Source organism: Xenopus laevis, chromosome 7S (assembly GCF_017654675.1).
Source record: "Xenopus laevis strain J_2021 chromosome 7S, Xenopus_laevis_v10.1, whole genome shotgun sequence".
In the NCBI taxonomy this organism is placed as follows: domain Eukaryota; kingdom Metazoa; phylum Chordata; class Amphibia; order Anura; family Pipidae; genus Xenopus; species Xenopus laevis.
The window spans coordinates 10,778,290-10,922,468 of NC_054384.1; the positions used below are offsets into that span (position 1 = coordinate 10,778,290).

At 40.4% G+C, this 144,179-nt stretch overlaps 1 protein-coding gene across 1 annotated transcript; it reads right to left on the minus strand.

The window, feature by feature from the left end:
* Positions 1-21,156: 21,156 nt before the first annotated feature.
* Positions 21,157-92,198, minus strand: LOC108697179 (phospholipid phosphatase 4). The gene is made up of 7 exons (XM_041570881.1): positions 91,933-92,198; positions 51,136-51,244; positions 45,861-45,951; positions 42,825-42,888; positions 40,418-40,542; positions 23,661-23,831; positions 21,157-21,879 (listed from the first exon to the last, which is right to left on the minus strand). The coding sequence occupies exons 1-7, from the start codon at positions 91,989-91,991 to the stop codon at positions 21,680-21,682; spliced, it is 819 nt and encodes a 272-aa protein (XP_041426815.1). The 5' UTR covers positions 91,992-92,198; the 3' UTR covers positions 21,157-21,679.
* Positions 92,199-144,179: the final 51,981 nt, after the last annotated feature.

Sequence of the window (144,179 nt, forward strand, 5' to 3'; positions counted from 1 at the left end):
ACGGCTGAACAGGGAAGGCAAGGCCTTTATCAAGTATGTTCAGTCTGTACTGGTGCAATTGGGAATGATGGAGCTGAAGACAAAAATTAAGTGACTACTTGTATTTGGCAGCAAGTAGCACCATTGTGTACAATGAGAACATTTCAAAACATTTATCTCTCTTCTCCATTAATTATTTTCACATTCAGTTTTTTCAGGGATGAGATTTCATAATTTCCCAAAAGAACACTAAAGCTTTAAACTCATAATAAAAGCTCTGCTTTATATTATCCACGAGGCTGCATTTCAGCCTGAGAAAGCCCATATATCATTCATGTGATTGGGGCCAAAACTGCGTCAAGAAGTGATTTTCTTGATCTTTTGTCAGGGAGTATAATGGCGCCGAAGGTGAGAAAGGAGGAAGATATATTCATTGTGATGCTTAGGATGCATTACAAATAGTTTTTAAGCGGACAGCTCATTTATTGTCTGTAGCCAGAGATAATTAAAAGAGGATTGTTTCTGTGCACTAGGTTCAGAGGTTGAATGTACACAGATCTTTGATTTAAAATAGGCCCTGGCATTTCAAGTACACAGAAGCCCAAACAGTTCCCCACAGGCCCAATAAATAGTGATCGAGCTACAGATTTCAAGTCCGAGCCTCGATGCAGTTGCAGGAGGGCCCAGACGGTGCAGGGGCCCCGTGACGCCATACTTAAAGGGGTACTGTCATGGGGAAAAAATTTTTCTCAAAATGAATCAGTTAATAGTGCTGCTCCAGCAGAATTCTGCACTGAAATCCATTTCTCAAAAGAGCAAACAGATTTTTTTATATTCAATTTTGAAATCTGACATGGGGCTAGACATATTGTCAATTTCCCAGCTGCCCCTGGTCATGTGACTTGTGCCTGCACTTTAGGAGAGAAATGCTTTCTGGCAGGCTGCTGTTTTTCCTTCTCAATGTAACTGAATGTGTCTCAGTGAGACATGGGTTTTTACTATTGAATGTTGTTCTTAGATCTACCAGGCAGCTGTTATCTTGTGTTAGGGAGCTGTTATCTGGTTACCTTCCCATTGTTCTTTTGTTTGGCTGCTGGAGGGGAAAAGGGAGGGGGGTGATATCACTCCAACTTGCAGTACAGCAGTAAAGAGTGATTGAAGTTTATCAGGGCATAAGTCACATGACTTGGGGCAGCTGGTAAATTGACAATATGTCTATCCCCATGTCAGATTTCAAAATTGAATATAAAAAAATCTGTTTGCTCTTTTGAGAAATGGATTTCAGTGCAGAATTCTGCTGGAGCAGCACTATTAACTGATTCATTTTGAAAAAATTTTTCCCCCCATGACAGTATCCCTTTAATGAGCAATTTCAATATATGTTGATAAAACAGGACAACCTCTTGATATTTTGGGGACCTTAACATTGATTTGCTGTAGTAAGATCTAGTTACGCCACTGAACACCAATTAAAAAAGTCTACATATTATTCAGATGTTCCTTCAGGGCCAGAACTAGGGGCTAGGGCGCAGATATAAGGGCGCTGGGCAAGTACAGGGAGGAACCTTGTGGCTGGCCTTGTGTTCCTTGCACACTATATTTTCATGACAGTCACGGGAACAGTGACAAAGACTATTGGATGCCAACGGCTGGAGGAACCCTGCAGAAGTTTTTCTCAACCAACAGCAATGGTGACTGCTGAAGAGTCCTTGGAGTGAAAAGCCCCAACAGTGATACCAGCAGAAGGTCTGACCCCCAACACCAATTTTTCTACAACAGGACCAGCCTTAGGTATCTAGTGGTCTTATTTCCAACCCCTAGATTATCCTACACCTGTCCAGAGACGATTGTAACCAGCCTATAAGCCTGTGAAGTACGATTCTAGACCAAATAGCATCACTACACTTTATGCAGGGGATGCCCATTCCATATTTCTATAGGCAGATGGTTAGGATCACAGAAACACATATTGTTCATAGTTTGCAGGTCTAGTCTTGGACTTAAAGGCCACAACCTTCTTATTTACCTCTCATAGCCATTCTATTGTGCTAGTTCCTTGGCAAGAGATAAAGGGGATTGGGTTTAATGACGCAGGGGTTTAAATCAGTATATTTGGCTGTAAAGGGAATTTCAAGTGGAACTTAATAGTTCCATAAGTGGGAGTTTCAAGAGTAGGCCTAAGTTAATATATCACTACAATGGATGACAACCCTGTGGCTACAACTCTGAATGCAGAGACAGCGTGTTAATTGTCACTACATGTGATGCCAATAGAAGAACATCTACTCACCCCAGACTGCTTCACATGCATTTAATTGCTGAGTAGCTTCTTGCAAGCAGCACTTAGAACATGGATGTACAAGAAGTCAAACCCATGTCCTCTATTTCCCCTTTAACATAGTTGACCAGTTTGAATATATTGCAATATATGGACAAACAAACCCTGTTTTTAATAGCTTAATGCACTAACAGGGGAATGTAATAAAAGTCGCAAAGAGCAAAACAATTTGCACCAATAAGATTAAAAATCCACATCTCGCAATGTAATATTGTTCCTGAAACTGTTATTGTATTGCGAATTTTAATTGCGCATTTTAATTGCGCACTCATAAGAAGTGCTTGAAGGTGTCGTAATCTTTTGGAGCAAACATAACGACTTTTTCAGTAAGAAGTTTTATTACATTGACTGCGCATTGGCGCAAACTATAAAATTTGTTCGCGCAAAGGCATAACTTTTCGTATTGCTAATAGTTTTTCCGTTAGCGATTTTTATTACATTCCCCTGAAAATGTCTTATTATCCTTAGCATTTTGATAGTGGGCTGAGTGCAGAGGAGTAGCTGTAATGATGTAATTAAAAATATATATTTTCAAACTATAAAAGACGCCTTTTACCAGATATCTGTAACTGCAAGTTATAGTGCGGTATTTATGTGGATTGCTGAAATGAATTAGTTGCCATTGCAACCACAACAGCGTAAGTTGATGCCTACATTTAATCACTCGATCAGATTCTGTGCACGGGGGTCTCCATCTCTCCAGCCCGAAACTCTAAGTTTGTAAGACAAGCCTTTGAATTTGCCTTTTTTTTTTAAGTACAGAACAATCACTGCAAATGACTGAAGGGTTTGTGTCCAACTGGGTATATTCAAATGATATCGTGACGTATATATGAAATAATTATGATTTTGGCACTTCTGGTGGGTGTGAACAACTGTACAGTCATATGCAGAGTCTCGTTACTTAACTGTTTGGTATATAAGTAAAAATAGACCTGTCCTTGTTCCTTGCATAACTGTGTTCAGTAGAGGGGAATATCTATGCTGGAATTGCATATTGGTTTGCCTGTAGATGCTAAATCATTAACAGTTATCAATGCTCTTTTACAGCTCAGATCTATTGACTTAAAGAGAACTAAACCCTAAAAATGAATATGGCTACAAATGCCTTATATTATAAACTGAACTTATTGAACCAGCCTAAGGGGCACTAACGTTCGGAAATTCGCCAGCATGGCTTCGCTCACATCGCCACATTTCACCAGGTGAAAATTCGGCAGGACAATGCTAATTCACTAAAATGCAAAGTTGTGTCCAGGGCGCCAAACGAATTTTCGCTAGCATTAATTTGGCAAGCAAAGCAAAGTTGCGCTAGCATTGGCTAATTTGCATACGGCGGGAAGTTAAAGTGGAATGGACATATATGGACGTATATGTTGCAGCAAATACATTATTTTACACAAGCCCTGGCAACCATAATAAAATAAAATAAAATTTATTATATTGCCCTACACATGAGCCCAGTGTATAGTTTATGTGCCATATGTTAGGAAATGTAGGGGGGAAGCCGTGTAACCTAAAAAAAAATTACGATCTTTTGCAGCCTATCACCCTGAAAAACTGAAAAGTCGCCAACGTTTTTTGGGAGTTTTTTTGAGGAACTCCTATCTACTCTATTGCACTTCGCCTGGTCTGAGGTGGCGAAGGCAAGTCTGGCGCAAGAGGTAACATTCAGTAAAATCCGCATCTTAATGAATTTGCGGAGTTACGTCCATTCGGCAGATCAAAAATTCGCCTGCCGTTAGAGTGCGAAGTAGTGCTAGAGTCTATCTCCTTCGCTAGCGAAGTCAAGCCAGCGCCGTTAGTAAATCGGCGAAGTCCCAAAATGACATTTCATCAGCGTTAGTCACTTCGCACTTTAGGTTCAGCTGATCCAGCTGTTGTTCCAGGAGTTTCCCATATTAGTGTCTGTGACACTCACATGCTCAGTGGGCTCTGATTGGCTGTTGAGAAGCTAAGCTTAGGGCTCGTCACTAATTATCCAGCAGAAAATGAGCTTCCCTGGCTGTAATATAAGCTGATGCTACAGGTTTGCTGATTATTAAATTCTGATGCTAATTGCACTGGTTTCTGTGCTGCCATGTAGTAATTATCTGTATTAATTACTAATCAGCCTTATATTGTGACATTTCTATTCTATGTGTTCTGTATATTGTGAGTGGGTCCCTAAGCTCAGTAAGTGACAGCAGCACAGAGCATGTGCAGTGAATCAGCAGAAAAGAAGATGGGGAGCTACTGGGGCATCTTTGGAGACACAGATCTTTACTGCTAAAGGGCTGTGGTTGCCTTGGGCTGGTATATATGTCCAAAATATAATGTACAACATTAATGCCCTGCTTCTTTAGTTAAGCTTAAATTTCCTTGGAGACACAGCATCAGAAAAATGACAATTCCTATCCACAGCAGTAAATGAAGGGAGAATTTCAGGTGATTCCTGGCACCTGTCCCATCATGCCTCTGTAACATTCTGTTGTATGTTATTTATATCCTGTGCAAATAAAACAGGCAGCTCTTGTGGCCCCTGTGTCTTTGTTTCTGTGTTTCGTGTGTCCCCCCTCTGCCAGCGCAGAGCAGTTTAGCCCACATCTTGCAGTCTACAAAGTCATTTCAATGATACACATACAGTAACGAGCAGCCTGCGGCTTCCTCATTACCAGCTCTGAGCAGATGTTAATGCAAGCAATATGGCAGGTTACAACTCCATTCTAATAGTAACACTCAAACAAATGTATGGTAATTATGGTCCTGTCTTAGGTTTTCGGCAAGATTGGTTAACCGCTGCCTGTATTAAAATGTTACCCTTTTAAAGCCAGAGCAGATTGTAGAATGGGGTGTTTAACCTGATTCACCCCCATGTGATGTTATTATCATATAATACACAAAAGCCAAGAATATCTTCTAAATGATATCCTTATAAACGGTGAGTTCTGATGTCATCAGTTATAAACGGTGAGTTCTGATGTCATTTCTGTCACATGACTCACTGAAACTTGTGTATTATAATAAATAAAGTACTCCCTGTTGCAAAATATGAGGATGTTAGAAGTAACCTCGGAGTTCTATGACCTGAGGCCTTCGGTCTCGTGCTTTTATATGGTCATGAAACTCCTCGGTAACTTATAATACCCTTATAATTTACAAGAGGGGGTACTTTATTCACTATATAATTTAACAGATTATAATACCTGGAGATGGTTGTAAGTGTTGATCAGGGAACACTACACTTGGTTGATCTTTGACTGGTTACTATTTAATCACACACAAAGTTTTGTGCAGTGGGGAAAGTGTCCCTTCTTTTTATTTGTTCAAACCACCAATATCAACGTTTCGGGGGGTACAACCTCCCTTCATCAGGATATAAGTACAAATGTGACCAAACACCTTTATAGACCTAACCCAACCTCTTCCCTCTTACTCACATGATCACATGTAGTATATGTGTAAATTGACAACCTCTTAATGTGAAAACATTTTTTGATTATAAAAATCCATTCTCAAAAGTCCAAGTCCCACATAAATAGTGAATAAATAGTGAATAAAATGTGTATAAAAGTCCAATTTTCTCCAAAAGCCCAATCCCCAACAAGTGTTAAACATAATTCAAAATACTTTCCAACAACCTTAATCAAAGGGGTAACAAGATACTTTAGCATAATTAATAGTATAATTAATAGCATACGTCATTTGAAACATTGTTCTATAATACCTCTGATGTTGTTAGTATTAATTCTCATCCCCTGATGAAACTTGTCTGCAGGGAAGGGAAACAAAAAGGAAACAAAACAGAGGGGAAGGGGCCGGGGTCAGAATCAATTTAAAAATTGCGAAACTTCTGCGAAAATTCACCAGCGTCAAAAAACGATATTCGGACGCCCATTGACTTTAACGCTGAACCCGCAATTGATGCAAGCGATTTTTCGGATGCCCGTATAAAATAGACGCAGGCGGCAATTTTCGAGTATCATGATTTTTCACCATTTTGCGAATTTTGCTGGAAACTGATAAATTCACCCATCACTACAGATCATCATTTTAAAGGAGAACTAAAGCTTAACTAAAGAAGTAGCTAGAAATGCTTTACATTATGTTTTGGACTTCTGTACCAGCCCAGGGCAACCACAGCCCTTTAGCAGTAAAGATCTGTGTCTCCAAAGATGCCCCAGTAGCTCCCCATCTTCTTTTCTGCTGATTCACTGCACATGCTCTGTGCTGCTGTCACTTACTGAGCTTAGGGACCCACTCACAATATACAGTACACATAGAATAGAAATGTCACAATATAAGGCTGATTAGTAATTAATACACATAATTACTACATGGCAGCACAGAAACCAGTGCAATTAGCATCAGAATTTAATAATCAGCAAACCTGTAGCATCAGCTTATATTACAGCCAGGGAAGCTCATTTTCTGCTGGATAATTAGTGACGAGCCCTAAGCTTAGCTTCTCAACAGCCAATCAGAGCCCACTGAGCATGTGAGTGTCACAGACACTTTCCAAGATGGTGACCCCCTGTGACAAGTTTGAAGTCCTGGATCATTGCTGCTATTGACAAGCTGAAACTTTAGGCTGGTGCAATAAGGATAGTATGTAAAATAGGGCATTTTTAGCCATATTCATTTTTAGGATTTAGTTCTCCTTTAATGCACTCCCCTTTCATTCGCACACAGTGCCCCCTACGCCTATAGTAATGAACTAAAACCATGAATTGAATGAGGGGTTTTGGGTTGGATCACTGGGATCTTTTAAATGTTATAAAAATCCTACATTCGTCAGGAAAAGGCCTTGAACACATCTAGAGGTTTGGTGTTATGATTTCAGTAAATGAAAGCAGGACGAAACCAACCTCGATCATAAATTTTATGTCCCTTTAAGTGCAGGACTTTATTCTGGTGGGTACGTCGAGCTCATAGTGAGCACACAGGATACAATTATCTGCAGTCCGTACAAGATAATAACTGCTCGTAGGGTTATTTATCTGCAGCTGTTGGGTAACAATGCGCTGATTGTTGTTTTTTAATCTGCTGGATAACATGTGTTAAGCTGTTTTGTTAAATGCATGAAATTAGTTTAATGGGCAATTTATGTATGTTTTAAAAAAACAGGGGAAGGACGAGTGCCGAGCTCAAGTGGTACATTTCTCCATCTATAATTTCTTTTTATTGCATGGGAAAACGACTCCATGAAGGAACCAGCCATCTATGATGGGTAATAGTCTGTAGAAAGGGACTAATAATATAATATAAAATTAATTACCAACATCCAGGACCTAATGGCTTCACGTATTTACTTCCAAACCCACAATTCAGTTTCTATTACAGGTATGGGACCTGTTATCTAGAATGCTCGGGACCTAGGGTTTTCCGGATAGGTGTCTTTCCATAATTTGGATCACCATGCCTAAAGTCTGCTATGATTTAAAGTTAAATAAACCCAGCAGAATTGTTTTGCCCATTCATTTTATCATTAGAAAGTCCTTATTTTTAGTTTTCTATTATTATTTATTATTAGAAAGAAAAAAAGGTTTGAATTATTTGATATGGACTGTCAATATCGCAGTTATCGTTACTCCGTAAATTCACTACAGTGCAAATTTTACAAAATTTTACCGTTTTCTCCAGAATTTCCTTCGCCAGCTTAGACCTGGCGAACTGATAAGATGAAGCTACATCCTCCTCAATCTTATGTCTGTGACATCATCTCCTGTATGCCGAAAAGTCATATAAGTTGTATAAAATGCTGGCGTTTTTTAATTTTTTAAAGCTAAAAAACTATTAAGAATTTATGTGTTAATATTTCTTTCCCAACCAGTTGAGGGTCATGCCACATTTGTTTTAGGGTGGGCTCATGTCTAGGGCATTAGAGGATCTCTTTTGTCTTTATTTTGCTTCTTTAGACATTTGTAATAATAAGTGGCCACTTAAAGCATTTGCACCAACATCTCTAATAAAGACGTATATGACCTATATGTACCCGCCCTATTCAAATTGATCTAAGCACAAGAGTACCAATGAAATTTCACTAGGCAAAAAATTAACACTAGAGAAAGTATATTATGAAACGGCCGTGCTGACGAATAAACGCTAGCGAAACTTCACCAGCGTTCGGCTGCCCAGATACAACTTCACATTTTAGTAAATTAGCGTAGCGGTAGCAAATCTTCATCTGGCGAAGTGTGGTGGATCGTTCGCTTCCAAAAATTCTCCTTTAGCAAATTTTCCCCTATGAGAGATGACCTTCTCTTAATTTGGAGCTTTCTGGATAACAGGTTTCCGAATAACAGATCTTATACCTGTATACGGACTTATAGGTATTTGAAGTCCAGATTTTAAAGGAACACTTACATCAAAATAAAACATTTCTATGCATTACATGTTGTCTTCAGCTGTCGGAGAACCACCTAAATACTGTTAATAGTTTAAAACAGACGACAAGCTCCTTTGTCAGCTTTGGGTGTTTCTCAGCTGGTTGAAAAGTGCGGCCAGAGAATATACCCCATTATCAGACAATTTGACCCTGACAATGACAATAATGGCCACTTTTTTACAATTGATTCCTCCCTGAATCATCACAGCCATTGTAGGAGGGGGAAAAGTTATTTGTATGTTTCACTTGTACTCAGGGGCACTTAGGGTAAGGCCACACTGGGCGTTTTGGGGAGATTTGGTCGCCTGGCGACTAATTGCCTCGTTTTTGCGGCGACCAATCTCTCCAAACGACTTCCCTGACTCTGCGCTGGCTAAAATGAAAAAGAAAAACGCCAGCACTAATCTCACACAGCGATTCGTTTTCCGAAGCCGCCCAAAGTTTCCTCGTGAGGCAACTTCGGAAAATGAATCGCCGCATGTGATTAGAGCCAGCTTGTACTTGTTTTGGTGGGATAGTCCCATATAGTACAGAAAGGAGAAATAAAAGTATAATCACAGGTGGGGGGGGGAGCAGTAGTGAAGATGAGCAGTGAATGACCAGGGTAACAGATAAATTACTAGAATTATTGGCAGGAGGTGGGAGTAATAGTGACTTTACCATTCCCTCTTTTTTAAATGACAACGTCACCATGCAGAATCCTTCCACTGACAGTCTGAGTTGTAGCTCAACAACAGATGGAGGGGCTGCAGGATAGACATCTGTAATCTTTGTAATGCAGACCCCTGTAGGTTAAGACCCCTGTAGCTTTCCTGCTTTGAGCTCCTCTTGTCCATCTTTCATACCTTCACTTATCAAGAGAAGAACAGACAGTACAAAGAGCAGGCTCTTATAAAAGATAAAAATAAAATGGTAGCAATAATAATAATAACAATAATAATAATAAAAGGGCCATTGTCCATTGAAGCCTTAGGGCTATTCCACACGGGGAGATAGCGACGCGTTTGCGGTCGCGGCGACAAAGCGCCGCGACAGTCGCCGCGACCGGCGCAGGCGACAGTTTTGTATGGGCGCCTATGTAAAAACGCCTGTGCTAACCACACGAGGCGATGCGCTTTTCAACAGTCGCCTGAAAATGCCTCGCCAGGCTTTTTCAGGCGACTGTTGAAAAGCGCATCGCCTCGTGTGGTTAGCACAGGCGTTTTTACATAGGCGCCCATACAAAACTGTCGCCTGCGCCGGTCGCGGCGACTGTCGTGGCGCTTTGTCGCCGCGACCGCAAACACGTCGCTATCTCCCCGTGTGGACTAGCCCTTAGGGCAGAGATAAAGCGTCTGATTCTGGTAGTCACCCGGCGAATAATCTCCCCGAATCTGACCGTGTGTCTCTGCCCTTAGTCTGCCTTTAGCATAAGCAGCCATACTAATGTAGGCAGGACACACCAAGCAGTTTTGCCTGTGGTGCACATTTAGGGGCCGATTCATCAATAGTCGAATATCGAGGGTTAATTAACCCTCGATATTCGACTGGGAACTAAAATCGTTCGACTTCGAATATCGAAGTCGAACAATTTTGCGCAAATCCTGCGATCGATCGATCGAATGATTTTTCGTTCGATCGAACGATTAAATCCTTCGAATCGAACGATTCGAAGGATTTTAATCCAACGATCGAAGGAAAATCCTTCGATCAAAAAATCACAGGCAAGCCTATGGGGACCTTCCCCATAGGCTAACATTGACTTCGGTAGGTTTTATCTACCGAAGTAGGTGGTCGAAGTATTTTTTAAAGAGACAGTACTTCGATCATCGAATGGTCGAATAGTCGAACGATTTTTACTTCGAATCGTTCGAATCGTTCGAATTCGATTGAATTCGATCGAATTTAACCAATTCGATGGTCGAAGTACCCAAAAAATACTTCGAAATTCGAATTTTTTAACATTCGAATTCTTCACTCGAATTTTGTAAATCTGCCCCTTACTGTAAATTATTAAAGAGTATACAAACAAAGCTAAAATGCTGAGAGTCTCTCAGCATTTTAGCTTTGTTTGTATACTATTTATACTCTTTATACAAACTTAGTGAGAGATAATATACAGAGAGCAGAAGGGAATACACCTGAGATATATATATATATCAGGAGAGATCTGCATTGTGTGCTGTCCATTCTGTGTATGTGCAAGAATCTCTCTCTTGCTGCCAGAAACCTTTCCCAGGGAGACGGCCGTTTGAGCTGCCAAACAAGATGTTCAATAATTAAACAAAAGCACAGTGTGATTGGTTTCCTTGCAGAATATTACCAGGGGATGAGGGGAGCTGAATTCAGGAATGGATGAAGTGTTACAAAATACATCAGCCTTTCTCTGCGCTACTGCCAGGTTTCCCCTTCAAACTTTCTTTTTTCCTGAGCAGGATTGGCTTAAAGAAATGGATATCAATAGATATCAAGCCTGTCATTTTGGATACTGAATCTTCCAGGATCGGTTTGGCCAAGTACTGGACTAAATTCAAAAACATTATTTGCGTGCTTCAATTAGAGAGAAAAAAATTGTCCACGTTCAGTTCTCCAGAGTGGGAAAATGATATGACTTGCAGGGCTCAAAAAGTGTTGCGAATACCACTCAAATACCAAATTCTGTTCTTTCTATAACTGTAGCTGTATGTACATCATTAATATAAGGGATGGTACTTATGTACAGAACATAGAAGGGCTCATTTACCGCCACAAGTGCAGCATTATTGGTGCAACTGTGTCCAATATGTTCCAAAATAGACGCAATTGTGCTCAAATTGTCGGAGTGGGGATTGCATCATGTTATTACATTACCTGTAGATGCAAGTCTTCTGAAGCAGGCTGTCATACGAACCCTGGTATTAATTCCACCTTTAGGGTTCTCTGAGTTCCCATGGATTCTGGTGTGTGTGATACAAGTCTCCCAGCGAACCCTTCTGGGAAAATGGTTGTGCCCCCCCCTTCCTTGGTTTTTAAACAGCTCAGAACCATATGCAGTTACCCTTATAGTCGAAGAATAGTTGGCAAGCACCCCTGGAACCACTCGTCTAGTAAAAGACAGCTTTATTTCAGTTTGTTAAAAGCATAAGATCCTGACGCGTTTCGTATCCAACGATACGTAGTCATGAGTAACACAGAAACCCAACGGCTATTTAAATTGCCAATCCGGAAATTACATTTTTAATCAACACTCTCCATTTCAATACATGGGTTTTAACCCTTTAGTGAAAACAGCCTTAAAAACAATAAATTCAATTAACAATTCAATTTATTACTCAAAACGAACTGAAATATTTCCTATTATAACAACCTTGTTGTACCTATCTCTACATGAAACTATCAATTGTAATTATTGGTCTAAAAAATTTCATCTTAATTAGCTACTTCTTATCTTTTAAAGTCCTTGAAATAAAATTACCATTTTTTCATATCTTTAAAGAGTAACATGCTCCGCTTGCTTAAATTTTATAGGAAAACGTACTTTTTTACATTAATTTATTTTACCATTTTTAATTTATAAAACATCTCTAAAAGCAAACAATTAATAATATCCAGATATGATGTAACCAAACATGGTATTGCTTGCAGTTAGCCTTATAGCCATGTCTCTAAACTGGTACCATCAGAACCCTGATAGTCCAGTTAGTTCCTTAAAGGGCATGTAAAGGCAAAAAAATAAAATCGCATTTTTACTTTCTTTAATGAAAAAGAAACCTATCTCCAATATTCTTTAATTAAAAAATGTGCATTGTTTTTATAAGAAACCTGACTGTATGCAGTGAAATTCTCCCTTCATTTACTGCTGTGGATAGGAATTGTCAGACGGTCCCTAACTGCTCTGCAGGGAAACAATCATACTTATGAACAGCAGGGGGAGCCCCCGCCTTACTTCCCAGCCATGCAGAACTCAAGCAGCTTTGTTTATGACGATCCCTAAGCAGCCCAGACCACACTGAGCATGTGCACAGTCTTAGTCTTGCAAAGATGTTTAACAAAGTTACAAGATGGTGACCCCCTGTAGCCAACTTTGAAAGCATAAATCATTTGTTTGATTAGGCTTGTGGTGCAGTAAGTTCATGTTTATATTTAGTATACAAAATACAGCATTTCTGGCCTTATTCTATTTTAGACTTTACATGCCCTTTAAATGCAATTATATTGTTTAGCTTACTATCCTTTAATTCTGTCATTCGTTATGTTCTTCAGCGTAAGGGGTGGTGCTTACGCTTGTGCAGCACCCATGGCTAGGTCTCATTAATTACAAATGCATTCTGCAAAGCTCAGAAACCTTACCTTTCTGACACTGGTGCTCCTTTAGGGCTCTTACAGACGGCCGTTCCGACCTGCGCTCCCCTGCGTTCCGTTTTTTGGCGTTCAGCCGCAGGGGAGCGCAGGAATAGACGCAAGTCATTATTTGAAATGGGGCTGTACTCACTCAGGCGCCTGTAGGCGCCGAACGCAGGTTCAGACGCAACATGCTGCATTTTTCCTGCGTTCGGCGCCTACACGCTCCTGAGTGAGTACAGCCCCATTTCAAATAATGACTTGCGTCTATTCCTGCGCTCCCCTGCGGCTGAACGCCAAAAAACGTAACGCAGGGGAGCGCAGGTCGGAACGGCCGTGTGTAAGAGCCCTTATAAACTCTGGGCAAATTTGCACATGCGCAATAACCTATGGCAACTAATCCGATATATGCTTTCATTATTCAACCTGCAGCTGGCTGACAAAAAGTTACTACTTGGTTGCTATGGGTTAATGCCCAGGTGCAGACTTGCCCAGTGTTTATAAATAAGCCCCAGTGGACAAATATGTGGATTGCAGATGGACACAGAACTGCAGTTTTGTAGGGACTTTTATGTTAATAATTAATGCCTGCCTGTAATTTGGAGGTGCCTGTATTATGACCACCCTCCCTAGAGGTAATTCTGCCAGCTGGGTGTACAGTAATTAATAATTCAGAATTTTAATATGGGGATATTTTTTGTTTTTATTGATCCATTTTCCAGTTCAGAGGGATGTTCTCCATTCTGCAATCATATCTTTTGAAAATGAGTGAATTGTTAACCAGTAGCAATAAACGAACCATTGCCTAATGCTAAGGGTAAGTGCACATGCTAAGAATCGCCTCTTCTTCGGGCGACTAATCTCCCCGAAAAGCCTTCCTGCTGGCTAGAATCTAGGCTAGGATCGCTTCGTTTTCTGAAGTCGCCCAAAGTTTCCTCGTGAGGCAACTTCAGGCTTATTGTAATTTGCCAACCTTTCTGCACCATGCCAAACATCAAGGAGTCCTGGTAGATTAAATAAAGTTGTTTGGCAATCATAGAGCTGAGCTTTTTAGTAATTTAGGGTAAATAATATTATGTCCTGGAACTTTTACATGTTCTAGTCTCATTTCTGACTCTATCCATCAGTTGTTAGTCATGAAAGGGATATTGTCTTGAGAAAACATGTTTTTTCCAAAACATATCAGTTAATAGTGCTACTCCAGCAGAATTCTGCACTGAAATCCATTTCTCAAAAGAGCAAACAGATTTTTTTATATTCAATTTTGAAATCTTACATGGGGCGAGACATATTGTCAATTTCCCAGCTGCCCCAGTCATGTGGTTTTCCCATGACAGTATCCCTTTAAGATTATCCATGAGCAATGGCCCAAGTTCCTTTCAGTTTCAGATTGTTTTACTGATTTTAGATCTTAATTAATGTAGAAGAACTTAAATCTGTAATGCACAAACAGACTCTAATAGGCAGGCATTGGATTGATATCAAGTAGCCACAAACACAATGACTGTTTTATTGTTGCATTTTTATTTGTGCACTGCAACATTATTATTCACATTAAAAAACAGCATAAAAATACAGAAAACACAGACAAGACTTCAGATCATATTAATATAAAAAGTTTCAAGGTGTTGGAGCATCTGAAGGCTTTTTTGAGTGCTTGGTCACACTTGCACAATCTCTATTCTTATCTTTGCATGTGCTGAGGGTTTCAAGCTGGTGCAACCTGAAAGGTAATTGGGGGTTAGGGACACACCTTTGGTGAGGTTGTCAAACCAGTAAATCTTTGTCCAAGTTGGCCACAAAGGCAGTATCGGACTGGGACACCAGGGGCCCACCCAAAAACCTTAGACCAGGGGCCCACCCAAAAACCTTAGACCAGGGGCCCACTCTCAGTACTATTCTTCTTCTCCTCACTCAACCTCTATTCTTATAGTCTCTTTTCTTTACATACTATAATCTATTATTCCATCTATTTAGCCTCTTTGTTCTCATAGAAATAGGGAATGGCCATGAAATAGGGCAAATGTTTAGCAGCACAAAGGCCCACAGACACCTGGGCCCATCGGGAGTTTTTCTGGTTTCCCGGTGGGCCAGTCCGACACTGCACAAAGTTGTTGGGCTATATAAAACTGATATTGGCTTTCAAGCCAATGATTGGATCATAACTGCCCATTGTGGTCTATGGTATGTTTAAAGCAGTCTGATAGATAGATATCTACCAAATTCCTGGCCAAGTATTAGTCAAAGGGGTAATTATTCTGGTCCCATACAGCAGCCATTATGTTATGTTTTGAGTGGCCAAGGTGGCCACTAATGTCAGCTTGTATATAGCCAGTTTGATGTTTCCTTTCGGGCCAATGACCCAGGGCAAAAGGCCTTCTCAAGCCTACCTTAAAACTATCCAGGTGTTCTTTGATAGGACCAGACAGGTGATTTTGTTGGACAAACAACTTGGGATTTCTTGCAACTCCAACTCACTTACACACACACAGGGGTTGTCCAACTTTAAATCAACTTTTAGTTTGATGTAGAGAGGGATATTCTGAGACAATTTGCAATTGGGTTTTATGTTTTATTATTTGTGGTTTTTGAGTTATTTAGATTTTTATTCAGCAGCTCTACAGTTTGCAATTTCAGCCATCCAAATGGATCCAAATGACCTTATTCATTTTCCGTAGTTGCCCGAAGTTTCCTTGTGAGGCGACTTCGGAACACGAACTGCCGTGTGTGATTAGCACCAGAGTTTTTTCATTTTAGCTGGCGCAGAGTGAGTGAAGGTGTTTGGGGAGATTGGTTGCTGCAAAGACGATGCCATTAGTCGCCAGGCGACCAAATCTCCCCAAAACGCCCAGTGTGGCCTTACCCTAAAAGTTAACTTAAAGGTGAAGCACCCCTTTCAACTGGTTGTCAACGAGTGCCCTATTGGGCCACCTTTATCTATAGGGTCCCCTATCAGAGTCTGGCTTTTTCTATTGTTACGTCTATCTTACAGAGTGTTCGGATACACCATCTCACAAGCAGGAATTAAAAGGCTACACCTATAAACTACTTATCCAGCTAGTAACTACAAAAAGCCATGACCCATTTTTACTGAGAATATTGCCATTTTTTCTGGAGTGAAAATTCAGCCAATATTCAGAACTGTCAATTATCTTGTTGACAGTCCAGTTGCTCTGCTTTTGAAGACTGAAGCACAACATTGATTTTATGAGCCACTATGATAAAGAAGATCCATCTTGCCCTTCTCCAGCAAAGGCAGGTGCCTGTGTCCATTGAATAGTTCTCTACATGGGTTTTTCATAGTCTACAAAATCTCCTTGTATAGCATAAGAATTTACAGCATAAATTAAATGACGTATGTGGGATATTATCTAGACAGGTGTAACTTATACTAAATTGTTCTGCACAGAGCAACAAATTCTGCAAAAAACAATCCATATTAAAGCTTGTTGGGGAATGTAAAACTTAAGAGCAAAGTATTCAGAGTAATGAGGGAGAAACTCAGCAGTTACCTACAGGAGAAGCACATTACCTTTGGCAACTCCATGTAATCGACTCTTACATTCCATTAGATGCTCGGTGCACTGATAGCACTCTATGGGCTTGTTTTATCATCAGTTCTAACGGTTTATGCACAGTTGTATCTCATATGTTAATATTTTCCCATTAATCAGTAACATCCCAGTATTAGCTAAATATCAGCAACCATTTAAAATTATTGACTGGAATTTCCCATCACACACAGAAAATCGTCGTAACATTTCTAAAGCCAAGAGAAGATCTTATTATTGTGACTTAAGGGAGCTATAAAGGGTCGGTGGTTTTCACATAATTGAATGTTCTACGGTGCCACGTTTGGTGGTTGGCTCAATGCTGCGGCTAATGGATTTATCTCATGCCTTCTTCACCCTTTCTGTACAATAGTGCTGCTTTTTGTGTTAACGTTTGGTTGTTCTCCAGATTCACACACCTCATTTAGTAACAGTGTGAAGTGCAGAAAGGCAAATATTGGCATCGTTTTCCATGGTTTTTACCTGGGGTACATTGGTTCTCCCCGACTTTTTATCATATTTGCATGCAGCACAAAATATTGCAGCTGGTCGTGGGTGCAATCAAAGCTGGCATATAAAAGGACATATCCATTTTGTGGCCATTGTTTAGAACTCTATTCAAAATGATTTGTGCATTGGCAATTTGGCACTCAATAGAACCTTGGTATTAACATATGCCCAAAGGGAGGTATTAATGGACAAGGGATGGTAGAATCACTTAGGGGTGCCAAGTTGTTAGGCACCTCTCCAATGATTATAGAAACATACTGTTCACACCCTGGGGTGGCACTTCTCTTCTCCCAAAATGCACCATTATTAGTATCAGGTAGAGGGCCACCGTTTGTCCTTCTCTGGTTTACAGAAACACAACAGTTATAAGCATGTGATTGTTTAAAGTTCATTAGGATAGTCATACTGGATCTGTAGAAGCAAACAAATATGGGCCATACACAGGCTGATAAAGAAGTGCCTCAAGATTGAATTGGCAGCTTATGGGCTGTGTATGGGGTTTACTGACAGGCCTGCCCAAATCATATCTAGGCAAAATATTGAGCTTATATCCATCAGGCATGTTTCAAAAGCCCATCTGTCATGTTGATGCAGTCATTGTCCGATGGGTCTTCAACTGTATGATGCAATAATTGACCTGGGGACTCATCTAGTTGGTGACCAAATTGGATCAATTGGCAAACTGACTAATCAAGTGGATCTTGCAATGTATGACCTGAATATGACAATATGATTATCAGGAAAAGAAAGGTGGCCTTTATATACAGCCAACAGAACGTAATGCAAACCTGGAACATAGAAACACTGTGTGTGGCATGCATTCATCTGCAGGTTAATAAAAGCATTCCTCATTGGACAGCCACCAGTCTACAAGCACAATATACAGTCTTCTGAGCTCACATGAAAAGACACCATTGTACAAGCTGCACATGTGTGGTCACTAACCCTAGGAGAGCAACACATGGATCCTTGCATGTGACACCAGAGACACTTCATGCATTAAGTTTCATAGAACATATGACTCCGTTGACTGCGTTTGTTGAATTCTCCACAGGGTAGGGGATCAAAATGCTGTAAACTAAGACTGAGAATTTAGAATAGTTCTTCACCATAGTTCCCAACAAAAGATGTTCTATGGTAGTGCTATCCAAGCCTTTCCATGTACTGAGTCTGTTATCTTATATGACCCAAGTTTGACAATGATGAATCTATGGAGGCCCATGTCCAAGATGGGCCATACGAATCCTTGGAGGTCTGCATCCATGTCCCACTGTAGAACATTCTTGTGCTATGGAATATCTATAACAAGATGAGAATGCTTCACCATCCCAGCAAGTGCCATTGTTAAAGATCTGCTGCTTGAAAACCCCAGCAATGGCAGAATTATCCTTCTGTCTTCTAGGAGGCAGATGAGCAGATGAGCATTGTTTTATAAAAAAAAACACTAAACCTAAAAAATGCATATTATGAAAGTGATTAGTAACATTTGCAAATATTTACATATGTACAGTGGCTCAGCACTTCTGCCTTGCAGCACTGGACTCCTGAGTTTGATTCCAACTGGAGCTCTATCCGCAAGGAGTTTGTCTGTGAGGATCTTCTCTGGGGACTCTGCTTTCCCCCCACTTCCAAAAACATACAGACACGTTAGTCAGTTACTGCTAAAATTGAATGTCATCTGTGTGTGAATGTGATTGGGACCTTAGATTGTAAGCTCCACTGGAGCATGAATTGATGTATAATGTCTGTAAAGCATATTGTTTGTGTGCCAACACTATATAAATTATAACATGTATATGAATCATGTTTAAATAAGGCTCTAAGCATTGGCGAAACCAAGTGAATGTTATATATTTGGTTTCCTGAAACTAAAGCTGGGCATGTGCAGGCAGATAATGGTTGCCAGCTGGGCTACTCTTGATCAGTAGCTTATTTACCACTGACTGGGCTCAGGGCCCAATCAGATATAAATCAGAAAGCCCCAGACTGGAAAATCTTGTTTAATGAAGACCACATTGGGCTGTAGAAATGGTCCTCTTCTGATGGGCTTGCACAAGTTCGGGATGGGATGTGAAATTGGATGCCAAATAATGAACCTAATTTCTACCACGACTTGGGTAGCTGAATGGGAATTCCTTTGGGAGTTCTTTGCCAAGCAGTCAGCTTGTTTGATCACATCTACCAATGCACAAGCAGCATGTTCAATATTCCAATATTTTATTGCAATATTTTATTGCAATATTTTATTGTAATTTTTTTATTGCAATATTTTATTGCTATTTTTTTATTGCAATGTTTTATTGCAATAATTTATTGCAATATTTTATTCCAATATTTTATTGCATTTTTTATTCCAATATTTTATTCCAATATTTTATTGTAATTTTTTATTGCAAAATTTTATTCCAATATTTTATTGTAATTTTTTAATTCAATATGTTATTGCAATATTTTATTGCAATAATTTATTCCAATATTTTATTGCAATATTTTATTCCAATGTTTTAGTGTAATTTTTATTCCAATATTTTATTGCAATATTTTATTCCAATAATTTATTCCAATATTTTATTCCAATAATTTACTCCAATATTTTATTGTCATTTTTTATTGCAATATTTTATTGCATTTGTTTATTGCAATATTTTATTGCAATATTTTATTCTAATATTTTATCCCAATATTTTATTGTCATTTTTTATTGCAATATTTTATTGTAATTTTTTTGTCCGATATTTTATTCCAATAATTTATTCCAATATTTTATTCCAATAATTTTCTCCAATATTTTATTCCAATATTTTATTGTCATTTTTTATTCCAATTTTTTATTCCAATATGTTATTGCAATACTTTATTGCAATACTTTATTGAAATATTTGATTCCAATATTTTATTGAAATATTTTATTGCAATATTTTATTGCAATATTTTATTACAATATTTTATTGCAATATTTTATTGTCATATTTTATTGTCATATTTTATTTATAAGAGAGGAGAAAAGCTAAAGGTTCTAGATGAGCAAAAGGACATGATTGTTTCACCAATGATACGGGATGGAAGACAACACAGCTTGGAAGACAAACCAGACAATGCAGCATGGACAGGCAGGCTGTATCAGCAGAAAAAGGGTTAAGAAATAGCACCAGTAACAAACTAAATTGAACCTAACAACGGGCAATGAGTTTTCATTCAAAGCCCCTTTAAATACTTTGAATCTCGCGCCATTGCGTGATGGTGTCATCACGCCAGCGCATAAACCCGGAAGCGTGGCCGCGGGCGCCATAGGACAACCGGCTCTGAACAGAAATAACAAAAATATTATAATAAAATATTGGGATAAATTATTATAATGAAATATTATAATACAATATTGGGATAAAATATTAAATAAAATATTATAATAAAATATTGGTTTAAAATATTATAATAAAATATTATGATAAAATATTATAGACTGCTTAAGGTCAGAAGCAGATTTATGGAGATTAGTGAAATGAATCAGCCAGGCTGTGGTCTAAACATGCCAAATGCCCCTCAAGGAAATAAACAGTTTTAGAATAGACAGTTTTTGAAATGCATATGTTTTATGTTAAAGGAAGAACAGAACTTGCAGAAAAGTAAAGATATCAGACCTATAGCTATTGTAAGTTGCAACCCCCAATATTAACCCTGGTTGATAACATTGGGAGCTGCAGTTCACACAGATGGAGCGCTGAGAGCCTCACATGCTTATTATATAATATTAAGTTGGTCAATCAGAGTAAAGGAAGAGGCATGGGAGAAAAGGGGAAACCCATATAAACAGCTGCCTGTAGTCTGGTACCAGAAGCTCTATCTAAAAGACAGGCCCTAATAATAACTAGTAGTGATGGGCCAATTTATTCACCAGGCATGGACTCGAGGTGAATTTCCGCATTCTGCAAACTGCGAATTGTTTCGCAAAACTGCTGCAAAAATTCGCTGGCGAAAAGATTTGCTGCAACAACAAAAGTTGCTCATGTGAAAATTGTTGTGCGTCAAAATAATTTGACGAACATTGACTTTAATGCATTTGGACAAAAAAGTTGCACATTTAAAAATTTTTGCTCTTGTAATAATTTAAATAATCTTGACGCCCACTGACTTCAATGCGTTTCGCAATTTTTTTTTGCCAACGGGACAGATTCGCTCATCACTAATGACTAGGCTACCCGCTGGGACCCATGACTGATCCTGCACTTTGTTCAGTTAATTCCACTGCAAAGTGTAGTCATCTGAACGGCACTAATAAATTTGTGAAGTCAAGACGGCACAGCTAATTAATGGATAGAATCAAAAGGTACTAATAGCAAAAATATGTTATTAATGCTGGATTGAAGAATAGGTTTAGTATCAGCAATGCATGGTGAAGCTAAAGCCAGGGCTGTAGTGAAAGCTGTGATATGAGCAATGAATGTCAACAAGGATGGCCAATGTCAGTTCTTGGGGTTCGGCCCTCTTGGCATCCGACTAGTTGGCAACTGATGATGAGTTCACTGTAGGTGCCAGTCACACTGGCCGGATGTGCACGGTACCAGATACACAGTGCAGGGATGACCCCTTGCTTGAGGTTCCGGTTGCAGCTACAAGTCAGATGAGAGCAAATTCTGGTCATACAGGTCCCTCGGTCAGGCCCTCGTGCATTAGACCGTCACTGTTTTCTGTTGGCATTCGCTGCTCCTTCTTCTGGGGGGCCACCTGGTGCAGACACACAGACGGTCGGTGGCAGGAGGAGTGTGTCAGGGGAGGGTAATGCTGTCGATAACATAGGTAGGCTAAAATCAGGCCAATCACCCCACCAACAAAGGAATCTGGGAAAGAAGAAAACATATAAACACTGACAGTACAATATAGAAATATAATATGAACTGTAGAGACACCAAGGGGCAGATGTATGAAGGGTCGAATATCGAGGGTTAATTAACCCTCGATATTCGACTAGGAACTAAAATCGTTCGACTTCGAATATCGAAGTCGAACGATTTAGCGCAAATCCTGCGATCGAACGATCGAAGGATTATTCGTTCGATCGAACGATTAAATCCTTCGAATCGAACGATTCGAAGGATTTTAATACAACGATCGAAGGAATATCCTTCGATCAAAAAAACTTAGGAAAGCCTATGGGGACCTTCCCCATAGGCTAACATTGACTTCGGTAGCTTTTAGCTGCCGAACTAGGGGGTCGAAGTTTTTCTTAAAGAGACAGTACTTCGAAGTCGAACGATTTCGAAGTGGTCGAATAGTCGAACGATTTTTAGTTCGAATCGTTTGATTCGTAGTCGAAGTCGTAGTCGAAGGTCGAAGTAGCCCATTCGATGGTCGAAGTAGCCCAAAAAACACTTCGAAATTCGAAGTTTTTTTAATTCGAATCCTTCACTCGAGCTTTGTAAATGTGCCCCCTAATCTGTGTTACTGAGTAGCACTGGCTATCAGTGGAATTTGTCTGTCTGAGCATGTATCCATGGATCATGCCTAACTGAAGCATTCGGAATACACAAACAGTAGTGATGGGCGAATTTGCGCCAAAAAATTAGCGAAATACGCAAAACAGCGAAAAATTAGCGCAATTTTTTTTTTTGACACCATTTCGTGGCCATTTCGCGAATTTATTCGCCGGCGGCGAATCACGCAAATTTGCGCCTGGCGAATAAATTCGCCCACCACTAAAAAACATTTTTTTTTATTGCAATGAATGGTATGGGTGCCTATCTGCTGGCCAGGACAGGTGCTCACACTGTGCTAGAGTCCTGCGCGTGTCCAGTTGGGCAGACCCTGACCCGCTCTGGACCCAAAGACCCAATAAATGGTCATCCCTTCCCAATACCATACCCACCCTCCTTTCACCTTTAAAAAAGAGAACGAAAGCCTAACTAAAGAAGTAGCTTTTGTTTTGTGCATCTGTACCAGCCCAAGGCAACCACAGCCCTTTAGCAGTAAAGATCTGTGTCTCCAAAGATGCCCCAGTAGCTCCCCATCTTCTTTTCTGCTGATTCACTGCACATGCTCTGTGCTGCTGTCACTGACTGAGCTTAGGGGCCCACTCACAATATACAGTACACATAGAAATGTCACAATATAAGGCTGATTAGTCATTAATACAGATAATTACTACATGGCAGCACAGAAACCAGTGCAATTAGCATCAGAATTTAATAATCAGCAAACCTGTAGCATCAGCTTATATTACAGGGGAAGCTCATTTTCTGCTGGATAATTAGTGACGAGCCCTAAGCTTAGCTTCTCAACAGCCAATCAGAGCCCAGTGAGCATGTGAGTGTCACAGACACTTTCCAAGATGGTGACCCCCTGTGACAAGTTTGAAGTCCTGGATCATTGCTGCTATTGACAAGCTGAAACTTTAGCCTCGTGCAATAAGTTCATTATATAAAATATGGCATTTTTAGCCATATTAATTTTTAGGGTTTAGTTCTCCTTTAACCCGACCCAGAGATAGCCAAAACCTGTGTCAACAAAAGTGATGTCACCATGACATCACTTCAGAAACAGTCACCTTCTAACCTTGCCCACTTCAAAGCTGGTAACAGTGTCTGTGTCTGTTTGTGTGTAGGTTTGTATCCTGAGTTCTTACCCTGCCAGTGGTGCTTGTAGTCACACATGCGAGACAAAGCAATCATCATGGCACAATACAGCGGCAGGACGGCAGCACAGAGTCGCCAGCTCTTCCCTTGCCCAATTTCCGTGAAACAGTGCAGCTTCCCTGCTAGATAGAAGGAGGTGAACCCCAGTCCTGCGAAGGCAACTGTTGAAAGGAGAAAGATTGATACAGAGTAAATACAGCAAATTTATTCTAAGCAGGAAACGCCTATAAGAAATAAGGGGATTAAAAACAAGAAAACAACAGTTTTGCTTAGACTGTAAACTTTTGGAGTCAAGGGGGCTCATTTACTAACCCAATGGGTGCAAGTGCTGGAGTTCAAAGAAACTAAGGGGCAAATTTACTAAAGGGCGAAGTGGCTAACGCTAGTGAAAATTCGCCAGCGTGACGTCATTTCGTAACTTTGCCAATTTACTAACGGTTGCTGGCGTAAATTCGCTAGCAAAGTGGACCTACTCTATCGCTACTTCTGACGCTAACGCCAGGCGAAAGGGAGGTAACTACGATAATTCACTAACTTGCGCATTTTCCTGAACGTTACCTCTTGTACTAGACTTGCCTTCGCCACCTCAGACCAGGCGAAGTGCAAGAGAGTAGATAGGACTTGCTTCAAAAAAAGTTGAGATTTTTTCTAAGTCCCACAAAATACTTTTTTACTTTTTAAAGGGAGATAGACTGAAAAAGATTGTAATTTTTTTTGGGGGTACCCTCCTTCCCCCCTACATTTCCTGACATTTGGCACATAAACTATACAGTGGGCACATGTATAGGGCAAAATAACAACTCTATTTTATTTTATGAAGCTTTCCCAGCTTGTGTAGTGTAATGTATTTGCTGCTACATATACGTCCATTGTACTTTAACTCGGCGCCGTATGAAAATTAGGCATCGCTAGCGTAACTTCGCTTTGCTTGACGAATTAACGATAGCGCAACTTCGCTACCTTTCGCCTCCTTGAGAGCAACTTCGGATTTTACTGAATTAGCAGCTCCCTAGCGAACCTTCGCCTGGCGAAGTGCGGCGAAGCCAACGCTGGCGCAACTTCGAAGCTAAGTAAATTTGCCCCTAAGCCTCTTAGGGCCCATCCACAGAGGATTTGCACCCATGGGATTTGCACCCATGATTTCTGTACCTTATACAGGATTCAAAACCCAGCACCCTGTCCTCATGGGGAGAACAGTAGTAGACAAAATTCCCCTCTTTGCCTATCATTGGTCCAAATATTACTAACGACAAGTGTTCTATTGAATATACATGGAGCAATGGCAGGTAGACCTTAGTGCCAAACGCTCAAGTGAGCAGACATGGAGTCGATTTTGGCCAGAAAACTCGTGTGCACTGACAGGTGGGTTCCAATCTGATCCCATTAGGGTTGCCATCTTTTTTATTGGAGAATACCAGCCGTGCATTCTGGGGGCAGCCAATGACACAGAAATGGCAGTACAGTGAGGTACGAGGGGCTGGACAATGACATAAAGGGATGCCAATGGGCAGATCAGGCAGGAGGGTCGTGATAGGTGTAAAAAAAGACAAAAATGTAAGCTTGAGCAGGAATTTGGGTGGATCAGGGGCAGAACAAAGGGGTATTAGAAATTATCCAGCAAGTACATTGCCAGTAAATCTGTAATACTGGTTCTGTCAGATACAAAGCACATTAAGGGCAAAAATGTGTTTTCTACACTGGCAGTAAATGTAACGTATAACATAAACCTTGAGCCTAAAAAGGCCTGAGCTTGTTCTTATTTGTTCTTCTTTGTTCAGGGTGGATTTCAGCTACAAAATGCAACACAAGGGTTTTCTGGCTGAAATCTGCCCCATTTGCTCAGTGACTGGCCGACTGCATTCATTCCTGTCACTGCACACACAGGACAAATGCAGAAAGGATCACTCATTTCTCCACCCTGTGTGCCAATGCATGAGAGGGTATTTCGTTCCACCTTAGGGTAATGGGCACAGTGCCCCATGTGCTGGGTCCTGAGTATAAACACTGGCGGAGAAACAGCCAATCCCCTCTCATCTGCTCCTTCCTCTATCTGCACAGAGAGGCACAGCTTTGGCTTGTGTGCTGACACACAGTGAGGATTTTTGGCAAAGAAACACATGAGTCTGCATGTTGGCGGTTAAATTTGCTCCACCAACACGGTGCCCGACAGGACCCCCATCAGAAATCACAGGGCCCCATATGACTAAATTTCCTGGGCCCCCTGGGCTGAGCCGACCGCAAGCCCCACCTACAGGTCTGCCCTCCCTACCCCACCCCACAGGTCTGCCCCCCACCACACAGTAAAAAAACAAAAAAAATATTGGTGGCTAGGATTCCCACATGTTAATAAAAAATAAAAAGATATTGGTGGTCAGGGCCCCCCATAAAATAACATTTGTGGCCAAGGCCCCCTCATTAAAAAATATTGGTGGCTAGGACCCCACATGAGAAAAAAAAATTGGTGGCCAGGGTGGGCCCAAATTATAAGGATATTGGTGGCCAGGGCCCCTTAAACGTCCATGCCTTCCCGAAGTCAGCAGCTCTCAGAAAGATGGGGGGCCCGGCTAATCAAGTAAGTGTGGCGTGGCCGGGCCCCCCTTACCCTCAGGACCCCCTACAACTCTCCCCCCTGTCCCCCCCTGATGGCTGCCCTGGTGCCCGATAATGAAGAAATAGGCGTGAGCGGTTTGGCTGTTTCTCCTCCTGTGCTTATACTAGGGATCGAATCAATTAGTTTGGGATTCGGCCAAATCCCTAATATTTCATTAAGAATTTGAACAAATCCCAAAATTTGTTCATAGAACAAAAAAAAAGTCACATGATTTTAAGGATTCAAATTTGGTTCGGCCAGGCACTCGGATCCAGCTGTTTCCAAATCCTGCTGAAAAAGTCTGAATTCTGGCTGAATCCCAAACTGAATCCTGGATTCAGTGCAAACCCCAGTTTATAAGGGTTGACCGTAGCTTTAAATGATCTTTAGAAAAGAAACTATGACATTTCAACCCATTAAGATTGATATATTGTGCTGCTATTATCCTTAGCATTGAGACAAAGTCATTTTACAGCTTATTTCCACTGACAGTGGCCCTTTAAGCTATTTGCATTACAGCTTCAACGATTTTGGCATGAAGACATTTAAATTTGCTTCCAGAAAGAAAAAAGAAAAAAAAGCAGGATTCCAATTAATTTGTCAAACCGCTTGACGTCGACAAGTCTGCTACATAGACCAGTAGTAATCTGCAGAGCTTGCAATCCATCATGTTTACATTTGCAAACTGCAGGGAAAATATGTCAGTGTGTTGGCACGAGCAAGATGTTTACGCTCTTCCAGTAAACAAATATTAAATATTTTCCGTTAATGCGCTGCAACAATTACCTCCACTCACCCGTGAGATACAGAACTGCCGCAGAATGACATTCTGTCACCTAATGATCTGCACAGCCTGTATCTGCTTTATATCAGAAACAATGGATTTTATAATATAAAGGGCAATTTGGTCCATCTATACAGACCTGCCTTTATTGGGTCCAAACAAGACAGCAGCACCCTGTTTACATGGTTCCCAATCTGTGGCTATTGGGCTTTGCTGGGAGGAAGTGAGCTCTATAATTAAGTTTATTTCTATAAATGGAGTTTCTGAAACAAAAGCACAATAAGAATAAGGGTAACTGAGGCTAAAGTCTTATTAAGATCAATGGACACATGAGGTCGAGGGATACTTTGTGGAACAGCGATATGATTGGACACTGATGTAGGGGCCCCTGGGAAATTCCCTGTATGGTGTATCCTAAAAAAAAACACATGGGGCAGTTGATATTAAATTTAAGGTTCCGCTCGCACACCCTGGCCTACAAATCAATGCCTGGTGCTGGGTGATGGAGGGATCGGCACCCTCCAAATTGTATAATAGAACAGGAATCACTGGCACTCGAAGGCAGGTCCAAGCAGCCCTTGCGTGTTTATTCAGCAGAAAATGCAACGTTGATAAAGGGGTTTACCCCGAAACGTTGCATTTTCTGCTGAATAAACACGCAAGGGCTTGGCCCTGCTTGCACCTGCCTTCGAGTGCCAGTGATTCCTGTTCTATTATGCAGTTAATATTAAGACTTTCATTTCATAGTTAGCAAGCTGGCACAAACCAGACCATCATAATTAAAGTGGTGCAATTAAAAAGTAGTTTATTCTAGGAAGATACATATCAGCCAGCCTTACACGTTTCATGCCAAAAGGGGCACTTAATTATAGGCTAATTCATGTCCTTTGGCCTATGATAAAGTCCAGCTTGTGCCAGCCTGCTAACTCTGAAATTAAAGTGTCTGTAACCTTCCTGAAGCCAAAAGCATGTGCACATGGACCCCTCACATAATTTGGTGCGTGTACCCCAACAGTCTCTTTGGATTCTGTATGGCTGATTTATTAGTGAAAGGAAAGGTTGCCCTGCGAGACACACATTGTTGGCATGGCAGTAAAGGTCATTGGAATAGCAAGCGTCACGGCTTTGTGATTAAAGAAAAGACAGACTATTTCTGAAAGAATCAATAAAATGAGCATTGCTGCTAAAAAAGATGAATGTGAGAAGGTTTTAACAACAACAACAGATTGATTCACCTGAGATATGGTACAGAGATGGCATTAGCATCAAGGCACAGGGACAGAATAAGACAAAAGGGCAATGCAGAGAGTTTGGGGCCTTCATCTGATGGGTTGCAAAAATCAGGAATGTCCCTCCATGAGCCCTACAGCTGCTCTCCCTGTAGAGTCAAAGACATTGGCATTTTGGGACTTTCATGCCAACTCCATATATTTTGTGATGTGCAACAGTTTAATCAAAATCATAGATGGCTTTTCTTCCTGAGTAGAACAAGGGTCACCCCACATCTGTGCCATGTTCATAATAAAAGATGGATCAAGCAATAATCACCCGGGAATCTGTCAGTATTAACCGTCCAATAGTTGATCGAGCATTGTTGTGTGGTTGGCATTTTACAAGGGTAAATGCCCAGTATTAGGAAGGCTTGATAAAAAATGGTTCCATTCTGACCTGGGCACTGTATTTGGAAATTTAATCTGTGTTAGATACTTTTGAAAGTTCTTGTTTTTTCCCCCACAGTCCAAGACAATGCTGCTAGGTTACAAACATACAAAAAAAAGAAAAAAAAGGAACAAAGCACATTTCCTGGTCCCCTTTTTCACAAATGAATTTAGTATCTAAGCTAATGCATGTATTTTTCAAAACAGGGGTTTTTTAGTTACAAAATTATGATCATAAAATTGATAAGCCACCACACCACGTCAAGGTAAACCCCTTATGGTGGCTCCAGACCAAGGTATCGGCTTAAATGGGAGTGATACCAAAGCATTAATTTTTTACTATGGTTTGTTCCTTCCTCCTCCGCTTAAGGCTTGTAAAAGAAGTCATTGCCCAGACCAGCACCAAAGTACTTATCTAACTGGGTTCAATCCTCTCCTACGCCACAGCATTTATAGGGGAGAGGTTGCCCTGATCTAAGCAATGGTTTCATAGGCTTGTCCTTCCTCCCCCACCTGCTGCTTTTAAAAGAGAGTGATTGCCAGAACCAATACCTATTTTAAAGGCATAAGACCACCATTAAATGGATGGGTATGGGGGTGCTAAAACTGGTTTCTAAAGAAACTATTGGGGCAGAGAAATTGGACCATAAACTGCATATGGCAGGGGCGGAACTACCAGGGGAGCAGGGGGTGCTAGCGGGCCAGGGCCCGCACCCCCTCAGGGCCCCCCCGGCAGTCCGCCCGCCGCATGTTCGGCAGCCAGTTCCGGGTTTACGGAGGGGGCGGGGGCCTGGCTGCGCGTCCTGCGCCAGGGCCCAACCCCCTCTAGTTCCGTTTTTGGCATATGGGCCGGAAATTAAGGTCAATTTGCCACATTCTAAATCAGTGGTCCCCAACCAGTGGCTCAGGAGCAACATGTTTCTCACAAACCCCTTGTGGCCTCAATCCTAGTGGCCTCAAAGCAGGTGCTTATTTTTTAGGCTTTTTTTTTTTATTTCTAGGCTTGGAGAAGTTTTGGTTGTATAAAAACCAATTGCACTGAGCCTCCTGTAGGCTGCCAGTCCACCTAGGAACTACCAAATAGCCAATCACAACACTTATTTGGCACCCCAAGAACATTTCTCATTCTTGTGTTGCTCTCCAACTCCTTTTCTATCTGAATATTGCTCACGAGTAAAAAAAAGGTTGGGGACCCTTGTTCTAAATAGAAACCTAAGAAACTCTTGGATATGGAGATAACTATAAATTCTCTAAATCCATCAGATTTAGAGAACATCTCTTCCCTCTTGGTACAGGGCCATACATGTCATGGATACACAGCATATTGCAACAACATCAGAGGCTGGAGAGAAGAGACCCTACTTTTACACTGCAAATGAATATGTATCAGATGAAGAAGCCCATTAATATGAGCGGCAGGAAACCTATTATTTACTTCACTATCTCCAACCTTGTCAGATAATCCTTAGATCAACTCTGGGTAATGAATGTATGATTTATGTAGCATTTTACAGAGTGAAATCATCCTCTGGATCAGACACTTGGAAAATAGCAAAATACAAACATAAAAAAACAAAAAGCAATATAAAAAAAATAATGCATCTTCCTGCCTGCTCCATCAGCAAGTAAGAAGGTTCCTATTATACAGACCTACTAAAAAGATTTGAGTGGAGCCTGATAGAGTATTGGCAGTAAATCTCAAGTCACCTTGTGCCAAGGGCACACAATGAGCGCTTATAATCAGTCACAAAGATGAGTCAGGAGAACAGATTTGTGTTTGTTTAGGACATAAAAGACCTGCCCGTGTCAGGCAGTTTATAAGCTCATAATAGATCTAATATATCTGTACTTTGTTATTATGTAAAAAATGCTAATATACTTAAAATATTCCAAAGATATTGGAAAATGGGTATTATCTCCATACATAATAACATAGTTTATGTTGGTGCCAAAAAATATGTATATGTATAGGTACTACTACAAAACTAATTCATAATTCATAATCAAATATTATAAAAGTTAATCATGGGGAATATACTCACAATTCACCCCAGTCCTAGGGTGTAAGTCCAAGTCAACATTTCAGAAAAAGAAAATGTGAGTATCCCCCAAAAATAATGAATCAATCAATTAAAAAATTGAGAAATTTATTAGGACATCAGAGCAAGACCTAACGCGTTTCGTGCCTGCTGGGGTACTTATTAATATGAGTAAGTGCCCCAGCAGGCACGAAACGCGTTAGGTTGCTCTGATGTCCAAATAAATTTCTCAATTTTTTAATTGATTGATTCATTATTTTTGAGTGATACTCACATTTTCTTTTTCTGAAATGTTGACATTGTCTCCATACACCCATTGAAAGGGCAAATAATGCCAGTGCTACGTACAGAATGAGCAAACACAGATGTGCCCAACACAAACAGATGGCACTGTAGGTGAAGAAGATGTCCAGAAGAGAGTTAGGTTTATGGTACAGGTATGAGATCCCTTATCTGGAAACCGATTATCCTGCTCCAATTATGGAAAGTCAGTCTCCCATAGACTCCATTTTATCCATATCATCCAAATTTTAAAAAATGATTTCCTTTTTCTCTGTTATAATAAAACAGTAACTTGTACTTCTTCTCAACAACGATATAATTAATCCTTACGGTATGAAGATCAAAATTACAGAAAGACCCCTTATCCAGAAACCCCAGGTCCTTAGCATTCTGGACAACAGGTCCCATTCCTACACCATCTGCAGCAAGATGTTCTTGCAGGTCTTTGGAGGTGATCTTTGGGTTGTCTGTAACCATTCTCACAATCCTCCGCATATGCCGCTCCTGTATTTTTCTTGGCCTGCCAGACCTGGGTTTTACAGCAACTGTGCCTGTGGCCTTCCATTTCCTGATTACATTCCTTACAGCTGAAACTGACAGTTTAAACCTCTGAGATAGCTTTTTGTAGCCTTCCTCTAAACCATGATAATGAACAATCTTTGTTTTCAGATCTTTTGAGAGTTGCTTTGAGGATCCCATGCTGTCACTCTTCAGAGGAGAGTCAAACAGAAGCACAACTTGCAATTGGCCTCCTTAAATATCTTTTCTCATGATTGGACAACCAGTTTGGTGTTGCCAGTAATCAGTATTGAGCAGTTACATGCATTCAAACATTTCGCACAGCCAGTTTTTCACATTTGATTTAATTTCATTCTGAATACTGCTTCACTAAAAATCTTCTTTCAGAAAACACCCCAGTACTCAGATGTTCCTGGGAAATGAAAGACATACCACTGTTATCTTTTTTGTTGAAATTAGAGTAAATGTAGTCTGTTATAATGCAGACTGATAGGTGTTGCCAGACTTTTTGATATGACTGTATATTCTGCCCAGAAAGAGAACAAGGTGAGTGGCTTTTGCTTAGGGGCAGCTAGAACGATAAGGTAATCGCCCGTCATTGGAGATCTATCAACCCACAAACCATAACAGAATGGACAAACGAAACGGGGAACATCATGAGAAAGGAGGAACTACTCAGTTATGTCCATGAAAAGCAGGAGCAGAACAGTTAAGCTTGTAATTAAACCAAGATAGCATACTTTAAATATCAGAGTACACTCCTTAACCGGAGTAGGAATATAGTCTTAATACTATAGAACAGTGGTCCCCAACCTTTTTAACCTGTGAGCAACATTTAAATCTAAACAGAGTTGGGGAGCAACACAAGCATGAAAAAGTCTCTTGGGGTGCCAAATAGGGCAATGATTAGCTTTTTGGTAGCCCCTGTGTGGACTGGAAACCTACAAGAGGCTCTACTTGGCACTATACTTAGTTTAAAACTTGCTTTCAAGCTTGGGATTCAAAAATAAGCAATTGCTTTGAGGACCCTGAGAGCAACAGCCAAGGGGTTGGAGAGCAACATGTTGCTCACGAGCTACTGGTTGCGGATCACTGCTATAGAAGGTGTAAATGATGTAAACCCCCCGGCTTATACCGTAGAGTTACATGGAGCAGGTGGCTATTCCTAATCCGTTACTGTATTATTTCTTTAAATTTATTTGCTTCTGCTTTTTATTTTCAAAATTGAATTATGGCAAAATGTACACAATTATTTGTTTTCGTGAAAAAATAAAGAATAAATAAATTAAAAAAAAGAATATTAGGTATAATAGGCATGGAAATCGGAATTATGAAAAGATTCCTTATCCGGAAAACCTCAGTTCCTGAGCATTTTGGATAATAGATCCCATATCCCTAATAAATATGATATAAAAGACAAAGAAATGCTGTTGTAATATTTCTACTTTTAAGAAAAATGTGTGTAGGTGACTAAGAAAGCATGCACCTGTTGGATTTGAAAGTGGTCTCTGGTAGTGATATAATTGGATCAGCATAACATGCTCCAATCAGATGCTGACTCAAAAAGCAGGGACGTGTCATTTGTAAGGGATGGATCTAAGATTGCAAGCGTGCTGCCATGACAGATGCGCCCCATCAGCGACAGTCGAGAAATGCTTTAATCATTAGTAAAGCAGATCAAAAATATGCTCCCAGTCATTGTCAGGCAAACATAATGAACAATATCTGTCTGGAGACTGGCCTCAATAACACAGCTCCTGGCTGTAGCTACTGAATAACACAAATTGTCTTGTCATCTACTGGGAATTAGTCATATTTTCATAACAACGATGAACATGATGCGACTGTGAGATAAATGTGGTGACACTCACGGTGGCTGTGGATAGCCATTTATCCTTCAAAAGAAAAGAAAAAGATAGTAAGAGCCCCCATACTCTCAAATGAATGAACTAACTTATCTAAATTATATAGTGAACCAATGAGCTGATAATTATAAAGTGCTTGTGCTAATAAAAAAGATTTGCTTGATTAATTAAAGCCTTTTGATAGGCTTTAAATAAATAATTAACAAAACAACAAGTTCAGAGAAGCATAGAGTTGCTTTTTCTGTGTATTAAAAATAGCCAGTGCCAACTTGTTGATTCATGTACTTAATCTATAAGCGATAGATTCAAGATTCCAATAAGTTATAAGGTGCAAGTGCTCAAATGTTATTCAGTTTCCGACTGGGTGTGGTTCAAAATGATTAATTTATGCAAGTGCTAGTGCATTATAAAATCACAAGGTAATTCATTAATAATATAGTTTAACGAAAAAAGGAACCAGGACCAACATTCAAGGAAATTTGAGTAGGAAAAGTTTTCTTCTCAAATTTCCTTGAATGTTGGTCCTGGTTCCTTTTTAGAGAAGAAGCAGGTACGGGACAGGAGCAATGGAAACATATTGCAGGTTTTGTGGGTGAGGGTCGGGTACAGATTGAGTTTTTCCTGACCTGCACATCACTACTGTGGAAAGCATAAAAATGCCATCCAATGGGAAAAGTAACCATCCATGAACAAGGGCCTTGAAGCTCTGGACAATTGAATACACCAACTTTGCTGCTCTCGGGTATCCTTTTCTGGGTGAACATGCAGTTCCAAAAATCTACAATGCTTCACAAGCACTCAAGCAAATTAAAAAGAGTTAAATCTGCAAAAAGTTTATATGTATGTGTCGCCTTGAATTTGGAAATATCACATGGGCTCCTTGGGTGGGGGATTAGCTAAAAGCACAAAGGAAATATTCTGTTTTTAATAGTTGTTAGTTCCTATATCGGCGCTGCCCAATTTGCCACCTTCTTGTTGTTACACAGCAAATCTCAGCATGCCGCAGACAGTCAAAGGCTCGAAAGGGGGAGATGATCTATCTGTCTCTCAAACATGTATTAAATCTCTACATCAGTCAGTATCCCCTCCAGGACAACTCAATACTTCTGCTCTTCCCGTAGAAGACAATGGTTCTGCTGTCTCCCTTGTTGTGCCCAGAGTTTTCTAAAAGACTTTCATTAAAAGAAAACAAAAGAAACATCTTCTAACATTGTTTCTATATCTCAGTTAATCCCATCTACTGGCCTGGAATATCAAGTACATGTTTGTGTGCTGTAGGGTGTGATTTGGGATTAAGAAGTATTGTTTTTGCTTTGCCGTGAAAATCCCAGATAAAGAAATTTAATTTCACTTTTCGACAAGCAACAAACATATAACTGGAGTTTGGTCACCATAAAAGCACAAGAATTATTGATAAAGTGCTCAACAATGCAGAATAATTTGTGCTCTTACTATTTACACCCTGGTATGGTAGGTAGGCACATAAAAAGTTTTTTTTTCAGCAACAAAGTGCCAACATATAATTCCTGTTCTACTTTGGAGACTACATAGTGGCCCCAGACCCTACAGTTCCCATAGTCAACGCCTAGCCCACTTAATTCCCAATCAAATATACAGTATAGTAAACTCCCTTTACTTCAAGAGCTGTTAGTTATAATATAACGGGATCAGGCAGCTGTTAACTGCTATAAAACCTCCCAAAATTAAGTTGGTAGTACCAGTATGGGACCTGTTATCCAGAATGCTTGAGACCCTGGGTTTTTCCGGATAAGGGATCTTTCCATAATTTAGAACTCCATACCTTAAAGGCATACTGTCATGGGAAAACATGTTTTTTTCAAAATGCATTATTTAATAGTGCTGTTGCAGCAGGATTCTGCACTGAAATCCATTTTTCAAAAGAGCAAACAGAATTTTTTTATTCAATTTTGAAATCTGACATGGTTCTAGACATATTGTCAGTTTCCCAGGTGCCTCCAGTCATGTGACCTGTGCTCTGATAAACTTTAGTCACTCTTTACAGCTGTAGTGCAATTTGGAGTAATATCACCCCCTCCCTTCCACCCCCCAGCAGCCAAACAAAAGAACAATGGGGAGGTAACCAGATAGCAGCTCCCTAACACAAGATAACAGCTGCCTCGTAGATCTAAAAACAACACTCAATAGTAAAAGCCAAGTCCCACTGAGACACATTAGGAGAAATAACAGCCTGCCAGAAAGCAGTTCCATCCTAAAGTGCAGGCACAAGTCACATGACTGGGCAGCTGGGAAACTGCCAAAATGTCTAGCCAAACGGGCGCGAATTTCACGCAAAATTCGCGAATTTTTCAGCGAAGCGAAACGGCGCAAATTCGCCCATCACTAATTATTATATCTAATATATCCTTTTGCCTAGAAGATGTATTAGAGCTCACTTTATTAAAATCACCAGACATCATGTCTCTCTGCATGCAGAATTTGTGCAAAAGGCCGTTATTTTGTTAGTACTGGAATCAGTTATATGAGTGAGCTCTAATTCATCTTCTATGAAAGGGAGCCCCTCTATAAGATATATTGGCTCTAACTGTCAATGAATATCTGACACCCAACTGCTGCATGAAGAGAGAATGAAGAGATGCTGAGAGAGGGATAGTGAATATAAACTTGATTATTTCAGAAACTATGCAGAATATTTAATTGATTATATTTAGAATGTTTCTTATTTCAGTATGATGAAGCTTATATCATTTTTTTAATTTTGATTTTCGCAATTTTTGAGTTTTAAGAGAATTAAGATATATAAAGAGCGTATCTTTGACTTGGATCTTGTTGTCTGAAAGTCCTAAAGACCTAAATTTGGCTGTACACATACTCTTAGGGGCAGATTTACAAAGGGTCGAATATCGAGGGTTAATTAACCCTCGATATTCGTTTGCCAAAGGTAAATCTTTCGAATATCGAAGTCAAAGGATTTACTGCAATTAGTTCGATCAAACGAAAAATCGTTCGATCAACAATTAAATCCTTCGAATTGAACAATTCGAAGGATTTTAATCCATCGATCGAACGATTTTTCTACGACCAAAAAAAGCTTAGAAAGCCTATGGGGACCTCCCCCATAGGCTAACATTGAGGTTGGGTAGGTTTTAGGTGGCGAAGTACGGGGTTGAAGTTTTTTTTAAAGAGACAGTACTTTGACTATCGAATAGTCAAACGATTTGTAGTTCGAATTGTTCGATTCAAAGTCGTAGTCGAAGGTCGAAGTAGCCAATTCGATGGTCGAAGTAGCCAAAAAAATCATTCGAAATTTGACGTTTTTTTTATTCTATTCTTTCACTTGAACTAAGTAAATGTGCCCCTTAGTTCTACTGGTTGATCTAGACATTTTACCTGATTTGGCCACCCATGTGTTGGGTTAAATAGGTTGGTTCTAATTTCCAGACCCTCCCCAACAATGGGATCTGATAATTATCTTGTGCAAAGCACTTGACCTTGGGCCACATCCAAGGAGTAACGCAATCTTTTGACAACAAGACTTTCCTCCTGTTCCAAAACTTAACAAACAGAAAGTTTCTACATTGATTCCCTGAATAGGATGAGTTACTACCACTTCTGTTAAAAGTGACTGATTGTTTTGCCTCCGATAAGGAATAATGATATGTTCGTATGGATCACATATAAGGTACTAGCTTTTTAATACTGGGAAAAAATTATTTTTAACAAATGTAATTATTTGATTAAAAATGAGTCTATGGGAGCCTTTCTGGATAACAGGTTTCCAGCATATCCCTGACCTGCACTTACTCAATATGGATAATATAGTCTCTGTATTTGTCTATTTATTATTATATGATCTTTCATATTTCCAGTGGTGACTATGGATAATACCCTTTAAATCTTGCATAGATTTCAGGTGACAAACGCACCTTGCCCAATGCATAAAGGAGATGAATTAGAATAGTAAGCGGTGGGAAGAGGATCCTATTCATCTTGTGTTTGTTGGAACAGCTAAATTCTGAGTAGATTACTCCATCTCCCACGACATCGACCACAGCAGACAATGTAGCGACTCATTAATCTCACAGTTTCTACAGCTCCCAGGCATCTCATAAAAACTGGAGCAGGATTTATACCGCTCCCAGAGTGGTGATCCGATTCCTAATCTCAGCTGGATTTGACGCTACTAATTATGGTTACAGATGGGGGTTTATTTATTCTGCAGTGCACTTTAGCAGTGGGGTGACAAATAGATGCCCTCTATGAAAGACAAAACCTCTTGTAAGTCTTTCTATGCAGAACTTTAATCCTCGGCAAAATTAATGGAGGATCTATACTGCCCACATATCTATTGATATTTGTTATCGGTTTTTGAACAAATTAGCCCAATATTGGTCCATGTCATCAGAGATCACAGTCACAATCAATTGACAATCACACATCAGTCAGACATGTTAGAATATTCCATCTAATGACTTCAGTAACCTTCTGCTAGACCCACAGTGCTTAAGGCCAATCTGGCCATTGATCCAGTGGTTCAATGATGGGATATTTGCATCAATGATCAGCTGTAGAACAATTACTTCCCATTGATGACTCCACAACCAGATATAGAACTTGGGGGTAATGGAATAACACATACAAAGAATGCTGTGATTCTAGAAACCCATAGCAGTCAGTAGGTAGGGCATGTAAAGTCTAAAATAGAATAAGGCTAGAAATGCTGTATTTTGTATACTAAATATAAACATAAACTTACTGCACCACAAGCCTAATCAAACAAATTATTTATGCTTTCAAAGTTGGCTACAGGGGGTCACCATCTTGTAACTTTGTTAAACATCTTTGCAAGACTAAGACTGTGCACATGCTCAGTGTGGTCTCGGCTGCTTAGGGATCGTCATAAACAAAGCTGCTTGAGTTCTGCATGGCTGGGAAGTAAGGCGGGGGCTCCCCCTGCTGTTCATATGTATGATTGTTTCCCTGCTCAGCAGTTAGGGACCGTCTGACAATTCCAATCCACAGCAGTAAATGAAGGGAGAATTTCCCTGCATACAATCAGGTTTCTTATAAAAACGGTACACATTTTTTAATTAAAGTACATTGGAGATAGGTTTCTTTTTCATTAACGAAAGTAAAAATGTGATTTTATAGAGTCCTACCCCCTTCCTCTATCATTCTCTTTTCTTCTTCCTTTTATTTCTTTTTTCCTACTATATTTAACTTTTGTTATATGATACTTTCCAATCCGATTACCACTACTTGTCATGAATCCCTGAGATATTCTCTGACTTGTAAATATCCATTTTCTCTTGTGACCTGACTGTTGAATTATATGACTGGATTGTGGAAGAAATAAATAAAAAGTTGAAAAAATGTGATTTTATTTTTTTGCCTTTACATGCCCTTTAATTATATCTTAGTTGGGATCAAGTACAAGGCACTGTTTTATTATTATAGATATAGAGAAAAAGGAAATAATTTTAAAAAATGTGGATTATGTGGATAAAGTGGAATCTATAGGAGACAGCCTTTCCATAATTTGGAGCTTTCTGGATAATGGGTTTCCAGATAACAGATCCAATACCTGTAAAAAGGAATATTCTTATGATGCGGCTTGCAGTATAAACGTATGTCACGGTTGGTCATGAAATCACACGGAGCGGCATCTTTTGTAAGTTGCTGACGGAAATAAAACCAAAGAAAGGGAAGGAAAGATAAGCAGGTGAGAAATAAAAGCTGTTTTCTTTTGGCAGCTGTAGTTTCCCAGCAAAGGCTTCAATGGCAGAACTTTAGCCATGCACCACTGAGTGAAGAGCACTTAGAGAACTGAAATATCCAGATACTGCCGACGCTTTATGTCAGGACACTCGGGGTGCCACGCATCATCAGTTCCATGGAAATAAGGAAGACAAAGCTTCCCCAATTAACTGGCATGAAAAAGAAAGCAAAGGAGCCTTTTGTAACGGCTTTGTTTCATTGAATGCAAGAGCAACAGGTGATCTATAGAAAACTCTCTCCTCTTATTTCACTCTGTTCTGCCCAAAGTGTTAGTTTCTTAAAGGGGAAGGAAACCTAGTCGGCGCAAACCCCCCACCCCCCCTCCCGTTTGTTGCCCACCCTCCTTCCTCCCCCCTGGCCTACCCGTCCAGCTGGGCAAATGCCCCTAACTTGTTACTTACCCTTCTGCGCAGGTCCAGTCCAGGGAGTTCACCGACGACATCTTCTTCCACGCGATCTTCTTCCTGCTGTGAACGGCGCATGCGCAGTAGGATCATTTCGCCGGTACGATCTACTGCGCATGCACGTGACTTTTGGCGCGAAAACGGCGTTCAAAGCAGCAAGAAGATCGCGTGGAAGAATATGTCGTCGGTGAACTCCCTGGACTGGACCTGCGCAGAAGGGTAAGTAACAAATTAGGGGCATTTGCCCAGCGGGGCGGGTAGGCCAGGGGGAGGAGGGAGGGTGGGCAACAAACGGGAGGGGGGGTTTGCGACGACTAGGTTTCCTTCCCCTTTAAAGGAGAAGGAAATTCCTGTTACACTTGGGGGCAGATTTGCTAAAGGGCGAAGTGAAAATTCGCCAGCGTGACATCTTTCAGGCACTTCGTCGATCCAGGCGAATTTTAGTGAACGTTACCTCTCTAGGCGTTTTAGTAAACGTTACCTCTTTCGACCAACTTGCCTTCGCCAGTTCAGACCAGGCGAAGTGCAATGGAGTGCAGAGGAAAAATTTTGCAAGTCCCAAAAAACGCTGTTGTCTTTTCCTTTTTTCAGAGTGATAGCCTGCAAAAGTCCTTAAATTTTTTTTGGGGTAACCAGGTTCCCCCATGCATAGAGTCTATGGGAGATGGCCTTTCCGTAATTCTGAGCTTTCTGGATAATCGGTTTCCAGATAACAGATCCCACACGTGTATTAAAGAAATGGAGTGGAGCTGAACATTTTTTTTTACTTGTTCGTTCAACAAGTTTCATTGCACACATTGCAGATGCAAGTGATAAATAATGCCGTTTGGATTACCTGAAAGTACTTACAGGAGGAGTGAATGCTTGGGAAGCTTTTTCTGCCTTCAGCCACCACGCTGGCATCCCCAGTGCAATGCATCCCCTCATTGGAGACTCCGTCGGGAAAGCAGCGGTAGAAGAAGTCAGGACGAGGCCTGAAAGAAACAAATCATGAGCTTTGTTGGCTTCCAAGTTTAGGTGGCTCTCTATTGTTCTGTTTGGAGGCTGAGGCTCCTTTTCATTCCTCATCTGCTAATGCACTGACCAACATGGGGCATTGGCAGAGGACTTTTTCCATGTCCAACTGGAGAACCAATTGGTGAACCATCAAATATCAATGACTCAAATATACTGCTTGGAACTGTCCAGCTGGCATGCCTGAAAATGTTTACTCTTTTATTAGTACGTGTATGATCAGCTTTACACTGAACTGAGGAAACACTAGAGCTGAAGATGCCACATTTCCTAGAGAATAAGGATACAGATTACATTTCAGTTGCCTGCACGTTATAAATTCATATCCTTATTGTCAAAAACCTTCTACTTAATCACCATGCTATATATACAAGACAAGTCATCCCTAGACTGTAGAACCTGCACTGGCTTGGAAGACCTGCGTTGATATTAATGATAATTTATTTAATTACAGCACCGCTTGTCATAAGCTTCGGCTCTACACTGGACTTAACTGCCCCAGTTAATAAAGTGCAACTCAAACACTCTTATACTTTTAAATCCCAGATAAGGAACCTGTGACCTTCCAATGTTTGCTGAGCTACACCCTCAATATCACACCGACATCTAAAGGCAGCATCTGAGCTAGGTTCCAGCCCAACACCCGGAAGGTCACAAACTGTCCATTCCAATGTTTTATTGAGTTTTAAACATAAATGGTCAAGTTTTTAAAATTTCATAATCCATAAGTGAAAGTTAAAGTTGATTCAGTAGATAGGTCATTCATTCAAGTAGATCTTTGGCTTAAACACAACACAGGAGAGAAGCCCTTCAAAGAACAGGTCCAGTCAATGTGGCACACAATTGCTAGACAGAAATATTTAAGCATATTTCTACCCAGGGCAGCCATCAGGGGGGGGATAGAGGGGAGAGTTGTAGGGGGCCCGAGGGTAAGGGGGGCCCCGGCCATGCGACACCTACTTGATTAGCCGAGCTGCTGACTTCGGGAAGGCATGGACGTTTAAGGGGCCTTGGCCACCAATTTTCTCATAATGTGGGGGGGGGGCTGGCCACCAATTTTTTTTTCTCATGTGGGGTCCTAGCCACCAATATTATATATATAATGGGGGGGCCCTGGCCACAAATGTTTTTTTATGGGGGGCCCTGACAACCAATATCTTTTTATTTTTTATTAACATGTGGGAACCCTAGCCACATGTGGGAACCCTAGCCACCAATATTTTTTTTTTACTGTGGGGTGGGGAGGGCGGACCTGTAGATGGGGCTTGCGGTGGACAATTTTATCGTATGGGGCCCTGCAATTTCTGATGGCGGTCCTGTTTCTACCCATATTATCCTATGTACCTTATGTTTAGGGGGCATTTTATAATTAAACATAGATTCATAGAGTATGTGGAGCCTTGGACAGGCTGGGGGGGTGAAAAAAACCTCTTGAGGAACAAATCTGCCCTACAAAGTCATCAAAGTGACACTGTGAACATATATAATAAGGATGGCACTGTGTAGAAACTGTAGCTCTGGGTTGCAAAAGGAGCCGGAATTAGTGATGGGCGAATAAATTCGTCAGGCATGGATTTGCAGTGAATTTCCTCATTTCCACGCCCACAAATAAATTCTCAAAACTGCGTCAAAAATTCGCTGGTGAAAAATTAACTGCAACAAAAAAGTTGCATAAAATTGTTGTGCGTCAAAATTATTTGGACGCCCATTTACTTTAATGTATTTGGACAAAATAGTTGCGGAGTATAAAAATTGTCGCTTGTGTCAAAATTATTTTGACGCCCAATCACTTCAACGCGTTTTGCAAATTTTTCAATGTTTCGCTAATTTTTTTGCCGTTTCACAAATTTTTCAGAGAAGCCAAAACGGACAGATTTGCCCATCACTAGCCAGAATAGCACCGGGCAGCAATGAATTTGCGGTGGAAATGTGAATAAATGAAAATCTTAATGTGGCAATGTAAATCTTAATAATCTGGATGTCACTAGTGATGGACGAATTTGCGAAACGGCGCTGGCCGTTTTTTTCCATTGTGTAGAAAAAATTTTTTGACGCCGGCGATTTTTTTCGGGTGAATTTTCATGGGCGTTTCGCAAATTTATTTGTTGGCGGCGAATCGCGCAAATTCGCCGCGAATTTGCGCCTGGTGAATAAATTCGCCGATCACTAGATGTCACATAATAATCGAAAGACTTTTTGCATTCTGGCATGGGGGGGGGTAAGAAGAGAACAGGTAACGTACCTTCCCACTATGAGTTTGATGGTATTTGTGCAAACTCCATTCAGAGCCAATGCCAAGGAGACAGCTGCATGGGAAATCATAAAAAATCAGTTAGCAGGATTCTACTTTCTTATTGGTGCTTGATTGTTAATATATACAACTACCTTAGCCAAGTTTGATCATGGAGCTTGTAGCTTTCCGGCTGTGGCAGAACTACAGCTCCAACCATTCCAAAGGCAGGAGAGCTGGAGTTCTGTCACAGATTGAATGCTGAAGATTAACTATCCATTTCCATTTCTTTTACATACCGACCCATGCATCTGACTTGGACTTCTTGTATACCCTGTAATGTAGCCTATGCCATTGTTCAGCAGAACCACCTACTGCATTTGTTAAAACAGCATATTTTATCATACTTTATCATTCCGTACATCAGCTCCCCCTATATGAACCTGGTTAATTTTTGGCCATGCACCATTCTGCCCACTCCTGCCCTGTTTTGTCTAGATCTCTGTCCATTCCAACCAACCATGTCTAGTTCCACCTCCACTTTGCTCCCTTCAATGCCATGCAATTTGCATTTTTTCATCGGATCTCCTGGTCTCTGTGGTGCCTTATATGCAGAGTTAAAAAGTGTTAGGTCAGAGAAGAAAAGTGGCAAGTTACCAAAGTTTGGGAATATCACAGCAGCTGTGTATCTACTTGGGTGGCAAAAGGAGCAACTGCAACAGGGTCTGGCCAGCAATGCAGAGGCTACAATGGCTTCTTTACTTATGTCACTGTGTTAACAAGTTACCAGAGGAGGCAAAAATCTGCTTCTAGAAACTTTAAGAGCTGAATTTCCAGTTTTTAAACCAGAAATTTGGCTCTCCTATTGCAGTAACCGCAATTGCTCTCTCTGCACTAGCAATGTGTCCCCACTAGATCCCCTCCAGTGAAGAAGTACAGGGGACATCCCTGGAGCCATCTCAGGCAGCTCCTGACGTGGAATTGCCCCTGGAAATGGGTGATTGTTGGAGCAATGACATTAAAGGGGAACCAAACCCCTCTACTAATAAAAATTGCTACCCCCTATCCTACATATTCCCCCATCCCTGCTCCCCCCAGCCTAGGTGTTAACTCCTGTAATTGCCCTTAAATCTCTACTTACCTCTAGTTTCAGATTCAGTGGAGCTCACGGGCTCCGGCTCTTCGGTCTTCTTTGACAATTTCCGTCACTTTCGGCGCATGCGCAGTTGTCATGAACTTGAAGACTGCCCTAACTGCGCATGCGCCGATACGTAACTCGCTTCCCGAAGAAGACTGAAGATGGTGCCCGTGAGCTCCGATAGGCTGAATCTACAATGAGAAGTAAGTAAAGAATTAGGGGCAATTACAGGAGTTAACTAGGGATGGGCAAATTTTTTAGTCGGTTTCGATGCGCAAATGACGCCCATAGACTTGTATGGAGTTGGAGGCAAAAATAAATTTTGCCGCCCATAGATTTTAATGGGCGTCGGCGACATTTCGCCGGCAGCTGATTTTTGTCTTAACTATACGGGTCAAATTCACCCATCCTTGGCGTTAACACCTAGGCTGGGGGGAGCAGGGACGGGGGACTATGTAGGGAGTAGTGGATTGATTTGAATTAGAGACCATTATGAATAGGAGAAGGCATTTGTTTTTAGATGGGGTCAGTGACCCCCTTTTGAAAGCCAGAAAGAGTCGGAAGAACAAGGCAATTAGTACAATAAAACTATAAAAAAAAGAACCAAACAAGCAATGACGACCAATTGAAAAGTTGTTGAAATAGTTACAATTAACTAAAAGTTAACTTAAAGGTGAACCTTTAATTATAGCCTGCAAATGAAGGACACAATAATCAGGTTGCAGTAAATAAAGACTCTTTGTGCTAGCATCTCCTGTGTTTGGCAGGTGCTCGTACAATGCCGTGATTCTGTATATCAGACCTTATATGTGAGACACAGGATCTAGCCCCATCCGTGCAAAAATCCATATATTTGTCTGACATGACCTTTTATCCTTACCGCAACTGCATCAATAGGTCTCCATTGTATAGATGTTTTCATTTAGGGAAAATGATTTCTTGACCATTGTGCTGCTGGCTTTCAATCAATAAATCAATACTGGCTACCGTGCAGTGCTACGGTTATTATGGGAGCTGAAAGGTGTCCACTCCAAGTTGTGCAACAAAAACCTTTGTGTGTGTTGAGAGTGTAAAAAGCAATAAATCACTAGCTGTGTGTTACTGCTGCGTGGGGGAGGAATCTATTCACACAGTGCCTGGGATATTGGTTATTGAGTTAATATTGGCTCCCAGTTCTCTCATTGGGGCAGATTCACTAAAGGGCGAATTGTTGCCAGCGACGGCTTTGCACATGGACGTCTTTATTAGACATGTTGGTACAAATGCTTGAAGTGGCCACTTTTTATTACAAATGTCCAAGAAACCTGAATAAAGACAAAAGAGATCCGAGCCTACCCTAAAATGAATGTTCCATGCCCCTCAAATGTCTGGGGGAAAATGTTAACCCAAAAAAAGTTTAATAGTTAGGACTTTTGCAGGCAAAATCCCGCTTTAAAAATGTTGCCAGGGTTTTCGCAACTGGATATGAAGTGACATAAGATTGAGGAAGATCTAGCTTCATTTTAGTAGTTCGTCTGGTCTGAGGTGGCGAAGTCAACTCTGGAGAAAGAGGTAACGTTCAGTAAAATTCGCACTTTGTGGAGTAACGACCATTCCCAAGAGCGAAAAGTAGCCTGGGGATAGAGTGTGAATGACTGCTAGTGACGGTCCTGTTCGCTAGATAATTGTCGCCTACACCTGTTAGTAAATAGGCAATGTCCCTGCGGATGGGATTTCTGGTGAAATGACGCTAGCGTTAGCCACTTCGCCCTTTAGTAAATCTGCCTCATTGTCTTCGATAGTGAATGAATGTTCCAACAGAACACTGGCACCGAGGGGCTGCACTAGGCTGGGGAACAGTGCAAAACAGAAGGGGAACTGATGCTCCAAACTGACCACGTGACTGACTTTTGGAAGAAACTGGTTCCTACCCAAACAAGCTTCTTTCACCTCCGTTCTGTCTGTGCGAACGATGATTTTCACCACGAAAATCACAGCAAGGGGCGTTAGAAAGGAGATGGCCTGTAGGTAAAAACAGAGCAGATGGAGAATGTTAGATTGTCCTCTGTAACTTCAGCTTCCCAAATCCTTTAGCCACTAAATCCATGTCTTGTAGTTGCACCGGTGCCAATCTGTGCTCATTTGGCCTCCCAGCAGTGTCCTGTGCCAATACCACCGGGTGATGAAACACATTCATTCCATATAACTATTATTTCTTGTACCCACTAGCATTCAGATCTTCATTTTGGCACAGTTACCTTCAACCCATGTAAGTACTTTGTCGTTGGCAGGAGAAAGTGACCTTCATCTCCGGGATTAGGAGGGTGACACTACTGGAAACAGATGTTTGGAACTGGGGGGCCCTATTAATCAAAATCCTAATTTTTAGAATAAAAAAGTCAGTATCATACAATTTTTTAGGTTTTTTTTCCCAAATCGCTAAAATCGGATTTTCAGGCTAATTCCAGCGCAGACCAGAGAAACTTCCATATAGGATAGGGACCTCTCCCATTGACTTAATATACAACCTCTGCAGTTCTGAGCTGTAGGATTTTCTGATTCTGACTTTTTCCATCCTCGGGGTATAATAAATTTCGATAAATCCGAGGGTTTTTTTCTACTAAAAATTCGAATTTTATAGTTAGAAAAAAACTGTAATGTGTTTTTTGCTTTGTTTTTTTTAAGACACAAGATGCTTAATTTGTATTCACTTGAACATAAAAATGTAGGCTTTATTGAAGAGCCCAGGTCTAAAAATGCAGGTAGTACTAGAAATAAAAATACAGGTATGGAACCTGTTATCCAGAATGCTTGGTATATGGGGTTTCTAGATAACGGATCTTTCTATAATTTGGATCTTCATAAATCTACTAGAATATAATTTAAACATGAAATAAACCCAATAGGCTTGTTGTGCTTCCAATAGTTTGGGTCATGTACAAGCTACTGTTTTATTATTACAGAGAAAAGGAAATCACTTTTAAAAATTTTGATTATTTGGGTAAAATGTAGTCAATGGGAGACGGCATTTCTATAAATTCAGAGCTTTCTAGATAGTGGGTTTCCGGGGGAATGGATCCTTTACCTGTGTATATACTGTACATACATACAAATGCAGTTCACAGTAACCACCAATCAGATTTTTGATTCCATTTGTTGTAGACTACTGAAAATAAATTGCTCCTCGGTTGAAATCGAGAACTGCACTTATGTGATTTAGCAGCTTGAAATGTCTGTGTGGCAGATGGGGCATTTTGATTGTTGGTACCCAGTACCCAAGATTCTGCCACCAGTTGGTTCCCTCTCTATACCCGAGGACAGGGGTCCCCAACCATGCTTTACCTGTGAGCCACATTCAAATGTAAAAAGAGTTTGGGAGGAACACAAGCATAAAAAAGGTTTCTGGGGTGCCAAATAAGGTTGCCACCTGGCCGGTATTTTATCAGCCTGGCCGGTAAAAATTATGGTTGATCTCAATGTTATTAATAGGGAAACAAGATAAATATATAGGAAGGCCGGTATTTTTTTTTCTAGAAAAGGTGGCAACCCTAGCGCCAAATAAGGGCTGTGATTGGCTATTTGGTAGCCCCTGTGTGAACTGTCAGCCTATAGGAGTCTCTGTTTGGCAGTACACCTGGTTTTATACAACCAAAACTTGCCTCCAAGCCAAGAATTAAAAACTAAGCACCTGCTTTGAGGCCACTGGGAGCAACATCCAAGGGGTTGGTGAGAAACATGTTGCTCACAAGCTACTGGTTGCAGATCACTGCTTTAGGATATAGAGAAATACTGGGGGGTGGTGGAGTTATTAGGGGTTTTCTACTGGAGAAAGCTGAGGGGCAGATTTATTAAAGGTCGAAGTTAATTTTCAAATGAAAAAAATTCAAATTTCGAGCTATGTTTTGTGTACTTCGACTAGGGAATAGTCCAAATTCGAATCAAATTTGAAAAAAAAATTTGAAAATCGAAATTTATGATGTACTGTCTCTTTAAAAATCCGACTTCCATCATTCGCCATCTAAAACCTGCGAATTGCTGTTTCAGCCTATGGGGGACCTCCAAGAACCTATTTGGAGTCAATTGGTGGACTTTGAAAAATCAACGGTTTTTTTTTTGGAAAAACTTCAACTCAAATTCGATCAAATGCGCTATTGCTTCGATTCGTACTATTTGGCTGAATATGGACCTATTCAATCGAAAACTGACCTATTCGACCAAAAAACACCTTCAACTTAATTTCAGTTGGTTTTCAATTTGAAATTCGACCCTTGATAAATATGCCCCTGAGTGTTAAAATACACTTTTCAAGGATAAAATGAATGGCAACATCTGTGTTTATTTTTAAGCAACTGAATGTGAATCTGCGACGATTTCAACACAAACCCGCAGCAAATCAGTTTCAACAGGCTGGTGAATTGGCTGCCAGAAGGCAAAGATGTATTAATGCAGTTATTTCAGTCTGTGCTTCTGATCCTGTATAGGGACAGCATATTTTACTCCTTGATTTAGCACACTCCTTTTTTTAATAATAAAACCTTTTTATGCAAAGCAATTTCACCCTACAATTTGTGTCGCACATGTTCGGCAATAATACTGTATTATCAAGCTATAATGAAATATATGTCCCAAAATCCATAATTGGTAAAAAAAATATAACATTTCTATTTAATATTACATCAGCGTTTCGTACCCTCCGGTACTTAATAATAGGTGTTTGTGATTAAGTACCAGAGGGTACTAAACGTGTAAGGTGGGTCATATGGGGTCAGTATGTACTAATTTTAAATATGCCATGATGTAATATTGAATAAAATAAAAATAAGAATTTTGTATTTTTTACCAATTATGGGTTTTAGGACATATATTTTGTTTAATTGGATCATGGCAAATCCCGATTACCCTAGTGCCACTGTTTAACTGACAGCATAGACTCCCATATCGCTTTAATAATATCAAGCAATAATGAGCCTAACAATGCCTCCCCATTATTCTGCTTCTTGATTGGGGGGAGACACCATCACTAGTTAATACATCTATGACATCAGAAAGAGCAATGGGACAGAAAGGTCGTCTCCCATAGACTCCATTTTAATAAAATAATTACATTTTTAAAAAAACGATTTCCTTTTTCTCTGTAATACTAATTTTTTTAGTAGATTTATTGGCAGATTTATCAAAGGTCGAATTTCGAATTTACGTGAATTTTTATTTTTACTCTAATAAATTCGAATATACTCACAACTCGAATGAGAAGTTATTTAAGAAAAATTTAAGCGTCTAATATTCAATTGAATACTCCTGACCCGAAAATTTTAAATCAATTTCGAATCGAATTCAAATCGAGTTTTCCCTCCTAAAAAATTTTGAATGTGAGGAAGGCAATTAACATATTCATATGGTACAACAGAAGTCTGACATTGACGTGTAAGTGAGTTTGTAGGTGGCGAATATTTGAATTAGAACTGTTTCCATGGTGGAGGCGTGATAAATCTCACATCAAGAATTTACGTTTGAAAAGGGGGATTTTTGAATGTGTGAATTTTGGCACCAAAAATTTTTCGAAATTCAAATTTGCTATTTGCCCCTTAATGTATAGAGATCCAAATTACAAGAAGATCTGTTATCTGGAAAAACACAGCTCCTGAGCATTCTGGATAACAGGTCCCATAAGTGTGTACATAATATATATATATATATATATATATATATATATATATATATATATATATATATATATATATATATACACAATATATGTATAAACATAGTAAGTTAAGTTGAAAAAAAACACTCGTCCATCAAGTTTAACCTTTTAAGTCTATTTATATGTAACCTGCCTCTATATATATATGTGTATATATATATTTCCATACATATATAGGTGGTTTCTAAGCATGATACCCTCATTGAATATTGCAGAAGAAAATAAATGAATTAAAATCATAAAAATATTTCTATATACACTGTGCATTTAGATCCACATGCACTGCTACAAGAAGAATGTCCTTCTGTGTCAAGTCTTTGCCCCAAGGAGGTAACAATTAAAAAGTGAAACTTTACCTTTTTTATAAACTGGGCTAGTGAACCTTAAATAGACTGCAAAGTATAAGGACACAACTTATTAAGTGCATGGAACATTCTTTCTTGACATAACTGCATTTATACATATGGTGCACTGCACTGGTAAAACTGGTGTGTTTACTTCAGAAAACAAATATAGTTTATATAAACAAGCTGCTGTGTAGCCATGGGGACAGCCATTCAAGCACAGGATACACAGTAGATAACAGATAAGTACTACTATAGTTTATATAAACAAGCTGCTGTGTAGCCATGGGGGCAGTCATTCAAGCACAGGATACACAGTAGATAACAGATAAGTACTACTATAGTTTATATAAACAAGCTGCTGTGTAGTCATGGGGACAGCCATTCAAGCACAGGATACACAGTAGATAACAGATAAGTACTACTATAGTTTATATAAACAAGCTGCTGTGTAGTCATGGGGACAGCCATTCAAGCACAGGATACACAGTAGATAACAGATAAGTACTACTATAGTTTATATAAACAAGCTGCTGTGTAGCCATGGGGGCAGCCATTCAAGCACAGGATACACAGTAGATAACAGATAAGTACTACTATAGTTTATATAAACAAGCTGCTGTGTAGCCATGGGGGCAGCCATTCAAGCACAGGATACACAGTAGATAACAGATAAGTACTACTATAGTTTATATAAACAAGCTGCCTGGTAGCCATGGGGGCAGTCATTCAAGCACAGGATACACAGTAGATAACAGATAATTACTACTATAGTTTATATAAACAAGCTGCTGTGTAGCCATGGGGGCAGCCATTCAAGCACAGGACACATAGTAGATAACAGATATGTTTTGTAGAATCCCATTGTATACTACAGAGCTTATCTGTTATCTGTTGTGTATCCTGTGCCTTTTCTCCTTTTCAGCTCTGAATGTCTGCCCCCATGGCTACACAGCAGTTTGTTTATAAAAAATATAGTTGTTTTCTGAAGTAAACAAACCAGTTTTACCAGTGTAGCACAACAGTGCATTATATTTTCATTACTTTAGGAGACACATTTTTTGATGTTACTGTTCCTTTAACTTAAAGGGATATATAGCTGCATTATTTTCTTATTCCATCCATTGCTTTTATTCATTGCTTTTTTTTCTTACTTACAAACATCATCCGAGTGGGTATATTGTCTGATTGCACCAAGGGGTTCTTATACAGCCAGATCTCCTCCGGTTGGATAACACGTTGGAAAGGGTCCAGGAACTCTGTAAATCTGGGGAGAGATACACAGGAATGGATTAGTCAGCGGGCAGAGGTAGGATACATTAGATAGCTTTAAGAAGGTGTTGGATGGTGTTTAGCAAGTGAGGGAATACAGGGATATGGGAGATAGCTCATAGTACAAGTTGATCCAGGGACTGGTCCTATTGCCATTTTGGAGTCAGGAAGGAATTTTTCCCCCTCTGAGGCAAATTGGAGAGACTTCAGATGGGTTTTATTTTGCCTTCCTCTGGATCAACTGGCAGTTAGGCAGGTTATATAGAGACTTAAAAGGTTGAACTTGGGCGTGTGTCTTTTTTCAACCTAACTTACTATGTAATAAACAATATAATGATTCCTATCAATACACTAAATGTGGCATATGGAGTTGTACTGCTCTGCCTCAGCTGTAATTTCTGTTAATGTTTTATTGATTTCCGACAACCCCTAAGCTTAGCTTCTTGACAGCAGCCCAGAGCTCACTGAGCATGTGCAGTGCCACTGACACTCTAAAGACGGCCCAACAACATCCAATACGGGGAGCTGCTATCCACTGGCTGCATCTGAACTGGGGACTGGAGGGGATATTCTGACAGTTGTTTGAATCTCCCACCAGACAAGTCCTCAGCGATCATGAAGAAGCAGTGTGTGTGTGTGTGTGTGTGTGTGTGTGTGTGTGTGTGTGTGTGTGGTGTGTGTGTGTGTGTGTGTGTGTGTGTGTGTGTGTGTGTGTGTGTGTGTGTGTGTGTGTGTGTGTGTGTGTGTGTGTGTGTGTGTGTGTGTGTGTGTGTGTGTGTGTGTGTGTGTGCGAGGGAGGTTAATGTGCGTGTGGGGGGAGTGCAAGGGCAGCCTAGGGGCACAATATTCTTAAATCCAGCCAAATCCAAGTCTTGCTCAGTATCCCATCAACTCATTCTAATCACTCCCCAGGCTCCCCTTCATTCCCTCTCCCAAATATTTCTCTATCCCTTTGTTCATTGTCCCAGATTCACTGATCTAACCTTTTCTCAGCCTCACCTTTACTCTGACCCAACTCAATATTTCCCTATACCCTTTTCATAACATCTCTGCTCCCCCCATTCCAACCTGAGCCTTTACTTTCTCTCCTGACACAATATCCCTTTATACCATTTTACACAGTCCCCTCCACCTCATTTATTCCTCCTTCTCCCCATGTACCTGCCTGTTCTTCAGTATCTCACGTGCTCATTACTCGTCAGTGACTAAAAATGGGGTTTCTTCACAGCATTATTCTCTGCACTTAATATCTTCTCTATTATTAGAAGTGTATTAACACCTATTATAATATTAACACTTCAGTTATGATAAGTTCACAGCTGTGCAAGTGTCCTGCCAATCTTTACCCATGTGATACACTACAGTGCAATATTTTCATCCTCTTTCATGTTATTGCCGTGTAGCATGTCCATGAGTTGCAGTTTACTAACAGCTGGAAGGGTGCAGGTTGGACTTGGACATCCCTGAGTCCTCTTTCTGCAGGGCCTGAACATCTAAAACATTATCTATCATGTTTCATTATCTGGGCTTGGGCATGACCTTCTGACTAGCACCTCCAGTACTTTTCTTACTTCTATCTGTGTTTCTTTCCAGTGTTGCTATCTATGCTGTAAATATCACGTTATTTAGAGTTGCCCGCTGTCAATTTTCAGCATTACTGCACACTTAAACAATGATGGAAATCAATAGATCAGCACCTTCTTCCCATAATCCATCAAGGCAATCCCCTGCTAGGTGCATAAATTGTAAGCTCTGCCTCAGCCAGGCTAAAAAAAACACAACATTCATGAAGTCTATTGTTTAGCTTTTTCTTGAGCCATCAGCAAATCAACCAATCATCTGCATTAACAAACTTAGAAATCCAGGAAAACCAATTTACATGATAAGATTTCTGAGGAAGGGACATATTTCTTTTACCTTCAGCTTTCTTTTTCCTTTGTATTTACATCATTAAAAAAATGTATAAATATTCCCTATAGCTTCCATGAAGGTGTTACTGACTCAGGCCGCAGTTTCAGCTTTGTATAAGCCTTCATACTGTGGACTTCTAAAGAGCGCAAATGGAACAGGCAATTGAGGTCCATCATGTTCCAATGGGAACTAGAGCTGTTGGTGCCCCATCCAATCAATAATCAAAGAATTATCACTGAAGAATAAATCAACTGCTCTGCAGCCACCAACACCCTCCTTATTTGTCTATATAATGTATGGTTGCCCAACCAGCCATATTCCTAATGCACAAAACCACACTATGCATCATCCTGAAGAACCACATGTATTTGTAGTGATGTCCTAAATACCCAACCCATGTAGTATATGCAACCCTCTATTAGTTTCACATAAAGGGAAAAAGTATCAGGATAGTGTAGAAGGGTGGGAATGCTTGGGAGGCACCCCTAGTATAAAGTGACCCCATAGTCATATAATGGAGGGAAAGAGTCACTGAAAGAGGGAGCATATAGTCCAGAGCTTAGAGTGGGAGGCTCTAGTGATGGGTAAACACTTAGATATGTGGCCTTAGAATGGTGGTGCCCAGGCCCGTCTGGCAATCTGTGGGTTCTGGCAAATGCAAGATGGGCTGCTGTATGGTTCCATAGAAAGTTACCATATAGTGGGCTGGTAGGGGTCTGTTTGGGATGGTGGGGAGCTATTTGGGCCTATTTTGACTCCCAGTCCAGGCATGGTGGTGCCTCTCTATTCCTACCAAGGATGGCAGACAAGATGTTACCCTCTATTCCCACCTAGTACTGGGCAAAGAAGGAATTAGAACTTTCTGGAGGAAAGATATAGCATTCAACTAATTCAGGAAGCAGCTTTGGCCTTATTGAATTAAAATTTATGGAGGAATTTAGCCTTTTCCCCGACGGAATAGATGGATACCATAGGAGTGGCCAAGCAAGTGCATGCTCAACTTCCCTGCACAATTTAGTTTATCTGCTTGGTCCAGGGCCGCTAACATACGATTTTCAGTGAGAAAAGATTTCAGATGAAATAATGATAAATGAGGCTGTGAGTAATGCTGCCTTTAATCCACATGATTTCTCTATAAAACTAAGCAGAAGGTGGACCGTGGAAAGATTTTCAATTCAAGGTCTTTTTTAATATTTAGCTTGGGTGGTGATAGTCGGACACTTGTTAAATAAATACAAACTGCTCTTTGAAAGCGTGATGTTATAAGCTGTTAGTGTAGCATTCGCCAATGCCTCGGCTTGGCTTACAACTAACCCAAATCAAAATGCAGACTAGGGCCATATATTATTATATAAGCAGTGACGTCAATGGCAATGGAACTAGGGGGAGGCAGAAGAGGCAGGGGAGGAGATGGTGGTTTCTATGTAATCAGCAAGGTGGGTTTTGGGTGCAATGCGAACGACCAGCTACAGGAAGGGTGCAGAATGGCCAGGCAACAGGTTTTGGGCAATGATGGCATCTATCACTTCATGCCATGCTTTAATGCATACTATATCTAGTATAAGTCATTCTAAAACAACTGGACATGCTGAGTAATCATTCATTTAGAATTACTTATACTAGATGTAATGCCTTGTGTACATTTTAGTCCCAAAATCTGCCTTTTATGACAATGTTTAAATTGTCCTATGGTTTGGTCAACCCTCTACTAGACTGTTTTGCCCCCTGGCATCTGCATCCTAGTTACCTGGGTGGGATAGTTATTCCTCTTTTGGCTCAGGGAAGTATAGCTATTTTCTGTTGAGCTTTACAATAGCAAATGGGAACCCAGGACTTTTCCTCTTTGGTCTCCATCTTCTGACCCAGGGAGCTTGAGCCTCAGTAAAGAGTACACCCTCTTAAAAGACAACCACTGACACTGAAGAACAGGGGCCCCATGAAGGAGGTGCTTAGTCAATTAGCTTCTTAGGAATAGCTATGTCATAGGTACTCTAGGTTAATTTAGGCAGACCTAGATAGGAAGAGCAGCCTTGTACTCTAATTTAGAATTAATAAATGGAGGTAGGTCTCTAGGTATTACTGACCTTAAAGTAAAGGGATCACAGTTTGGAAAGGGACTCAGGTTACGATCTACTCCCTGATGATTCCACTGGAGGGGACCTGGGCCACTATCTTGTACTTGAGTGTTGCTGCAAACCATTCTACCTCATTCATATCAATGTATAAACGTCAGAACATTTTTCCTGTCTTCAATAAACCTATTTTGCATGATTAAGAACCACTGGTCCATGCACTCTGCACATTTCACTGGATAAAAAAAATGCCATTGCGCCTATTTCTGCACTTTGCACCCTACCTGCCTCTTGCTAAATGAGCCCAAAGATGTGCCAATAGCCTAACAATTTACACTTCAAACCAATGGGGTTAACTTTTAAAATGACTTGGCTCTTCTGAACTGCTTCTTATTATAACTTTTTATATATAAAAAAGTTTTGCCTTAAAAAGTAAGTAGACCTGTAAAATAAATGAACGTAAAAGTGACTATTCTAAGCACTTTTGTAATGTATATTCATTATATATATTCTTTTTATCCCAAGATATTAAGGGATATATGTGCTGTTAATATAATTTAATTTTGTTATAACAGCGCCAACTGCTGGTCATTTTCCGACCAGTCTGACCACCAAGTAGTCAAGGAAGTTGTCAGGAGAAAGAAAGAGACTGCTCTGATGTTCTTCTTCTTAGGAAAACAATTCGAAACCTTTCCCACATCTTTCCTAAGCAGAAGAACATCAGAGCAGCCTTTTTCTTTCTCCTGACAACTTCCTTGACTACTTGGTGGTCAGACTGGTGGGAAACTGACCAGCAGATGGCGCTGTTGTAACAAAACTCATTTATATTAACAGTACGAGGCCCATTTACTTAGCTCGAGTGAAGGAATAGAAGAAAAAATACTTTGAATTTTGAATGGTCGAATAGGCTACTTCGACCTTCAAATCGAACGATTCGAACTAAAAATCGTTCGACCATTCGATAGTTGAAGTACTGTCTCTTTAAAAAATACTTCAACCCCCTAGTTCACCACCTAAAACCTACCGAGGCCAATATTAGCCTATGGGGAAGGTCCCCATAGGCTTCCTAGCAATTTTCTGATCAAAGGAAAATCCTTCGATCGATGGATTAAAATCCTTCGAATCAATCGAACGATTATTCCTTCGATGCGCTGAATCCTTCGACTTCGATATTCGAAGTCGAAGGATTTACATTCAGCAGTCGAATATCGAGGGTTATTTAAGCCTCGATATTCGACCCTTTGTAAATCTGCCCCTACATGTATGCCTTAATATCTTGGAATAAAAACAAAATGAATGAAAATAACAAAAATTCTTAGAATAACGCACATCAATTTTACATTCACTTATTTGAAAGGTTTACTTATACTTTAAGGTACACATTTGGGAATAAGGAGATTTTCTATCTTTCAGTTCTCTCAATGACAGGAAAAAAGAAGCCCTTCTACCATTTGTTTTTATCTTTTCCCCAAATGCCGTTATACAAGATCCAATTATTTGCCTTTCGAGAGCCCTTCATCTGTATGCGCTGAGCTGCGGCACCTGCTCTCTGGCAATGCCGAAATTAAACTTTTGTCTGAATAAACTTTTTTCTTTTTCTACGCTCCATAATTCATAGCCGTGAAGCAAAGGAAGAAAAAACATTTCAAACAGAAGCAGCGTTCCACTCCAGGGGAAATAGCATGAGAGGAGAACCGCACAATTGAAACTGAAAAATAAGAGGAAACCACAATACACATAAAAATCAAGAATAACTTGTAGCCATAGGGACACACTGGACAAAGGAACCATAGAAAAGATAAGTCTTCAGCCGTCTTTAAATTGTGTGAGATTAAATTCAGTTTGCAGAGAGTGGCCTGGCAACGTTTGATTTAAATAATGACACTGTGATCATCTCAGTCCCCTGCTACCAGTGAACTAGAACAGTCCACTAGAGGGCGTGCGTAAGTATGGGACCTGTTATCCAGAATGCACGGGACCTGGGGCAAATGATGAAATAACTATAATAATCTAATAATGAAAAGTTGCTTAGAATTACCCATTCTATAACATACTAAAAGTTAACTTAAAGGAGAACCCACTCCTGTGATGTGATGTTTGTAAGCAGCCATTTATTGAGTGGACCTACTGAACATGACGTATGGCTGACGTTCTCTAGAAAGGTGGCACTTAGGGGGATTATTATTATATAAGTCCGAATTGATCTCAATGTTTCTGATACAAACTGCGATCAAATCCTCTTGGATTATTTGCGCTTATTTATTATTACATTTTTCTGAAAAAAATCAGATTTTCATGATTTTTTCGGATTTTTCCACAATTTTTTCAGATTTTTCACTAGAAAACTCAGATTTTTGCCTGAAAACTTCTGGGTATTGCACGAAACCCAGCGCACATCAAAAAATCATTGGGACTTCTCCCATTGACTTATATGCAACCTCGACAGGTCTGAGATGCCAGATTTTCTGATTCTGCATTTTACATCCTCGGGGTTTAATAAATTCCGAAAAATTTGTGATTTTTTAAAAGTCCCATTTTTTTAAAAAAAATTCACAAATTTTTCTTGATTTTTGCATTTGGAGTTTAGTAAATAACCCCCCTAGAGACAGTTTGGGTAATGTAATAAAAATCACAAACAGAATACAAATTAGCAAAATAAAGAATACAAAATGAGCATTTTGCATTGTAACATTGCTGAATACACAGTTTTTATATCTGTTATGGACCGGCAGATATACCATATATACTCGAGTATAAGCCGACCCGAGTATAAGCCGAGGTACCTAATTCTACCTACGAAGACTGGGAAAACGTATTGACTCGAGTATAAGCCTAGACACAACTACAGCCCTGTCTCCCAGCAGCGCACATTCCGCCAAATCGACCCCCCAGCGATCAACCGGACTTCTTTGCAAAGTTGATGGTGACAGAGAATTGCCAAATGGATTACTGTGTGCATTGTCCCACTGTCCCACTACCATGTGCAGAGGGTGCTGTGTGATATTGCCATCACTGTTAAGCTTTTGTATAACCAACAGAGGGCGCTGTGTGATATTGCCATCACTGTTATTCTTTCATATTACCAACAGAGGGCGCTGTGTGATATTGCAGTCACTGTTATTCTTTCATATAACCAACAGAGGGCGCTGTGTGATATTGCAGTCACTGTTATTCTTTCATATAACCAACAGAGGGCGCTGTGTGATATTGCCATCACTGTTATTCTTTCATATAACCAACAGATGGCGCTGTGTGATATTGCAGTCACTGTTATTCTTTCATATAACCAACAGAGGGCGCTGTGTGATATTGCAGTCTCTCCCCAAACGAACTGTTGGTATAAGAATGATTTAAAAGTGACTGCAATCTCAGCTACTGCCCGCTGACTCGAGTATGAGCCGAGGTAGACTTTTTCAGCACATTTTGAATGCTGAAAAACTCGGCTTATACTCGAGTATATATGGTAAGCGTTCTTTTACTATTAAAAAATCTGACTTTTTCAGGCAAAAATCAGAAAAATTTGGGGTTTGTGGGAAAAAGCCAGAAAAAATCGAGCGATTCAGGGGAAGAAATTGTACAATTCGGGATTTCGCTCAATTTTATCACAGGTCTGATTAAATCTAGCTTTTTTTTTAATAATAAATAAGGTGAAATCATGGATTCTAGTTTGGTAGAACATTTTTTAAATTAAACAATCAGAAAAATACGGATTTTGATCAAATCCCCTTTATGTTTGTGCCGGTTTTGCAGTGTCGGTGTGATGTGCACCTTCGCTCTGGTTGTGCTGTTACTGCTCTCATGATCACACTATACGGAACGTTCCTATTGCAAAGTATCATTATTTTACAGCACGTCTATTAAATTCTTTTTGCAACTTGGCAGCTCCAGCACAAGCGGCCGTGGATTTTCCCCTTTTTTACTCTTTGTTAAATAAAAATAGTGCCGTTCTTGTGTTAGCGATGTGTTTCAGCAGTTTCCTCCTCATTAGAGCCAATTTATTTGCACATTTCATGTGTCGGCACAACGGTACTAATGAACCGCCGTCTGTGGGCAGATAAAAAGCATCAGAGATGGAAGCGGCTCAAATCAAAAGCTGATCAGGGACTCGGATTTCAGCTGGAAAAAATTTGGTGGTGAAAATGTGTGGGAGGAAAAGGAGATGTTTGCGGACAGCTTTATGATAGTTTTATACATCCTTGTTAAGGATCTTTCTCACGGCAATGATTGCAGTGTCACTTTCAGGCCGGCTTCTGCCTCTGCTGAATAAAACAAACTTTTCTTAGGGGGAACCAGCTGTGCATTACGGCTCTGGGTAGCGCAGTAATTTGTTGTATAAGTCATCACCTTCCAGCATCAAACTGTCAGCCTGTCCTGATTTAATAGTCAGGGCTGTTGCCAAACAAGAGCTGGGACACTTGGCTGTGAGCCCTAAAAAAATGAAATATAGGCCATCGAGAGCTTTCAGAGGGAATGGATTGGAGAGGAACTTAGCAGTGTTCTAATAGCACAATGTGTATGAAACCTCTTGGCAAAGTCATTCATTTGAAATTTGAGGTTTTAAAGCTATAGAACCATGTCTGTCTGTCTTAGGCAGTGATCCCCAACCAGTAGCTTGTGAGCAACATGTTCCTCACCAACCCCTTGGATGTTGCTCCCAGTGGCCTCAAAGCAGGAGCTTATTTTTGAATTCCAGGCTTGGAGGCAAGTTTTGGTTGTATAAAAACAGATGTACTGCCAAACAGAGTCTCCTGTAGGCTGCCAGGCCACATAGAGGCCATCAATAGCCAATCACAGCCCTTATTTGGCAACCCCAGGAACATTTTCCATGCTTGTGTTGCTTTCCAACTTTTTATACACTTGAATGTTGCTCACGGGTGAAAAAGGTTGGGGAGCTCTGGTCTTAGGGTTGCCACCTGTCTGGTTTTGACCCGGACAGCCCAGTTTTTTTTAAGGAAAATTAGGAAAAACAGGCAGGATTCCCTATGATTGATGCGGTTATCGATCAATTGCCAATCGCCCCAGTCATAGCCCCTGCTGTCACAGCACCCCCGCAGCATCACAGCCCCGCCCCATTGCATAACGGCCCCGCTCCTGCCCGGATTCAACTAGGCCAAAAGGTGGCAACCCTAGTCTGTCTGTCTCTCTCTTTCTCTCTCTCTAGACCAGCACCTCATGTGCCATCAGGGGGCCCTATATGTTATACCTAGAACTGACCAGGTCCTTTGCCTAGGGATGCACCGAATCCAGGATTCGGTTCGGGATTCGGCCAGTATTCGTCCTTTTTCAGCAGGATTTGGATTCGGATGAATCCTTCTGCCAGGCATATGCAAATTAGGGGTGGGGAAGGAAATCACATGACTTTTTGTCAGAAAACAAGGAAGTAAAACAGTTTTCCCCTTCCCATCCCTAATTTGCAAATGCAAATTAGGGTTCAGATTGAGTTCGGTATTCGGCCGAATTTTTCATGAAGGATTCGGGGGTTCGGCCGAATCCAAAATAGCGGATTCGGTGCATCCCTACCTTTGGCCCTAACTCTGGGTGGATTGTTAACAATGCCCTGCCCCTGGCTTGTGTCCAGGGGTGTTATAGTAGAGGCACCTGACCTTGGAATGGGGGCCCAAGAGAACAAGGGGCCCCAGTGTGTACGTGGCCAAGTTGAATCACAGTTTCTTTATATGTATACATATCAACCAGGTCCAGAATGCTCAGGACTTGGGGTTTTCCAGTTAAGAGATTTTTTCCATATCTCCATATCATGTAGACTAAACATCATTTAAACATTAATTGTTTCACTTCCAATAAGGATTAATTATATCTTAGTTGGGATCAAGTACAAGCTCCTGTTTTATTATTACAGAGAAAGAGGAAATCATTTAAAGAAAATTTGAACTATATAAATTAAAATGAACTCTATGGGAGACGGCCTTCCTCTCATTTGTAAATTTCTAGATAACGGGCTTCTGGATAACGGATCCCATACCCGTATGGCTTATTTGATAAATGATTGCACAATATAAGCATTTTCTCAGTGAAACCCCACTGCAGTCAGTGCAGTTGTACAATTATACAGCAGACACAGATGTATATATTTGCACAAATTAACTAAAATGGCACAAATGCACCTGCCAGTTTTGTATCCATGCATGAGCCTAGTGCAGTGCCTACTTCCCAAATGAGCCCTATTAGGATTGAATAATATTGTTGAGAGTTTTTTTTTTTTTTTTATAGATTTCACAGTTGCTCCTCCTAATGTACAGATCTGAAGCCTCCAGCAGATGTGAACTACAATTCCCAGAATCCTCAGCAACCTGTTGTGTTAACATGACAAAGAATGGGAAAAGCTAATTCGATGTTCTTAATTAGCGATGGGCAAATTTATTTGCTAGGCGCGAATTCATGGTGAATTTCCGTGTTTCGGCATCGAAAAAACTTTGAAACTGGCGACGGTACCGAAGCCGTCGACAATTTAGACGCTGGCGACGATTAATGGACGAACATTGATTTTAATGGGTGTCCAATGTCGCCGGCATCAAAATTAGCGTTTCGCGTTTCGAGAATCGGGCAAAAAATTCATAAAAAAAAAATTATATATATATATATATATTTTTTTTTTTATTATTTTTTTTTTTGGAGAGAGAGAGAGTAGATCCTATCAAGTTTAAACCTGACACAAAAGGGGAAGCTATTTCCTGGTGGCTGATTAAGAAATAGAGATTCAAACAACAGCAGCTGCCCTTCAGCACAGAGCTAGACAGGTAGAGGTTAAAAAGGACACGTATTGCTTTCGCACAGTCATTAAAGCTGCCAAAACAGCTTCTTTTGTATCCTATTAGAAAATATAGACACTGTGTATCTTCATGCCAGTCAAGGTGCCCTCTTCCTTTTCATTTCTCCTTAAATACAGCTATTATTATCTTTAATTTATATATGTATGAAAGTTACATAATACATCATTCACACCAGTCCCTGCCCCAGTGGAGCTTACAATCTACAATCACATTCACTTTGACTTTGGTCCGTTTAACAGGAAAACTGTACCTACCTGTATGTTTTGGAGGGTAGGAGAAAACTGGAGTGCCCTGTCCTCACTGTAATAATATAGTGGACATTATGGGGCATATTTATCAAGAGTCGAATTTCAAATTGAAAAAAACATCGAAATTCGAATTCAAAAAGACCAACCGAAACTAAGTCGAAGTTTTTTTTTTGGTCGAATAGGTCCCTTTTCGATCGAATAGGTCTGTATTCGGGCGAATTAAAATCGTACGAATCGAAGGAATAGCGAATTGGATTCAAAGTTTTTCTTAGATTTTTCAAAGTCCACCAATTCACTCCAAATAAGTTCTAGGAGGTCCCCCATAGGCTAAAACAGCAATTCGGCAGGATTTAGATGGTCAATGGTCGAAGTCGAATTTTTAAAGAGACAGTATATGATAAATTTCAATATTCGAATTTTCGAATTTTTTTCAAATTCAAATCGAATTTAGACTATTCCCTAGTCGAAGAACACAAAAAATAACTCGAAATTCAAATTTTTCTCATTCGAAAATTCACCTCGACCTTTGATAAATCTGCCCCTATATATTGTAAAATACAAGTCACTGAGGACTTCCAATGCTTTTGGCTTTCGTGCTTTTATACAGGTCATGGAACTCAGAGGTTACTTCTAATATCCTCATATTTTCCAACAAGGGGTTCTTTATTTATTATAATACACAAGGTTCACAGAGCTCCATTTATAACTGATGACATCACTAAGAGCCGTTTATATAGTGAATAAAGTATCCCCCTCTATAAAATATAAGGATATTATAAGTTACCGAGGAGTTTCATGACCATATAAAAGCACGAGGCTTATACAGGTCATGGAACTCCGAGGTAACTTCTTTATACAGGTCATGGAACTCCGAGGTAACTTCTAATATCCTCATTGTACAACTGGGGTACTTTATTTATTATAATACAAAAGATTCAGTGAGTCATGTGACAGAAATGACATCAGAACTCACCGTTTATAACTGGTGACATCAGAACTCACCGTTTATAAGGATATCATTTACAGGATATTCATGGATTTTGTGTATTATAAGGATATAAATCACAGGATAGTCATGGCTTTTGTGTATCATATAGTGAATGATGTATTATAAAATATAAAGATATTATAAGAGTATTTATGTCCCAAGTGCCCTTTCTACGCATGCTCGTGAGATAATCGGATGTAACATCATGATGTTTCGCTGTGCACACGATGTCACTTAAGTCATGTTTCCCTTTCCCTCCTCCTCATTAGGTTAGCAGGGAAAGAAGGGTTTTTTTTAGGGATGCACCGAATCCAGGATTCGGTTTGGGATTCGGCCAGGATTCGGCCTTTTTCAGCAGGATTCGGATTCGGTTGAATCCTTCTGCCCGGCCGAACTGAATCTGAATCCTAATTTGCATATGAAAATTAGGGCAGGGATGGAAATGGTGTGACTTTTTGTTAGAAAACAAGGAAGTAAAAAATGTTTTCCCCTTCCCACCCCTAATTTGCATATGCAAATTAGGATTCAGATTCGATTCGGCCGGGCAGAAGGATTCGGCCGAATCCGAATCCTGCTAAAAAAGACAGAATCCTGGCCGAATTAGGGTTCGGAATCAGTTCGGTATTCGGCCGAATCATTCGTGAAGGATTCGGGGGTTCGGCCGAATCCAAAATAATGGATTTGGTGCATCCCTAGTTTTTTTCCCTGTTTTTTGTTTTTACCATACAGGCATGCAAGGGCCACCCCCCATGGTAAATACACCCCTTATTATCAGTCGCCAAGGAGCTTCATGGCCATATTGAGGCCAAAAGCCTTGTGCTTTTATACAGGTTATGGAACTCCAAGACTACTTCTAATATCCTTAGGAGGTTCTTTATTATAATATAATATAATATTAAGTTCAACGGAGATATGTAACAGAAATAACATCAATCAGCTCCGATTATAACTGATCATATTAGAATTTGGAAGGAGCACACCCATTTTATTAAAAAGCCTTGCTGAGGTGCTTATCCAAGGGGGGATGCCCAATCATCGCCTCCTGATAAATACCATATAAATAAATAAATATTTGGACTTATATAAAAAGTCAAAATTTATTAAGTCATATCAGTAAAAACTTAACAGACATCATAGAAAAACCCGATTATAACTGATGACTGTTAAGAAGGATATAATTTACAGGATATTTATGGCTTTTGTGTATTATAAAGGATACATTTATAGGTTGTTCCTGACTTTTATTCAGGTATGTGATCCATTACCCGGAAATCTGTTATACAGAAAGTTCAGAGTTACTGGTTGGCCGAATCCAAAATAGTGGATTCGGTGCATCCCTGTTTTTTTTCCCTGTTTTATCTTTTGTTTTACCATACAGGCATGCGAGGGCCACCCCCCCCCCCCATGGTAAATACACCCCTTATTATCAGTCGCCATGGCCATATCGAGGCCAAAAGCCTTGTGCTTTTATACAGGTTATTTCCTTTTTCTCTGTAATAATAAATCAGTAGCTTGTACTTGATCACAACTAAGATATAACTAATCCTTATTGGAAGAAAAACCAGTCTATTGGGTCTATTTTGGGTTGTTATTTATTAAAGTCCGAATGCAAAAAACTCAAAAAAATCTAGTTTTATTTACTATAAAATTCAAATTTTTAGTGGAAAAAAACCCTCAAATTTATCGAGATTTATTTTACCCCGAGGATGGAAAAAGTCTGAATCCGAAAATCAGCCATCTCAGACCTGCCGAGGTTGTATATAAGTCAATGGGAGAGTGGTCTGCGCTGGAATTAGCTCGTAAATCTGACTATTTCATGATTTTCAGGCAAAAATCCAAAAACTTCTGACTTTTCGGGGTAAAAGCCCGAAAAAATCAAGCGATTCGGGGAAAAAAAATCGGAAGAAAATGTACGATTCGATTTTATAGAGTTTTTCCCTGATCCGATTAAATTGTTCTTTTTAAAGGGATACTGTCATGGGAAAAAAAAAATTTTCAAAACGAATCGGTTAATAGTGCTGCTCCAGCAGAATTCTGCGCTGAAATCCATTTCTCAAAAGAGCAAACAGATTTTTTTATATTCAATTTTAAAATCTGACATGGGGATAGACATTTTGTCAATTTCCCAGCTGCCCCCAGTCATGTGACTTGCGCCTGCACTTTAGGAGAGAAATGCTTTCTGGCAGGCTGCTGTTTTTTCTTCTCAATGTAACTGAATGTGTCTCGGTGAGACATGGGTTTTTACTATTGAGTGCTGTTCTTAGATCTACCAGGCAGTTGTTATCTTGTGTTAGGGAGCTGCTATCTGGTTACCTTCCAATTGTTCTTTTGTTTTGGCTGCTGGGGGGGGGGGAAAGGGAGGGGGTGATATCAATCTAACTTGCAGTACAGCAGTAAAGAGTGATTGAAGTTTATCAGAGCACAAGTCACATGACTTGGGGCAGCTGGGAAATTGACAAAATGTCTAGCCCCATGTCAGATTTCAAAATTGAATATAAAAAAATCTGTTTGCTCTTTTGAGAAATGAATTTCAGTGCAGAATTCTGCTGGAGCAGCACTATTAACTGATTCATTCTGACAATTTTTTTTTCCCATGACAGTATCCCTTTAAATAATAAATAAGGTCAAATCATGGATTGTGGTTTTCTCTGACTTTTTTTTTAATAATATTATCAGAAAATTTGGATTTTGATAAATAACCCCCCTACTGTTTAAATGAGTTCTTAGTCGATTTAAGGTACAGAGAACCAAATTACGGACAAACCCCAGGTTTAGTTATTCCGTTAAGTCTACGTGTTTGCTATTTAACAAAGAAATTCCAATGCGTCCCCCACTGCAACACTTTCTGAATTCACTGTATAATCTGTAGCACCTGAAGCCACGACTCATTTAAAATCCCACAGACTACAAAGCCGTCCTGCAAACACAGACCAAAACATTTGTTGTCTAGGGCCCGTGATTTCTAATGGCTGCCCTGTATTTGCATGCTGTTAGTGGGAAATAGCTGCTTTCAAGTTCATACACCTACTGTATATTTTTAGGAAAGCTTGTTGAAAAAAAAAAAGCTGAAGACTTCTAATGACATCTAAAGAAATTGTTTATTGTGTAATATAATATTGCTGCTAATGGCACCAGGCTTGAATAATTATTCCCCATAATTTTATACCATTATAAATGGCATGCTTTATTTCCCATAGAACCGAAGGCGGCCTTGTTACTCTTTAGACTAAATGAAAAGTATAAGTGATTTAAAAGGTTATAATTACAGTGAGAGCTTCGGTTGACAGGGATATAAAAGCTTTCCGTGAGCTGTTTATGGCACCATCGCATGAGTTTTGTTGGGCAAACAGCACATTCATGTTGGTACTTTTTATTGGCATGAAGACTGGCAGCCGACGCTGGCATCTGATTCCAAAAAAATCTTCTTCTAGGCTATTAAGCCGCTGTTATTCATGTGTAAAATAGAAATAATGACATTGGCACGGGGCATATGTCATGGGGAAAAGTCTTATACAAAAAAAGTCATCACAGACATCGCAATAGACTTTAAAGGACAAGGAAAGGCAAAAATATAAAATCCCATTTTTACTTTCTTTAATGAAAAAGAAACCTATCTCCAATATACTTTAATTAAAAAATGTGTACCGTTTTTATAAGAAACCAGACTGTATGCAGTGAAATTCTCCCTTCATTTACTGCTGTGGATAGGAATTGTCAGACGGTCCCTAACTGCTGAGCAGGGAAACAATCATACTTATGAACAGCAGGGGGAGCCCCTGTCTTACTTCCCAGCCATGCAGAACTCAAGCAGCTTTGTTTATGACGATCCCTAAGCAGTCCAGACCACACTGAGCATGTGCACAGTCTTAGTCTTGCAAAGATGTTTAACAAAGTTACAAGATGGTGACCCCCTGTAGCCAACTTTGAAAGCATAAATGATTTGTTTGATTAGGCTTGTGGTGTAGTAAGTTCATGTTTATGTTAAGTATACAAAATACAGCATTTCTAGCCTTATTCTATTTTAGACTTTCCTTGTCCTTTTAAGATGTGAACTGGTTATAAATAGGAATCTTGGAGTAAGAAGCTCTTACAAAGTGTCCCTCCCCATGACCCTTTGAATATGTGATCCAATCAGATCTGGGATTTAACTTGTAAAGAAGTAGTCTGGTTAGTCTCACCCTTACTGATCAAGCATCTGGGCATAGTTATGAAGCTAGTTTGACTTGCCATCTTGTTGACCTGCTTGAACAGATAGTTAATGGGGCCGATTCACTAAGCTCGAGTGAAGGATTCGAATGAAAAAAATTCGAATTTCGAAGTATTTTTTTGGTACTTCGACCATCGAATTGGTTAAATTCGTTCGAATACGAACGAAATCGAACGAATCGAACGAAATATCGTTCGACTATTCGACCATTCGATAGTCGAAGTACTTTCCCTTTAAAAAAAACTTCGACCCCCTACTTCGGCAGGTAAAACCTACCGAAGTCAATGTTAGCCTATGGGGAAGGTCCCCATAGGTTTGCTAACCTTTTTTTGATCGAAGGATTTTCCTTCGATCGTTGGATTAAAATCCAAAAAATCGAAAAATCGAAAAATCGTTCGATCGATCGAACGAACGTTTAGCGCTAAATCCTTCGGCTTCGATATTCGAAGTCGAAGGATTTAAATTCGAGGGTCGAATTTCGAAGTATTTTTTACTTCGAAATTCGACCCTTAGTGAATCTGCCCCTAAGTTGCTGATACTCCTTCTTCGTGGATACGTAGGGCTTCAGCCAAGGTGGAAGTGAAAGGAACCAGTTTTAAGAAAAGCACCTAACCTGGAGAACAACCAGGGTGTGATTTGGAATAGACACTTTTATACTTAGGACATCAGTAATGATGAGAACACTTACTCTCTCCCCCCTGAAGGACCTCCCCCACGAGCCCAATTATTAGCCCGATGTGATCTGGTGGGGCATACTAACAAGTAAAAATTGAGCCATATTTATTGATGATGGTGCCACTAATATGCCCTGGTCATGCCCCAATTTTACAAAAAAACTTAAAGGGATACTGTCATGAGAAAAAATTCAAATTTCAGCTGCCCCAAGTCATGTGACTTGTGCTCTGATAAACTTCAATCACTCTTTACTGCTGTACTGCAAGTTGGAGTGATATCACCCCCCTCCCTTTTCCCCCCCAGCAGCCAAACAAAACAACAATGGGAAGGTAACCAGATAACAGCTCCCTAACACAAGATAACAGCTGCCTGGTACATCTAAGAACAACACTTTCAATAGTAAAAACCCATGTCCCACTGAGACACATTCAGTTACATTGAGAAGGAAAAACAGCAGCCTGCCAGAAAGCATTTCCTCCTAAAGTGCAGGCACAAGTCACATGACCAGGGTCAGCTGGGAAATTGACAATATGTCTAGCCCCATGTCAGATTTCAAAATTGAATATAAAAAAATCAGTTTGCTCTTTTGAGAAATGGATTTCAGTGCAGAATTCTGCTGGAGCAGCACTATTAACTGATTCATTTTGAAAAAAACATGTTTTCCAATGACAGGATCCCTTTAATCTATTTTGATACAGCAAAAAAACAGTGAGCAACAGCAATAACCACAAAACAAAACACAAGACTGTTACCAGGGTTAATTAACCCTCGATATTCGACTGTCGAAGTTAAATCTTTTGACTTCGAATATCGAAGTCGAAGGATTTACCGCAATTCATTAGATCGAACGAAAAATCGTTTGATTCGAAGGATTTTAATCCATCGATCGAACAATTTTTTTTCGACCAAAAAAAGATATCAAAGCCTATGGGGACCTTCCCCATAGAGTAACATTGACTTTGGTAGGTTTTAGGTGGCGAACTAGGGGGTCGAAGTTTTTTTTTAAAGAGACAGTACTTCGACTATCGAATGGTCGAATAGTCGAACGATTTTTAGTTCGAAACGTTCGATTCAAAGTCATAGTTGAAGGTCGAATTAGCCCATTCGATGGTCGAAGAACTGACTCTTTTCCTTCACTCGGGCTAAGTAAATGGGCCCCATAATATATATATATATATATATATATATATATATATATATATATATAATATAAAATACATATACACACCTCCCGTTTCTGGGCCAACTGGTACTCAATGTCATAATTAGATTCACTAACACACCAATATATTCATAGGCATATAGAGAAAGAGCAAGGCAACACCCAATAATATGTCTTCCTAAGCAAGCCCTAGATAATGTCTAATTTTCCACAAAAATATGAAGAGCGAAGCAAGTTTTAAAATGACAGATGCAATGCTAGCCTTTGGTAGAGGAAAAGAAGAATAAATAAAAGAAGAAAATTAACCATATGACAATAGCCCCATAGTATCTAATTTGGCAAAACAGTGACCAAATTACTGAAGACAGAGCATGAAGACAGAGTTTAGCTGAAGTTTGCCTTTATTTTATATTAGTAACCGTGCACTGATGTGAATTAGAGACTGAAATAGTAAGAAAAGTAATAAAAAGTAGTAATAACAATAAATGCGTGACCTTACAAAGCAGTTGTTTTTTAGATGGGGTCAGTGACCCACATTTGGAAAGAAGAAGGCAAATAATTTGAAAACTATGAAAAAGAAAAAAAATGAAGGCCAATTGAAAAGTTGCTTAGAATTAGCCATTCTATAACTGTCACGGTCGGCACAATTAATCCAGAACCAATGCTAAGCACCCTGTTCACGGCTCTTGCTTCTGCCTTTAACAGCCGCCTTTTACCTCGGGAGGAGCCTTCGGCTGAAGGCCAACTGAAAAGTTGCTTAGAATTGACCATTTTATAACATACTTAGTATACCTTATACTTTAGTATGTTATAAAATGGTCAATTCTAAGCAACTTTTCAGTTGGCCTTTAATTTTTTCTATCTTTTATAGCTTTTTATATATTCTTCTTCTGACTCTTTCCAGCTTTCAGATGGGGGTCACTGACTCCCCCAAAAGTCAAAGACTCTTTAATGCTACAAATGTATTGTTATTGCTACTTTTTATTAATCATCTTTCTATTCAGGCCTCTCCTATTCATATTCCAGTCTCTCAAATCAGTGCATGGTTGCTAGGGTCCAAATGACTGCTAAAATGGCAAACTGGAGAGCTGCTGAATAAAAAGCTAAATAACTCAAAAAAACACAAATATTAAAAATTGAAAACCAATTGCAAATTTTCTCAGAATATAGCTCTCTACATCATACTAACAGTTCATTTAACCAACTACAAAGGAAACATTTAAATGGCGGTAGATATTCCTCCATATCTTGGTTATGTTGTACAAGGATTAGTGATGGGCGAATTTATTCTCCAGACGTGAATTCCCGAATTTGGGCGATTCGCTGGCGGCGAATAAATGTGTGAAATGGCAGTGAAAATTCGCTGGTAATAATTCACCGGCGTCAAAAAAAAAAGTCGCTGCGTCAAAAAAAACGGACGCCAGCGTCAAAAATTAGATGACGGTGCCGTTTCGCGAATTTTTCCTTGAAGCGAAATGGCGCAAATTCGCCCATCACTAACAAGGATATGTAGTTGTCCTCAAAGGAACTGTATTCAAAGTCACTCTTGTAAACATCCATGAACCTACTTTGTTTAGTTCTTATTTACAAATGGCATCTGTAAATGACAAGATCTTGGCATTTGTCTGTACGGAGGAATCCGATTACTTTTCTTCTATACAAAGAACTAATCTCACCCAGGATAAAGGAAACCTCTTACCGAAATGACAGAATGGCATGATTGGATTATTAAACCCTGTGATAAATGCAGAACTTGAGCGATTTGGCCCAAAGCAAAGTAGACTTAGAGGGCAATGAAACAACACAAGGACAAACAAAAGGCAATGCTACTAGTTTGTGAAACTTCATGGTGTTAAATGGCCATTATTCAGTACAGGTATGGATCTATTAGCCGGAAACCCGTTATCCAGAAAGCTCTGTATTACAGGAAGCCATCTCCTATAGACATTTACATTTTACCCAAATAATCCAAATTAAAACAATATTAAAAACAATTTCCTTTTTCTCTGTAAAAATAAAACATTAGCTTGTACTTGATCCAAACTAAGATATAATTTCTCCTTATTGGAAGCAAAACCAGCCTATTTGGTTTATTTAATGGTTAAAGGGATACTGTCATGGGAAAAAAAATTTTTTTCAAAATGAATCAGTTAATAGTGCTGCTCCAGCAGAATTCTGCACTGAAATCCATTTCTCAAAAGAGCAAATAGATTTTTTTATATTCAATTTTGAAATCTGACAAGGAGCTAGGCATATTGTCAATTTCCCAGCTGCCCCAAGTCATGTGACTTGTGCTCTGATAAACTTCAATCACTCTTTACTGCAAGTTGTAGTCATATCACCCCCCTCCCTTTCCCCCCCCAGCAGCCAAACAAAAGAACAATGGGAAGGTAACCAGATAACAGCTCCCTAACACAAGATAACAGCTGCCTGGTAGATCTAAGAACAACACTCAATAGTAAAATCCCATGTCTCACTGAGACACATTCAGTTACATTGAGAAGGAAAAACAGCAGCCTGCCAGAAATCATTTCTCTCCTAAAGTGCAGGCACAAGTCACATGACCAGGGACAGCTGGGAAATTGACAAAATGTCTAGCCCCGTGTCAGATTTAAAAATTGAATATAAAAAAATCTGTTTGCTCTTTTGAGAAATGGATTTCAGTGCAGAATTCTGCTGGAGTAGCGCTATTAACTGATGTGTTTTGAAAAAAACATGTTTTCCCATGACAGGATCCCTTTAAATGGTTTTCTAGGTACAAAAATCTAAGTTATGGAAAGATCCCGTATCTGGAAAACCCCTGATCCCCAGCATTGAGGATGACAGGTCCCATACTTGTACCTTTATGTTTTTATTTCGTAAAATGTAAATATTAAAAGCTATAAAATGTACTAATTTCTATTTCCCCAAGCATTATTGGCTCAGTTCACAGTTTTACCCTTGCCTCATTGGCAGGCTGACCATAATCTCCTTATCATTAGAAGCAGGGCTCCTATCATGTTTATAATCTTATTAAAAGAAGCCAGAATGAGTGTGCCATACACTTGTACTATTTGCCTCTACCAGCCACTTTTTCTGCTTCAAGAATAGTACTGAACTCCTGCCCCATATAACTATCTGAACGCTAAATACAAAAAAAAAGAACAATAGTGGCCCTTTAGCTATTACACGGCATCATCTGAATAAAGTGAAGAGTTCCATCTACTATCAAGACTTGTTATTTTCTTCCTAAGATTCACAATTTCCCCGGCTTTTGTTCAAAATGTAATAATTAAAATAAAAACCATTCAGCTGTGAAACAAGTTTGGATCAGATTTGACTTCCGGATATAATGATACATAAAAAGCTTGAAGAGAATTGCGTAGTGATTTAACGGCTACCAATAATGTTTTATGCATAAAAGACTCCTGTGTTCAGCTGTAAATAGGCGGGCACTTGTCAATAGAGGCTGCAGGAGGTTGAAGATGGGCAGAGTAAGGTTGCGGGAGAGGAGGGTAGAAAGGGGAACTTAGACAGAATTCACACACGACCTGGAAATCCTGTGCAAATGGTGGCCCAAACCAGACCCAGGTCCCGTGGGTTTCAGGCCGGCACACAAATTACTAAAAGTCAGCAATTTAAAATTCTTATGTAGAGGCTCTCCCTCAGGAGTACAACTTAATAGGCCCAGGCCCCCTCAGCAAGAAACAAAATTGAGTCACTTGAACTGGTGTAGGTCCTACACACCAGTATCCACCTTTGATACATGGGTGGGCCCTTCTACCATTGTCTACCAGCCACCTCCAGGCTTTGGCTCCCACAGTAATCTGTGCCCTGTGTGGGGACATCCGACGGGCATTCCGATCGATATATGGCCAAAAGTCGGCCAAATCAGATCGGATCGGGGGCGCATTTGTGCATCTATGCGGTCCTGCAATCCAACCACCCGTATCGGATCCATTATGATCCGATCATTGGGCCCTAGGGCCCACGATTGGATCAGCCCGATATCGCCCACTTCAATGTGGGCATATCGGGGAGAGATCCGCTCATTTGTCAACATCTGCTTTTATAAGTAATTATTAATTAATGTTCCTAAACCTGACTGTTTTGCCAATCTGACAGTCCCTTCTCAGTCTGTCAGTTAGAGTTTTTAATGCTGACGGACTCCTGCTGCACAAATATGGCAGCCCCCTCATAGAGCAACACGGGGGTAAGAAAGGTAATGTAAAAGCATCAGGGAAATACTTTTATAGCAAAATTATAAATAGCATTCAAAGATTATGATGGATATAAAAAAAAAAAGGTTATTTTCTAGTGTCAGTTCCGATCGATATATGGCCAAAAGTCGGCCAGATCGGGGGCGCATTTGTGCGTTTATGCGGTCCTGCGATCCGATCACCCGTATTGGATCCATTATGATCCGATCGTTGGGCCCTAGGGCCCACTATTGATCAGCCCGATATCGCCCACTTCAATGTGGGCATATCGGGGAGAGATCCGCTCATTTGGCGATCTCTACGTCTATGGCCACCTTAACTAAATGATTTCCTACTAGAAGGAAACCACAAACTTCAATTTAGAACTTCTAAACTGAAAGGCAACTTCAGAGAACATATGTTATCAAAGACATAAGCCCATTTGATTTCTGTGGTCTGTATAATTCACTCGTGAGATAAAGGTGAAATGCCTGTATCAGACATGACTAGAAGATGTGGTTTATTGAATGCCCTAAAATAAAAAGGGAAATCAATACGAGCAGCAGAAATGTATTTTCCTTCTAAAGAAAGGCAACTATAAAACAAGCTCCTAATTGGAGTCTGTGTCGGAGAGTTCACTTATGCTTCCTTAGAAGAAGGTCTTTGCGTGTGGGACTGAGAAAGAATACATTTATGCAGATCAACAAAATAGGAACCAAAGGGAACAGAACAACCAGATGAAAGTTTCTAAGGCACTGATGGTCCCAGAGAGACATTCGATTCATTGAGAAATAGATAATCTCAACAGAGCTTTAAATGATTAACGAAGTCCATTGTGACATCTAATATCCTTACTGTATATGATCCAGAAGCCTGACCGGCCAACATCTCAATCGCACACCAAGGGGATTCATATGATTTTGGTCATCCCATTTGCTTCTATAACGGTCTCTACTCTTCTGGTTATGTTCTTGTGGGATTTTATTCTATTCAGTCAGTGGGGCATTACTGAGGTTAAAGGGATACTGTCATGTTTTTTTTCAAAATTGCAGTAGTTAATAGTGCTGATCCTGCAGACTTCTGTACTGAAATCCTTTTTTTTTTTTTTCAAAAGAGCAAATTGATTTTTTTATATTTAATTTTGAAATCTGACATGGAGCGCTGGACATATTGTCAGTTTTCCAGGTGCCCCGAGTCATGTGACTTGTGTCCTGAAAACTTCAGTCACTCTTTTCTGCTGCACTGCAAGTTGGAGTGATTTCACCCCCTTTCCTTCTCCCCTCCCCCACCCCCAGCAACTCATTAGCAGAACAATGGGAAGGTAACCAGATAACAGCTCCCTGGTTGATATACTGTAAGAACAGCACTCAATTGTAAAAATCCATGTCCAACTGTGACACCTTCAGTGTAGAAGAAACAATAGCTTATCTCAAAGCAGTTCCATCCTGAAGTGCTGACTCTTTCTGAAAGCACATGACCAGGCAAAATGACCTGAGATAAACCTACCCACCAATATTACAACTAAAGAAAATACACTTGTTGTGTTAGGAATTAAATTTTACAGGGTAGAGTGATTTATTTGCAGTGTAAACATGTAACTTAGAAATAAAAACAACACCATAAAAATCAAAACAGAATCACTCATATTGGAGTTGAGGTTGGCTTCCAGTTCATTCCACAGTTGGGTTGAGGTCAGGCCAATTCCTTCTTAGCAACCATATTCTGTGCAGACTTTGCTTTGTGCATGGGGGGTATTATTCTCCTGAAAAAAGAAAAGGCTTTCCCAAACTGAGTAGGATGCTCAGAATTGAGCAGTGATACTGAAACTAAATAAATTCTTTTCAAAATATTACTCTACATTAGGGGGCACATTTACTATTGGTCGAAGTAAAATCCTTCGACTTCGAATATCGAAGTCAAAGGATTTACTGCAATTCGTTCGTTCGAACGATCGTAGGAAAAATCCTTTGAATCGATTCGAAGATTCGATTCATTGATCGAACGATTTTCCTTCGATCACAAATTGGATAGAAAGCCTATGGGGACCTTCCCCATAGGCTAACATGGCACCTCGGTAGGTTTTAGGTGGCGAAGTAGGTGGTCAAAGTTTTTTTTTAAAGAGACAGTACTTCGACTATCGAATGGTCAAATAGTCGAACGAATTTTAGTTCGAATCATTCGATCTGAAGTCGTATTCGATGGTCGAAGTAGCCAATTCAATGGTCGAAGTAGCCAAAAAAATACTTCGAAATTCGAAGTATTTTTTATTCTATTCCTTCATTTGAGCTAAGTCAATGTGCCCCTAAAGTTACATATAGGTCAGATTGATCGTTTTTTGCTGGTAGTTCTGCTTTTGTAAGTAATTATTATTTAAAGTTCATAAACCTGACTATTTCGCCAATCTGACAGTCCCTTCTCAGTCTGTCAGTTGGAGTTTCTAATGCTAACGGACTCCTGCTGCACAAATATGGCAGCCCCCTCATAGAGCAACATGGGGGTCAGAAAGGTAATGTAAAAGCATCAGGGAAATACTTTTATAAAATGATAAATAGCATTCAAAGATAATGTTATGATGGATATAAAAAAAAGGTTATTTTCTAGTGTCAGTTGCTTTTTATTGAAACCAGGGGCTCTAGTCCAAAGTATAAAAAGCAGCCCCAGACCATTATTCCTCATCCACCAAACTTTTCAGTTGGCATTATACATTCAGGCAGGTAATATTCTCTTGACATCTGCCAAACCCAGACTCCATCAAACTGCCAGATGGAAACACGAGCTTCATCATAGAGAACATGCTTCTGCTCCTCCAATGGTGGCAATCTTTACACCACTCCAGCCAATGTTTAGCTTTGTGCATGGCGATGTTAGGTTTGTATGCAGCTGCTCATCTATAAAAATACCCAAAATAGTCTAATTTTTCCATTGCTTTCAGAGACAATTTCAGCTTTTTTGATGGAATGTCCCAATAGCTTTAGCAATATAGTGTACTTTCCCATTTGTGTATGTAGACAATACAACAGACAATGGAGACCAGTTACGTCACTGTTCAACATATAAAAAGGTAAATTGAATTGGAGACTGTGTTGAGTGTAACATTTAAACCTTTGTTTAACAAAACATATGTGCATACAGTGCATTAATTCCTTAGGGCAATTGCACTAGGCACATGTCATATTTAAGTCAGGGGAGAAATGCCATGGACAATACACCTGAGATCTCCCATGTGCCATTGCCCATAACCTGTATTTCTGTTGTTTGAATAGGAAGGCTTGTTATCTGTAAACACAGCAGTCAGGTGTCTCTTATCTTCTCCTACCATAGTTTCCTTCAGGTCAGGTTCAGACTATGGAGGCAATGTTCTCCAAGGTATTGGAGCTTACCTTATAGGAAGAGATAAGGATTTCTTTATTTATAGCTGGATTCTATGCAGCATTGCCATATTCCTAAGATTTTTAGCCGTTAGCTTTCATTACTCATTCCCTTAATAGCAGTATGCAGAAATCAGCAATATATTTATAAAGGAAAGGTTGGATTAAAAGTATTAGTAATCAATTAATAGCATTTAAAAAAAAATGAAATAAAAGTGATTGAACAACTTCCCTTTTTAATATTAAAAATGTGTATTAATATTGTGACTTTGTATTACTTTGCACTAATGGTCCTGGGTTTGATTCCAGCCAGGGCTCTGCAAGGAATTTTTATGTTCTTGACATCTCTGATACCCCAATCTGCAGATTACCCACTTTTTTTGTGGGTAAGCCTGGGGTGCCCATGTGCACCCAACCGTGAGTACTTCTCCCACACTCTAAAATCATACAGGCAGGTAAACTGATTCCATACTTCCCAACTGTCCCATTTTTCGTGGGACAGTCCTGATATTCAGTGGCGGAACTACCGTGGGAGCTGGGGGTGCGAGCGGGCCAGGGCCCGCACCCCCTCAGGGCCCCCCCAGCAGCCCGTGCGCCACTGAAAATGCGGCCGTACGGAGGGGGTGGGGCCCGGCTGCGCATCGCGCACCAGGGCCCGCCCCCCTCTAGTGATGCTACTGCCGATATTGACAGCTCAACCAGCAGTCCTGGATTGTTACTGAAATGTCCCGACTTTCTCCTGCACTGAACATCCAGAAAAAGATACAACGTTTATAACTTAATTGGCTTTTGGCAGAGAGCCCAGAATATGTGGCAGGTGCATTTAGAAACAATTTAAGAAAATCAGGTCTCTTGGGGCTTAAAAGGCAATTCACCTTCATTATCAAAAACTATAATAACCTATAAAAAAAAACACAGAAATGTGTTATAACCTGCCAAATTTTGTTAAATGAACATGGTAATTACGGGATGTGTCCACAAAAAATGCACATGGTCAAAAAATGTTGCCGCTCTCTGCTCGGCAAATCTTTTTGTCCCTCTTTCGATTTCCAAAATGTTGGGAGGCATGTAAAGCTGCTCCTAGTGTGTGTGTGTGTGTGTGATAGGGACCTTAGACTGTAAGCTCCCTGGGGCAGGGACTGATGTGAATGAAATATCTTTGTGAAGCGTTATATAAAATAAAGCATAACAATAATATAGGCTTTAGGGTAGTGTAAAACCCAAGTACCATATGACTGTGCTACATTGCAGAACACAGCAGTAAATTGTAACTGCAAAATAAACATTAGTGCGTCTTTACGGTGCTGAATTCAAAATTGCAGTTACTCTGCAAAGGATATTTTTCCCCCCAGCTGTTTACATTTCTTTAAAAGCCTGGGGCGCTTACAGGAACCTAAACTTACTTTAGAAAGAAGTGAAACCATATTCATATTTAATTGCATTCCCCTCGTCAGAAGAAGCTCAGATATAATTCTGACACATTCAGTTCAGCGCTATCAGAAGGAGCTTGCTATACATTCCCATACAGCCGGCTCACCTCTTTATATTCATATTACTGAAACGTATCCAGGTATCTGGCGGCTAAAAATGGAGTACAGAGCTGGGTGTTCTGTTTAATGAGATCAAACGCTAAAAAGAAGCTCATGCTAAGCTATGAAAATACCTTATTGCCTTTTGCATAGTTGTTATTGTGTAGAATAGTAATGAGAGGCAGCGCTTTCAAGAACTCCTGCTGCACACATGGGCTCTCATTATCACAGCTGACAATAACACAGTGCTAGAAACACAAACCAAACTCTTAGGGGCAAATTCACTAAGCGCCGAAGCGCCTAACGCTAGCGTCAATTCGCTAGCGTTGGTCATTTTCGTTACTTCGCAAATTCACTAACGAACGCTGGCGTAAATTCGCTAGTGTTACTTCGCACCCTTACGCCTTGCGAATTTTCGAAACGGGCGTAACTACGCAAATTCACTAACGCGCGCATTGTACTTAACGCTACCTTTTACGCTAGACTTCCTTCGCCACCTCAGACCAGGCGAAGCGCAATAGAGTAGATAGGGATTGCTTCAAAAAAAGTTAACATTTTTTCTAAGTCCCAAAAAACGCTGGCGTTTTTTCTATATTATGGGTGATAGGCTGAAAAAGATCGAAAAAAATTTTGGGGCTCCCCTCCTTCCCCTACATTTCCTAACTCATGGCAACTTAACTATACAGTGGGCACATGTGTAGGGCAAAAAAAAAATTTTATTTGATGTTTTGAAGGTTTCCCAGGCATTTGTAGTGATTGTACGTATTCCTCCATTGAAATTTGAATTTGGCGCCGTATGCAAATTAACCATCGCTAGCATAACTTCGCTTCGCTTAGCGAATCACCGCTAGTGCAACTTCGCAACCTTACGCTACCCCTGAGCGCAACTTCGGATTTTAGAGAATTTGCGGAGCGCTGACGAAACTACGCCTGGCGAAGTGTGGCGAAGTTACGCCTGGCGCAACTACGAATCTTAGTGAATTTGCCCCTTAGGGTGGAACTACACAGACGACTTTGGCGATTTTGCGGCGGATCCGAATAACGCAGGCTTCAAGTCGGATGCAATGCAAAATAAGGTAAGAAATACAAATTTCGGATCCTGTCGCAGCGTACATCCAACACAACATGACTGTCGGATGTAGACGCAGCCCCTGTTACCTATTAGCCCCATTGCTATTGCTTACCTTATTTTCCGTCGCATCCGACTTGATGCCTGCGTTTTGGCGCAGCATGTCGGATCCGATGAAAACGCATGGAAGTCATCTGTGTAGTTCTACCCTTAGGGCTGAACTCCATGGTGAAGCTTCTTCCGATCCGACACGATGAGAGGAAGCGGATGTGACGAGATGGATGCGCCGAATATAATGAAGATGCAACGTGCAGTGTTTGCGTCCGACAGTCGTGCCGGATTCACGCAGCGTGTAGGTCCGACGGACATTCCTATTACATTATATTCGGTGCATCTGTCTTGTCGCATCCTCTTCCTCTCATCACGTCGGATCTTTAGGCGCACCATATGGTTCAGCCCTTACTTAGTGGCGTAGCCGCGTAACTAGATGTTATTGGGCCCCAAGGCAAATTCATTTCAGGGCCCCAACATATCCAGAGATTGTCCTTTTTTCCCTATATATGTTGAAATTGCTCATTAATTAGGGCCTCATGGGCCCCCCTATAACCCCCTGGGACCCCCTGCTGCTGCACGGTCTGCTTCCTCTGTAGTTACCCCCCTGCTCTTACAATAAAGGGTTTTTTTTTCCTTTATAAAAGTGAATTAATTGACAATATAGGGCACATTCGCAAAGATGAAGCTGTGAAAACAAATAACCATGTTTTGGTTTTTTTTATCCTTAAAGGGGTTATTCACCTTTAAATTAACTTTTAGTATGATATGTAGAGTGATATTCTGAGACGCTTTGCAATTGTTTATCATTTTTTTTAATTTGTGGTTTTTGAGTTATTTAGCTTTTTATTCAGCAGCTCTCCTTTTTTTGCAATTTCAGCAGTCATTTGGACCCAAGCAACCATGCATTGATTTGAGTAAGAGACTGGAATATAAATAGGAGAGGCTTGAATAGAAAGAGGAGTAATAAAAGTAGCAATAGGAATAAATGTGTAGCCTTACAGAGCATTTTTTTAGGATTTGATAGCTGGAAAGGGTCAGAAGAAGAAGGCAAATAATTCAAAAAGTATAAAAAAATAAATAAAGAAGACCAACTGAAAAGTTGGTTAGATTTGGTCATTCTATAACATACTGAAAGAGAACCACCTTTAGAGGAACAGTAACATCAAAAAATTAAATTGTTTTTAAGTAAAATATAATACAGTGTTGCCCTGCACTGGTAAAACTGGTGTGTTTGATTTTTTTTTACTCTTTTTACTACAGGCATGGGACCTGTTATCCAGAATGCTCAGGACCTGGGGTTTTCCGGATAATGGATCTCTCCATAATTTGGATTTTGATACCCTAAGTCTACTAGAAAATCATGTAAACATGAAATAAACCCAATAGGCTGCTTTTGCTTCCAATAAGGATTATTTATTTCTTAGTTGGGATCAAGTACAAGCGACTGTTTTATTATTACAGAGAAAAATGAAATGTGGATTATTTGATTATAATGGAGTCCATGGGAGACAGCCTTTTTCGTAATTCTGAGCTTTCTGGGTAATGGGTTTCCAGATAATGGATCCCATAGCTGTACTTGTTTTTAATTCTTATGCTGAACATAACACACAGAAAAAACCACAGAACACACAGAAATATCCACAAGATTCTTTACTTGCCCTTTCTATTCACGTTCTGTTAACCAAGTGAAATAGTATGACAGTCATGTGATCAATCTTGCCTCCTCCTTGGGGCATTTTTGAAATTGACGTCAGCTCCCACAACACATGCCCTAAAATGGCTAAAACTCAGAATATTTTCTGCCCTGTGGGGGAAAGGCAGACAATGAAAGAGTGAGTTGTAAAGAATACTGATGTGGTTTGGTAACAGGGCAGGAAAGAGCCTATAACAAAATCCCAGCACTCAACGAAAGACAAGAGAGCTTGCCAAGGATTCATCTAAAGTTCCAGCCATTCAATAACAGGTATACAGCAGCACCCATCTGCATTAAATCTCATTCCTGGAACAAAAAGCCTTACAGGTATGGGATCTATTATCCAGACACCCGTTATCCAGAAAGTTATCCAGAAAATTAAGACTTTCTGTATATAAATTACTTAGGCTAAATTTCATGTTTAATACCCCATAACATAGGGTAGGATAAATAAGGGGCACTAAAGCATCACTGATAGTTGAAAAACTTACTAACGTAATGAGGTGGTGCAGGTTCTTCAGCCCCAGACCCCAGCACCAGAGCAGTACAAGTAAAAAGAGATATTGGGCACTCTGAAAATCCACAAATAGACCATCAGAGAAGTACAGGTGTGGGATCCGTTATCCGTAAACCCGTTATCCAAAAAGCTTGAAATTACGATAAGGCCGTCTTCCATAGACTCCATTTTCCAAATTTGTAAAAATGATTTTCTTTTTCTCTGTAAGAATTAAACAGTAGCTTGTACTTGATCCAGACTAAGATATAATTAATCCTTATTGGAAGCAAAACATTAACGTTTAAAATATTTTTTTAAGGTAGGAAGATCGAAATTACGGAAAGCATTCTGCATAACAGGTCCCATACCTGTAGTAAAACGAGTAAAAAAAAAAAACCCCAAATGCTTTATCTCTACCATAATTACCAGGGAAAATATAGTGCCAGTCTCATTTGTAGCACACATGGAAGGATAAATGCAGTGCCAGTTTCCTATAAAATAACCCCATTATGCATTGTAGGATACGTGCGCTGCCAATTCTGTATATAATACCATCCAGAACACATGCCAGGATGAATACAGTAAGGGCCTTGTTTATCAAAATCCTAATTTTTCTGATTATGTAAATAAAAAAAGTCTTGAATTCACAATTGGAACTTATTTAATATTAAAAAAAGCATGATTTAATCGGATTGGGGACAAGGATGAAAAAAACGAGTGAAAGCTTTTTCCTGAAAAGTCTGCATTTTTAGGATTCTTGCCCGAAAAGCCTGAAATAGTCGGATTTTCGGGCTAATTCCAGCGCAGACCGTAGAAACTTCCACATAGGATAGGGACCTCTCCCATTGACTAGGTCTGAGATGCCGGATTTTCGGATTCTGTCTTTTTCCATCCTTGGGGGTATAATAAATAAATAGGGTTTTTTTCCACTAAAAATTTATATTACAAAAAACTAAAACTTTTTCAAGTTTTGGCATTCTGACTTAATATTTTCATCCTATGTGTTGTAGAAGATCTATTTGTGTTGGTTCAGGGAATATTAGCCAACCAGAGGCTTCATTAAAATCCACCTATGTGTAGAGCTGGTGGCTGGGTATAATACATAGCTGGGAAACTGTACATCTCAGGGTAACTAGTGCTGAGGGAAAGGGCCTGTGAATTAACCTTGGACTGTTTACACTGAGACTCAAATAACCTAAGGAGTAGTAGAGAAATTGCAGTTTTAAGACTGGTGCATCAGAGGGGTGTAGAGATGGTGCCATTGAAGCCAATCTGGTCTTGGTTTTAACTGCACGTGATTCTAGGTGTCACATTGCCAGGACGAAGAGTTGGCCACAAACCCAGCTACACTAGGGGCCCTACTGGGGTGTCATGGGTGATGGAGTTTGGGAAGGGAGGCCTCTGGGGAGTGTAGTGGTTTGCTTCTCCTTTAAATCCACAATTCTGTTGCACAGCACATACTGTAAAGTTCTAACTCTTCCCCGCTCCGGCGCCTTCCTAAAACGAATGATAAGACTCTCTAATATAATAACCTATCCTAACCAAACCCCAGGTATAATATATAATCATAGCCGAAAAATACGATGACATCGATCTTTGCAAGTCTCAGAGCTCTGTAACAACGTAATGAAAAAAAAGAACGACTTTACAATATCAGAATTCGATTTCTTTTTGCTACAGAAATATATCCCCTCACTATAGAAACACCTGGTCATGTATAAAACAGCAGCCAGCTACAATAATTTAATACAAGGATCGCAAAAGTGGGAACTAAGTCAGGAGGTGTTAAGGTTTGATTGAAGGGAATTGCTCATTTGTGTTATTATTATTATTATTAACAACATGTATTTATATAGCGCCAACATATTGCGTAGCACTGTGTTCTATGGAAAGGGGCACTGGAATGTAAAGGCTGGCACGGGGCCTCTAGGCCCTCTCACTGCTGCAGCCAGGGAACGAAACACGTTTTTTAACTCACCTCAGGGCAGCAGCACCCCTGTAAATGGGCTAAAAATAGTGGCCCTGCAACCTTAATAGGCCCCATAATTACTGATGGCAGCCATCATTAGTAGCACTAGATAAGCATACCTTTTTTGCTGGACAGTCACGATTTTGACCACTTAACCCGCAGTGCCGGACTGTTACTGAAATGTCCCGACTTTCTCTTTGATCTCCTGCACTTGGATACCTTTGTAACAATTTAAGATAAGCAAAGAAGCAATTTACGATAAGCAGGTCTCTTGGGCAAACTGTGACTTGCAGCTTAAAGGGCAATTCCCCTTCATTAGCAAAACTGTAATAACACAAACCACAGAAATGTTGCCAAGTTTTGTAAAATGAACATGGTAATTAGGGGGTGCGGCTACAAATTGGGCATGGTCAAAAAATCTTTTTTTTTTGTTTTCAAAATGTTAAGAGGGATGGATAAGTGTTTACCTTTTTACCTACTAAAGAGAACAGAGCGTGAATGTGATGAAGCAGTTATAGAAGGGGAAAGTGTTGAACGGGCTATCGCCTCATCTGTTTTCATTTTTTTCTGCATAAATAGAAATTGGAAGTACTAGACAGGTGCCTTGTATGTAGAGACATAGACAAGGAGAACCAGTGTTGAAAGGGTTGATGTCTCCTACAAAATAATGAGCACTAGATACAGAAATGTGTTGGAAGGGTTACTGTCTGTTCTGCTGCGAAATCATGGGCTGGTAGCGCTAGAACTGTGCCCAATAAATGTGCCATTGACAGAGACAAAGGGGAAAGCATCAGATATTCATGCCCACCAGATAATCATTGAATGGTGACGTCACTGTTATTAAAGCCTATTTGTCTGTAATGCTGATGAGATATTGTCACTTCTTTCACTGCCATTTGGCACTACCAACTCTCCCCAGATGCACCCCCTTCTTCTTCTGCTGCCGATAACAAGGAAAGCCTTGTAGTGACTGGAGGAGAGCGGGTGCAGTCCTTTGGGAGTCTATATAGGGAGAAATGATTTACTGAGAACAGACAAGCACCCTGTGTATCGCTGTGTAACTGCCACAATAACCGGCACACTATGAACGAGAGCAATGATGTACCCCATCCAATGCACCAGGATTACGGCTTGTTCAGCTGCTCTGGTTCAACAGAGAATTAAAAGAAAGTAAGCTCTAATGATCAGGGTCATTTGTACCTTTTTACTGGTCAGTATGAAATCTGTAGGTTTCATATACATGCCCTTTTATTGTACAGGTATGGGATCCGTTATCCAGAAACCCGTTATCCAGAAAGCTCTGAATTATGAAAAGGCCGTCTCCCATAGGGGCAAATTCACTAACAATCGTAGTTTCGCCAGGCGCAACTTCGCCGCGCTTCGCCACACTTCGCCAGGCGTAGTTTCGCCAGCGCTTCGCAAATTCACTAAAATCCGAAGTTGCGCACAGGGGTAGCGTAAGGTTGCGAAGTTGCGCTAGCGTTGATTCGCTAAGTAAAGCGCAGTTACGCTAGCGAAGGCTAATTTGCATAGGGCGCCAAATTCAAATTTCAATGGAGGAATACGTATCAGCACTACAAATGCCTAGAAAACCTTCAATTCATCAAATAAAATTTTTATTTTGCCCTACACATATGCCCACTGTCTAGGTAAGTTGCCATGAGTCAGGAAATGTAGGGGGGAAGGAGGGGAGCCCCAAAAAAATTTTCAATCTTTTTCAGCCTATCACCCATAATGTAGAAAACACGCCAGCGTTTTTTGGGACTTAGAAAAAATTTAGACTTTTTTGAAACAATCCCTATCTACTCTATTGCGCTTCGCCTGGTCTGAGGTGGCGAAGGAAGTCTAGCGTAAAAGGTAGCGTTCAGTACACTGCGCGCGTTAGTGAATTTGCGTAGTTACGTCGCTAGCGAAACTTCGCCAGGCGTAAGGGTGCGAAGTAACACTAGCGAAACTACGCCAGCATTCGTTAGTGAATTTGCGCAGTAACGAAAATGACAAACGCTAGCGAAGTAACGCTAGCGTTCGCCGCTTCGGCGCTTAGTGAATTTGCCCCATAGACTCTATTTTATCCACATAATCCAAATTTTTAAAAATTATTTCCTTTTTCTCTGTAGTAATACAACATTGCCTTGTATTTGATCCAAACTAAGATGTAATTAATCCTTATTGGGGGCAAAGAAAGAATATTGGGTTTATTTAATGTTTACATGATTTTCTAGTAGACCTTAGGTATGAATATCCAAATTACGCAAAGAACCATTGTATGGAAAACCCCAGCTCCTGGGCATTCTGGATAACAGATCCCATATCTCTACTGTGTCAGCATCGTATCAATACGTAATAATAATTATGGATGCACCGAATCCACTATTTTGGATTCTGCCGAACCCCCCAAATGCTTTATGAAGGAGTCGGCTGAATACCAATCCGAATCGGAATTTGCATATGCAAATTAGGAGTGGGATGGGGAAAACTGTTTTTACTTCCTTGTTCACGAGATTTCCCTCCGCACCCCTAATTTGCATATGCAAATTAAGATTCATATTTGGTTCGGCTGGGCAGAAGGATTCAGCTGAATCCTGGGTTCGGTGCATCCCCTACAAAAAATTTTTATATAAAAAGATATCTGTCCCAAGGCCTTTTTCTTTAGTAAAATAAAAAGAGCTATTGCAATGTATTTGTACCCACAATGCAGCATGTTTTCCCATGACTCCAGTGCAATTGTTGTCTCCTTGGAGAGCTGCCCCTTGCAATTATGCAGCTCATGCGTCCAGATGAGCACTTTAACCTGCACTCCTCTGCATTCTGATTTAAAGTGCTCAGCCGCAGGAAGGGAGCAGACTAATAATTTAAAGGGGTACTGACACAGGTGCATTTAAGCACCAAACACAGGTGGAATGCAGCATGTTGCACCTTATTATGAAGCTTCCATCTGCTTCTGAGGTGGCTTTAGCTTAGGGTTTCCACCTCACCCCTTTAAAACCGAATACATATATGGAATATACAGCCTGCATGGTTAATTAGCAATTCATTTAGATGCATGCTGCATGGCTGCACATAAATGGCTCTTAAACACGGCTGTTTTTTTCTGCGCTCCCCTGCGTTTCGCTTTCTTCCGTGCAGCCGCAGGGGAGAGCAGGAGTAGACGCACTCAATTATTGTGAAGGGGGCTGTACTCACACAGACGCATGTAAGCGGCGAATGCAGGTGAAATGCAACATGCTGCATCCCACCTGCGTTTGCTGCTTACATGCATCTGTGTGAGTACAGCCCCCTTGACAAGAATTGAGTGCATCTATTCATGCGACTGAATGGAAGAATTCGCAACGCAGGGGAGCACAGAAAAAACTGGCCGCGTGTAAGAGCTCTAAGGGTTAGGGCACACGCTCAGATTCGGGGAGATTAGTGGTGACAAATTTCGAAGTGCTCCGAGTGCCATCCCTCCGCCGATTTACATTCTAGCCGGCGGGAGGCAGTTCGGGGAGATTAGTCGCCCTGATGAAGAGGAGATTTGTCGCCAGGCGACTTATCTCCCCGAATCTCAGTGTGTGCCAGAACCCTTAAGGAGTGAGGTGGCAATAGAAGACTTGAAGCACAGCACCGGTTTATGTTTAAAAATAAAAAGCCTTCATTAAGCACATTTGGCAATGATCTGGATACAGCGACGTTTCAGGCCCTATGGCCTATTCTCAAGCTTGAGGTGGCAACACTACTTTAGCTCCAGGGTTCCCTGCGTCAATTGGCGCAAATTCAGAAAGGAGGCGGGAAAAAAGCAGTGGTTTCAAAATCTTTAAAATTTGGTAATATCTTCAGGAAAACAATTGACGAGCACTTTTACATTAATTTCTTTTGTGGGCTTACATTTTCTTTTACACTTTAACATATTCAGCCTTTTACAGCAGATCTGACTAAAACTGTTGTTGACCTAAGGCCCTCAGGGGATGCTGGGAGTTGTGGTTAAATAAGCAGCTGTAGGTTGTGTGTAATCTGTATATGGAAATGAGAGGGACACGTGACTGGCCTCCATCCTCTGTGCTGACAAAAAGCAGAGCATTTGTTCCACTTGAGTGATAAACGGGCACAATGTGAACTGCAAGCGATAAATTGACAGCTCTATAAACACTCTGATAGAGCCACTGATCACTTGATTATGCGGGAGCTGTCTCATCAGTCTCCTATAAGCAATTTCCCTTGTATTACTGTACTGTCAAGTAACTGACTGGAGCGGCTCCCAGATGGAAGGGAATTTACTTAGCAACTGCTTTACTGACTGACAGGCAACCAGGAGCACCCTCAGTACATATGCTCATCCCAAATTTCACCCGAGACAACCTTCAAGCTGGGATGTCAGGTGTATCTAGGGGAGTAAATAGGCATTCTCCCCAAATCTCACCCGAATAAGCTTTCAGGCTCAGCCTTCCTTGCCACTGGAAAGGGTTGCAGGTTTCGGAATCACTTGCCTTGTGTGTAAAGTGATATGGAAATTATATTGTGAGCTCCACTGAGGCAGAGACTGATAGAAATGATTCTAGATATTCTCTGTCGAGTGCTGCTAAATAGGTTGCCAGGATATCGCTTAAAGGGATACTGTCATTTATTTCCCAAAATGAATCAGTTAATAGTGCTGCTCCAGCAGAATTCTGCACTGAAATCCATTTCTCAAAAGAGCAAACAGATTTTTTTATATTCAATTTTGAAATCTGACATGGGGCTAGACATATTGTCAATTTCCCAGCTGCCCCAAGTCATGTGACTTGTGCCTGCATTTTAGGAAAGAAATGCTTTCTGGCAGGCTGCTGTTTTTCCTTCTCAATGTAACTGAATGTGTCTCAGTGGGACATGGGTTTTTACTATTAAGTGCTGTTCTAAAGCTGGCCATAGACGCAAAGATCTGATCGTACGAATCGGTCGTTTGGTCGATCGGACAGGTTAGACAGCACTATTAACTGACGCGTTTTGAAAAAAACATGTTTTCCGATGACAGGATCCCTTTAACAATAAGAAAAAAGGACATTCTGGCCAATGATTACAGTGTATGACCTGCTCAATGTAAAACCAGTGATCTCACATGAATAATGGAACTTTATTCTGTTATGTACTGTACAGGCACTCGAGGGCTCATGCCTAGGATGGCATATTTAGTGGGCAGCCCTCAGGCGCCTATATACTGATGACAGATACTTGCTGATTAATTCCAGTGGCAAAGCTGGGGTGGTAAGGGGAGTGGTGGGTACCTGAATTTGCAGTTTGACACTTCTTCTGGGCATGCGCCAATCAGATGAGGGGGTGCACTGAGGTTTAGGGAGCACCCCACCAACAGCACTGGTGATGGAAGCACAGAATGACATGCATGGCAAGTACATGACTAGTGGCGGCTGATACTTATCCTGCAGAGAAGTGGCTGTATGTTTGGGCCAGGTGAACATAGGACAATGTGGCAGAAAAGTGGCAAGAAATAGCCACAACATGAACACTGTCAGAGCCGAAACCACTTCTCAGCTGATATATAACAATTTAGAAGTTTAATTTACAAAAATGGGTGTGGTGTTTATACAAATGGCCTGTAGACTGTGCTTAAGAGTTATACTGTGCATACTTTCTATACAGCTTGTGGTGTTAGAGTTGCTTACTGTTGTGTAATGGCTGCATGAGCCTGCTAATAAAGCACTGTATTACTCTACTTATCCTCGGCTACCAAAACATAACAATGGGGCATGGTTCAAAGTGCAAAAATGAACACAAAACTTTATGCACTTTGCACCTTGATCCCATTTAGTCGGTATTTAGCACCTAAAGGCACAGCTTTTTGCTCTGTTACCTTTAAGTACTGGGCTTCAGGGCCGGATTTACTTAGTGGGCGCCCCTAGGCCCAATGCCGTTCGTTGCCCCTGTCATTTATTTGTGCAAATTTTCATCATCAACGGGGATTGGCGCATAAGAAATTTAAAAAATGATTGTATCTCCAGCGCATTCCCAGTGTTTTTGAACCAATGTGGGTGTGGTTGGGCAGCATGCCGCCCCCCTAAAATCCTGCCGCTCTAGGCCGGGGCCTAGGTGGCCTTTCCACAAATCCCTATCTCTCAGGAATGTGTGCTGTTCCTTTAACTCCATTGTCCTGCAGATGGCAGCCCTGAATGGGGCTCTAAGTGCCACAGTTTTGCACCTATTAAAAATCCAACACAAGAGTAAAGTGCAGCTTGTACAGCCAATCCACGAGCGCCTGAACAAAGGGAACGATACAAAGATGGCGTGTACACATGTTTGACCTCGCGTATGATACCTTTCCTCAATTGGTCAAAGTATGGGTCAGCCTATTTAAAGGGAAACTATTGCTAAAATAAGAAGTTAATATATGATTCAGCATACTGAAATAAGAGACTTTCTAAATACAATTAAATAAAAATTCTGTATCGTTTCTGAAATAATAAAACAATAAAGAATATTTAATTGATTGTATTTAGTAAGTTTCTTATCTCAGTATGATGAAGCGCATATTCAATTTTCATTTTCGCTATAGTTGCCCTTTAAGGCCACCATAAATCAGACCGTCAGCTATTAATAAAGTACAATTCCCAGATTCACCGACTGCAGAATCCCAGCATTCCGAGGAGGTCATACAGCCCACATGTACAAACATATCACAGCACATACACTATATATAATATCTTTGTTCTCATATAGTTCATATAGATACAGGGTGCCTTATCTCATTGTAACACGTTAAACAATAACCTTATGGAAAGACAAGGTATAAGAAGCTTAGCAAATGATAATTCCCCAGCTCAAAGACATGGGAGATTAGAGAACTTGTCAGCCATAAACGCAATCCAAATCCTATCAGTGCAGAAACTCTAACAAGCAGATTGGTTGCTTGAAAAAAGATGTTTAAAGGGAAAGTAACTTTGGCATTGATGCCAGAAAATGTGCCATACTTAGTTGTGTTACTTTTGTGCTTGTGTCATTTAATGGTTATGTTTCCTTCTTCTCATCTGCAGAGCAGCAGTTCTGTCCGGTTTGAAGTCTATGGCACACAATGGCATTCTCAGCCAGGTACAACTCACCTGTCATCACTTTTCATAGAGGAACAGTCAATGCTCTACCTATGGCACACATTGGTGGTGACACGTGGCCAATGCTCAGTCAACTTGAGACATAATGAGCCCTAAGGGCAGCTGTGCTCTGTGCAAAATGCTACATTGGGGTGCAAATTGCCATGTTGTGTAGTCACAATGCAGTGTTTTTTCTCAGAATTCTGTGCACCACAACATTACTATCTACTTTAATTGTGTTTAGCTTCCAGGGGCAACATCAATAAAGAGCAAAAATGTATGATTTAATGAATGAAAATCAGTTGTGTGGCACCTGCTAAAGAAACCCTGGAAGTACCACCTTTTCAAGTGAGCTCATCATTCCAGGGTTCCCTTGTGTTTCTGTGCCCTGTACTTTGTACTCAGTGCAGCCGTTTGTAAATGAGCCCTAATGTGTGCCATAACCCTCAGGCCCTTGGCACAAGTTTCATGTTCTTCAGCACCCAAACATACAGCCTATCACCTGTTGCCAATGGGCAGAAAAATGGCAGCAGGGAATTCACCACATGTGCTTTATGGTCACAGATCCTTTATAAACCCAGGGTTTACACAAGTGCAGGATTGTGCACCCTCGAGTGAGCGACAGAGAGGGGGAGACTCAGCACACAAAGCAAATATCTGCACTGCAGTTTTACAATAAATAGTTTCCTTTCTCTCGCTAAAGAGATTAACTGGAAACTGCTCTGCATAAAATTAAACAAGAACCCTAAAAACTAAGATTTGGGGGGGGTTGATATTATAACTTTAATAAAACGCCTCTTGTTTAGTAATTTCCCACAGGTGCCGTGCAGAACTGGAACAATATGATACACTGGAAATGCTGTAAATTGGTGCCACTTTGCACCATTCCTGCCTTCACTGTATCATTTGTGCTGAAATACAGAAATAAATAGCTAGAGACACCTAGCAACACCTGGGCAACACTGGGATCATTCAAGGTAAAGACACATGAAGAGACAGGGCGGGGAAGGCTATGCCAATCATAAAACCTGTCCTTCCAGCTAATGATGATATAGGAACCCCATCACCCCCTGACAGCCCAAAGCAGAGTGATTATGGGAGTTATAGTCCATCAACATCTGTAGGGCCACAGGTTGTACATGACTGGATAAAAGAACATCAACGTGAAATGAGAAAAAGCAGATGCCAGACACAGACATAAGGAATCAGAGGGCAGTTACTTACACAAACACCCCGAAAAGCAGTGCCCGGATCCCGAGCTCCTCTAGTAGAGCACGCATCATGCCCCGGCATCAGACTGGCACCTGCACAGCGGAGTGGAGACCAGGAGACACTTCACTGGAAGCAGCAGGGAAAGATAAAGGAACAGTTTTGGAGGGAGTGGGCTGCACTGGGGACAGAAAGACTGGCAGTGGTGCTGAGAGACTGCAATAGGGGACAGACTGATGCAGGGGGCTGAGAGACTGCACTGGGGATCAGAGGTTGCAAGGCTGAGAGACTGCACTAGGGGAAAGACTGATGCAGGGGGGCTGGGAGACTGCACCGGGGATCAGAGGCTGAGAGACTGCATGAGCAGGAGTCATAAAATAGCCAGCATGGGGTAGGGAAGAGGAGCAACACAAAGATCCTGGGGACAGAGATGTTGCAGCAGGGCTGGGAGATAATGCATGGGGGGTGCCCTGCAAGAGAAGCTGCACCGGTAAGTATGGAGGGGCTGGATCTGGAGGGTGGAGAGTAGGTGAGGGGGAGTGGGAAAATAACTAAATTCTCCTGCTCTTTGTGGGTAAGGCTTTCTGGAACAAATCCCTGCTGTTCCCTGGCAGAATGAGAGGATGATACTGACAGCTGCGGGTGGCAGTTAGAGAGTTGCCTGTGCTGCACTGGGAAGTTTCAATGATGCTTGCCTATAAAGCTGACAGTATCTTAGACTGGAGATACAGCAAACAAAAGGCAGGGCGGAGCTGCAAAAAGGGGAGAAAAAGCCTCAGGTGAGCATAGGAGGGGTGGGCTACTTAGTCCAAAGAAAAGCGACTTGTACAATTAATCATTTTAATGTTATGTTTTGTTGCAGAGTCAACAAAGTTCTGGCTCTTTAAAGAGCAACGGATGCCAGGTAGCTCCAACTCAAAACTGAGACTTCAGGTGTGGTGTCTGGCAGTACATTTGGGGTTGATGATCCTTTTGCATCGGTTTTCAGTGTAGGGTGTCGGTATTACTTAAAGGTGCCAGATATAAATATTGGGAAGGGGTTTGTTACAGTGAGAGTTGTGAAGATGTGGAATTGTCTCCCTGAATCAGTGGTACAGGCTGATACATTAGATAGGTATAAGAAGGGGTTGGATGGTGTTTAGCAAGTGAGGGAATACAGGGTTATGGGAAATAGCTCATAGTACAAGTTGATCCAGGGACTGGTCCCATTGCATCTTGGAGTCAGGAAGGAATTTTTTCCCCTCTGAGGCAAATTGGAGAGGCTTCAGATTTTTTTGCCTTCCTCTGGATCAACTGGCAGTTAGGCAGGTTATATATAGACTTAAAAGGTTGAATTTGATGGACGTGTGTCTTTTTTTAACCTAACTTACTATGTTACTATGTATGGGGCAAGCAGGGGAGCAGTCTGACCCTGGGCTAGGGCTGCCACCTTTTCTGCCCTATTAATAACACTGGTATTAAGCATAATGTTTACCCACCAGGTAGCAACTGTAGTCCAGGCCCAGATGTGTGGGAAGGCCACAGTCCCAGGCCTAGGGCAAGCCACCTGCTAGCTGCATCTAACCTGGGGACCAGGCAGGAGATTTTGACAGCTGTTTGAATCTCATGCCTATTCATTCAGTGGTGCCAGATTTAGATAAGCAAGCTCCCTAGCCTAGGGACGCACTGCTATTAACCCAATGGACTTCGGGTGGGGGAATGATTCAGTCCCCCAGCTGCCAACACCACCCAGGGCCTGATTTACATAGCAGACACCCCTAGGCCCACTGCCGTTCATCGCCCCTTTCCCTTCCCCTACCTTTGTGCAAATGAACAAATTTTCAGCATCAGAATACTGGGGATTGGTGCACAGGAAAATTAAAAAACTATTGTATATTCTGCAATTCCCCAGTGCTTCTGAACCAATGTGGGGTGTGGTTGGTTGGCATGCCGTCCCCCTAAATTTTTGCCGCCCTAGGCCCGAGCCTTTGTGGCCTTTCCACAAATCCTGGCCTGACACCACCAAAGCCACCACAACACATCTGCACTCTGATTTGCTTAACACAGACAGCAAAAAAGAATGAGGCAGCAACAAGGGTGCATAGTGAAACCATACAGCAACCCCCCTGTAATCCTCGGCTACCAAAACATAACACCCCCCTCTCCCCGAGGGGCCCCCTTCACTGTCACAGCCTCTGCTGTATAGTACTTACACCACTTTAATAGTGACACTCAGTAGTAATGAATAGCTGATGTATCACTGACAGGCTGCAATAGGATGTGACAGTGACAGCCAGTGTGTGACATACATTGAATCAGAGTGAGAGACAGTCCTAGTGTGTATATAGCACCTACTGCTCAGAGGGAATTCCCTGCAGACTCCAGGCACGCTGCCTCTGGAGTACAACGATTTCTTGCAATGAAGAAATGATATGAGCTCCCACAGTAATGACACCTTGCAGCTGAATCTGCCTGAGTACTTTATCCCCAAGGAACTCCTTCTTCTTACCTAGAGAGATTCCAAAATTGGAGCGCCTTAGAAGTCACACATTTCCCAGCAGCCCATTCTAGTACTTAAAGGGCAGAAAGGTTGACTATAGAATATATCTTATTTATTATTTTTTTCTCCACTCCTTCTTTTGCACTCTAAACTCAAATGCTTTACATATCTCACTGATTTTACCTCTGTAATGTTTAGTGAATATTATATGCCATTTATTCATCACTGATTTCACTTAACCCCTGTGCAAATTCCTTCCCGGGATCCATCTTTCCTTTCCTATTAAAGGGTCAGTATACCCCCCTTGTTCATCATAAGTGCAATGAATAGGGCACATGCTAAACATACTTTATGCCTATTGTTTCAGGGCAAAATCTATGGGTATGGGTACCTGTATACAACCCCCTTACTTTACCCTTTGTTGTGACTGTTCTGTTAGCAGAAGTCAGTCATACAGGGGGATTATTTGTGCTCTGTAGATTTAGTTGCCCTGTTTAACTCAAGAAATCATTCCTGTCATCACCTTGTTCCATTCACCAGCAATCTTTGCCCTGTTTGTGGATTCTCTGCATTGTGGTTTCAATGTTACTTACATTATCAACTTTATAGGGGACACTAAAACTTAGGACAGGCTAGAGCAATAGGGGTGAGATGAACAAGCCATAGGTAGGTTTAAGGGCTTGATGGGAATTGTAGTTTACAAGATAGAGGAACGTGAAGCTGGTAAGGTTGAAGGACAGGAAGCAGGAAGCTGCTTAGGTTAAAAGACAGGAAGCAGGAAGTATGGCAACCATTACCATGTGAACTGCAATGGATCAAGAAAAGGGGTGGCCTGTCTAGTGTTTAATAAAGTAATATAAGTAATATAAGTGTCAGCAGAGGGCATACCTCCCAACTGTCCCTTTTTCGGAGGGACAGTCCCTCTTTTGACAGCTCAACCCGCAGTCCCTCATTTGTACTGGAAAGTCCCTCTTTTCTCTGCACTGAACAGCCAGAAAAAGAAACAAAGTTTCTCACTTAATTGGCTTTTAGCAGAGAGCCCAGAACAGCTAACAGGTGCAAATAAGATACTTTGTAATTTTGAGACACAAAAACACAGTTTAGATAAGGAGAAATATTTTCAAACTTTCATAACCTGACAAATTTTGTAAAACAAACATGGTAATTAGGGGGTGTGGCCACAGAAAGGGGTGTGGTCAAAAAATTGCTGCTATAAGCATCAGCAGACATGGTTGTGAGGAAATGGGCACAAATGCTGTTCCATTTGTGAGCACAAACTGCCCATAGGGAGATATTTATTTAGAAATTGTACAGGTTAGTGAAACACATTCCGTTCAGTCTGACAGGTTTGAATAACAGCTCTTAATCCATCTTTCTGGCACATTTATTAAATATCCCAACTGTGCATCAATCTTCATGTATGACATAGAAAATTAAGTCTTAACTTGCAGACTATTATGAAATACAGGATAAGTCCATACAGGAGTAAGTGCAGCATCTCATAGAACAACTGCCTATAGCTGGGTTCATGCAGGAGCAGCCATCCCAGGTCCCAGCCTTTTTTGACCTACAGAGCAGCTGATATTTACAATGGGAAAATAAAGACATTCCAGTGCATACCATATTCTGTGAAGGGGCTGAAGCTGTGGGATTGTGTGTATAGTAAGGCAGGATAGTGTCAGTGATGCATTACATCGGGGCTGTCCGTGTTGCAGTCTCCAGGGCCGTAACTAGGGTTAGGCAGAAGAGGTACGTGCCTATGGTGCAAAGATGAGGGGGGCGACGGGCACGTACCTCTCTCATCCACTTACCACTAGTCCAGGCCCTCTTCTGCACAATGGATTCAAATTTTTATTCCCAAATGATCCTCAAAATGACTTAAAAGTCAGACTTTTCAACAGGTTGGTGGAGAAGCTATCTTTTTGCCAGCGTTACTTCGGCAGTGAGAGCGTTTTAAAGAGAAATTACGCTAGTGATCGCTTCTGCCTAGTGAAACTACGCTAGATTACATTAAAGTCGTATGGACGTCTTTATTAGAGATGTTGGTGTAAATGCTTGAAGAGGCCACTTTTTATTACAAATGTCCAAGGAAACTGAATAAAGACAAAAGAGATCCTATAATGTCCTACACATGAGCCCACCCTAAAACTAATGTTCCATGCTCCTCAAATGTCTGGGGAAAAATATTAACCCAAAAAAGTTTAATAGTTATGACTTATGCAGGCAATCCCTGCAAAATCCCAAAAGAACAAATCGCCAGCGTTTTTACAACTTTAAGACAGGATATGATGTAACTGAAATAAGCAGTTCACTTGGTCTGAGGTGCAAAGGAAACTCTGGTGAAAGAGGTAACGTTCAGTAAAATTTGCACTTTACTGATTTTTCAGAGAAACGACCGCTCTTCAGAGTGAAAAGTCGCCTGGCGATAGAGTGCGAACGATATCAACATACCCGTTCGCTTGCGAATTGTCGCCTACTCCTGTTAGTAAATTGGCAATGTCCCTACGGATGGGATTTCTGGCGAAATGTCGCTAGCGTTAGCCACTTCGCCCTTTAGTAAATCTGCCCTTATGTGCGCTTTTCCCGGCTGTGAAAGACGTGTGTCTGCTCACGTGTGTGCTCTTCTTTATGCGGTGTCCCGTGTACTGCGGGACAGTTGGGAGTTATGACACACATGTGCATGTCAGAGCATGAGAGGTGGTGCGGCAATGAGCACAAGGGAGAGGGACTAGGTGGCCGGGTTGCTTAGGGTGTCCTGCTGGCTTAACCCGGCTCGGGCATTCTCCATCAGTTATTGAGCTACCATAACTGTTGCTATTGTAGTTTAATTACAGTTAGAGAGCTACATGTTGGGGTTAGTGCTAGGTACTTTACTCCAAACACTAAAGACAGGCCTGCCTCTAAGCCAATCACAAACTACAGAGGAAGGTTTAAGGGGGGTCATGTTTCTCCCAGAGGAAGAGGGTTGCATTCCCCCCAAAGCAGTCATCTCTGAACACATAGACTTTTGTTACTCGTAAACGACAAAGTGACCCCCATGTCATTACCCTAAATGTGCTGGTAAAAAATCTCAGTGACCTCCTTATGTGTGAATCCAGATGTTTCCACCTGGTGGGGCTATACTCAAGATGAATTCATAAAGACTTTTCAGAAAAAAAGCAAAAGCAGAGTACACATAATAACTCCTTAGCCAAGTGCCAGCTGCCTGTAGGCAAAGAACTGTTTGTGCTTATTTGACCAAATGTTTTCTTACACTCAGTCATATTTATTTAAAGGTTTCCAGGCCAGTTCTGTATCAAGCTGGATCCATGATTTCCCACTCTGACATGCTGTATTGATTTTTAACTTTTAGACTTTCAAAGGCACCTGAGCACCGGTAACTTTCTGCTCTTCTGAACAGGAGGTGATAGGTGTGCTTAGGGGAAAAAGCCCTTAAAAACACTGACTTCATTTTAGTAACAGCAAATGCAATTTCAAATAAAATAAAGGTACTGTTTTGTGGGAAAGCATTTGTGCCTGAAAGGTGTGTGTAATGGGTGGAAAGAAGGGGGTGTTATATAAAATCTCTGTCAGCTGAACCCTCGCTGGAAGTGTCTGTAGTAAAGGTGTTGTTGCTGAACTTACAATGCTGGGATCAGGGTCAGAACTAGGGGTTAGCAGAAGAGGCTCATGCCTATGGAGCAATGGTGGTGGTGGGGGAGCTAGGCAAATGCCTCTTCTGTCTGCCTTCTCCAAGTCCAGCCCATTTGAAACACGTGTGCAATATGAATTTATTGCATGCATGCATTGCTAAGGTGCAGTTAAGGAAGGGCGGTAATGAGCAGAGGTGACAAATGGGGGGGGGGGTGTTTCTGTGCCATGGGTGCATTTAGCTTTTGTTCCAACACTCATTGTGAATATAAAAAAAATGGGTGCCAGTCATTCTTATCCATGAAATAACAGGTTATTGAACAGAAAAGGTGCTCCATTCGTTCACTTAAAGAGGTAAGACTGAAGTCTAAGATAGAATAATGCTAGAAATGCTGTATTTTGTATACTAAACATAAACATGAACTTACTGCACCAGAATCCCAATTAAACAAATGATTTATGGTTTAAAAGTTGGCTGCAGGGGGGCATCATCTTGTAACTGTTAAACCATCTTTGCAAGACCAAGACCATGTACCTGTACATGCTCAGTGTGGTCTGGGCTGCTGTTGGGAGGTTAAACTGAGGGATTGTCATAAATCCAAACAGCACAAGTAAAAAAATATCTGCCATAGAAACTGATACAGGACTAATTAATAATCAGAATATGCAGAATATACTGCTCTGGGTCTGTGGATACAAATCTCTACAGGGAAACAAACACAGCTGCTCAGTTCTAGGAAGTAAGGTGGGGGGGCTCCCCCTGTAGTTTGAAAATATGATTGTGTCCCTCCAGAGCAGCTAGGGACCGTCTCCTATCCACAGCAGTCAGAGCAAGTAAAACAAAGGGGGAATTTCACTGCATACAGCCAGGTTTATTATAGGTTTTATATATTGGAGATAGATTTTTTTTCATTAAAGAAAGTAAAAATGGGATTTTATTTTTTTGCCTTTACATCCCCTTTAACACTTGTGTCAAATAGATTCAGCAAGACAATATCATGCAATATTATACACTCACACACCCAGATAATACAATAGAAGAAGGCATTGTTCCACCAAATAGGATGGACAAACCAAAAGTGGATCCCCTCCAGCAAAAGCCTTCCAGGGATAAGTAATAGATTGAGTGCAGGGCCGGAACTAGGGGTAGGTAGAAGAGGCACATGCCTAGGGCGCAGCTGTGGGGGGCTCTAGGCACGTAACTCTTCCATCACTTACCCCTAGTCCTGAACCTTGTCCACTTATTGCAGGCTCTTCTTGTCTCACTGGCGGCTCGCTCTAATGCACTAGTGGTCATGCATGTGTGCGGTGGGACAAGGTGGCTGACCAGGTTGCCTCAGCGGCTTGGCTCGGCTCTGCCTGTGTGCCTTTCCAGTGTAGCATGGATCCTAAACTATTTCTCCCTGGTGGAGCACATGACTGCTCTTACTAATCCTCACTATCTTACAACCCCGGGATGTACTACTACAGGAGCTAGCCTACTATTTGTTAAACCTCATTCACAGGGTCCCTGCCCCTTAGCTTTACTAAAGAATGGTTACCTTAGACTTCTGTACTGAGATCCACATCAGGCCCTCTTGCAGATCTACCTCCGGCTATGCTGGAGTCCAGAGAGAAAAGCAGAGACCAGAGTAATTAACAGGGGAAAATTATTAACAGGAGAAACAAGAGCAACATTTAGAATAGATGGCAGTCAGAATGGGATGGAGTGAAATTCAAAACATATTCTAATTCAGGGATCTCCAATCTATGACCCCAGGGCCATTCCTCCAGCTGTTGAGCTTCAACCCCCCATCAAATCCTGACATCAGCAGCTTGGAGATCTCCTATCTATGATCCCATTCCTCCAGCTGTTGAGCTTCAAACCCATCAAATCCTGAGAGACAAAGGTCAAAATCAAGTTTGTCCAAATGCTTTCAGTCATATTCTGTATTTATTCCACTATGATATCCAAACACCAAGTAAGTAATGGTTAATCTATCATGCGACAGGCACGTGCTGTTAATTAAACTGCTAATGACTACACACAAAGCGCCTGACTGTAGGACATGGTGTTTGACACAGATTTATGATTTAGGGCCAAAGAATCAAATTAAATTTGCCTTAAACTCATATTCCTAGACTAATCGTTATTGTATTGAATGAATAACACATTTTCTTGGTGTTTGACATATATTTTACAGGATATTTATGGCTCTTGTGTGTTATCTATTAAATATAAACTAAAGAAAAATATGCTGTGCCCTTCTATTACCTTTTTATGCTCTTTTTATCTATAATGTATTATCTTTTTAATGATGGGTGTTTTTCGAGGGAAGAGAGAAAGCTTTAGTTTGTTTCCGTAGCCTCAGCTAACCTTAAAAATTCTGTTTTTGTCAACAAGTGCCACCCTAGCTCTGTGGCAGATGCAGTAAATAATTTCTGCTTGTTTTAGCCTTTGACTCTTCTTCAGTCTCCCTTGAATCCGTCTGGTGCCTTTATTCCACAGTGCATTCTGTCTGTGCCTTCATACAATGAAATAAAAAAAATAAGCTTTATGATATCATTGCAGGGAATGCGCAAGGAAGTCAATCAAATGCGACATGATAAAAGTTAGGCTGGGAAAATAAAAGCAAAGATGAAAGCCCAGATGTGTGTCTGTTTTTCTGTTTCATAGAAAAGAGTGACTATGAATTAACAATATGACTGTCGGTGTACATTTTAATGTTAGGCCCCCTTGGATAACTATAGGTGCTGTGTTGGCCTCTGGGTCCCATAAATATACAGGTGGCACAGCTTTTACTTACATCAACTCTAGAACAGCTCTATGCCCCAAGCAGGGGCAGATTAATTTACAGGAAGGCCTAGGTGGTGCCCAACTCAATCCACAAATCCATTTTGGGTTTTCCATCTCCTATCCACTTCACTAGGTCTCCTGGAAACCATGCATCTTTATAGTAATCCACCACTGGCCCAAAGTATATAATGCAAATAAACTGAATTTAAAAAAATTACATTTCTATTAAATGTTTTCTATTATAAAGCACTACTGGATATTTTTTTTAGTTTTTACCAGTACTCTACTGTTTTACCCTGTTCTGAGAATTATTTGAATAGAGGTAATGAGCTCTGTATTTAACAAAAACAAAAAAACCCTCCCTTTTCCCATCTGCAGGTGTCAGGCTTACAGATGAGGAGGAGTTTGTTCTACAGAGTTTTTATCTGTGGACTAGAGCTGTTTATACAGACTTACAGTTACTTACAAAAGATCTGTCTCTGTGTTGCACACAGGTGACTTTATATCGTTTGCTGGGCATATTGGTCATGGTACCTACTTTCAAAACATTATTTGACACATGGCTTATTGGTCCTTTTTTCTCTTTTATTTATACCTAATCCTAAAATAGTTAAATCAGATAGCAGTGTCACTTTAACCTGCAACCACTAAAATTCGACCTTTAATAAATAGGCCTTTAAGTTTGGGTACAAAATTCCATAGAAATCCATCAGTAGGTAGCATTTACTGGTAACCTGTTTAAAAGCAAATCTCTTATTGGTTGGTATGTGTTACTGCATCTGGGCAAACTGAATGCCATTTATCGCAAGGGGCAAAGCCTTCTTCTTAGTGTTAGCACATAATATACTATACTGGCATATATCTCAGACCTGACCTCTTCTTAATTTCCTATATGTATCGTGTTGACTCCACTGGCCTGAGTTCTAGAGAACATATCTAAAATTCTATAAAAGCCATCATCCACTATAATCCTTCTTCATACTGTCAAAGGCCATCATTTACTATAGTGCCATATTTCTAAGGCCTGATCTAAGTCTTCTGCTAATACCACTGGTTATGACCCTCTCATGCCTTTCCAATTGAATGTTATCTCCTTGCCCATGACTTAAGATGGCCATAGATGTTGAGATTTTTAAAAGATCAGATCCTGATCGTGAGACCACGATTTTCTCAGAACGATCGTACGTTCGTACGAATTTACCATCAACTAAAAAGACCAATTTGCCAGGAAAATAAAGAGGAGCTGCCTGCTTGGCCCTGCAAACATAGATACATTGCACTGGGACCGACAAAGATTTTTTGACCTGGCCAATCAATTTCCTGACAGATGGCGGCCGAAAAATCGTAAGATGTACGATCGTTCGAATCCCACTAACCGTACAATAATTTCGAAGGATTGGTCGGGCTTCCCTTAAATCGGTCGTTCGGCAAGAAGAATCGTCGCATCTATGGGGAGCTTTAGATGCATGCTAGAAAACATCCTGCACCTTAGAGATTTTAGGCTTTTTTATTATTCCAATTGCTAATGATTGCTTTCTTATCTAGGAATATCTAGGACAACACACTAACTGACCATTAGACTAGTCTTCACATTAGGGGTCAGGGCACACGCTCAGATTCGGGGAGATTAGTCGCCCAAATCTCCTCTTCTTCTGAACTGCCTCCCGCCAGCACTTCGTTTTCCGAAGTCGGCCGAAGTTTCCTCATGAGTTGAGTTCGGAAAACGAAATGCTCCCAGTGCCATCCCACCGGCGATTTACATTCTAGCCGGTGGGAGGCAGTTCGGGGAGATTAGTCACCCCGAAGAAGAGAAGATTTGTCGCCAGGCGACTAATCTCCCTGAATCTGAGCATGTGCCCTGACCCTAAATGCTTCCATAGGGTGGCCATCCTGAGAGTCCGAGAACCCAGTCCACAGTGCTCTTTTCCATTAATACCCCAACCAATCCAAGAAAAAGAAACCCACCAACCATCAGGAGATACTTGTTGTTCTCTTATAACATCTACAGTATATAAAGCCACATCTCTGGTTTATAAAGTTGGAGCCGAGAGTAGAATTTATTTGCGAGAGGCCAGCAATGTGATGGCATAAATTAGGAGCACCCCTCCTCTAATCAATAGGCTAATATAATGCATGGCTGATCTCTTTGATCTACTGTGTTAAGAGCATGTTAGGTTTTTTTTCCATGTTCAGAAAAGCACAGTCCAATATTCAGGCAGCTCTTGCTATCGACAGACTTACTGCTTAATTACTTTGTGCAGAGGAGAATTTAATTGTCTTGTGATCACTCATAAGGGATCCTTGTAATTCCTAGACTTCAAACATTAATGGACTTCAGCAAAAGATACAGCAGGAGGGGTAGCCAAAATGTTTTCTCCAAGCCATCTGTTCCTATACAAACCTCTAGCTACAGAGTAAAGTATGCCCTCTTAGGAGGATTAGTTCAGAGAAAACTCATCTCCATATTCAGTTGACTTGATTACTTCTTGGCAAGTTGAGTGCATGCAATCCTGGTATAATGATGTAAAAATAGTATATGGTGGCAGCAAAACCTGCACTCACTTAGAAGGTTATTTATCTACTCTCGAATTCAATTATTTTCTGCAAATTTACTTTTAAAGTTTTATTAAGCACAAATAGACAGCATGTTTGAAATAAAATGGAAGCCGCTGCAGGGAAAGCTTTTGCTCACCATCCCTCTCCTTAAGGGGAAATCAGAATTTCAGACTTGTAAATCAGTGGTGCTTTTTTTTCTTTATTACTAAAAAAGCCACGATTGTTATTACTAATACAGTTATTAGATAGAACAAAATGGCCCTACATGTACTGTTTTCCAAACATGTACAGTATGTTGGTTGAACATACCTTTGTGCCGAGGATATCTCTTGATACACTGATTAGTCAGGTTTAATATGACAATGCACCATGATGCCCGGTGTATGGTGCCTCTACAGATGATCTGCAGCTCCTCTTCACTTCCTGCATCATTTAGGCTGTTGGCCCAAAAGAATGGAACAATACAAGGGTTGCAATTCTGCCTCGTGTACAGTATTGTCTATTCGACACACAGGCTTTAAAAAAAAATTCTGTGTGTGCAAATTCCCCCGTTGAGAGCCCCTGACTTGGATGGACTCTGTTCTCAAGCTAGCCTTGGTAACTAGTACCCTGGCCTTGAGGGCAGATCCACCTGCTTGGCTGTAAGAGCAGTTCTTTATTTTTCTGTGTTGTGGAGCGATATCTGTATGCTCTCCCACTGGTAACTCCCTTTCACTGGCATACTCGGCATGCATTTGATCTCATGTTATAAGTTTGGGGTTCTGATTTTGCATGGAATTTATTCAAGGGGGAATTTTAACCTCGGAAGGTTCCGCCACAATTTGCACAACTTCGTCAGACGTTAATTCACAGCGCAAATTCTTATTTGACAAAATGCGATTATGTCTCAGCAGGCGAACTCTGGCAAAGTTTTGCCAGCGTAAATTCGTCAGTGCGGGCTTTCTAATCAAACTTTTTCTAGCGTTACTTTCTGCCTAGCGAAACTTCGTTAACATACTTAGGTCCATTTAAATAGGAAGGGTACATATACCTGTAGGTCAATAAATATGTCTTTATCAGTGATTTTGGTGAAATTGCTGAAAGTGGCCAAGGAAGCAAAATAAAGACAAAAGAGATCCTCTATTGTCCTAGACATGAGCCCACCCTAAAACAAATCTGGCCTGACCTTCTAATGGTTAAAAAAATGTAAAAAAAAATATATATTTATTTAACAGTTACAACTTTTAAACATAATCCCACTTTAAAATATGAAAAAAACGCCAGCGTTTTGTCTTTTTATATGACTTTTCGGCATACAGGATATGATGTCACTGACATAAGATTGAAGAGGATGTAGCTTCATCTTATCAGTTTGCCTGGTATAACCTGGCAAAGCAGACTCTGGCGAAAAGGGAAACGGTCGTTAGCCTGAGAGAAAATACGCTTGGCGAAATGGAGCGAAACTTCATTAGCGCTAAGTGCATTTGCTAGCGAATCATCCTCTACGCTTTTAGTTAATTTGCCCCTTTGTGAGTTTATATTCCACTGAGCTCTAGTCAAATAAATTGAAGTCTTTTCACCTCAAGTGGTCTCTGATTCCTGAAATTCTACAATCTACAATCAGTCACCATTAATCATAAATCATAAATTAAACACCAGTGGTCCCCAACCAGTAGCTCGTGAGCAACATATTGCTCTCCAACCCCTTGGATGTTGCTCCCAGGGGCCTCAAAGCAGGTGTTTATTGTTGAATTGCAGGCTTGGAGACAAGTTGTGGTTGCATAAAAACCAGCTGTACTGCCAAACAGAGCCTCAATGTAGGTTGACAATCCACATAGGGGCTACCAAATGGCCAATCACAGCACTTTCTTTGGCATCCCAAGAACATTTTTCATGCTACTGTTGCTCCACAACTCCTTTTACTTCTGAATGTTGCTCACGGGTCCAAAAGGTTGGGGATCCCTGAGTTACACAGTATAGCCTATTTGAAAGTCAATGAAAAAATTGCAGCCTGACAGCTGGAAATAGTATCTCCAAACACAATGCTACATGTCTTCATTGTTGAGCCACAATTAGGGGTTGAGGAAAGTTATACAGAAACATTGGCCAGATTCTTGTTAGCTCCCATCATTCCCCAATTCTCTTAGATGATCGCTGTGGTGTCCAGCTACTTAAGGCAACCATTGTTATTTTCCTGTCCTTTCTCTCTCTCTTCTGACAATAGTCATGTTTCTTGGAGCTGAAGGCCACCGGAAAGTCAGACGACCGGAGGAGGTTATGGTTGGAAAAGTTAAGAAGTGAGAAAGTTAATGTGATGGTTTCACATTGCACAGTTTAAAGCTATTTGTCAGGAACTAGCAGCAGAAACTAGAAGACAGGCAGACAGAAGTATTAGTTCAAGCCAGTGTGCCTATACAATGCAAACCATTTACACACACTTCAAGGATATGAGACTCTATAGACTCCCAAACTTCTAACTCATCAGAAGTACAGTTTGCTAACAGTCTTCATTTATTAATGAGGGTTTCCTTCATAATATGCCTAAAATAGACCTTTCTGGAGTTCATTTTCATAGTAATTCTTATTATTCTCTTGTTCCAAGATCTCTGCACTCGGAAAGGAATCTGCAAACGTCATTCGGAAGAGTTGCTTTCACTATGGAGATGTTCATAGGGCATTTCCTGATGCAGGAATATTATTCAGTAACCTATGGGCTTTAAGCAGAACTTTCATAGAGAGGATGTCAATCAGCCAGTTAATGAGATCTTTATGTGCCATAATAATCCAAAGCTGAGTAGATAATTGCATAAATATTTCCGGTAGAGTGGATGGTTGAGGAGCCTGTAATGAAGTGTTTATGTGATGGGTTGTTTATATCCTGCTCCCCAGAGACTCATGTCTATTACTACTCAGCCATGAACTTACTGTTAAGCTGAGAATTTGGCTTAAAGGGGAACTATCATGAAAGTTAAATGCAGAGTATAAATAGTTTATAGAAAAAGAAATGATTCCTTAAATATGAGGATTTTTTTTGAAATTCTGTACCAAAGTGAAGATAATAGAGGCTCACTGCTTCCACACCTTTCTGCAACTTTCCTTACTAGTTTACTAATTGTCCTAACACTCTTTGTTGTATATCAACAAGGCCTTTTGGTTAAGATGTAGTATCTGTTCTTAAGGTGGCCTGGACTTCCCGATCTATATCTGGCCACAATATCAATCAGCCGACTGACCCATCAGAGCCCATTGCTCCTCGTTGTAACCCCTAGGGCCGAATGTTCGGATTACCCCGATATAGCCCTGCCATTGATGCTCCGGCCAGCTGAATGGTCGTGGTCCGTCTGAACAGCAAATGGTATTTCCTATTTATAAAATTGGGTTGGTCCTATTTTTCTTGAATTGGGTCCACTTTTAACTTATTCATCAATGACTTAAGAGAGTGTATTGTAAGAAATGTATCAGTGTTTGCAAATCTATGCAGTCCAATTAGTTTCTTCCAGAATGCAGCATTCTTGATAAACTGGCAATATGGGTAGCTAAGTGGCAGATGAGATTATATGTAAAACTATGCACCTGCGATGTAAAATATGCAAGCTATGTATACCCTTAATGGGACTGCACTAGTCAAATCCATAATGGAAAAGGACCTTGTAGATAATAAATGTGTCTGTAGCAAGCAATGCCAGTCAGCAGCTGCAATGGCAAATAAGGTCTTGAGCTGTATTAAAAGGGGCATAGAGTCACGGGAGGAGGGGGTCATTCTTCCATTGTATAGAGCACTGGTAAGGCCCCATCTAGAATATGCCGTACAGTTTTGGTCTCCATCACTCAAACAGGACATTATTGTATTAGAGAGGGTACAGAGAAGGGCAACTAAGCTGGTAAAAAGTATGGAAAATCTTAGCTATGAGGAAAGACTGGCCAAGATGGGGATGTTCCCGCTGGAGAAGAGGCGCTTAAGGGGGATATGATAACTATGTATAAATATATAAGGGGATCATATAATAATATCTCTTTATTTACCAGGAGGTCCTTCCAGCTGACACAAGAGCACTGATTCCAAGTAGAAGAATTCCGTCTATATATTCGGAAAGGTGTTTTTTTTAGCAGTGAAGATGTGGAATTGTCTCCCTGAATCAGTGGTACAGGCTGATACATTAGATAGCTTTAAGACAGGGTTGGATAGTGTTTAGCAAGTGAGGGAATACAGGATTATGGAAGATAACTCATAGAACAAGTTGATCCAGGGACTAGTCTCATTGCCATCTTGGAGTCAGGAAGGAATTTTTTCTCATTCTGAGGCAAATTTTTACTTCCTCTGGATCAACTGGCAGTTAGGCAGGTTTTACTAAATGTAGCCTTTAATAAAAGGTTGAACTTGATGGATATGTGTCTTTTTTCAAACTAACTTACTATTTTACTATGTTTGTTATTTATTAAGCACTTTTAATTGGCCTCTTGCACTTTTTGCTTCTGTCAAATCTTAAAGGATTTAAAAGGTGCTAATGACCCGTAAGGACTTAAGTACCAAAGAACTAGGATAAGGCATGTGGCTGTTAGTCTTTGTCTCCCCCGGCTTGGGTTTTGCTTTGGGGGAGCATATGTAAAGAGGCAATCCCTAGCTGTGAGGAGGGAAGGTCTGAAGGCCGCTGTCTCTGCAGACCTTCTGGCCACACAATAGTTTAAATACTCAGTCTATAAAAAAAACAGTTATTCCTTTTACATCAAAAAAGGGGAGAGGCCCTGCTTGAAGTTTGAACCAACCACTCACCTGAACCTGGGTCTCTGGCTCATCTACATGACCTACACCAGCCCAATCTATGGGTCCCCACTGGTTTGAGTTCAGCTTTTTCATAACTATCTCATTTGAATTCTAACCCCCAGGACATGACTGTCATCTGTAAAAGGCCAGCTATTCAGCACTTCTTAAGTTGGGGACTGGTGCAAATATCCTTTGAACCTATACCCAAAACTAACCTTGGTTTAGGGTCTCCCACTGGGTACCTCAGCCATTAACTTGTGATACCCTGCAATGAGCAGAAATTGCACAAAAAGACAAATGTTATTCTTTGCAAGTAGCGCAATGGAGAAGGAGAAGAGAGCAGTGGAATCATTAGCATCACAGTTTAGGCAGCCATTATACAGAATGCCATTTGTTGTGGAGTTATTTGCAGAGGGAAAACATCATTTAAGGATTGTGGTTCTTTCTCCAGGCTTTCTGAAGTTAAACTTGAATTCCGGCTTCCCACTGTGATATTAAACATTGCTTCTCATGCTGTGTTTCAAAGGCACCTTTGAGCTGAAAGGCACTCATTTTTGTTTGTAATTCTACTTTTCCAGCAAACTACTTAACATACATTTGCAAAGGTATTTGCTATTCTGCATTTTAATAGATGTTGGATGTTACCAGCTTCTATGCAGACCAGCGTCGATCCTTACAAAATCCAAGTAAGCAGGAAAAGTCAGGAATGGAATAGACTATGGCTCGGGTTCACTAAATGGAAATATTTAATGGCAAGTTATAGCGCTCTATGGTGCTCACTGGTCTAACCCCGGACTGGTGCAGTTTTCAGCACTGGCCCGGGGTTTCATGGAAGTAAATACATTCACTTGGGGGTGCCTAACATTTGGCACCCCAAGTGGTTAACCTCCTTTAAACCATTCCTGAGTGGTCCAATGGATAGTGCACCATGACTGTACCAATAGACTTGTGGAATCATTTGTGGTTGGTGCATAAATATGTTTATATTTTAAGGGGAGTTACACCTCTGAATAAATGTTAGGGCTAATTAGTTGCTATGGGTTACTAGACCAGGACCAAATTGTGAGCCTGTTATATTACACTACTCCCAATGCGTGGTTAGTCTAGTACAGTGATCCCCAACCAGTAGCTCGTGAGCAACATGTTGCTCTCAAACCCCTTGGATGTTGCTCTCAGGGTCCTCAAAGTACGTGATTATTTTTGAATTCCAGGCTTGGAAGCAAGTTTTAATTGCATAAAAACTAAGTATAGTGTCAAGTAGAGCTTCTTGTAGGCTGCCACTCCACATAGGGGCTACCAAATAGCCCATCACATCCATTATTTGGCACCCCAAGGGACTTTTTCATGCTTGTGTTGCTCCCCAACTCTTTTTATATTTGAATGTGGCTCACGGTTTAAAAAGGTTGGGGACCCCTGTATTTATTGGACAAAACTCCTAAAGTTTTTCCTTTGAAGAGAAGAGTAAGAAAACGAGGACAGTCCCACTTGTTAGGTGATGGCACAAGTAATAAGGTCTGAACACAAGTTCAAGAAAGGAGAAATGGGTGAAAACTTGCACGACGTTAAAATCATTAAATCAATTATTTTATTAACCATAGAGATATGAACATTCCAGTTGTAACAAGAGAATTATTTCATCAGGAATACGTGACATCAGACAGACAAATTGTTTCTGCCTTATTCTGAAAATATTTGGATAATATTCTGTCTCCTGTTATAAGCGATAGCAGTTTTCTTAATGATGCGGGTCCTCCTTGCCAGGCTTCTGCTGAACAGTTAGAGATTTAATTGAAGGAAAACTAGAGGGTATTGGGTTCCCCAGCCCTTGAAGTACTGCCAAAGGCCTTCTTACTCTCAGCAAGTGAATCCAAAAAAATGGTTGCTATGCAACCACCATTATTCTTCAGCGAAAGTAGTTAAAAATTCTGTTTGTTACTCTTTCGGGACCTTGTGGCTATTCTGACATGGAGAAATAATGTCAGAGCCACTATATATTCCAATGTGCTTCTCTTTGGTCTTCGTCAGGCCTTTGATTATATGCCTGTGTCATCTCCTTGTAGCTGTCACTTCCATATCAAAGAGTGACAAATTAAAGGAGATATGTCAAAGATGATACGGTTCCCCTCCACATGGGGAGTCCTGACACATATAACTGATATCCTCAGACACCTTTCAGATACTAATCTGTTTATATGTAGAAATAGCCCTCTATTCATTTCAGGACAGTATTTAAACCTTCTACTCCTTCCATAGAGGTCAGTGGCTTCTGTGATGTACACGTTAACATTGTGTCTACTGACTGAGCAACTCTATGGGAATCCCCAGTAACATAACTAGTGCGCGAGTTGCCTTGGGTCCCTGAGGGGGTGCGGACCCTGGTCCAATTGCACCCCCTGCTCCCCCGGTAGTTCCACCACTGGGAAGCCCTCGTGCTTTCTCGATTCTTTGCAGTATCAAAAATTATGCTTAGGGGGTTATTTACTAAACTCCGAATGCCAAAAACCCGAAAAATTCATGTTTTTTTAGTATAAAATCTGAATTTTTAGTGAAAAAAAATCACAAATTTTTCCACATTTATTAAACCCAGAGGATGGAAAAGTCTGAATCAGAAAATCCGGCATCTCAGACCTGTTGAGGTTGCATATAAGTCAATTGGAGAAGTCCAAATGTTTTCGGGTGAAATGGAAATTCTGAAAAATTCATAAAATTCATATTTTTCACAATTTTTTTCCCACAAAATTTTTTTCGGGAAAGTGTATTAATAAATAAGCCAAAAAAAACAGTGCGGATTAGGTCGGAGTTTTTTTCAGAAAAAAATTGAGATAAATTCAGACTTTGATAAATAACACCCTTAGTGTCGGACTGAAGGGTCCAAAGCCCACTGGGGCTTCAAACAGAGAGGCCCCCGACCCCCCTCCGGGCACCACTCCCCCATGCAAAAAAAACCTTTCTGGGTTTTTACCCGGTCAGACCCAGTCCAACACTGCTTATGCAATCTAAAAATAATGTTTCCTCAATTCTAAAACATAGGGATAGTAAAAGTTATGTTGGATGGGCTGCTTGACCCAATAGGACCCTTAAGTTGCAAGTTAGGGTGATGGGTCCGGACTATGCTAATGAATTGTGAAAGTAACCCTCTGCTCTTAGCATATCAAAGGGTAGTTGATTTTAAAGGCACACGTCAAACCAAAAAAAAAATTTTTGCCTAATAAAAGAAAATTATAAGCAACTTTCCAATATGAATCTATTAAAAATTGTAAGTACTTTAAAAGTTATTATGGGTACAAATGCAATAACTTAGAAACCATAGAAATGTGTAACGAATGTATATTGCAAAGTTGCTTTTATTAGGTAAAATAATTTTTTTTGGGGTTGACGTCCTTTAATATGAACTTTTAGTACAGTTAAGACAATTTGTAATTAGTTTTGTTTATGTGTTTTATTTTTTAACAGCTTTTGTTTTGCTACTCTCAGACTTGAATTTAAACTGGAATCTTGTTAATGGAGACTTATTACCCTATAGATAAAAAGGAGAGGGAGGGCCTGGAAAAAATGAAACATTTATTTCATTGCCGGGGTCGGTGACCCTGACAATCAGAGAGCATTTTTTACTTGCAAGCTGCAAAGACATAGAATTGGGAAGTTAATATAATGAAGACAATATAAAATTGTAAGCTTGTTTGGGCAGGTCCTTCTTTTACCGCTTGTGTCAGCTATTGATAGCGCAAAGGAGAGAGAGGGGGATAGAGAGAGATACAGAGAGATGGATAGATAGAGAGAGAGAGAGTGATGGGGGGATGATCTGCTGTCTCCAAAAGGATTATTAAAACAATATGAATGAGGTGATTAAAGAAGCAGACAAGGAAGGAGGCATTATGCACAAGGTAATGAACACTTTATATAAAGGTAATAATGGCTAAATGATTCCGAGAATTATGATCCCCTATGCACTACTGGACACATTTATTACTCCATCTTAAAATGAACTAGATGAGGAGAATGAGAGGCAGCGCTGGGAGTAATTGGGGTATTTAATCCAGATATAACCACATGCACATTTATTTTATCACGTAGCTACCTGCCGACAGTAATTCCTCGTGAAAGTGTCTCCTGCGCACCTGGTGCATATAAATACACGACCCACGCGGCTTTTAATGGTTATTATTGCCATGTATCACATGACACAGCTTTTAATGATTATTATTGCCATGTATCACATGACACAGCAAGGGGATAGATTTCTTGGTTAATTACAGATACATCAATAAAGGGACAATCCATTTCAGCCACAGATGGGAATTGCACACTCGCCCGTTCAGAGAGAGAACAGTTACTATTACGGCTACTTATATAAACAGAGGTGCACCATCTTATTATAGCGAATGCATGTCCAATGATTTCATTAGGGATCCACTAAACATACAGGGAGTTGTACAGTGTAGTCAGTGTCGGACTGGGACACCAGTGGCCCACCCAAAAACCTTTGACCAGGGGCCCACCAATTAATCTTAGACCAGGGGCCCACTCTCAGTAATATTTTTCTTCCTCTCCTCACTCAAACTCTATTCTCCTAGTCTGTTTTCTTTACATACTATAATCTATTTTTCCATCTATTTAGCCTCTTTGTTCTAATACAAATAGGGAATGGCCATGAAATAGGCCAAATGTTTAGCAGCATGAGGGCCACTGACACCTGGGCCCACCTGGACTTTTCCTGGTATCACAGTGGGCCAGTCCGACACTGTAAACACTGGAGGCTGCAGGTCAAAGATAAGTGTTTTTCCATATCCTACATGCAGATTCAGTGGTCCGCAAGAGAACATTACTTACCTACTGCATACAATCCTGGCTGGATTTGAAGAAATTAGAGGCCCTAGCCATGCAGAAGAGAATGGGCCTTTCACATTTTGTTCAATGCAACAGCCTTACAGTTGTTGTTAGACTACAATTCTCAGAATCCCCCTGATACCTTCCTGCCAGCAGCTTTTGGTGAGCTACATGGAGCTTTAGGTCAACAGTTGGGGGGCTGCAGGAGCCTTTCTGCTTTTATATACACCCCCACTACCATGTAATGGTAGGAACTCAAGGTAAGTGCCCTTTCCATCCTACCCTAAAACCAGCCCTGTATACACCTGCTAACTTGTCCTTTAAAATGTGGGGCCCATTGTGGTCTATCCCTTAAAGATAACTCTGATTAGCACTAACTCTGCTTTAGGGGATATACTGAATTTGCCTATTTCTAATACATCACCATAGATCACAGTCACACAAGGTGTCCCTAATGTAATCACTCAACCCTATAATGGAGCAGTGGTTTTATGATTTATGACTTTATGCCTGTAATAAATATCTGCTGTGCTGGTATAGAAACCTCCTGGAACACTAGGCTTCCAGCTAATCTAAGAAGATATGTCTTTCTGCGCCTGAGCTTCCTTTCATGCCATTTACTGGCCATAGCATCACCATTTTATCATTTTCATTTGGTGACCTGCAGATTTATTGTGCAATAATTCAACAATGTTATAAGCACAGTTTCCTAATTTCATATAGTGTAAAACTCAGTGAATGTAAAATACTCCTTCCGTGTGCAATTCATCTTGAATGACTATAATAATCATTTGTTGGAATTTTCAGTTATGGGCAACAGGCAGTCCTCCAAATGCTTTGACAGCTTTCAGCAACCACAACTGACCATTAAGTACAGGTGAGTGGGAGAGCCGCCAGTTTTCTTGTCTAGAACCTATACAAGGGCTTATTACGAAAAGTTTTACAAACCTTGAACACATGGGAGGTACCAAATATTTAAATACTTGCGGAGTTGTGTTGATGCCACCCAGCATACAAATATTATAGAAACTCAGTTTCTGATGAATTATTTGTTTATTAGTACACTTATTAATAAAACAGACTTTCCTTGGTATTTAAGAAAGACCAACCCCTTCAGGGAGAACTGAAGTTTAACTAAAGAAGTAGGCCAAAAAATGTTGTAAATTATGTTTTCGGCTTCTGTACCAGCCCAAGGCAACCACAGCCCTTTAGTAGTAAAGATCTGTGTCTTCAAAGATGCCCCAGTAGCTCCCCATCTTCTTTTCTGCTGATTCACTGCACATGCTCTGTGCTGCTGTCACTTACTGAGCTTAGGGACCCACTCACAATATACAGTACACATAGAATAGAAATGTCACTATATGAGGCTGATTAGTAATTAATACAGATAATTACTATAGGGCATCACAGAAACTAGTGCAATTAGCATAAGAATTTAATAATCAGCAAACCTGTAGCATCAGCTTATATTACAGGGGAAGCTCATTTTCTGCTGGATAATTAGTGACGAGCCCTAAGCTTAGCTTCTCAACAGCCAATCAGAGCCCACTGAGCATGTGAGTGTCACAGACATTTTCCAAGATGGTGACCCCCTGTGACAAGTTTGAAGTCCTGGATCATTGCTGCTATTGACAAGTTGAAACTTTAGGCTGGTGTAATAAATTCAGTATATAAAAAATGAAATTTTTAGCCATATAAATTTTTAGGGTTTAGTTCTCCTTTCAGGCCCTTCCAGTCTCGTGGTGCATCAGCCTTGCCATGCAATGTTATTTGCTCTCCTTGATACAGAAAGAAAAGCTGCACATTCATATATCACTATATATATTATGTATAGGAATTTCTACAGAATCTCCCAATATTAAAGAAGGTTCTACTTCATTGAACATGAGTCATTGCCTCCTGTCCCGAGGGGGCCACCTGGTTGGTGATTTACTGTAAAAATAATGTTAAACTATTCACAGGCAATAAAAGTAACATGGGCACTAAGGCCAAGAAATTCAACTATAGATAAATATATTTTATTGGATGATAGTACTTTCCCTGTAAGAGTTTGTATATAAAAACAAACACTCGAAGTACAGAAACTACATAATAAACCACAGCTTGCCTGCCATCCCAGGGAACACTTTGTCCCACCTTAAATTTCTCTTCCGTCTCCAGTTACACTGAGTATCAGCAGGGCAGGCAGTTAGCCAGTTGGCAAAAAGGGTATTTTATGGCTTCGGGGGGGGGGTTAGTCGCCTGGTGTCAAATCTCCTCTTCTTTGGGCTGCATATCTCCCCGAACTGCCTCCCCTGCCCAGTGTCGGACTGGGACACCAGGGGCCCACCAAAAACCCTTAGATCAGGGGCCCACCCAAAAACCTTTAGCCCAGGGGCCCACTGAAAGTATTATTTTCTTCCTCTCCTCACTCAACCTCTATTCTCCTGTTCTCTTTTCTTTACATACTATAATCTATTATTCCATCTATTTAGCCTCTTTATTCTCATAGAAATAGGGAATGGCCATGAAATAGGCCAAATGTTTAGAAGCAGGAGGGCCTGCTGACACCTGGGCCCACTGGGAGTTTTCCTGGTATCCCGGTGGGCCAGTCCGACACTACCCCTGCCTTCCCTCCGGCTAAAATGTAAATCGCCGGTGGGATGGCACTCACGAAGAAACTTCAGGCGACTTAGGAAAACGAATTGTGTCGAGTGCCACCACGCCGGCAATTTGTATTTTGGCCAGCTGGTAGTTAGCGGAGGTTAGTCACCCCGAAGAAGAGGCGATTTGTCGCCGGGCGACTAATCTCCATGAATCTGCCTGTGTGCCCTGACCCTTACAGAGCATTTCCATCTATGATTTAAAGGGCACCTTTTGGGCAAAAATATTTTCCCCAACTGAAGGTGTGGGCTAATAGAGCCAGCACTTTTGGGGGTAACGGTAGTTTTTTAAGTTTTTTTAATGGCCGACCAGTGCTAGGGAGCTCCTGATGTTGTGCAGAATGCATGCACACATTGAGCTTCTGACATCAAGGATCTTAGATCCTAGAGAGGCCTCAAATTTTAGTGGTATTTCATGAATTTATTCGCCGACGACAAAACATGTAAATTCACCCCGAATTCGCGCCTGGCGAATAAATTCGCCCATCACTATTTAATAGCAAAGATACAGTTTCACCTGTTTCAAATGAAGCACAAAACTTCTCCAAGTAAAAGTAGGTGAGGCCCCCTAGAAGTCAATGGGAGCTGTGCTGATCCTATTGGACTGATCCTATTGTTGCCTTGATATCTCTACCCTTAATGCTCTCTTACCTTACTATACATGCTATGGGGAGAGTTTTAATTGCCTAGTTTTTGGGCTTTAGCGGTGGATTCCTAAAACCACAAATGAATCCCTAAAGTCATATGTAGTTTCTTCATCTGAATAACTTAGACTTGCTGCCGATTGTTTTTTTTCTCGCCACCAGAAGTTTTATTTTTTTGAAAAACCCACTCAGGGAGAAAAAGAATGATCAGGAAGGCAGTGACGTAACTAGAGGGGGCGGGCCCTTGCGCGGGACGCGCTGCCGGGCCCCCCGCCCCCCTCCGTACACCCGGAAACGGCCGGGAATCGTGGCGCGTGAGCTGCCGGGGGGGCCCTGAGGGGGTGCGGGCCCTGGCCCAATCGCACCCCCTGCTCCCCTGGTAGTTACGCCACTGTAGGAAGGTATTCAGAAGCAAAAACGATGAGTGGTTTTAGGAACTCCTAAGTAGCCCCTCCTTCCCATGATGCTCTCTTGGATTACTATACACATGAAACCACAGTTGCCAGTTTATTACTAATCCACCCCCAAGTTATTATAGCTGCTTTGAACTGGCGGAAAAATAAATTCTAGTCCAAAACAAATTTTTCAAATGCAGCGAGGAAATACAGCAGCAAATGATCAATTTTAACTGCAATTAAACAGCAAATGTTCTGGAACTTATAAGATGATGCTAAATCAATTAAATGATCAGACCTAATCAAATCAGCCAGTCTCCTGTGAGATGTGATTCTTGATGAAGCAATGTATAATCATGGAGTTTTTATACCTTCCTATTTTTAGCAAATATTTTCGTATTGATTATAAGGGTGGGCTTTGGGAGTTTAATAAATTCCCCCTGCCCCAGAGCCTGAAACTGCACACTGCAAAGTTACCCCCTGTCACTCTTAAAAAAACCTAAAATTGCATACGAGATAGTTACCCCCGCCACCTTCCAGTGAGCCTCAAACTGTACACTTAAGGGGTTATTTATCAAAGTCCGAATTTGTCTCAACATTTTCTGCTACAAACTCCGATCAAATCCGCTCGGGTTTTTTACACTTATATATTATGACATTTTCCCGAAAATTTGATTTGCAGGAAAAATCTGATTTTCAAGAGTTTTTCGATTTTTTTTATCAGTTTTTCAAGTTTTTTTCCCTGGAATTTTCAACCCGAAAACTTTGGGGTATTGCGCGAAACCCAGCGCACATCAAAAAAATCATTTGGGACTTCTTCCATTGACTTATATGCAACCTGGACAGGTCTGAGATGATCCGATTCGGACTTTACCATCCTCGGGGTTTAATAAATTCCAAAAAATTCGTGATTTCTTAAAAATCAGATTTTTTTTTTAAAAAAAAAGTCACGAATTTTTCGTGATTTTTGCATTTTGAGTTTAGTAAATAACCCCCTAAGAAGTTTAAAGGCTGAAAAGAACCTGGGTTTTATATTTAACTGTGAGAGATAGCAAATACCATACCATCCAAATGCCATAAAAGCGAGACACACATAATTCTGCATCCAGTGCAGGTGCCATTGTGCATCACTATAAAGCTCATTTTGGTAACTCTGGTGTCCAATAGTGAATCTATGGATCTATTGTTCAGAATGCTTGGGGTTTCCCAGATAAGGGAAATTGGATCTTCATAGCTTAATGCTACTAAAAAATCATTTAAACATAGGGTTAATCAGTTAATAGTGCTGCTCCAGTAGAATTCTGCACTGAAAACCATTTCTCAAAAGAGCAAACAGATTTTTTTATATTCAATTTTGAAATCTGACATGCTGCTAGACATATTGTCAATTTCCCAGCTGCCCCAAGTCATGTGACTTACCCCAAATAAAATGTACGCTCTTTTGCAGCCTATCACCCTTAGAGTTCAATGGACGTATATGTTGCAGCAAATACATTACACTACACAAGCCCAGGGAACCTTAATAAAATAGAGTTGTTATAATGTCCTACACATGAGCCCACTGTATAGTTTATGTGCCATGTTTTAGGAAATGTAGGGGGGAAGCCGGTTACCCCAAATAAAATTTACGCTCTTTTGCAGCCTATCACCCTTATAAAAGGAAAAGACACCAGCGTTTTTTGGGACTTAAGCTCCCCATAGACGCAACGATTCTTTTTGCCGTACGACCGATTTTAGGGAAGTCCAACCAATCCTTCGAAATTATCGTGCGGTTAGTGGGATTCGAATGATCGTACATCTTACGATTTTTCGTCCGACATCTGTCAGGAAATTGATCGGCCAGGTCAAAAAATCTTTGTCGGTCCCAGTGCAATGTATCTATGTTTGCAGGGCCAAGCAGGCAGCTCCCCTTTGTTTTCCTGGCAAATTGGTCTTTTTAGTTGATGAAGAAGATCATGGTCTGAGAAGATCATGGTCTCACGATCAGGATCTGATCTTTTAAAAATCTCAACATCTATGGCCAGCTTTAGAAAAATTTTCATCTAAATTTTGAGGAAGTCCTATCTACTCTATTGCACTTCCCCTGGTCTGAGGTGGAAAAAGCAAGTCTGGCGCAAGAGGTAACGTTCAGTAAAATCCGCATGTTTGTGAATTTGTGGAGTTACGTCCATTCACCATAGCGAAAATTCGCCTGACGTTAGAGTGCGAAGTACCGATAGAGTCTATCTCTCTCGCTAGTAAACTTATGCCTGTGCCCGTTAGTAAATTGCAGAAGTATAGAAATGACGTCACGCTGGTGAATTTTCGCCATCGTTAGTCACTTCACCCAATAGTAAATTTGCCCCTTTGTATTTGTTTGCACCTCTGTAACAAGGACACATACTGATGGTTAGTGTTGGCTAAAATAGAAACTTGCAATGTATAGAAGCTTGCTTTACTATGACCAGCAGGGGCGCTCCACCAATGAGGCGAGTTGAGACACTCGCCTCAGGCGGCAGCGCCCCCCTGGTTGCCAGGGGCGGCAAAAATGCCGCTCCTGGTAACTAAGAGCCGAATTTCCGGTTTTCAAACCGGAAATTCGGCTCTTCTAGCGCAGAGAGCGCTATTGCGCTCTCTGCACGAATCGTCGCGGACCGCCCCTGCCCTCTCCGGCGCTATAAAGGTTAGTGCCGGGAGGAGGGAAGGGGGCGGCGAAAGAAGGCCGCCTCAGGCGGCATTATAGCAAGAATCGCCCCTGATGACCAGCTAGGGATCAGAGAGCACTGTCCTGTAGAATCCCCTCCATGGAGATAGTACTAGTGATGGGCAAATTTGTCCCGTTTTGCTTTGCCAGAGTATTTGCGAATTTCGTGTAAAATTGGCGAAACGCCGCCTGCGACAATTTTTATATGCGCGCCTATTTTGTCCAAATGCATTAAAGTCAATGGGTGTCCAAATCTTCTCCTCAGTTTCAGAGACATTTGCCGCAAACTCGCACCTAGCGAATTTATTCGCCCATCACTAGATCAAATCTAGATCAAATTCAACAGCTCTGGATCCAACTGGCAGAGGTTACACTGCTTTCTTAAAAACACCCCATTAATCACTGTCCGGAGGGGCGTCAAGGTCAGCGCTTCCCTCTGGAACATGTTCTGCACTGTAATTGGCTAATTTGTAGTGTTAATTACTGCAGTCAGAATGACTAATGACATTAACTGCTCGCTCTTGGCCTTATTTTAACTTTTTGCATCAATGGATGATGCGGCTCCAATATATTTAAAGGACACAAGTAACTTGATTGGAAACAGTGCATTTAAGCATGTCCGTCTCTAGAACACACAGTAATGAATGGGGCTTCAGCAGAAGCATAATTGCCTGTGTCTGTGAAATTCATGCAACTGATCGATGTGTCAGGGGACTGGAGCTGCCAAAGAATCATTTTAATTATCGAGCATGTAAAATACAGTGACCTGTAGCACTGGGGTGACACTGGGTGATAAAACAAATGGCTCACATCAGTACCTTATAAGCAGTTAGATCACTTAGTCTTTCTTTCCACTGCTCAAGTTGGATTCAGTCTGAAACCGCACTTAAATGAGTTGTCAACTGATAAGAATAGTTCATAGTTCCATAACAGAAATCCAATATACAGAGTGTTCGGGACCTGGGATTTTCTGGATAATGGATCTTTCTGTTACGTACATTAAGTGGCACATTTACTAAGGGTCGAATATCGAGGGTTAAATAACCCTCGATATTCGACCATCGAAGTAAAATCCTTCGACTTCAAATATCGAAGTTGAAGGATTTACTGCAAATACTTTGATCGAACAATCAAAGGAAAAATCGATTAAATCCTTCGAATCGAACGATTCGAAGGATTTTAATCCATCGATCGAACGATTTTCCTTCGATCAAAAAAAGCTTCGGTAGGTTTAAAGTGCCGAAGTAGGTAGTCAAAGTTTTTTTTAAAGAGACAGTACTTCGACTATCGAATGGTAGAATAGTCGAACGATTTTTAGTTCGAATCGTTCGATTTGAAGTCGTAGTCGAAGCAGCCTATTCGATGGTCGAAGTACCCAACAAAAACCTTCGAAATTCTACGTTTTTTTCATTCGAACCCTTCACTCGAGCTAAGTAAATGTGCCCCCAACTCTACTAGAAAATCATGTAAACATTAAATAAGCCCAATAGGCTGGTTTTGCCTCCAATAAGGATTAATTATATTTTAGTTGGGATCAAGTACAAGGTATTGTTTTATTATCACAGAGAAAAAGGAAATTTGGATTATTTGGATAAAATGGAGTCTATGGGAGATAGGGGTGCACCGAATCCACTATTTGGGATTCAGCCAATCCCCGAATGCTTTGTGAAAGATTTGGCTGAATACCGAACCGAATCCGAATCTGCATATGCAGGGTACCCATATGAGGTGGGAAAGGAAAAAGTGGAAAAAGAATATTTTACTTCCTTGTTTTAAGACGAAAAGTCATGTGATTTCCCTTCCTACACCTAATTATTTACATATGCAAATTAGGATTCAGATTCGGTTCGGCCACACACAAGGATTCGGCCGAATCTGGTTGAAAAAGGCCGAATCCTGCCCGAATCCCGAACCGAATCCTGGATTCATTGCATCCCTAATGGGAGATGGTCTTTCCGTAATTCAGAGCTTTCTGGAAAATGGATTTCAGGATAATGGATCCCATATCTGCAGTTTTTCAGCCAGTGATTGCATCTTAGTAAGTAAGTGGTCAACACTCCTTTCCTTGTGATCTGATTATTGTTTTTGGGGAAACCAATATGAATAAAAAGGGTGCGTGGTGGAGAGGGGTAGGCAGATCAAGACGTACAATGCACAAGTATTAATCCCCAGGTAGAACTTGGCATTCCACATTTTGGGTTACTCGGTGCCCCTACAATTGGGCAAACTAAAAATATTCCCTTAGTTCTAGAACTACACTTTATGCCTTGAAGTTGACTGGGCCATTATTATGGTTTGTTTTTTTTTAAATAGCTTGTGTAACATTAGGGGGTAATGCTCTGTTAGACTCTATTAGACTCTACACAACCAAAATGTTGTAGTTTACATTCTATTCAAATAAGAACCAACTGTGAATAATTGCTTTTTCAGTTACTTGGCGAATTCAGCAGAAGAGGTGCAATAGGAAACACGAATGATCTAGGGATAAAGCAGATAAGCAAGAGCTGATTGCCTCTGGAGTGGAACATTAGTTATGTATTGTTTCCCAGTAATCACAAAGGCTTTGTGAGCATCTCAATAAGTATAGATTGTGTTCTATAAAGAAAGCTTCACCTTCGGAGCTCAGCAAGCTGACATTCTGCACTCCGGCAGGACTTATGGTTTTACCTTGAAGAATAACAGCCATAGGTCTTGGGCTGAAACGATGCATTTGTGCAAAAATAATTGCTGCTTGCACCTAAAACTGTCAAATTCTCACTTTATAATTAGAGTAAAAGGCGTAAATCTGCAACATGCTGTGCTTTGTCTATCTGCACATATACTGACATATACTGGTCGTTAAATAAACAAATAAAGTCACAAAAAATTCAAACAGTTTTCCCCTGTGAAACAAGTCACATAAAACAAATTCTGCTTTCATTTATCAAAGGTCGAGGTGAATTTTCGAATGAAAAAAAATTGAATTTCGTGCTGTTTTTGTGTACTTCGACTAGGGAATAGTCCAAATTCGATTGGAATTTGAAAAAAATGTGAATATCGAAGTTTATCATGTACTGTCTTCTTTAAAAATTCGGCTTCGACCATTTGCCATCTAAAACCTGCCAAATTACTGTTTTAGCCTATGGGGGACCTCCTAGAACCTATTTGGAGTCAATTGGTGACTTTGGGAAAAACTTTGAATCAAATTCGATTTCAGCCAAATACGGATCTATTCAATCGAAAACGGACCTATTCCACCAAAAAAAACCTTCGGATTAATTTCGGTTGGTCTTTTTGAATTCAAATTTCGAAGTTTTTTCAATTCGAAATTCGACCCTTGATAAATATGACCCTGAGTCTCCAGTCTAAAACTGGTAATTTACGCTCTCAAGATGGGCATACACTAAGGGGGTTATTTAATAAACTCCGAATGCAAAAATCACATGTATAAAATCAGACTGTTAAAAAAAATCACAATTTTTTTTGGAATTTATTAAACCCCAAGGATGGAAAAGTCAGAATTTGAAAATCCAGCATCTCAGACCTGTCGAGGTTGCATATAAGTTAATGGGAGAAGTCCCAATGATTTTTTGATGTGCGCTGGGTTTTTGGCAATACCCCGAAGTTTTCTGAGTTTTCCGGTGAAAAATCCAAACAAAATCATGAAAATCGGATGAAAAATCCGTCAAAATCTTGAAAATCTGATTTTTCATGATTTTTTGGGGATTTTTTCCTGCAAACAAAATTTCCAGGAAAGTGTATTAATAAATAAGCCCAAAAAACCCATGCAGATTTGGTCGGAGTTTTTTTTTCAGATATATTGCGATAGATTCGGACTTTGATAAATAACCCCCTAGAACATCCACCAACACACTATGCGGGTTATTTATTAAACTCAGAATACCAAAAACTCTAAGAAGTCGAGGTCTTTTTTACTATAAAATCTGAATTTTTAGTGGGAACATTTTTTTTTTGGAATTTATTAAACCCCGAGGGTGTTAAAAATCCGAATAAAAAAGTACTCCAAATCAGACCTGCCGAGATCTTGTAGAACTCAATGGGAGAAATCCCAAAGATATCCTGATCTGCGCTGGGTTTCCTGAAATAATCCTAATATTTTGTGGTTTTGTGCATCAAATTCTATACATTTGTATTTATTTCATGATTTTATCAAGTTTTTTGCCGCACAGGAAATTTCCTGAAAAATTTATTGATAAACAAGGGGAATCTGCCATAATCAGTAAATGAAGTGGCTCCAGGGAGCATCTGCACAATGTCAGGCTTTGGAGCTGGAGAATCAACAACTAAATAATAAATATGTGTTTGTCATGCACAGAAGTCATTATTGGCTCACCCAACCTTGAAATGAAAGACAAAGCTTATACAAGAGAATTGATTTATGCTAAAGCCTTACTTGTTCAACCTGAAATGGGTGTAAAATGATTTTGATTGGACTCCATTGTCCCATAACATCTTCAGTTGACGTCTTAGGCCATAATATCAGACATGAATGATGCTTTTCCAAGTGTAGGCCTTGGGTCCAAAAATATAAAGGCTTTTAGTCACCCCAACAGCTCCATAACATTTTCTGCATTACACCATTTTCATGTAATCCAACTAGAAATATCATTTATTCCATTTAAAAAAAAGACAAAATAATTTTGGAAAGGATTTGAAAACCTGGTGCTGTGATGGCAAAGGGCAGTAATGTGGTAGTTGCTGATAATGTCTACAGTCCCACAGCTGTCCTGGAAAACCATGGGGTGGATGAACTAGTAGAAGGATCTCCAATCTAGGTCTTTCAGCATCTGGACCTTTCTAAGATTCTAGGGTTCATTTATGATCACAAGTGCATCTTAGATAAGAAGGACTTGGACAATGCGTTGACGCATATCTACACCAAATGCTATTGTGCCCACTCAGAAGTTTCCATCTTTAGAGCTATGCCAGGGGTCCCCAACCTTTAACCCCAACCACATTTAAATGTAAAAAAGAGTTGGAGAGCAACACAAGCATGAACAAGTCCATGGGGATGTCAAATAAGGGCTGTGATTGGCTGTTTGGTAGCCCCGATGTGGTCTGGCAGCCTACAGGAGGTTCAGTTTGGCAGTAGATCTGTTTTTATGCAACCAAAACTTGTCTCCAAGCCAGGAATTCATAAATAATCACCTGCTTTGATGCCACTGGGAGCAACATTCAAGGGGTTGGTGAGCAACATGTTACTTGCGAGCTGCTGGTTGGGGACCACTGAGCTATACTAAGCTAAAAGAGCACTGCCTTGCTGCACCCTTTTTCCAAAATGAACTTAAATATGGCAGGGAAAGGGTTTACCGGAAATGAAAAGTCTTTATTTTAGGTAAATCCAGAATGTTCTACTTTTCTTAATAAGGAGAAAATGCAATATAAGATTAATCACCTGGCAAGGGAATGAGATTCTCATGGTTATCTCTCTTTAATTAGATAGCTCACAGTAGAAAACAAATGTGACTACGCAGTAAAGTTAATGAAATGTTGTTTCGATTTTTATTACTACTAGAGATCCTCAGAGCTAAAAAGTGGTGAATTCTGATGTGTCCTTACCCAGCATCATCAGCCTCTCACCAGTGCAGAGCTTTAATAGTTTTTTGGAAACTGCTAACTACTCTCTACTTGTACCCCACTCAGTAGATCTAAAACCAGTTATACAGATGTGCACATACCCATTCTAAGTCATCGCATTTTCTGCATAAGCAGGGGCATGTCAATCTTCTAAATCAGAGCTGATATTTTGGGATACAGGTATGGGACCTGTTATCCAGAATGCTTGGGACCTGGGGCTTTCCGGATCTTTTCATAATATGTATCTTTATACCTTACGTTTACTAGAGAATTATGTAAACATTAAATAAACCCAATAGGCTGGTTTTGCTTCCAGTAAGGATTAATTATATCTTAGTTGGTATCAACTACTGTTTTATCATTACAGAGAAAAGTAATCATTTTTAAAAATTTGGATTATTTGGATAAAATAGATGTGTCTATGATAGATGGCCTCTCCGTAATTTGGAGCTTTCTGGATAACAGGTTTCCTGGTAATGGATCCCATACCTCTGTGTGTGTGTGTGTGTATATATATATATATATATTTATATATATATCTATATATATATATATATATATATATATATATATATATATATCTATATATCTATATATATCTATATAGATATATATATATATATATCTATATAGATATATATATATATCTATATAGATATATATATATATCTATATAGATATATATAGATATATATATAGATATATATAGATATATATATATATAGATATATATATAGAGGAGCAAAAACAAACAAACATTTTTTTCTCCTGACGAAGATCCCTGTGGGGGATCGAAACGTTGAGGCTTAATAATAAAACATTTTTTGTTTTTTCACTAAAACCCTGTGAGTGCCGCAATCCTTTTTCACTGCTTATTTCCCATGCTGGCACCCAGGTATTAATTTTGTCTACGGAGTGCACCATTCCTTTGGTTTTATATATATATATATATATATATATAATATATATATATATATATATATATATATATATATATATATAGATATATATATAGATATATATATATATATATAATATATATATAGATATAGATATAGATGATAATGCACACAGATATAGGAAAACGTCCTATGAATGTATCTGGGAGGTAAATATATGCATTGCTTTTCCTTGCAGTGGTAGTTGTGCACCAAAATAAACTATATTCTATTACTAATTTACCCCTGCTATCTATACGAAGGGTAAAAGAATATAATTGGGGCAAAGCAGATCTGCAATACTCTCTCTGGACTAGGGTTGCCACTTTCCTGTCCAGAGCCTCTGTGTTAGAGTCCTGCAGCGGGTTGGGGACTTGCAGGTAGCCTCCGGTACCCGCAAAAACCTGCGGTACCCTGCGGGTTGCAGGTAGAAGTTCCGGGTGCGGGTATAGACATGGGTCGGCGGTTCTGCGGGTCAGACCACAGGTCTTCTCAATAGCAATTTCTACTCCTTATTTCTTATCACGTCTACTTCCGATGATGTCACTTCCGGTTTACAATGACAGCACTTCCTGATTCTTGATAGTCAGCGGGTCGCGGTCAGGCTTGTGGATAAGGTAAATGCGGGTCGGGTAGCGTGTCCAATCGGGTAAGAATATGGGTTGCGGGTTTGGGTTGCGGATTGCAGGTTGCGGGTACGGGTCAGGTACAGATTCCAAAAAAATGGACAAGCGCAGGACTCTGCTCTGTGTACTTGAAATGCCAGGGCCTATTTTGACTCTCAGTTCAGGCCTGCAATCACTGATCACCACATCCCACCCCTGACATCACCGTCCCCACCCCTGGAGTCACCGGCCCTGTTTTCAGCATAAACCTCCAGGGCAGGGCTTGAGCATGCTCAGTTTTCTCCTCTCCTCCTCCCTCCTCCCATCTCTGCTGCAATCGGAGCCCAGAGCTATAAGTGAGCAGGGAGAGACTCAGGCAGGAAGTGATGTCACACCAAGCTAATATGGCAGCTGCTATCCTAAACAAACAGAGAGAGCTTCTAGACCTGTTTACTAAGGTATGGTAAAGCATTCCACAGAATAAGTGCTATAGCTTGCACTATTGTGGCTAATCTATTGGTAATAAACTGCTTTGCTTGCTTTAATTCTTCTTTAAATGGACAAGAATCTGACAAATCCCTTGTTCCTGGGCTGGATTATGATAGTTCTTATAGATTACAAATCTAAATTACAATGGCATACAAAGAAGCTCCTGAAACTGGGGACTGCAAAAATCCCATGAAGGGTTACAGCCAGCTCCAGTGTTTCCATAAGGCAATTTCTGCTGCGTTTCTAAAATTCGGCAATGTTCTGATTCTTTTTAAAATCATCCTTAAAAATAGTTTATAGCCTTTATAGTACAAGGAACACAAATGCAAATAATCCAAAAGAGCGCAGTTCTGAAACAACACAGAACCCATTAAATGTGAAGTCAACATTTGTTACTGAACACACTGCAGTTTTAGAGGCGGCAATTAAAAATTGTCAAGGGGCGAGGAAGAATGCTTTGTACGAGGCACCTGAAGTTACAATCCTCATTTAATTCTGCTGGATATTGTGTTTCTAACAAGCCTATCAAACATAAGTGCTGTATTCCTGGCGGAATCCTTGTCAAACGCATCAACTTTTATAATACCCACCAGACACATTATGGTGGTTATTTACTAAACTACAAATGCAAAAATCACGTAAAATTCATGATTTTTTTTTTATAAAATCAGACTTTTAAAAAAAAATTTCGGAATTTATTAAACCCTGAGGATGGAAAAGTCAGAATTTGAAAATCCAGCATCTCAGACCTGTCGAGGTTTCATATAAGTCAATGGAAGAAGTCCCAATGATTTTTTGATGTGCGCTGGGTTTTTGTGCAATACCCCGCAGTTTTCAGGTGAAAAAATCCAAAAAATTTGTGAAAATACGATTTTTTTACAGCAAAGCAAATTTTCGGGAAAATGTAATAATAAATAAGCGTAAACAACCCGAGCGGATTTGATCGGAGTTTGTAGCAGAAAATATTGAGATAAATTTGGACTTTAATAAATAACCCCCTAAGTGTTATATATGTTTATCAAAGTCCGAATTTATCTTAATATTATCTGCTACAAACTCCGATCAAATCCGCTGGGGTTTTTTATGCTTATTTATTATTATATTTTCCCGAAAATTTGCTTTGCGGGAAAAAATCTTATTTTCACAAATTTTTCGGACTTTTTTATCCAATTTTCAAGTTTTTTTCTAATTTTCACCCGAAAACTTCGGGTATTGCCCGAAACCCAGCGCACATCAAAAAATCATTGGGACCTCTCCCACCGACTTACAGTATATGCAACCTCGACAGGTCTGAGATGCCGGATTTTCAGATTCCGACTTTTCCATCCTTGGGGGTTTAATAAATTCCGAAAAATTTGTGATTTTTTAAAAGTCCGATTTTATTAAAAAAAATCACAATTTGTGATTTTTGCATTCTTAGTTTAGTAAATAACCCCTTCATTTCATGTACTCAGAATATAAGGATTTCTACCTGTCCTCTATATGCTACACAATGTCCTAACAAATTGCCCATTGAGTTTTTTGTTCTTCTTTGTCCTTTAGGGCTAGTCCACACGAGGAGATTCGGGGAGATTTTATCGCCTGGCGACTAATCGCCTAGTCTTTTGCGCGGCTATCTTCCCAAACTGCCACGCCGTTTTTCCCCATAGGCTACAATGCAAAGTCGTTTGCGATAATTCCAACTTTGGGCGACTATTGAAAACGCATTGGCGTGTGTGCATTAGCGCAGGCGACTTTGCATTGTAGCCTATGGGGAAAAACGCTGAGGCAGTTCGGGGAGATAGTCGCGCAAAAGACGAGACGATTAGTCGCCAGGCGACAAAATCTCCCCGAATCTCCTCGTGTGGCCTTACCCTTAAGGTATTACCTTTTTCTGAATTGTCATTAGAGTGTAATATTGGCAAGTAAATATTGCATGGTAATATCACAATTAAAAAAAACATTTGGGGTACCTACTATGGAGAGGTAGGGGCTGCGGAGCAGTCAGTCTTATGGAATGTTTTAATTCCCTTTAAACCTGCAGAATGCTTTGAAAGCACTCATCGAAGAAGAGTTTACGTTACATTTGCACCCACACAAACAATGAAGCCGAGAAGGAATTTGTAATAGATGCAGCGAATGCAAATTTACGGTGGTTGTGGCACATTAATTAACGGGGCGTTTATTATTCATTAGCCTTTGAGGAAAGCAGGCTGATCCCAGCATATTTGCAGAGACAGTTATGTGCTGAAAACTTTAATGGAAGATGGATGTATAAGAAATAAAATGAAGCTCTTCGTTATTCCAGCAGTTTGACTCTGCAGCTTTTATAACGCCAAAATCCGCAGTGACAGTTCCCCTTGCTCACTTTACTGCTGAGTAGCGCTTTTGTTTTTGGTGATGCTGCAAAGTTTAGGAACTTTATAGCCCATTCCCACTGCAAATAGCTTTGCTCTTTGGGCCATACAGTATAGCATGACATTTTAAAGGGGAAGCAAAGAAAGTTCAATACTCATTCAGTACTCATACTATACTCATTCAATACTCATACTATACTCATTCAATACTCATACTATCAAATATTCAAATTATAGTATGCGTTCTTGATATGTATCTGTCACTGGTCCAATCTATTGGACCCTCTAATATAAATACAATCCCTTTCATGATTATGAATATTGGGTGAATTTTTAAGGCATTAGGGATTCAGCATAAACTAGGTTGAAGTGTATGTACTTTTAGAATGTGGTAAGTAGGTAATTTAATCATTGGGTGGCTGACCTATAATCCTTATAGAGTCCCCTTTTTTGAAATTATTTAATTTTTTTTAATTTTAAATGGGTGGTTCACCTTTAAGGTAACTTTTATTATGTTATAGAATAGCCAATTCTACTTTTCAATTGGTTTTTATTATTTTTTTTTTATAGTTTTATAGTCATTTGCCTTTTTCCTCTGACTCTTTGCAGCTTTCAAATGGGCATCACTGACTCCCTTCTAAAAAACAAATGCTCTGTAAGGCTACAAATGTATTGTTATTGTTACTTTTTATTACTGATCTTCTATTCAGGCCTCTCCTATTCATATTCCAGTCTCTTATTCAAATCGATGCATGGTTGCTAGGGTAATTTGGACCCTAGTTACCAGATTGCTTAAGATGCATATTGAAGAGCTGCTGAATAAAAAGCTAAATAACTCAAAAACCACAAATAATAAAAAATTAAAACCAATTGCAATTGTCTCATAATATCACTCTCTCTACATCATACTAAACGTTATCTCAAAAGTGAACAACCACTTTAATTATTATACTTTTTTAACTCTTTATGTTTTAAGTTGAATCATTATAACTTTTTAAATAAATCACTTAGGTGTACATTCCAAGGCTTCTGCTCATGTACTGTAATGTTAACAAATTAGGGATACACCAAATTCACTATTTTAGGATTCAGCCAAATTCTGAATCCTTTGTGAATGATTCGGCCGAATCCAAACCCTAATTTGCATATGAAAATTAGGGAAACAGGGCAAAATAGTGCATGGTTGAAAAACTTTTGCCTTCCTTGTTTGGGTAAGGAAAAATCATATGATTTTTTGGATTCGGTTCAGCCAGGCACTTGGATTGTGCCGAATCCTGCTCAAAAACAGAATTGTGTTCAAATCCCAAACCAAATCCTGGATTTGGTGAATCTCTACACACAGGGGCACATTTACTTAGGGTCAAATATCGAGGGTTAATTAACCCTCGATATTCGACCTTCGAAGTAAAATCCTTCGACTTCGAATATCGAAGTCCAAGGATTTACCGCATTTAGTACGATCGAAGGAAAAAACGTTTAAATCCTTCGAATCGAATGATTCGATGGATTTTAATCCATCGATCGAACGATTTTCCTTCGATCACAAATTGGCTAGAAAGCCTACGGGGACCTTCCCCATAGGCTAACATTGATGTTCGGTAGGTTTTAGGGGGCGAAGTAGGTGGTCGAAGTTTTTTTTAAAGAGACAGTACTTCGACTATAGAATGGTCGAATAGTCGAACGATTTTTAGTTCGAATCGTTCGATTCGAAGTTGAAGTCGTAGTCGAAGGTCGAAGTAGCCAATTCGATGGTCGAAGTAGCCAAAAAAATACTTGAATTTTGAAGTATTTTTTTTGGCTACTTCGACCATCGAATTGGCTACTTCGACTACGACTTTGAAACGAACGATTCGAACTAAAAATCGTTCGACTATTCGACCATCCTTCACTCGAGCTAAGTAAATGTGCCCCACAGTGTTGACTACTGCTTTAATATGTTGGCTCAGTGTTTGCTGCTATTGCAGTTTCTAGTGTGTTTATTAGATGTTGGAACATTGCTGATGGCATTTGCTTGGGCACTGATATTTGGCATCAGTCTGGCATGCAGTTAATGTTCCAATTCATCCCCCAGTTGTTCAATTGGGTTGAGGTCAGAGCTCTGTGCAGACAAGTTCTTCCACTCCCTTCTCGACAAAACCCATTCTATTTGGATTTCTTTGCTGAAAGCCTTCCCCAAACTGTTAGCGCAAAGCAGGAAGCATTGAATTGTCATGAATGTCATTGTATGTTGCCAAAACAGTGTCTGAAATAATGTTTTATTATATTTAATTCAGGGCCGTATTTGGATCATGGGTACCCCAAGACTGCCTGGTCCTAGCACTCGCCGCCTGTACCGCCCACTAGGGAGCTGCACATCCCCATTGCTCCTCAGCAAGCAGCCAGGCAGCAAGCCGTCCCTAATAATTCGCCACCCTAGGCCTGTGCTTTTGTCGCCCAGCCACAAATCCGGGCCTGATTAATTTTTATTTGCCTTTAAACTTTTTCTATAGTTGATAATTTATTCCATAATTAAGTATTCTACACAAGAACTTGTCTCAGTAGCCATCCATTTGCCGTGTGTTTCAGCCCCTGTAGAGTCTGTAATGGAAGGCAACTGCTGCAATTTGCAGGCTAATTATTGAAGAAACTGATGTGCTGATGCCATAACAAGCATAGAAATGAGTGGGCAGTGTGCTAGAGTGACAAGCCCCAAAAGGAACGTAGGCACACACTGGCCTTCCTCTGACCTTGAACTACTAGTGGGTAGAAAAACTGACAAGTCTACCACCCAGGGAAAGGAAATGTATATACAATATGATCCTTCTTCCACCTTACGAAAGGGAAAGGAGCTAGTCATTGAGCACAGATATCTATGTTCTTTTGTATAGTAATGTCTCTTTGGGGCTATTATACCATATCACCAGTGTCAGACTCACAGACTGGACCAGCGAGACACCAAAAAAAAATCCTCAGTGGGCCCCTTCCCTCGTGGGCCCCGTCGGCCCAGACCCAGTCCTTGTGTGGAAGCCAGAAGCTGCTTCTGACCTCCTCCCTGGCCCCCACCACAGCTGAAAGAAAAAGAAGGTAGGCGTGGGGGTAGGGTTGCCACCTGGCCGGTATTTCACAGGCTTAGCCAGTAAAATACCAGCCAAGGCCGGGGCCGGTATTACAAATTTACCGTCAATGTATTAGCCGGTAAATTTGTAATCCCTATTGTTCTGTCCCTGGCCCACCTCAACCCTACTCACCTTATCCAAGTGTTGTAGTTCCTTCCTGGCTAAATCAGTATCGAAATTTAGTGACTCCGCCTCTGAAACATCAAAACTCCGCCCCAAAATGTCATAAATCCCGCCCTCTCTAGCCAGCCCCCACCCTCAATGTCATCGGCCGGTAGGGCCAGAACTAAAAGGTGGCAACCCTAAGCGGGGGACCAGACAGGGATTGCGGTTTGGGAAGGGGGGCCAGAGGGCACTTTGAATCTGGGGACCCCGAGGCAGCAGCCCCGACGGGCCCCCAGGACCCTCAGTCCAACACTGATCCACTAGGGCAGGGACTTACAGACCAGTCCAAAAATACCAAATCTGGAGATAGGCAGATTGAGCTGTGGTTGGTGCCAGGAGCGTAACTACGGAGTGCCTGGCCCCCCGCCAAAAACCTTTTGGAGTGGACAAGCATGCACAAAATCTTTCTTGCCCCCCCCATCATCTGCTCCCCACCTCCCTGCTCACATGTGTCTGCATATTTTCGGTAGTGTGGCTATAGAGGCATCGGACCCCGTAGTCCAGGCCCCCTGTTCCCTGGGGTCTGTTTCCTCTATAGTTTCACCACTGGTTTGTGCAGAGATCTCACTCCAGATCATAATTTGGTAACTTCTTATAATAAACCATTACCTTGTCATCACATGCTATTTTATTATAGTAGTTGTAGCCTGCCGCCCGTCCGTGGCCCACTTCTGGGGCAATTGGCCGGCCCAAGTCCAAACAACCCACATCACATCATCCCTGCACAATCTTATCAGCAGTCTTTCTTTATGTTGCTCTTTCCAGTGTGATTCTTTTGAGTGATTCACTCGCAGACAATCACAATTTTTCCATCAAATTGCTCCCATTTCTTTTGGCCCTTGGAGACTGACATCTCATCCTCAGCTCAAAAAAAGCAATAAAATGAAAAAAAAAAATGCCTTGAGATAAGAGAGAAGGGTTAATAGAGGGTTACAGGCGCTGCAATCTCAGCAATTTCCAGATGCTCTGAATCCCCAGGAAGGGGAAGAAAACTCATGAACAAGATAAAACTGTAATGGAAGAAGGAGGCATCTGACTGAGGGCTGCTCACTGGGGCGTCCCAAGAAGAGCACTCTGAGCTGCCTGTAGGGAAACCAAGCATGAAGGCTTTCCCTGCTTTAGGTCTGCCTTGGTATTAAATAGATCTGCTATGCAAATGAAGAATGTAAACAGCCCTGGGCTTGTTGTGTTTGCAGCTTATCTGTTGGCAGGATAGCTGTGTGCTTCTCCATCAGAGTAAACAAAATACTGTATTCATTTCATTGTTCGTGCCACATCCTGTTTCCCCCCCGCAAGATCATGCGCTTTGGTTGAACCCCACACCTGCACTCAAGGTCATTTGTCGGCCACAGGAGAAAGGACGTTGGTCTTTCCCCTCCCAGCTTCAAAAATGGCCTCCTGCTTCAACAATTTCCTACATAAAAATACGTGTCCTATTGTGTAAAAACTGATGTTTATTGTAAGTATTCCTCCAGCTGTTCAACTGCAATTTTCAATACATTCAATACATTGTAGTTCAGTTCTTTAAAGAAGCACCTTAAAATGACTTTTTAACGATCTAATAAATAAATGAATACATTTGACAGCATAGAATAGAAGGGATACTATGACCTTGTAACTAGCACTGTTTTATAACACTGTTTAATTGTAAGCACAAGCTTCCATAATATTGTTATCCTCTATCATTATTATTATCATTATTGAAACATTATTGCATTAGTGCTTTAAAAGTGAATACTAAGGGGATGCATTTGCACTCCAGGTAATAATAAGTGACCACTTTAGTTTGGTCTCATGGCCTGTTTATGCCTTCAACTGGTGCCTGTGTCAGGGAAACAACCACCTAACTCAGTGATCCCCAACCAGTAGCTCATGAGTAAAGGTGGCCATAGACGCATCTATAATATCAAACTAAACTAATTTTCATATGATATTCGGTGCATGTATGGTGGGAAAAGAGCCGACCAATATCGGCAGAAGACTTGGATATTGGATATTGTTGCTCCCCAACTCTTTTTACATTTGAATGTGGCTCATGGGTAAAAAAGTTTGGGGACTCCTGACCTAACGTAAGGGTAAGGGCCACATTGCTTTCTGGCTTTTCACCATGTCATTTGCCATGTGTCCGAATCATACAACTTGGTGAATATCCGAAAATCTGAACTCCATATATATGTCTTATTCAAGCCAAGATTCGTGGATGGACTGGGCCCTGGCCCTCATGTGCCTCGCTAGCCCATACCTGCTCCCCTGCCTGCCTGAAACTTCCTGCTCTCTCTGACCCAGATGACCCCCCCGAAGGTAGGCACAGGCCGGTTGTGAACTGTTGTGGCTGGTGCAATTGGGCCTATGAAGGGGGTCAGAGCCCAGGTGAAGGTGTGTGCAGCTGGTGCGATTGGGCTGTGGAGTTGGTGGAGGGGGGTTGGTGGCCCAGGGAGGTGTGTACAGGCCCCTGTCGAGGCAGCGGCACCCCTAATGGGCCTGGACCCCCTCAGTCCGAGACTGCCAAGAATGGTTTCCCTTTATATTTTATTTCAGCTTGGCGTCTTCAGGTTGGACATCCCAGCAATAAAAGTATATTTTCCTATAATAAACTCTGTCTGAACTAGGAACTAACTACTACTGTGAGTTGGAGTAGGAAAGAAGAAAATGGTTGCACTTTGTGCAAATGTGGTTCAGCTTCTGGTTTTATAGATTTTTATAGGGATAAAAAGGCCATGTCCTCAGCACAAAAGCCGTGTGCTTCTTGCAGCTGGTAGGCTCGTAGCCTGAATCAGTGGCTTTGTACTGTATAGTGGGGAGGGAGCAGCTTTGTACTGCGAGAGGGATGTGACAGCTCCATACCTGTATAATGGGAATTGCACAACGGAGTCTCAAGTAGTTTGCTAAATGCTCTGTGTCTTGAACTTGGTCTCTCCCCAAAGCACTAAATACAATAACAAGGTGCTTTGTATGTATTAATGTGTAAGTGGCACATCAGGACTTAAAAAGAAGTGATCAGAAAAGATTTTATTCATCCGTTTGGCAATAAATAGGACCAAAATATTCCGCAGTTAAATTAATTTGCTGTGGGGCATCTACTGATGTCACTACCTGCACTTTAGAGCTTACAATCTAAATGAGGTATATAAGACACACTGAGGCAAATTTATAGTCTAGAGGTATATGCAAGGGTTGCTGGGGAAGAAGAATATGATCCATTTAAAAGAATATTCAGTATAAATGTAATTGAAACGTTAACATATCCGCAAGAACGTATTACCTCCTATTTGATGTCATTTCATTCATTTTTATACCCTCGCCTGCATTTCTACGAAAAGCTAAATGATAGAGAGCCAAATTATAATATGTAAAGCAGAATGTAGCCTGGGGACTCTCTTTATACTCATTTTCCTCGCTCTGGATCAATGGATTAAGTGGAGCATTCTTAGCATTTTTGGATCTTTCCCTGCACATATATAAAGCGGTGCCATTAATAACATTCTATAAGCCTCTCAAGAATAAAAACCCTCATCCAGTGACCAGTGCATTAACCACGGACGCTTTCAAGAACTCCTTTTTGGGTTTTAGATGAATTAAAGGGGAACTGCACCCAAAACCTTTTATTGCACAATGAAAGAACTATAATCCTATAATTCTAATTGCACATTTTCAGTTATTTGTTTAATTTAATTTCAATTGAAAGCAGTGTTTTTTTTATTTTATTCCTTTCAGTTCTCTGATTCATCAACATTGCTGCCCAATCAGTTCTCCTCCAGGTTTGATAATCGACTGGTTTCAGCTACACTGTTTGAGGAGTCAGACAGATACTGGTATCATTATTCATTACGTTTCCAAATAACATTAAATTAAAGGGGTGGTTCACCTTTAAAGGGATACTGTCATGGGAAAAAACATTTTTTTCAAAATGAATCAGTTAATAGTGCTGCTCCAGCAGAATTCTGCACTGAAATCCATTTCTCAAAAGAGCAAACAGATTTTTTTATATTCAATTTTGAAATCTGACATGGGGCTAGACATATTGTCAATTTCCCAGCTGCCCCAAGTCATGTGACTTGTGCTCTGATAAACTTCAATCACTCTTTACTGCAGTACTGCAAGTTGGAGGGATATCACCCCCCTCCCTTTCCCCCCCCCAGCAGCCAAACAAAAGAACAATGGGAAGGTAACCAGATAACAGCTCTCTAACACAAGATAACAGCTGCCTGGTAGATCTAAGAACAACACTCAATAGTAAAAACCCATGTCCCACTGAGACACATTCAGTTACATTGAGAAGGAAAAACAGCAGCCTGCCAGAAAGCATTTCTCTCCTAAAGTGCAGGCACAAGTCACATGACCAGGGGCAGCTGGGAAATTGACAAAATGTCTAGCCCCATGTCAGATTTCAAAATTGAATATAAAAAAATCTGTTTGCTCTTTTGAGAAATGGATTTCAGTGCAGAATTCTGCTGGAGCAGCACTATTTGCTGATTCATTTTGAAAAAATTTTTTTTTCCCATGACAGTATCCCTTTAAGTTAACTATTAGTATGTTATAGAATGGCTAATTCTATATCAACTTCTCAACTGGCCGTCATTTTTTCTTTTTTTATAGTTTTTGAATTATTTATCTTCTTCTTCTGACTTTTTCCACCTTTCAAACGGGGGTCACTGACCCCAGCTAAAAATGACAATTTTAATTGTTATTGCTACTTTTTATTATTCATTTTTCTTTTTAGACCCTCTCCTATTCATATGCCAGTTTTTAATCAATCAATGCAACTAGATTGCTGAGAGATAGAGAGCTGTTTAATAAAAAGCTTAATAACTCAAAAACCACAAAAAAATAAAACATAAAAACCAATTGCAGGAAGTGACTAGCACAGTCACGAAACGCGTTAAGCCATGCTCTCCCATGCTCTATTTGCTTGCATCCTTGCGATGATTTTATTCAGAAATCTTCAATAAACAGTTTTTAATTTTTATTTATACACTCTCATTCATAAGTCCTGCAAATGGTAAGCTATGAGTGCACTTTCCGATGACCTTTCAATTGCAAATTGGCCACAACCACCGTTTTTTGGATTTGACTTCTATGCTTTTCAAAGCAAAGGATTTCGGTGCAAGTTGGTTGATTGGGCTGTGTATTGGACGGTGTATGTTCAAATTTTTATGTAAAATAAACATGACAACGGCAATGCCTTTTCCCTAGCCTATCAGTAAATTTGCGAAGCCACCGCGAAAATTCGTCGACGACAAAAAAATAATGGACTCCGGAATACGTTTTTTTGGACGCCGGTGCATTTTCACCAGCGACTTCGCGCCGGCGTAAAAAAAATACAGACTCTGGAGCCGTTTCACGAAATTTTCGACGTTTCGCAGGAAATTTGATAATTTGTTTTTTTAAACACTCCAAATTCACCCCTATTTTTCATGGGACAGTCCAGCTTTTGACAACTCAACCCGCAGTCCCGGATTGTTACTGAAATGTCCCGACTTTCTCTTTGATCTCCTGCACTGAACAGCCAGAAAAAGATACAAAGTTTCTTACTTAATTGGCTTTTGGCAGAGAGCCCAGAATATGTGCAGGTGTACTTAGATACTTTTGTAACAATTTAATATAGCAATTATAACTATTTAAGATAAGAAAGTCTCTTGGGGAGACTGACTTTCAACTTAAGGGCAGAGACACACAGGGTCAGATTCGGGGAGATTAGACGCCCGGCGACAAATCTCCTCTTCTTCGGGCGACTAATCTCCGCAAACTGCCTTCCCGCCAGCTAGAATGTAAATCGCCAACGGGATGGCACTCAGAGCGCTTAGTTTTCTGAAGTCATCCGAAGTTTCGTTGTGAGGCAATTTCGGATGACTTTAGAAAACGAAGCGCTCCAAGTGGCATCCTGACGGCGATTTGCAACTTCGGGCGATTTCGGAAAACGAAGCGCTCTGAGTGCCATCCCGTCGGTGAGTTATATTCTAGTCGACAGGTAGGCAGTTTGGGGAGATTATTCCCCAGAAAATGATGTGTGTGGTTGTGAATACCTTTAAGTCTGATTTAGGGCATATCTCTGATACGGTAATTACCTTTTATTTTTATTATAGTACTGAATGAAATGCAAATTAGATGTAAATCAGTTTTGCATCTTCTGAATGAGTGGGTTGTTATTAATGCTAAAATCTCAACATGTTTTCTCCGAACTTGCTTTGCCACAGTGATTAAAATGTCTGAACCCAGTGGTACAAGGATTCATAGCACCAGCTGTAAAATAAATGTTAGCCCTTGGGTTCGCTAATGTGTTGCACAGATTTATGTTGCCATCACCAGTCTGCTTTTGTGGCTGATCTATAACTAGGATTTAAAGGAGATGTAAACCCTAAAAAAAAAAATGCCTGATTAAATAAATTATAATTCTAAGCAACTTTCCATTATACATGAATTACAGATATTCTATGATTTAAATTTATTTGTAATTATAAAAGATATTCAAATCAGTATCCAGCTATTCCTTTCTATTCCCTGCCCTGGTGTTTCTGAACCATGCAGCAGAATTATACAGGTTTGCTTCTGCTACATGTTTTTTTTAGAGGACAGAACTAACTGTGCAGAAAGTAGGGATGCACCGAATACACTAATTTGGATTCGGCCGAACCTCCGAATCCTTTGCGAAAGATTCGGCCGAATACCCAACCGAAGCCGAATCCTTATTTGCATACGCAAATTAGGGGTGGGAAGGGGAAAACATTTTTTACTTTCTTGTTTTGTGACAAAAAGTCACGAGATTCCCTCCCCGCCCCTAATTTATTTTATATGCAAATTAGGATTCGGTTTGGATCAGAAGGATTCGGCCGAATCTGAAAAAGGCCGAATCCTGACCGAATCCCAAACCGAATCCTGGATTGGTGCATCCCTAGCAGAAAGGGAGAGAAAAACACTGCTTTTAATTGTAACTATATGTACAGGTATGGGACCTGTTATCCAGAATGCTGAGGACCTGGGGTTTTCCAGATAATGGATTTTTCTGTAATTTGGATCTTCACACATTAAGGGGTTATTTATTAAAGTCTGAATTGCAAAAACTCAAAAAAATTGTTTTTTTTCACTAGAAAACACATTTTTAGTGGAAAAATAAAAACAGAATCCGAAAATCCACCATCTCAGACCTGACGAGGTCCTGTGTAAGTCAATGGGAGATGCACCTATCTCAAATTGAAGTTAGCGTGTCTTCAGAGGTTTTAGCCTATGGGGACCTTCCAGAGCACTTTTCTACGTTTTTTTTTGGTCGAAAAGATATCCTTCGATTGATCGCTAAAAATCGATTGAATTATTCTATTCGAATCGATCAAACGATTTTTATTCGACCGCAGGATTGCCAAATTTGTTGAAAAAACTTCGAATTCGATATCCGAAGTTTTTTAGTTCGATGGTCGAATTTCAAAGTTTTTTGAACTTCGAGATTCGACCCTTGATAAATCTGCCCCATACTGTGTTAGGCAACAGTCTATATTCACTATATACAGTTTCAATTCTCCTACATTATCTCCGATGTCTGAAGAATGAAACTCTTAATGGGTGTATGGCCCCAGAAACAGGAGAAAGTAGGCAATATCCAGTGGTCTAAGATAAATGCTTGTGCACGTGCACACAATTTATCATTTCACTGCTCACAACTGTGGGGAGCACAGAAAATATTTTATGCACAAACTCCCATCAACTCGAAATTCGAATAAAAAAAGACCAATCGAAATTTATTTAAGAAATCCGTACATAATAAATTTTGATATTCGAATAGTCTATTTTTTCAAATTCAAATCAAATTTTGGACTATTCGATAGTCGAAGTACACTAAGGGGCAGATTTATCAAGGGTCGAAGTGAAAATTCGAAGTAAAAAAATTTAAATTTTGAGCTATTTTTGTGTACTTCGACTATTGAATAGGCCAAAATTCGATTGAATTTGAAAAAAATGTGACTATTCGAATATTGAAATTTATCATGTACTGTCTCTTTAAAAATTTAGACTTCGACCATTCGCCATCTAAAACCTGTCGAATTCCGGTTTTAGCCTATGGGGGACCTCCTAGAACCTGTTTGGAGTCATTTGGTGGACTTTGAAAATCAAAGTTTTTTGGGGCATATACTTCGATTCGAATTCGATCGAATACGCTAAAACTTCGATTCAAACGATTCAAATACAGCCTATTCACCTGAAGTTAAAAACTTTGATTTTTTTAATAAATTTCGATTGGTCTTTTTTTTATTCGAATTTCGAAGTTATGGGAGTTCAAAAAAACTCCCATTACTTCGAAATTCGACCCTTCATAAATCTGCCCCTAAAAATAGCTTGAAAATCGAATTTTAAAATTACATTTTTCAATTCGACCCTTCATAAATCTGCCTCTTAGTGTTGACATGGGGATGGGAGTAGAGAGGCCTTTTCTTACAAATGTCAAATCATCGAGGTCAGATCAGGACTGGATCCCCAGTCAAGCTCTTATCTTTGAATCTGAAATTAAGGTACAGTATATTCATTGCGTATGGCTACACAATCTTTCTCATTCTAACCAGGCATCTACAGACTCTTCCAAAACCTCCATACATAGGGGGTTTTTAATCAAGTAAAAAAGTCCAACCAAATTAGAATCCATGATTTGACCTTATTTATCATTTAAAAAAACTCGAAAAATAAAAGTTTTTGCAAAAAAAAAAACAACAACACATTTTTCCAGGTTTTATGCCCGAAATGCTAAAATTTTTCTTGAAATCGATCAAATCGATTTTTTCGGATTTTTGTCTGAAACTCAGCGCAGACCATGATATCTTAAAATTTTAAATGACACCTTTGCCATCGACTTCAACAGGACCCCGACAGCTTGGAGATGGAGTATTTTCGGATTTGGACTTTTAGCAGCCTCTGGATATAATAGTTTATAGTAAAAAAAACCTCCAGTTTTTGGCATTCAGATTTTAATAAATAACCCGCTTACTGTTCATTAGTCTCATTGTTCAATAACTGAGCCAGAGGTTTTACCAAAGAACTAAGAGTAATATACAAAAGCTAAAAGGTTAGCCACCGTTAATTTGTCTGCGCGACCATTTCATAGTGAACTTTCGCTAGCGTTCATTTCTGCCTAGGGAAACTTCTACGCTTACTTTTACGCTTAGGTCAATTACATATAGGTCATATATATTTCTTTATTAGAGATCTTGGTGCAAATGCTGGAAGTGGGCACTAGGGATTGGAGAATTGTTGAAGTTTCGCTTCGCCGAAAAATTAGTGAAATTCGCAAAATGGAGCAAAATTTGCAAAACGCCGGAGGCGTCTCTTTTTTGACGCCGGCGGATGTTTTTTTTTACGCAGGAGACCGTTTTTTTTTTTATGCCGCCGCAAATTCGTCCATATTTTTTGACGCTGGTGAATTTTCGCCCATCACTAGTACCCACTTGTTATAAAAATGTTCAAGGAAGCAAAATAAAGACAAAAGAGATCCTCTAATGCCTTGGACATGAGCCCACCCTAAAACTAATGTGGCATGCCCCTCAAATGGTTGGAGAAAAAAATGTTAACACAAAAATCTTTAATAGTTAGAACTTTTGAAGGCAATCCGGCTTTAAAATATGAAAAAAACTCCAGCGTTTTTTAGAACTTTTATGACTTTCCGGCATACAGGATATGATGTCACTGACATAAGATCGAGGAGGATGTAGCTATCCAGAATGCTATCTTTCCAGATAATGGATTTTTCCGTAATTTGGATCTTCATACCATAAGTTCACTAGAAAATCATATAAACATTAAATAAACTTAATAGGCTGGTTTTGCTTCTATTAAGGATTGGTTATATCTTAGTTGGCATCAAGTACAAGGTGTTATTTTATGGTGACAGTGATAAAGGAAATCATGTTTAAAAATTTGGATTATTATAATGGAGTCTACGGGAAACGGCCTTTCCGTAATATGGAGCGTTTTGGATGGGTTTCTGGATAACGGATCCCATAACTGTTTATGGTTCGGCGGATAGATCAAAGCACCATTTTAAATGACAAACAATCCTGTTTTTGTAAGGTGCCAATTCCACTGGGTTATCATACCTTATCTTATAAACAGAGCAACTGTGCCATCTTGCGGTTAAACTCTAGATGACAACATTGTTCAAGAGATTTATTTGCCTTTCACTAGTGGCAAGATGTGTATGTGTAGCGCTTATTCCTACTGCTTAATAGACTGCTGGCTTGAGAACAATGTAAACAAAGGGGAAAATGGGAATCTAATTATCTACTGTGCAAGGACCAGACATGGAGTAGCTTCAATTTCCCCTTTAAACTTCTATTATGTTCAGACAACACCCTCTTAATAAAAAAACACCCTCTTGGAAATAAAAAGAAGGACAACAAGTTGGCACACGCATCAAATTATAAAAGTTTGGAAAATTTTCTGTGATTTTTTAACCAGTTATTACAGTTTTGGTAATGAAGGTGAATTGCCCTTTAAGCTGTGAGTCTAACTTCTCCCAAGAGACCTGTTATCTTATATTGTTACAATTACTTATTTTCTTATCTCAAAATTGTTACAAAGGTATCTTATCTAAACCTCGTAGCTGTTCTTGGCTCTCTGCCATAAGCAAATTAAGTTAGAAAAATTGTATATTTTTTTAGCTGTTCAGTGCAGAGAAAATCGAGACTTTCCAGTACAATCAAGGGACTGCGGGTTGAGCTGTCAAAAGCGGGACTGTCCCGCTGAAAACAGGAGGTATGCACGATCTACTATTTATTACTGTTTTCAGACTCGTGGGGAAAGGGGCAGAAGGGAATTAAAGCAAAGTACCTGGGTGCTGGCCCTGACACACATAATGTAGGAACAGAAACAGTTAAAGGAAAACTATACTCCCCCAAATAATGTAGGTCTCTATAAAAAGATATAGCATAAAACAGCTCATATGTAAAACCCTGCTTCATGTAAATAAACCATTTTCATAATAATATACTTTTTTAGTAATATGTGCCATTGGGTAATCATAAATAGAAAATTGCCATTTTATAAAATAAGGGCCACCCCCTGGGATCGTACAATTCACGGTGCACACAAACACACCAACAAACTATACTTCTAAGGTCACATGAGCCAATTAACAGACAGAGTTATGTCTTTTGCTTTAACACGTCTTCCTGTTACAGTTAGAGCTGCAGTATTTCTGGTCAGGTGATCTCTGAGGCAGCACACAGACCATCACAAAATGGTGGTTCAAGGCAAGAGATGTAAAAGGGCAATATTTACTTAAATATATATTCCAGTTTGATAAGATTCTTTAATATGCCACTTAATATGATATAAATTATCTGTTGCTTAAATATTCATTTTGGGGGTATAGTTTTCCACTAAACTTTAGATTTATAGTTTTCCTCGTGCAAGTCCCGATCCTGCCACTAGGGGATTGGCTAGGCTTCAAATGTCTTCTACCAGCATAGCCAATCCTCATGAGGCTGGACTGGGACTTACTTTCAAGGGGAAAAAAAAGGAAGTGAAGAAAAAGGAAAACCAGGCAGGATTTCCTATGACTGACGCGGAAACCAGCCAATCGTCGGTCGCGTGTCATGATGTCACTGCTTCATTGGACGTCCAATTTGGGCCAAAAAAAGAGCAAATTTTTTTTCAAAGGACCAGGGGGGGTCGGGAGGGGTCAGAGGGGAAGGGGTTGGAGAGGGGGT

Bases quoted from the DNA above. Each gene is read 5' to 3' on its own strand.
- LOC108697179 (XM_041570881.1), bottom strand. From the start codon at position 91,991: ATGATGCGTGCTCTACTAGAGGAGCTCGGGATCCGGGCACTGCTTTTC. The intron at 51,245-91,932 runs GTAAGTAACTGC...ATCTCTCCCCAG, and splicing joins CTGCTTTTCGGGGTGTTTGT to ATTTACAGAGTTCCTGGACC. The intron at 45,952-51,135 runs GTAAGTAAGAAA...TTTTACCTACAG, and splicing joins TACCCACTCGGATGATGTTT to GCCATCTCCTTTCTAACGCC.